Raw genomic sequence first — 144,179 nt, 5'->3', positions numbered from 1 at the left:
GCTGTAAATGGTAATGTGTTCTCAGTCAACTTACCTGGTAAATAAAATTAATTAATAAATTACTTCAATGAGTTACGATTTCTCCTAGAGTAATCTTTTGATATTCCCTGTCCTGCTTTCCTGCTTCGAGCCATACCCCAATGTCAATGTCAGCCTAAAATATTGATATGGCTTCAATCCCCAGAAGCAGAAGAAGAGGACGAGTAGAAGGAGTAAAAGAGGGGGGAGACAACTAATGTAATAATTTTCTGTTCTCACTCATCCCCTGGCTTGAACCAACTGCAGGAAAGAACACACAAACACACACACACACACACTCTGTTGGAGGTTAAAACAAAGTGGTGGAGCCCAAATGTGAGATTAGAGTGATGGAAGAGAATGGCACTGAGTTGAGAGAGCTATGGGGAGGAGAGATGAGAATGCTATCTCATGGAATAAATGATAGCCACTGCCAAAGGAGAGAAGAAAGTAGCAAAGGTAGCCATAACCAAAGAGGTAGAGAAGACCAAAAAGAGAAAAGTGGAACATTAGAAAAGAGGCAGGTTAGAAAATGTTTCAAACATGGGCCAGAATATCTTCTTTAAGTATAATTACTTACTCACCATTATATCAAGTTAGATTTTACACCTTCCACTTTCTACACCTGCAGTTGATTCAACTACCAAATCGTACCATTATTTTAGCCTTGGGGTCAATTTTATCTAGGGAAGTTGAGTTCAACAGAATACATTTCACTTTTGAGGCTGGTGCGTTCTGTTCAAATAAGCATTTTATACACAGACGGACACAAATAATAAATTCCACTGAATTCTTATTTGAAAAAGATTTTCCTGCCAGAATTTGTGCTGCTCATAATGAGTGATATGTTTTCCATCAGGAGGTGGTGCCACAGCTCTGGGATATTCTAATGAGTAGCAGCATGATAGCTAGCTAGCTGAGCCCATGTCCACACTTGCTAGTGGCGACAGCTATTTTACAGACATGGCAGATGCGAGGGGCAAATGACAAGACTCAGCAGCAGCTACTCCTTAATCTAAGCCAAAGAAACAGAGAACTTTGGAGAGAGGTGAAAAGGGAAAGCGATAGGGTCTGGGCCAAGATGAGAGTAAACTTCAGTTTTGCGTTACAGGCTACATAGTCAGGCTCCTGGATCTCCTCTTCAATGAGGTCACCCTTGGTCCAGCGTCGTATGTGGGGAAGGTGTGCGAGCTGTCTATCCCAGGACCCCTGTCTGCCTAGTATGAGAGACCTGACCAGGAGATGGCAATAGCTGGATTTGTCTCATTTAACCTCTGTAACCTCTGTTAACCTCTCTGGGCCAGTGGGACGCTTGCCACCTACTCAACAGCCAGTGTAATCCCGTGGCGCGATATTCAAATACCTTAGAAATGCTATTACTTCAATTTCTCAAACATATGACTATTTTACACCATTTTAAAGACAAGACTCTCGTTAATCTAACCACACTGTCCGATTTCAAAAAGGCTTTACAACGAAAGCAAAACATTAGATTATGTCAGCAGAGTACCCAGCCAGAAATAATCAGACACCCATTTTTCAAGCTAGCATATAATGTCACATAAACCCAAACCACAGCTAAATGCAGCACCTGTTTTCGCTTTGTCATTATGGGGTAATGTATGTAGATTGATGAGGAACACTTTTTATTTAAGCAATTTTAGAATAAGGCTGTAATTTAACAAAATGTGGAGAAAGGGAAGGGTTCTGAATACTTTCTGAGTGCACTGTACATAGAAAAACTTGAATATACAGTGGCAAGAAAAAGTATGTGAACCCTTTGGCATTATCTGGATTTCTGCATAAATTGGTCATAACATTTAATCAACAGAAACACAGTCTGCTTAAACTAATAACACTCAAATTATTGTATTTTTCTTGTCTATATTGAATACATAATTTAAACATTCACAGTGTAGGTTGGAAAAGGTTTGTGAACCCCTAGGCTAATGACTTATCCAAAAGCTAATTGGAGTCAGGAGTCAGCTAACCTGGAGTACATTTATTGAGACAAGATTGGAGAAGTTGGTTAGAGCTGCCCTGCCCTATAAAAAAAACTCACAAAATTTGAGTTTGCTATTCACAAGAAGCATTGCCTGAACAAAAGAGATCTCAGAAGACCCAAGATTAAGAATTGTTGACTTGCATAAAGCTGGAAAGGGTTACAAAAGTATCTCTAAAAGACTTGATGTTCATCAGTCCATGGTAAGACAATTTGTCTATAAATGGAGAAAGTTCAGCACTTTTGCTACTCTCCCTAGGATTGGCCATCCTGCAAAGATAACTGCTAGAGCACAGCGTAGAAGGCTCAATGAGGTTAATAAGAATCCTAGAGTGTCAGCTAAAGACTTAAAGAAATCTCTGGAACATGCAAGCATCTCTGTTGACGACTCTACGATACGTAAAACACTAAACAAGAATGGTGTTCATTGGAGGACACCACGGAAGAAGCCACTGCTTTCCAAAAAAAACATTGCTGGAAGTCTGAAGTTCTCAAAAGAGCATCTGGATGTTCCACAGCGCTACTGGCAAAATATTCTGTGAACAGATTAAACCAAAGTTGGGTTGTTTGGAAGGAACACAAAACACTATGTGTGGAGAAAAAAATGCACAGCACACCAACATCAAAACCTCATCCCAACTGTAAAGAATGGTGGAGGGAGTATCATGGTTTGGGACTGCTTTGCTGCTTTGCTGCCTCATCAACAGAAAAATGCATTCCCAAGTTTATCAATACATTTGCAGGAGAATGTAAGGCTAACTATCTGCCAATTGAACCTCAACAGAAGTCGGGGGATGCAACAGGACAACGGCCAAAAACAGAAGTAAATCAACAACAGAATAGCTTCAACAGAAGAAAATATGTCTTCTGGAGTGGCTCAGTCCTGACCTCTACCCGATTGAGATGCTGTGGCATGACCTCAAAAGAGCGGTTCACACCAGACATTCCAAGAATATTGCTGATCTGAAACAGTTTTGTAAAGAGGAATGGTTCAAAATTCTTCCTGACCGTTGTGCAGGTCTGATCCGCAACTACAGAAAACTTTGGTTGAGGTTATTGCTGTCAAAGGAGGGTCAACCTGTTTTTATATCCAAGGGTTCACATACTTTTTCCACCCTGCACTGTGAATGATTATACGGTGTGTTCAATAAAGACATGAAAACTTATTTTTTGTGTTATTAGTTTAAGCACACTGTTTGTCTATTGTTGTGACTTTGATGAAGATTAGATCAAATTTTATGATCAATTTATGCAGAAATCCAGGTAATTCCAAAAGGTTCACATACTTTTTCTTGCCACTGTACAAGTGTTCTCCAAGGCTTCAGTGCAAAGAGACTTATTTGCCATATCATTTGCCACTTCTAATGCCTGATATAGAGGAGATAAGGAAACATAAAAATAATATTATATCTTCAGGAGTGATAAGTATAATTTTTGTCTTAATCTGTTGTCTAGTACTATCCTTTTGCTAGCTAGGGTCATCTACAGTGCCTTCCAAAAGTATTCATCCCTCTTGTCGTTCTTCCTATTTTGTTGCATTACAACCTGTAATTTACATTTATTTTTATTTGGATTTCATGAAAATAACTTGTTTCTAAAACCCCTGGAAAACTGGCGCATGCATATGTATTCACCCCCTTTGCTATGAAGCCCCTAAATAAGATCTGGTGCAACCAATTACCTTCAGAAGTCACATAATTTGTTAGATTGCACACAGGTGGACTTTATTTAAGTGTCACATGATCTGCCACATGCTGCCTTTCTTCCCAGTAGCCTATTTGGTGTGTGAACTGCTGACTGCTCATAACTTCCAGAGGATTGTTGACACATCAACCAGGATTAAGGGGTAAGGCAATTTGTGACTGTTGTTGTTTTCATAATCAGTGGCTGTATTGGAGCGGGAGTGGATTCTCCTCTCCTAGGCAATCAGCAATTAATACCGGGAGGTGTGCTCTTCACCTCTGCTAGGCAATTAGCAATTAATGATAGTACTTCAGTCTCTTCTGTTTTCTCAGCGGCAGTCACAAAACTAAGACTGTCACGAAACAAAGGTGGTTTTCCTGAGCTATATTTGAGGAAGGCTCCAAACCACTCTCTCACTTGAATAGTTTACCTAGTTATTTTCTGATAATCTCATTTTACTCTTGCAGCTTTGGCAACTATGTGTGTTTTCTATATATTTTTCACTCCACTCCACTCCCTCTAGGCTTTACAGACACTCCCAACCCCTTGGTTGCAACCCTTCAAATTTAGTGTACGCTACGCGCACAACCCATTTGGAACTGCCGATCTGTGGTCAAGAACATGGAGTTCATCTCAGCCTACACTGCCCTTCAGTCCCTTGACTTTTTGGCCCTGACAGAGACATGAATCACCCCAGAGAACACTGCTACACTCCAGCTGCTCTCTCTTCAGCTATGTTTTTTCTCTTATAGTCTGAGACCAAAACTTACAGAGGACCTATCATCCTTTCACTTCCTCCTGTCTACCTTCCCTTCCGGTGTATCTGCTGCTAAAGCCACTTTATAACCCTAGGAAGCTATTTCCCATCTTCTCCTCCCTCCTATATCCTCCACCTCCTCCCTCTGTGGACGACTCGCACTGGCTGCATCCCCTCTGACTTAAAAATTACCGGAGTTGCTCTCCTTGTCTGCTAAATGACCAAAAAAATATATAATTATGACCGTCTGCCTTTTTATCCAGGGAGATCTAGAAAAAAAAAAACCACCAACATGGTAAACATGACAGAAGTGACATGTTGGCTCGGTAGTAAGTCACATTTAGTGAAGCATTGAGGGAATGCAGGAAGTCACTTGAGGTAGTGTTAGTGGCCACGATGAACTGTCAGTCTTGTATGCCTCAAGGGTAATAAACTCCATAATGTATAATCATATTCTTAGATCCTAATATCCTGGTGGAGGGATTTTCAAGGATGGGACGGACCACAATAGAGGTAGAAATGTATTATATGGGGATCTATCATTAGAAACCCACAATCATGAATAATGAATGTATTACACTCTGGGAGAAAGAATGTATTATTCGACAGGCTTTATCTCCAGTATAATCTCATATTTCAAGGATTATGCAATCAAATGCACCAAATTGAAGCTTGGACTGACCACACATAATGATAATCTAAATATAATTGTATCTTCATCTTTATTGCCTGACATTTACAGTAGAGCCCATTGTATGAGACCCACTTGTATTTCCTGTCCAGCCATTTCTGAATTGATTAAATTCTCTCTCACACTCTCATTAACTCACAGCAGCTCTTAACTGATGGTATTGAATGCTTCATATTTTTGAAGAGTTGAATTGTCAGAAATACTGCATTTGCACAGTTGCAGCTTCCTCATTTTTGCACTGACAAAACACAGAGGAAAAGAGATGATACTTAATCTTATCATCAGTTCAGAATAGTTGGGCATGAGGGACAAGGTGTTATTTTGTAAATCAAAATAATCAGCTGCTTATCTTAGTTTTCCCCTACTTAAATATGGCCTCCAATTAGAAGCAACGAAGAACAGCTGCTTCCAATTGAAGGCCAAACCAAACCTGAACATAGAAATAGACAACATGGACCATTACCAAAAAACCCAAGACACATAAATCAAACACACCCCTGCCACGTCCTGACCATACTATAATAACAAAATGACCCCTTACTGGTCAGGACGTGATAGTACCAGACCCCGAATGCACCTTAACCTCTACGGGCTAGGGGCAGCATTGAGAATTTTGGAAAAAATATGTGCCCATTTTTAACTGCCTCCTACACCAACTCAGAAGCTAGAATATGCATATTATTGTTCAGGTTTGGATAGAAAACACCCTAAAGTTTCTAAAACTGTTTGACTGGTGTCTGTGAGTATAACATAACTCCTATGGCAGGCAAAAACCTGAGAAGGTTTCATGCAGGAAGTACCCTGTCTGACAAGGTGTTGTTGTTCTTGCTTCTGTTTATTGAAGAGTCAGGATCTTAGCTGTAACGTGACAATTCCTAGGGCTCCAATAGGCTCTCAGAACCCGGGAAAAACCTGAACGATGACGAGGCAGCCTCAGGCTGAAACACATTATCTCCTTTTCCAAGTGTCGCATCAGAGGACCATTGAATTAGGCGCGTGCGGGATTCGCCCCCGTGGAGTATTTTCATTCGGCTGTTTAGCTAATTGCAGATTCCCGGTCGGAATATTATCGCTTTTCTACGAGATAAATTGCATAAAAATTGATTTTAAACAGCGGTTGACATGCTTCGAAGTATGGTAATGGAATATTTAGAATTTTTTTGTCACATTCTGCGCCATGCGCACGACCGTGATTTAGCATTCTGATAGTGTCTGGAACGCACGAACAAAACGCCGCTGTTTGGATATAACGATGGATTATTTGGGACCAAACCTACATTTGTTATTGAAGTAGAAGTCCTGGGAGTGCATTCTGACAAAGAACAGGAAAGGTAAGACCATTTTTCTTATAGGAAATATGATTTTGGTGAAGGCTAAACTGGTTGGGTGTCTAAATAGCTAGCCCGTGATGGCTGGGCTATGTACTTAGAATATTGCAAAATGTGCTTCATCCGAAAAGCTATTTTAAAATCGGACACATCGAGTACATAGAGGAGTAATGTATCTATAATTCTTAAAATAATTGTTATGCTTTTTGTGAATTCTATGGTCAAATGTATTTCTTAGTCAGGTTGGCTCAGTCACAACTGGCTGTGATTGGTTGCAAATTCAGTTAAATCCACCAGAAAAGACAAAACAAATAATACAACAAAAAGTATTATTTTCATTATTATGTATCACATCCGACCGTGATTGGGAGTCCCATAGGGCGGCACACAATTGGCCCAGCGTTTCTCTCCCTCTAAAAACAGAAATAAATGTTTTGGCTTTTACAAATATTATTTTGGCCTTTATTCAGATTACAATCGCTCAATTACTATTATTTTTTTTAAATGAAATAACCTCCAAAATATTGTTATAATCAAGTTGATGGCAGAGTCATATAGCCCGGCACCTACATAAAGCTGAGTGACTCACCCATTCATGGCTAAAAAATAAATAAGTTCCAACCATTCTTTATGATAGTCTTTAATCAATAAATGTTTTGGTTATCCTGACCTGGATACCACGTATAGTATTATAATAGCCCATTATAGGCTATTAGCCGGACAACATACCCAATATACCTTTACCAACAATACAATCTGTCCTGTGATTAATAACATGTCCACTACAATCCAGTTTAAATCATTTATGGGGCGTGTAATATATGTTTTACCATATCCAAGGCCTGCTTTGATTTCATCCATATTTCCTGTGTCGGACATACCATAGAAATACCATTAAACATGAGGAAATTAATGCCAGATATGCAATCCAACCACTTTTTTCTGGTTCTGCTTTTAGAGTAGACCTCCACATTAAAAAGAGGGTTCACAAGTCATTGCTATGGTAATGCAATGCAGTGGCTGGAGGCAAAGAGCCAACAATTGATTCGCAAATTGACATGCTGTCACCATGATTGGCCCCTTTTCTATTGAGATAAACAAATGTGGGCTCTAAAAAGTGGTGAAATCCATTAAACATTTTTACACTTACGAAGTTAAGTTGTAACATGTTTATTCTGGAGGAGTTTATTTGAGAGAAATGTTCCATGGTATATTTACCCAGGATGCTGCAACTGTATTAGAAATGACCCTGAAAATAGGATTTTTTATTTTATTCCAGCGACTTATTGTGAATACATGTTCGGGCATACACTGCTAATGCAGTAAAGTTTTTTAAAAAACACACAAAAAAACATTATAGCTGTTAAATTATTAACATTTTGAATATCTTAGTGTCAATGGAAAATATTTTATTTCTCCAGCTTGTCTCAAGTGCCAAATTGATTGATTGCTACGGTGAGATAGCTGAAACAGATCTGTATAATAGTGCCCGCAGGTAACTGTGGGAGAGACTCGGGCACAGGTGGCTGGTGGCACCAACATTTGGGAGGATGGGCTCATAGTAATGGCTGGAACGGATAAATGTAATAGTATCAAATGCATCAAACACATGGTTTCCATGTTGTTGATACCATTCCATTTACTCCATTGCAGACATTATTATGAGCTGTCCTCCCCTCAGCTGCCTCCTGTGGACTCAGGATACTTAAATTTGAGAAATAAGAATATTGACAGTCAGGTTTTCAGAAAGCAAGTGTGATAACCAACTATCCATGTCAATTTCCTCTGCATAGTATAAAAATAGTTAAAGTCCACTGAAGTGTCATTTTTAATGCTAACACTGGTCATACCCAATTTCTGCAGAGTGGTTGCCATTGTCTCACATCTGCACTGGTCTGTCTAATAACTCGTAAACACTCATGGGATAGCTAAAAAGAAGGCTACAATACGCTGCCCTAAAATTTGAAAATGTTACCAAGGTGACATCATCCACTTTCAACACCCCCTTTCATCCTCAAGAGTCCGAGTTAATCTTACCAAAAACGATAAAACTGTAGTTAATATATTTTTTTTTTCGTGAGTAAGTATTCACTACTTAATTCTACATCTAGCTAAGGTGTGTTGGGGTGGTAAAATCAGTATTTATGAAATTCAAAAGTGCACTAAAATGTGTATTAGCTCTCTGTGTCTGCTTGCAGGCTGAACCAGTCTTAAATCAATCCATATGGAAACACATTTCAGGGATGCTAACAATCCCAGTTTACACACTCAGTGCTGAATACTCCCTCTAGCTATCTAGTGTTGTGACGTTCTAGCCAATGCACAAATTCGTTTTTATGACATCTGTTCTGCTGACTACTGCAGGCAAGTTCTTCAGCACAGCTGACTGGTCTCTGTGAAGTTATCGCGTTGGCCAAATGTTTCAAAGAAGCAAGGCACAGTGCAAGCTGTCAGTCAGATACATGCTGATTTCTGAGAACAGTCCCATAAATTTAGAGCCGTACAACTTTATCAACAAGATGGCAAACTACCTACCATTTGGCCATTCAAACAAGCTTGCACTAGGCTGCTAACTGGAGCAGGTTTGTTAAGCTGATCCAACTTGGTTGCTTTAGTAGCCAGTGCTTCATAGCTATGTGGAGTGATTTTCAGAATTAGGAACTAGTGTTACACATCCTACAAGACAGATCGATTGAGAGTCGAGTGTTGCGTAGGAGTGACACCATCTGACGTAAGACAATGAATTGTTTTCATCATTCTAGAACATTGTAGAGAGTCGTGTCCATATTCTTTATTCAGCTGGCTGCAATATTAAATCCAAAACGAGGCTGGGTTGGGAAATCCAGGACCACTAAACCAGAAGTGTCATTTGTCACGATAGCAGCTATGGCAGCAGTATGGACAACGAACCTCAAACTCATTCCCAATCACATCAGCTTTCGTGGAGAAGTGGGCAGATGAGGTCTGTAAGGTGCCAATAGCTGTCCTGCTTAAGGGCTACAACAACTGGATAGAAGGGTATTCATGACATCGAAGGTAAGATGATGTGGCTTTCTATTTTTTCACTAATGTCACAGTAAACTAACATTAGCTAAGTTAGCTTGTTAGCTAGCTAGCATTGACCGGGCACTTAACTTTAAATAGCTGATTAAAAGCTTGCTTTTAATGTCTTTTTAAATGTTTTATTTTCAGCTGCATTGACTAATGTATATGCTTCTATAAAAAGCTTTCACCACATTGTTTGCAAACTTGTTTTGAAGTAAGAGCAGTGTCACTACATTATGAACCGTCACAGCTTAACGTTAGTTAGTATCTACCTACATTGCTTTGCACTGGATTGTTGTGTTTTGTTTTGTATTTTGTCAACTACCTGGCTGAGTGCTAACATTAGATCCTTTCATCTACAGTCTAGAGTAGTGAGACAGGCAGTAAAGTCAGGGCCAGGTCATTTTGCTCAATGCGAAAAAAATTGACACCTTACTTGATTCAGGTAGATGGTTAGGTTAGTGGTTAAGTTCAGCCTGCTGAGATCACAAAGCAGTGCATTTACGTCAGCTTGCTAAACGTTCTTGTTAGCGTTCATATTACCAGTTCATGGCTTGAGCGGAGGGAGCTGGTCAGAGAATGGTCAATGATGGTGATGGAGTCTGATCTTGTAGAGGGCAATATAGACACTGGACATCTGCTCTTCCACTCTGTGAAGCACTCACTTGGGTAGTGCCTCAGCAGCTCTGGGTGCCAGAAAGCTCACCACACAAAGTTCAGATTAGTATCCAGTCGTCCTCTCTACGAGCCTTCTGCCTTAGCACTGCATTTGTTCATCTCCCATTCTTCTCACGCTTCAATCGACTTATTACATGATGTTCTCAAAAGATCTGGAACTGGCAGCCAGTTCAAATAAAACAATGTAACTGTGTCCAGAGGCATTTTTCCAACAAAAAAAAATTGCCAGACTCACACCTATTCCTGCTCCCCCTCTCCAGTGCTCAACATCGCCGGTCTACTAACCACCAGTCTGGCACCATGATTATGCGCACCTGCTCCCTATCATTACACACACCTGGACTTCATCATCATCACCTTGATTACTTTCCTTTTATTTAGACCTCAGTAGTCTAAGTCTTCAGGCAATATTGGTTTTGTCTCACTAAGTTCAGTTTTGTTTTACCTGCCTTTGTATTATGTGTTTATCTGCCTTTTATTATTACTGTGTTATTACTGTTATGATTATTATGCACCTGCTTCCTGACTCCCAGCTTATACGTTACAGAATAATGCCTCACAAATTATGGAAGCAGCAGAAGAGAAAGACATCTCCCAGATGGTCGGTGAACAGGGATACCTACTCTTCCACACCACGATCAGCTGGCGCAACTGGGTGCAGCTATGGATGAGGTCCTCCGGATCCTCCACCACCTAAACGCCTTCTGAGAGGTTTCACCTCCAACTAGCAGAGGGCCTCCTACACCGAGTTGTCTCAGTGAGCCAGCCCATCAGTCTGCCCAGGGAGGCGATGACTGACTGTCCCTCCTGGACAAGTATAACAGGACTCCATCCAAATGCCATTGGTTCTTAGTCCAGTGCTCCCTCTATTCCACCCATCAGACGGGAGCCCCCACCACTGAGAGGTTTAAGGTTACCACGGTCATTTCCCTGCTGCCCGGGCAGTCCTTGAAGTGGGCTACAGTCTTCTGGGGGAGAGCAGAGGAAGAGCTAGGTTCCTACGAGAGGATCATGGCTCTGTTCAGGGCAGTCTTTGACCATCCACCGGAGGGTAGAGAGGGAGGTGAGCAACTATTCCAACTATGGTAGGGTGCCCACACCACTGCTGAGTATGCCCTTACCTTGTGGACTGTGGCAGCCTCCAGCAGATGGAATGAACCGGCGCTCTGCACCCTATTCGATAGAGGACTATGCGAGGAGGTCCAGACGGAGTTGGCATGCCGGGACGACAACCTTTCCTTGGACACGCTCATCGCGAGCAGCACCTTTCTCTCTCCTCGCCCTCCTCCTTTGGCCGTCTTGAGGCAGAGCCTGAATCCATGGAGGCAGGGACAACCCACCACTCCGCGGCAGAGTGGCGTCAACATCCAATGGGGCAGAGGGGTGGCCTATTCCATCATCATCGTTTTCCTCCAAATCCTTCCTGGTTGCCATTTCACTGGCTGACTGTCCCTCGGGTGTTGTTTCTACAGCTCTAGTGGACAGGTGCCGCAGGGAATTTCATCGACCAGGCCCTCGCCTCCTCCCTGAACATCACCTTGTACCCACTCTTCTCTCCTTTCCTGGTCCAAGCCCTGGATAATCGACCATTGGGATCCGGCACAATAACGAACATCACACCTCACTCACCCTCACTGTGGCACCCATGCACCAAGAAAGCCTTTCCTTTCTCATCATTACTGCACCCACATATAAAGTAATTCCGGCCTCCCGTGGCTCCAACATCATAACCCCACCATCTCCTGGTCGAGGATGAAAATCACCGCCTGGACAGGATGCCGGAAGACCTTTCCATTAACCTGTGGTTCCACGTCGGTTGAGAGTACTGTAGTCACTCTCCAGCCCAAAATTCCATCCTCACGTATCGTTGGCCCTGTGTTTTGGGAAGTAGACGTGGACATTCGCCAGGCTCTGGAGAGGGAACCCGCTCCTGCTACCTGCCCTCCAGAACGCATCTACCAGTGGTGTAAAGTAAATAACCTCTTACATCTAGATGTTCCGCTAGCGGAACACCTGCTCCAATATCCAATGATAGGCGTGGCGCGAATTACAAATTCCTCAAAAATACAAAAACTTCAATTTTTCAAACATATGACTATTTTACAGCATTTTAAAGACAAGACTCTCCTTTATCTAACCACACTGTCCGATTTCAAAAACGCTTTACAGCGAAAGCAAAACATTAGATTATGTCAGCAGAGTACCCAGCCAGAAATAATCAGACACCCATTTTTCAAGCTAGCATATGTCACAAAAAACAAAACCACAGCTAAATGCAGCACTAACCTTTGATGATCTTCATCAGATGACAATGTAAAAAGCTGGTTTTTGATATAAATATAAACTTGATTGAACAAAACATGCATGTATTGTATAACATAATGTCCTAGGATTGTCATCTGATGAAGATCATCAAAGGTTAGTGCTGCATTTAGCTGTGGTTTGGGTTTATGTGACATTATATGCTAGCTTGAAAATGGGTGTCTGATTATTTCTGGCTGGGTACTCTGCTGACATAATCTAATGTTTTGCTTTCGTTGTAAAGCCTTTTTGAAATCGGACAGTGTGGTTAGATTAACGAGAGTCTTGTCTTTAAAATGGTGTAAAATAGTCATATGTTTGAGAAATTGAAGTAATAGCATTTCTAAGGTATTTGAATATCGCGCCACGGGATTACACTGGCTGTTGAGTAGGTGGGAAGCAAGCGTCCCACTGGCCCAGAGAGGTTAAGTATATTTTAGCAATTCATATTTTTTGATACTTACGTAGATTTAAAATCAAATACTTTTAGACTTAGTAGTATTTTACTGGGTGACTGTCACTTTTACTTGAGTCATGTTTTATGAAGGTATCTTTAATTTTACTCAAGTATGACAATTGGGTACGTTTTCCACCACTGGCATCTACGTCCCCACAGTCCTCATCGGCTGTTGACCTGGGCACACACATCCCTCGCCGCTGTACACCCAGGTATCACCCGCACCATTCTATCCATCTCCACTAAGTACCGGTAGCCCACCTTTGCGCAGGATGTCGCCCGCTATGTCAATTCCTGCTCTGTATGTGCCCAAACCGGCAGGCTCCAGCAGGGAGACTCCTTCCCCTTCTTGTGCCTCAGTGGCCTTGGTCCCATCTGTCTGTTACTGATCTCCCTCCGTCTGATGGTTTCACCACTATTATGGTTGTTGTGGACAGATTCTCTAAATCCTGCCGTTTTATCCCTCTCTCTTGGCTCCGTACCACTCTCCAGGTCGCTGAGGCACTGTTCCAGCAGTTATTCCGACCCTTTGGCCTCCCGGAGGACATTGTCACCAACCGTGGCCCCCAATTCACGTCATGGGTATCAAGAGCCTTCATGGAAAGCTGTGGGCCACGGCCGGCCTCACATCCGAGTACCGGCCTCAGTCCAACGGGAAGGTGGAGAGGACCAACTAGCAGCTGGGAGGTTCATTAGGAGTCACTGCCCAGACCGTCAGGGGGAGTGGGCCCGGTTCCTTCCCTGGGCGGAGTACGCCCAGAACTCACTACTTCCCTCATCCACCAGGCTGACTCCATTCCAGTGTGTCCAAAGATATCTGCCGGACCTGGCCCCATGGACGCCAAGCCAGACCGAAGCCCCTACAGTGCACATGTGGTTCCAGCGCGCAGAGGAAATTGCTCACATGAGGCTGCTGCGCACCGTCCGCCACCAGAAGCATCCCGGTGGTCCCGGTGGTCGACATCCTGGACCTCAACATCGTCTGGGATTTCCATCTCCGCCGTTTGGACCGGCCCGCTCTTCACCCTCAGGGCCGTATTCCTGTCCGACGTCATCCTGCGGCTAGAGCCGTGCTTCAGGGGTAATGTCACGCCTACTCCCGCCCCCCTCTCAGGTGCTCGACATTGCCAGTCTACTATTACTACGCGCACCTGCTCCATATCGTTGCTTTAACCTCATTATCACCTTGATTACCGTCCCCTTATTTAACCCTCAGTTGCCTCAGTCATCAGGCAGTGTTGGTTTTGTCTCATTCAGTACAGTTTCTCCTGTTTTGTTTATCTGCCTTATGAAATTCACCTTCTGCACCTGCCTATATGTTACAGCCAGCTAGCCAAGCCAAAAAGAGTTGACCTGTCAGTCGATCTGCAAATCTGTGGCTCAAAAGCACCAGATATAAGCAATAAAAAACGACAATTGTTATAAAAAATAAATTGTTGGATCAACCAAACACAATAAAAAAAAATGCTTTAAAATAACTAAATATAAACACATTTACCAGAGCTCTGTCTATTCTGCTACCAGAACGCCATGGCAACCATCAAATCTAATTTGTAATCACGTCCAGGGCTCACAACTAACTTTTGTCCCAAAGTGCAATTTCAATTGTCCCAAACTGAACTTTATTATTATTATATCAAATTATTATTATTATATCAAAACTGTTCTAATGTTTTTATATGGCAACATGGGTCTAGGTCATCTGCAGGGCTTTTAAAGTAATTGGTGTATTTCTGAGACAGATTCGGACAGTCAATATTACATTCATGTAATTTGTTAAGAAAAGGCTTTTTCTATCTTAATGAAAATAGACAAACATCCATTACATTACTAATAATATTAACAATGTTATTATGAGCTGGTTACTGAATAAACTTCAGTTAGAGACATTACATTTCAACTGTCCCATTCAACAACATAACACAACAAAACACAATTAAAAACGTGTGTGTGTGTTTCTCTGCTTTACCCTCCCTCTTCAGTCACTGAAGAATGGGTGCCTTGATCTTTTTGAGCGCCACCACTTCCTAATGGCTGGGGCGTAAAATATACTTTTTGGTACACAAGCCAAAATAAAAGAAATCACAAATATTACACCACAATATCACATATGAAACAAAAATGTTCACCTGCACATTTAAGTGCGGGAGGTTACCATGGTAATGTGACTGGAGTCATGTTTATGCTCATGTGATTGAGAGTCTGTCTAGTATCTGTGTTGCTTCTCCTCCCAGGCAGTTGAAACTAAAACATTGAAAAACAACCTAGCTTGTGAACAAAACAATGTAAATAACCAAGGAACACGAGGACAAAGTGTCACTTCAGTAAACATCTGTTTAAGTAAATTAAACACACTTTTATGCCTGTGTGCAGCACTTTTAAAAATGTATGTCACTCAGCTCTTCAAGTTCACAGCACCCGTCCAGGCAGTGTTGCAGCACCAGTGTCACGACTCCTACCGTAGGTAGCTCCCCCTCCTGTTCAGGTGGCGCTCGGCGGTCGTCATCGCCGGCCTACTAGCTGCCACTGATTCCCTTTTCCCCCTTTTCGTTTATTGTGTGCACCTGTTTTTGGTTTGGGCTGATTAGTTGGGCTATTTTAGCCAGGTGGCCCGCCTGCTCTGTGTGCGGGATTATTTGTTTGCTGTATTGCTTGTGTATGCACGCTCATTTGTATTTTGAGGTGCGAGTGCGTATGTTGCGCCGACCTGTTTTGTCCCATGTGTTTGGGCACTTTGTTTTTTTGTGTGCGCTCTAGTTCGCTGTTGGGGCGGCTTGTGTTTTGCCGTTGTGTTGAATAAATAACACTACCCTGCATTCTCTGCCTCCTGCTCCTGACTATGCACCCACTACACCCTAGCGTTACAACCAGGCTGAAATACTTTTCTCATTTTACAGTGTGCATTCGGTTCAGGGCAGGTAGATACAACCATATTCTCTTGAATGCCATAGTAGTAAGTCATAGCCTACAGACAATGCAAATGCCACAGTACAGTGCTTTGCAAAAGTATTCATCCCCCTTGGTGTTTTCCTATTTTGTTATATTACAATATGTAATTTAAGTGGATTTTATGTAATGGACATACACAAAATAGTCCAAATTGGTGAAGTGCAATGAAAGAAATAACAGTGGTGCATGCATATGTATTCATCCCCTTTGCTATGAAGCCCCTAAATAAGATCTGGTACAACCAATTACCTTCAGAAGTCACATAGTTACATTTTAGTCATTTAGCAGACACTCTTATCCAGAACAACTTACAGTAGTGAATACATACATTTCATTTCATGCATTTTTTATTTGTACTGGCCACCCATGGGAATCAAACCCACAACCCTGGCATTGCACACACCATGCTCTACCACCTGAGCCACAGGGAATACTGTTAAATAAATAATAATTAGTTAAATAAAGTCCACCTGTGTGCAATCTAAGTGTCACATGTTCTCAGTATACAGTTGAAGTCAGAAGATTAAATACACTTAGGCTGGAGTCTTTAAAACTCGTTTTTCAACCACTCCACAAGTTTCTTCATAACAAACTATAGCTTTGGCAAGTCGGTAAGGACATCTACTTTGTGCATGACACAATAATTAATCCAACAATTGTTTACAGACATATTATTTCACTTAAAATTCACTGTATCACAATTCCAGTGGGTCAGAAGTTTACATACACTAAGTTGACTGTGCCTCTAAACAGTTTGTAAAATTCCAGAAAATGATGTCATGGCTTTATAAGCTTCTGATAGGCTAATTGACATCATTTGAGTCAATTGAAGGTGTACCTGTGGATGTATTTCAAGGCCTACCTTCAAACTCAGTGCCTCTTTGCTTGACATCATGGGAAAATCAAACGAAATCATCTAATACCTCAGAAGAAAATTGTAGACCTCCACAAGTCTGGTTCATTCTTGGGTGCAATTTCCAAATGCCTGAAGGTACCATGTTCATCTGTAAAAACAATAGTACGTAAGTATAAACACCATGTGACCACGCAGCTGTCAAAACGCTCAGGAAGTAGATGAATTCTGTCTCCTAGAGATGAACGTACTTTGGTGCGAAAAGTGCAAATCAATCCCATAAAAACAGCAAAGGACCTTGTGAAGATGCTGGAGGAACAGGTACAAAAGTATCTATATCCACAGTAAAACAAGTCCTATATCCACATAACCTGAAAGGCCGCTCAGCAAGTAAGAAGCCACTGCTCCAAAACCGCAATAAAAAAGCCAGACTCCAATTTGCAATTGCACATGGGGAAAAAGATCACACTTTTTGGAGAAATGTCCTCTGGTCTGATGAAACAAAAATAGAACTGTTTGGCCATAACGACCATCGTTATGTTTGGAGGAAAAAGGGTGAGGCTTGCAAGCCAAAGAACACCATCCCAACCATGAAGCATGGGGGTAGCAGCATCATGTTGTGGGGGTGCTTTGCTGCAGGAGGGACTGGTGCACTTCACAAAATAGATTGCATCATGAGGCAGGAAAATTATGTGGATATATTAAAGCAACATCTCAAGACATCAGTCAGGAAGTTAAAGCTTGGTCGCAAATGGGTCTTCCAAATGGACAATGACCCCAAGCATACTTCCAAAGTTGTGGCAAAATGGCTTAAGGACAACAAAGTCAAGGTATTGGAGTGGCCATCACAAAGCCCTGACCTCGATTGTATAGAAAATTTGTGCGCAGAATTGAAAAAGCATGTGCGAGCAAGGAGGCCTACAAACCTGACTCAGTTACTCCAGCTCTGTCAAGAGGAATGGGACAAAATTCACCCATCTTATTGTGGGAAGCTTGTGGAAGGCTACCCAGAACATTTGACCCAAGTTAAACAATTTAAAGGCAGTGCTACCAAATACTAACTGAGCGTAAGTAAACTTCTGACCCACTGGGAATGTGATGAAAGAAATAAACGCTGAAATAAATAATTCTCTCTCCTATTATTCTGACACTTCATATTCTTAAAATAAAGTGGTGATCCTAACTGACCTAAGACAGGGCATTTTTACTAGGATTAAATGTCAGGAATTGTGAAAAACTGTGTTTAAATGTATATGTAAACTTCCGACTTCAACTATATATACACCTGTTCTGAAAGGCCCCAGAGTCTGCAACATCACTAAGCAAGGGGCACCATGAAGACCAAGGAGCTCTCCAAACATTTCAGAGACATAGTTGTGGATAAGTACAGATCAGGATTGGGTTATAAAAAAATATCAGAAACTTTGAACATCCCACAGAACACCATTATATCCATTATTAAAAAATGGAAAGAATAATGGCACCACAACAATCCTACCAAGAGAGGGCCGGCCACCAAAACCCTCAGACCAGGCAACAAAGAGACCAAAGATAACCCTGAAGGAGCTGCAAAGCTCCACAGCGGAGACTGGAGTATCTGTCCATAGGACCACTTTAAGCTGTACACTCTACAGAGCTGAGCTTTATGGAAGATTAGCCAGAAAAAAGTTATTGCTTTAAGAAAAAATAAGCAAACACATTTGGTGTTCGCCAAAAGGCATGTGGGAGACTCCCTAAAATTTGAAAGAAGGTACTCCTGTCAGATGAGACAAAAATGTAGCTTTTTGGCCATCAAGGAAAAAGCTATGTCTGGCGCAAACCCAACACCTTTCATTACCCCGAGAACACCATCCCCACATAATGGTGTCAGCATCATGCTTTGGGGATTTCTTTATCAGCAGGGACTGGGAATCTAGTCAGAATTGAAGGAATGATGGATGGCACTAAATACAGGGAAATTCTTTAGGGAAACCTGTTTCAGTCTTTGAGATTTGAGACTGGGACGGAGGTTCACCTTCCAGCAGGACAATGATCCTAAGCATACTGCTAAAGCAACACTTGAGATTTTTAAGGGGAAACTTTTAAATGTCTTGGAATGGCCTAGTTAAATCCCAGACCTCAATCCAATTGAGAATCTGTGGTATGACTTAAAGATTGCTGTACATCAGCAGAAGAATGGGCAAAAATCAGTGGCTAGATGTGACAAGCTTATAGAGACTTGCACCTGTAATTGCTGCTAAAGTTGGCTCTACAGTGGCTTGCGAAAGTTTTCACCCCCTTGGCATTTTTCCTATTTTGTATGGCTTAAAATAGGTTTTTTGAAGGTTTGTATCATTTGATTTAAACAAAATGCCTACATCTTTGAAGATGCAAAATATTTTTTATTATGAAACAAACAAGACAAAACAGAAAACTTGAGCGTACATAACTATTCACCCCCCCAAAGTCAATACTTTGTGGAGACACCTTTTGCAGCAATTACAGCTACATGTCTCTTGGTGTATGTCTCTGAAGCTTGGCACATCTAGCCACTGGGATTAATTTTCCTGTTGCACAAAGCTTGCTTTTGATAGAATAGACAGCTTTTGCTACAGGCATTCATTCACTGAGACGAACACAGATAGCAGATAAGACAAAACAACACATTCAGCCATGTTACTTGAAGTGAAATGCCAGACCTCTCTCTTTTTTTTGGAAATCCCAAAACCTTAAGGTAGAAAATTTGCTTGTTCCTGGTCTCACCTAACCCAAACAATGCAGCACTCGACCCTTTCTAAGAAATTGTGTTGATATTCGTACTAAAACTGACTTTAGTTCTAACACTGACTTTAGTGCAGTTGCTTCCTCAAGAGTGCTGCACTACAACTTCTTGACGATACTCATTACAATCAAAACAAAAGCACCCGCACTACACAACAGGAAATGGTCAGGGGGCAAGATTCAACAGTTCTAGAATGTTCTCCAATTAATTTTGTCATTGCTCTCAGTTCTGGAAACTTGGCAGGGCGCCACACTGCCATACCAGTCCGACAAGCTTCAATGATCACTAAAACAAAAATAAGTTGAGATGATGATCTTTTGTGTTCAACATCAAATGCTCCTGAAGTAGTTGTAAAAGTTATCCTCAAATTGTGATTTTAACAAAACATGATAACAGGAAGCATGGGTTTTATTTTCTGCTATGCCAGGGATAATGGAGTAGTAGAATTTGCGGGTTCCCCAAATGGTAGTTAGATTAACTAGCTTAGCTTGAAAACGGGCAGAGAAAGGAATCAATGTTAGTCCCAAGTTGAATGCTAACCACAGTCCCAATAGATTTAACTATCTTGGAAGTGCTCGTAACATGCTTACCAATGGAAGATGCATCTACTGGACCCCTGGGCAAATATTTCCATATGGCACAAATACTGTACAATGGCCGTTCTCTCTTGTGATAGTCTATGTTAATTAAAAACATAAATTAGAAGCACAATCACAGGCCAAACACAAGTGTGAAATAATTTAATCAGTGTAATGAAGCATTTAAATTGCAGCCAATTAACCAATTAAGGTGACAGTTATACAAGAATTCTCTGATTACATGTCCAATCAAAGGTCACGTGTTCCCATGTCTCTCTGAAATAGAAGCTAAAAAACTGGGGTCATTTAATTAAACATGTTTATGGGCATAATTACTATTACACTATTCATTCTCTAAATATACGGTGGCTTCAATGGTTTGTTTGATGACACAGAACAGAGACAATATGGACAAAGGATTTGGTTATTCACAAAAATATAATACATTTCACAACATAAATGTTGTAACCATTGGCTATTTTTGGATACTGTTGGGTCAATGCGTTGCACCCGAATAAACACGTAGTCTAATAAATACTCGAATAAATACTACATTTTGAAATGCATCTTTTGATGAATGGTTGGGACTTCATCGAGTTAATAAGAAATGACTTACCCGAGTCAAAACCTGTCATCCTCACTCAACTCATCTCTTAGTCTCTTTCACTCATCTCTACCCTCTGGTGAGTAGCACCTCAGAGCTATGGTTTTGGCAAAGATGAACGACTCATTAAAGTTCAACCTGGGCCTCCAGGGAAATTAACAGAGGGAAAGTCCAAAGCGGTTTAACCCTAATCCAATCTACCCAGAGATGAGTAATGCAATCGGTAGTGCTTTATGAGTAATAAAGTGGGAAATATTTAACCTGCTTAGAGACTTTAAGGGAGAATAATGGAACATTTCGAAAATGTGTCTATGTTCCTAAACCACTCTGACTCGTTGGACTGTCTGTCAAAGTGCGCAGCTCTCTCACGAAAACCGAGGGAGAGCTAGAGCGTGAGCTACATCACAGTGTGAGTTACATATACAGTCCCCAACTCACTGCAGCATGAGATATACAGTAACTAAATTCAGAAGGTCAGATCGATTGTGAGATATGGCATATACATTTTATGTGATACATTTAGGTGGCGGGTTCCCAATTTGACCTTTCCTGAGATCTCTGCCAAGCAGGGAGGAAACAGCAGCCAGCTCATACAACAACAATACACTGGCAGCTTTCAAAATAGCCTATATCAGACTTTAGCATGTCACCCAAAACAAAACGCCTTTTACTATCTTGTCAGAAGCATCATCAGACCTCGGTAGTAGCCTATTTCATTTCTCTCTTTCAATTCTCTGGAAACCAAGCAGAAACTGCTGTGCTCTAAAGAAGGCATCGTAGACACACAAATACATTAGAAGATAATTGTTGCATTGATCAGAAACACTGTGAACAAAATCATCACCTAAATGATGTCACCTCTGTGCAAAGGGTTCTACATGGAACCCAAAAGAGTTCTAACTGGAACCAAAATGTGTTCTTGAAAGGGTTCTATTGGGACAGCTGAAGAACCCTTTTAGGTTCTAGATAACACATTTTCTAAGAGTGCAGGGGCGGACTGGGACAAGAATTCGGCCCGTGCATTTTATCCACTCCATCCCACATCCCTCTGTGATCCGCCCTGACCCTACACACCCTATTTAGACACAGGCAGTAGTGCTGACACATAACATTGGCAGTACAGTACAGCGTTTCACAACAATTTATGTACCATTGACTGGCGAGACATGGTACTCCTCCTTTTAACCAGCTCATATTTTAAACAAATACAGTATTTAAAAACACCACTTGAGATAGAAGTGACCACGATCACTGAGCCTCTGCTCTATCCATGTTGTCTAGCTGTCTCACCATATTCTGTGCTGTCAATTTGTGCTTCTTGTTCTCTAGCCAATCCACCCCTGCATTTTTAAGGGCAATTGTTTGGCAAAGATATTAATCCGAATCGACATTAGCTTTTTGCCTTTTGTTATTGCATACATTTATGCAATGATCGGATTTACAACAGTGGATCATAATAGAGAGAGTGGAAAAGCCCTAAACAACCTCTTGAGGCTATGTGGGACGTTAGCGTGCCCCCCGTGGCGCACCCTATCAACAGCAGGTGCATTTCAAGAGCGGCAAATTTGAAACCAAATAAATGTACAAATTCAAATTTCTCAAACATACAACTAACTTACAGCCTTTGAAAGATAAACATCTTCTTAATCTAACCACGTTTACCGATTTCAAAAAGGTTTTACGGGGAAAGCATAAAGTTAGGTTATGTTAGGAGAGTACATTGACAATAGCGGTGTGCAATGCATTGTCGATTCAAAGACAGGCGTCACCAAAACCATACAATCAGCTAAAATTATGCACTAACCTTTTACAATCTCCATCAGATGACACTCCTAGGACATTATGTTAGACAATGCATGCATTTTTAGTTCTATCAAGTTCATATTTATATCTAAAAACAGTGTTTTACTATGGCGTTGATGTTCAGGAAATCGTTTCCCTCCAATACCGGCAGTCAAGTCATGACAACTAAATAATTAATTAATATTAGAAAACATTGCTAAAATATTATATTGTCATTCAAAGAATTATAGATTTACATCTCTTGAACGCAATGGACTTGTCAGATTTAAAATTAACCTTACTGGGAAATCACACTTTGCAATAATCTGAGCACTGCGCCAGAAAAAGACGCATTGCGATACAGACTAACCGCCATGTTGGAGGAATCGAAAATCGAAAATACTATATAAATAATCCATTACCTTTGATTCTCTTCATCAGATGTCACTTCCAAAGAGTCCCAGGTCCATAACGAATGTAGTTTTGTTCAAAAAAGCTCATCATTTATGTCCAAAAACCTCCGTGTTGTAGCGCATGATCTAAGCCAGCCGGACTTCACTTCACTTCAAGAACGGAAAAAATATATTTCCGTTCGTTCAAACATGTCAAACGTTGTATCGCATAAATCATTAGGGCCTTTTTTAACCAGAACATGAATAAAATTCAAGGCGGACCATTGGGTTTTCTTTTAAAACGTTTCGGAATGAGAGTACCCACCATCAAATCGCGCGCCAGGGGTCTAATGGACCATCACGTTCCATGGCTCTTATTCGGTCAGATCTCACTGTAGAACACTCAAAACACTTTGTAAAGGCTGGGGACATCTTGTGGAAGCAATAGGAAGTGCCAGAATATTCCTCACCCCCTTTGTTTTTCAATGGCATAGGCTCAAAGTCAATTCAACACATCAGGTATCCACTTCCTGTCAGAATCTGTCTCAGGGTTTTGCCTGCCAAATGAGTTCTGTTATACTCACAGACACCATTCAAACAGTTTTTGAAACTTTAGGGTGTTTTCTATCCATATATAATAAGTATATGCATATTGTAGTTACTGGGTAGGTGTAGGAGGCAGTTAAAAATGGGCACATATTTTTTCAAAAAATTCTCAATACTGCCCCCTAGCCCCAACAGGTTTTAATTAACAAAGCCAGTAAACATTCTGTAGCTTTGAATCTAGTTGAAAACCAGCACAGCTGCAAGACCATGACACTCCTATTAGCATTTTCATTACGTAAAATATAGATGCATTTTGCATTCAATTCCATACTGCCTTTGTCACGACTTCCGCCGAAGTCGGCTCCTCTCCTTGTTCGGGCGGCGTTCGGCGATCGACGTCACCGGCTTTCTAGCCATCGCTGCTCCATTTTTCATGTTATCATTTGTTTTGTCTTATTCCATACACACCTGGTTTTCATTCCCTAATCGCACTGCATGTATTTAGTCCTCTGTTCCCCTCCATGTCTGTGTGAAATTGTTGTATGTTATGTGGGTATTTACCACGCGCCTGATTTGTTCATGTTCTGTGTTTTGGGCACGTTTATTGTATTCTTTGCTGTCGTTTTGGAATGGAATAAAAGTGCTCCTGTTACTACACGCTACTCTCCTGCACCTGACTTCGCCTCCCTTACACACCCGTAACAGAATTTCACACCACCCATGGAGTCAGCAGGAGCAGGTACCCCGGTTAGAGGAGTCGAGGAGCGTGTCCAGGAACATTCTGCTATTTTACATCATCTTGGGGCCATGATGGATCGCTTTGTCCAGACTATGGACCGCTGGGAGAGACAGGAAGTCTCTCCAGTGCCTCGACCAGCGCAACCGGGGTCACCTCTACCCATCCTGTCCGGAGCCAGACCCAGTGGGATGCGTCTCTCCCTTCCCAGGGAGTATACTGGGATGGCAGCACAGTGCCAGGGATTCCTGTTACAACTGGACCTCTACCTGGCCACTGTGCACCCAGCTCCATCGGGAAGGGAGAGAGTGTCTGCCCTTGTCTCATGCCTTTCGGGGAGAGCTCTGGAGAGGGCAAACGACCACTTCGAGGAGTTCATCGCTTCCGGGCCGTCTTCGACCATCCACCCGAAGGTAGAGCGGCGGGGGAACGGCTCTTCCATTTGAGGCAGGGGGCGAGGAGCGCCCAGGAATTCGCCCTGGAATTCTAGACCTTGGCCGCCGGAACAGGCTGGAACGACAGGGCCCTCATCGACCACTATTGGTGCAGCCTGCGAGGAGACGTCCGACGTGAGCTGGCCTGCAGGGATGCCACCATCTCCTTTGAGCAGCTGGTGGATTTGTCCATCCGGTTGGATAACCTGCTGGTCACCCACGGACGTCCAGAGGGGGCTCTGTCGGTGCCATCTTCCAGCACCCCCGCTCCGGTGCCTGTGGAGTTAGGAGGGGCTGTGCGTAGGGAGGCTGGAGGAGGAGCGGCCCATGGATCAGACTCCCATACTCCCGGCCTCTTGCCTGGTAGCGCCGGTCAGGTGGAAGCTGGACACGGACATTGAGCAGGCGTTGAGTACAGAGCCCGCTCTCCTCCAGTGTCCCGTCGGGCGTATGTACTTTCCGTCTGCTGTCCATGACCAGTTGATCTATTGGGCCCACACGTCACCCTTCTCTGGTCATCCGGGGATCGGTCGGACGGTGTGCTGTCTGACTGGGAAGTACTGGTGGCCCACCTTGGCTAAGGACGTGAGGGTTTATGTTTCCTCCTGTTTAGTCTGTGCCCAGTGTAAGGCTCCGAGACACCTGCCCAGAGGTAAGCTACACCCCTTACTTGTTCCACAACGACCTTGGTCACACCTGTCGGTGGATTTTTTAACCGATCTGCCTCTTTCACAGGGAAACACGATCCTGGTCGTTGTGGATCGTTTCTCTAAGTCCTGTCATCTCCTCCCTCTGCCCAGTCTACCTACGGCCCTACAGACTGCGGAAGCCCTGTTTACTCACGTCTTGCAGCACTACGGGGTGCCTGAGGATATAGTGTCTGATCGGGGTCATCAGTTCACGTCGAGAGTCTGGAAGGCGTTCATGGAATGTCTGGGGGTCTCGATCAGCCTTACCTCGGGTTTTCACCCCGAGAGTAACGGGCAGGTAGATAGAGTCAACTAGGATGTGGGCAGGTTTCTGTGGTCCTATTGCCAGGACCGGCCGGGGGAGTGGGTGGCGTTCGTGCCCTGGGCCGAGATGGCGCAGAACTCGCTTCGCCACTCCTCCACTAACCTCTCCCCCTTTCAGTGCGTATTGGGGTACCAGCCGGTTCTGGAGCCGTGGCATCAGGTTCAGACCAAGGCTCCTGTGGTGGACAACTGGTTCAGGCGCTAGGAGGAGACATGGGAGGCTGCCCATGTTCACCTTCAGCGAGCCGCGCTTTGCCAAAAGACCAGCGCGGACCGTCACCGCAGTGAGACCCCGGTGTTCGCACCGGGGGACCGGGTCTGGCTCTCGACCCAAAACCTGCCCCTCCGCCTGCCCTGCCGGAAGCTGGGTCCGCGGTTTGTGGGGCCATTCAAAGTCCTGAGGAGGGTGATTGAGGTGTGTTACAGATTACAGCTTCCCTCTGATTACCTTATTAACCCCTCGTTCCATGTGTCTCTCCTCAGGCCGGTGGTGGCAGGTCCGCTCCAGGAATCTGAGGTGCGAGAGGTTCCTCCACCCCTTCTGGACATCGAGGGGGCCCCGGTGTACTCCGTTCGTTCCATCCTGGATTCGAGACGTCGGGCAGGGGGCCTTCAGTACCTCGTGGAGTGGGAGGGGTACGGTCCGGAGGAGAGGTGCTGGGTCCCAGTTGCAGATGTATTGGACCCCGATCTGCTGCGGGAGTTTCACCGTCGCCGGCCGGATCGCCATGCGCCTCACCCTCCGGGTCGTCCCCGAGGCCGGTGTCGGCGCGCTGCTGGAGCCGCGCATCAAGGGGAGGGTACTGTCACGACTTCCGCCAAAGTTGGTTCCTCTCCTTGTTCGGGCGGCGTTCGGCGGTCGACGTCACCGGCTTTCTAGCCATCGCCGCTCCATATTTCATATTACCATTTGTTTTGTCTTGTTCCATACACACCTGGTTTTCATTCCCTAATCACACTGCATGTATTTAGTCCTCTGTTCCCCTCCATGTCTTTGTGTGAAAATGCTGTATGTTATGTTGGTATTTACCACGCGCCTGATTTTGTTCATGTTCCGTGTTTTGGGCACGTTTATTGTATTCTGTGCTGTCGTTTTGGAATGGAATAAAAGTGCACCTGTTACTACACACTACTCTCCTGCACCTGACTTTGCCTCACTTACACACCCGTAACAGTCTTCAACATCCTAACAAATGAGGGTGCTCAGAAGTAAACATACCCACACCCTTTTACCTATTTTCCATTGAACCAAAGAACTCCACAATATACAATATCCTCAAAGTGGTCCTTGTTACAGTAATAGCATGGCAGTGAATTCATGTACAGCTGGTTGTATTCACCATGCAAAGTATAGCAACTATGCAATTACAGTGGTTATTGTTAAGGCTCTATGTTTGACATATGCATAATTTCAGCAACAGCAGCAGCAGTTATTCTCAGTGTCCTTTAACGTCAGAAATGTACAGTATATGTATGACTGACACATGCATAGTGAGATAGTCAGGCTTATAGCTCTGTTCAACATCTGTGGTCTTTTTTCCTGTATAGTCAGAAATGTATAGCCTTACTTTAGTAATGAGTTCATGTTGTGAGTTGACACAGGAGTTAATTTATTATTGTCGGACTGGTAATCAAAGGAAATGGTGACCTTTACTTTTTTCCATTCTCTCCCTGTCCCAAGGATTTTGTTATTGACACAGATCACTTAATAACGACTCCATTTTATGTTCAAATAGTTAAAGAATGCATCCACAACGTCATTTTCCAACTAAAGTTTCTAGGGCTTTTCCGTCGGTTCAGTGCTGAGGAATACATTGGCAGCACTTTTACTTGTAATGTGACTGATTTATAATGTTTTACATGGAAAAGAGCAATAAAACTGCCTTTGTTTACATTGTTCTATATCAATTCTAATTACATCGTTCTTTATGATTTCCTAGGGAATTTTTTATTGTGTACACAATTGTGTAACTAACTTGGAATCCCAATGTTTAATTAAAAATGACAGTAATCCAATTATGGCATTGTGTTTACACAAAGGTCAACAATAATTATTAAGGACATGCAAATGAATGCAATAATGCTTAATGCAATCTTTTGCAAGAGTTGGAACACAAGATGTTACATTCAGCACCTAAATCAAGGTAACCTCAGATCAGGAATTCTATGGGCATTCAGGTATTTACAACACCTTTCTACAATTACTTCATTTTCTATTGCGTTTGATCTCCAATGGAGCTGTAGCTACCGAAATGCATGTTCATATGCCTATTTCAGTAATTTGTTTTGAAAAGCTGAGCAGTAATGTGTGAAAGATGCCCTTGATGCCAGGTGATAGTCAGAAACAGGGGAAAACTATTTATTTGTTGATTTATATTGTATTATCCAGTGAAATATACAGTGAGTTTACAAAACATTAAGGACACCTTCCTATTATTTTGCCCTCAGAACAGCCTCAAATCGTCAGGACATGGAATCTACAAGCTGCCGAAAGCATTCAAAGGGGATGCAGGGCCATGTTGACTCCAACGCTTCCCACAGTTGTGTCAAGTTGGCTGGATGTCCTTTGGGTGGTGGACCATTCTTGATACACACGGCAAACTGTTGAGAGTGAAAGACAACAGAAGCGTTGCAGTTCTTGACACTAACTGGTGCGGCTGGCACCTACTACCATACCCCATTCAAAGGCACTTATATCTTTTGTCTTACCCATTCACCCTCTGAATGGCACACATACACAATCCATGTGTCAATTGTCTCAAGTCTTAAAAATCCTTCTTTAAAACTTCTTAGGGCTAGGGGGCAGTATTGAGAATTTTGAAAAAAATATGTGCCTCCTACACCAACTCAGAAGCTAGAATATGCATATTATTGTTCACGTTTGGATAGAAAACACTCTGAATTTTCTAAAACTGTTTGAATGGTGTCTGTAAGTATAACAGAACTCATATGGCAGTAAAAACCCTGAGACAAATTCTGACAGGAAGTGGATACCTGATGTGTTGAATTACCTTTAAGCCTATGCCATTGAAACACACAGGGGCTTATTAATCTTTGAGCACTTCCTATGGCTTCCAATAGATGTCACCAGTCTTTACAAAGTGTTTTGAGTCTTATACTGTGAGATCTGACCGAACTAGAGCCATGGAACGGTGGTGGCCGATTAGACTCTGGCGCGCAAGTTCATGTTGGGTACTCTCGTTCCAATACGTTTTAAAAGAGAATGCATTCGTCCGCCTTGAATATTATTCATGTTCTGGTTAAAAAAGGCACTAATGATTTATGCTATACAACGTTTGACATGTTTGAACGAACGTAAATATTTTTTTCCCCCTCGTTCATGAAGTGAAGTCCGGCGAGCATAGATCATGTGCTAACAACACGGAGCTTTTTGGACATAAATTATGAGCTTTTTCGAACAAAACTACATTCATTATGGACCTGGGATACCTGGAAGTGACATCTGATGAAGAGAATCAAAGGTAATGGATTATTTACATAGTATTTTCGATTTTAGATCTCTCCAACATGGCGGTTAGTCTGTATCGCAAAGCGTATTTTTCTGGGCGCAGTGCTCAGATTATTGCAAAGTGTGATATCCCAGTAAGGTTATTTTTAAATCTGGCAAGCCGGTTGCGTTCAAGAGATGTAAATCTATAATTCTTTGAATGACAATATAATATTTTACCAATGTTTTCGAATAGTAATTATTTAATTTGTTGTGCTCCATCATCTGATGGAGATTGTCAAAGGTTAGTGCATAATTTTAGCTGGTTTTCTGCTTTTGGTGACGCCTGTCTTTGAATTGACAAAACATTACACACAGCTATTGTCAATGTACTCTCCTAACATAATCTAACTTTATGCTTCGCCGTAAAGCCTTTTTGAAATCGGACAATGTGGTTAGATTAAGGAGATGTTTATCTTTCAAAGGGTGTAAGATAGTTGTATGTTTGAGAAATTTGAATTATGACATTTAATTGTTTTCAAATTTGGCGCTCTTGATATTTCACCTGTTGTTGATAGGGTGTACCAGGGGTGGCACGCTTGCGTCCCACATAGCCCCTAGAGGTTAACCTTCTTCCTCGACACTGATTGAAGTGGATTTAACAAGTGACATCAATAAGGGATCATAGCGTTCACCTGGATTCACCTGGTCTGTCTATCTCATGGAAAGAGCAGGTGTACTTAAACTATCTTAAGGCTAGGGGGCAGTATTTTCACATCCGGATGAAAAGCGTGCCCAAAGTAAACTGTCTGTTACTCAGGACCAGAAGCTAGGATATGCATATAATTGGTAGATTTGGATAGTAAACACTCAAAAGTTTCTAAAACTGTTAAAATAATGTCTGTGAGTATAGCAGAACTGATGTGAAGAAGTAGGGCTATTCATTCCATGTGTCACTCTGAAGGTCCTTATTATTTTGGTGCGCGTGTACAGGAACGCGCTTCACGTTGTTTTTATCCGGTATTAGAAACAGTTTATTCCGTCTTAAATTTGATCAATTATTTACATTTTAGGATACCTGAGGTTGGATTAGGAACATTGTTTGAAATGTTTGGAACAAGTTTACAGGTAACATATTAGATACTTTGTAGTCATGTTGGGTGAGTTGGAACAGGTGTATATCTGAATCAAACACGCCAAATAAATGGACATTTTGGGGATATAAAGAAGGAATTTATCAAACAAAACGACTATTTATTATGTCAATGAGACATTTGGGATTACAAAAAGAAGATCTTCAAAGGTAAGGCATTTACTATATGGCTATTTCTGACTTTTGTGTTGCACCTGCCTGGTTGAAAAATTATTTTCATGTGTTTGTATGCGGGGCACTGTCCTCAGATAATCGCATGGTCTGCTTTCGCCATAAAGCCTTTTTGAAATCTGACAAAGCGGCTGGATTAACAAGAAGTTAAGCTTTATTTTGATGTATTACACATATATTTTCGTGAATGTTGAAAATTGATATTGCTGTAGTTTGAATTTGGCGCGCTGCCATTTCACTGGATGTCGTCAAATCGATCCCGCTAAAGAGATTGGCGCGTGAAGGGATCCATAAGAGGTTTTAATGTTTTGTACACAGACTGAGCTGTCTGATGAGGGAAATACAAAGAAAACAGGTTAGTTGAGGGACTACGTTACTTATACAGAAGTTATAAATTCACTGAGCTATTTAAAGTGTGTTGTACTGTAATGGTCCTATGTCACCTTAGTTTTAAATAAATTCATAAAAATTTGAATGGCTTTAATTTGGTGGAAATTACACATCACCTTCAAAGAGCAACCCCAGTGTGAGAAAGTGTGTCTTCAAACTGTAAAAAACAAGCCACAGTTATTATTAACCCAGGTACTCTCAATCCAACATGGAACATATGCATTGTAGATTTAACACAACATGCTAGAGGAGCTCACCATATGTCTCGGCTAACACTTAAACTGATTTATTTTTCCCTCCTTGTGAATATGGACCATCTTAATTATAGCAGAGCACAGGCAAGCGACAAGTCACTGTTACGTAACTGATAATACGGGATCATTTTATAATAATTTTGGGAGGGTACGGTCAGAGCATAATCTATGCCTTTGAAGTCTACTGTTAACCATTTGGGACTGACAGGGCCCATTACCCTCTTTCAATTAATTAACAAAAACTGCAGACACTGCGAGTTAATTCATGTAAGTAGATGCATGTTTTTCATTTTATGGGGGAAGTATTTTAGCCCCTACTCCAGCATTCCATGGAGATTGGCTCATTCAACTTAACCAAAAAGACAGTCAATGATAACAAAGTGTTGGGGAAGAAAGTCAATTTGACACAACTCAACAAAAATTGACTTGCACCCCATTAATTGAATTACCTTGTACCTTTTGTCAACTGCAATGAACTGAGATGTGGGGGTCTCCTCCAGGACTGCAACAAGTATGCATGCATGCAGCAAACAGGTACAGGTGAAATCGAATACATTTAAACTCAGTTTTTCACAATTCCAAACATTTAATCAGAGCAAAAATTCCCTCTTTTAGGTCAAGTAGATTCACCACTTTATTTTAAGAATGTGAAATATCAGAATAATAGTAGAGAGAATGATTTATTTCAGCTTTTATTTCTTTCATCACATTCCCAGTGGGTCAGAAGTTTACATACACTCAGTTAGTATTTGGTAGCATTGCCTTTAAATTGTTTAACTTGGGTCAAATGTTTTGGGTAGCCTTCCACAAGCTTCCCACAATAAGATGGGTGAAATTTGGCACATTCCTCCTGACAGAGCTCGTGTAACTGAATCAGGTTTATAGGATCCTTGATCGCACACACTTTTTCAGTTCTGCCCACAATTTTTCTAAAGGATTAAGGACTTTTTTGTCCTTAAGCCATTTTGCCACAACTTTGGAAGTATGCTTGGGGTCATTGTCCATTTGGAAGACCCATTTGCGACCAAGCTTTAACTTCCTGACTGATGTCTTGAGATGTTGCTTCAATATATCCACATAATTTTCCTGCCTCATGATACAATCTATTTTGTGAAGTGCACCAGTCCCTCCTGCAGCAAAGCACCCCCACAACATGATGCTTCCACCCCTGTGCCTCACGTTTGGAAGGGTGTTCTTCAGCTTGCAAGTCTCCCCCTTGTTCCTCCAAACATAACGATGGTCATTATGGCCAAACAGTTCTATTTTTGTTTCATCAAACCAGATGATATTTCTCCAAAAAGTGTGATCTTTTTCCCCATGTGCAGTTGCAAACCGTAGTCTGGCTTATGGTAACAAATTACCATAAAATGAAATATTATTTGTCAAATGCGCCGGATACGTGAAATGCTTACTTACAAACCCTTAAGCCCTTAACCAACAATGCAGTTCAAGAAATAGAGTTAAGAAAATATTTCCAAAATAAACTAAAGTAAAAAACAAAATGAAAAGGAACACAATAAAAACAAGGTTATTTACAAGGGGTACAGGTTAGTCAAGGTTATTTGTACATGTAGGTAGGGGTAAAGTGACTATGCATAGTTAATAAATGGCGAGTAGCAGCATTGTAAAAACAAAAGGTGGGGGTGTCAATATAAATAGTTTGGGTGGCCAATTGATTAATTGATTCGATTAATGGCCTTCTGATTACTCCGCCTAGTATATAGGTCCTGAATGGCAGGAAGCTTGGCCCCAGTGATGTACTGGGCCATACACACTACCCTCTGTATCGTCTTACGGTCGGATGCCAATCAATTGCCATACCAGGTGGTGATGCAACTGGTCAGGATGCCCCCGATGGTGTAGCTGTATAATTATTTGAGGATCTGGGCACCCATGCCAAATCTTTTCAGTCTCCTGAGGGGGTGTTGTCGTGCCGTCTTCACGGCTGTGTTAGTGTGTTAGGACCATGATAGCTTGTTGGTGATGTAGACACAAACTCTCAACTCGCTCCACTACAGCCCTGTTGATGTGAAAGGGGGTGTGCTCGGCCCTCCTTTTATTGTAGTTCACGATCAGCTCCTTTGTCTTGTTCACGTTGAGGGAGAGGTTGTTGTCCTGGCACACTGCCACACTGCCAGGTCTCTGACCTCCTCTGCTATAGGCTGTCTCATTGTTATCGGTGATCAGGCCTACCACTGTTGTGTTGTCAGCAAACTTAATGATGGTGTTGGAGTCGTGCTTGGCCACTCAGTCGTGGGTGAACAGGGATTACAGGAGGGGACTAAGCACGCACCCCTGAGGGGCCCCTGTGTTGAGGATCAGCGTGACAGATGTGTTGTTGCCTACCCTTACCACCTGGGGGCGGCCCTTCAGGAAGTCCAGGATCCAGTCGCAGAGGGAGGTGTTTAGCCCCAGGGTCCTTAGCTCAGTGATTAGCTTTGTGAGCACTATGGTGTTGAATGCTGAGCTGTAGTCAGTTAACAGAATTCTCACATAGGTGTTACTTTTTTCCAGGTGGGCAAGGACAGTATGGAGTGTGATTGAGATGGAAACAGCTCTGTTGGACATTCCTGCAGTCAGCATGCTAATTGCACGCTCCCTCAAAACTTGAAACATATGTGGCATTGTGTTGTGTGACAAAATTGTACATTTTAGGGTGGCCTTTTATTGACCCCAGCACAAGGTCCACCTGTGTAATGATCATGCTGTTTAATCATCCTCTTGATATGTCACACCTGACAGGGGGATGGATTACCTTGGCAAAGGGGAATGCTCACTAATAGGGATGTAAACAAATTTGTGAACAACATTTGAGAGAAACACGCTTCTTGAGCATATGGAACATTTCTGGGATCTTTCATTTTAACTCATGAAACCAACACTTTACATGTTGCGTTAATATTTATGTTCAGTATAGTAACTTATGGCTTTTGATGACGAAACTGCATTTGCAGAGAAAACGTGAAATGTGTATTTGTAATCATGAAGTATTATGCCAATTATGGCTATGGTGGACCTTGTGTTGACCTACAAAGAGTTTGAGAGAAAATACTCAGAATTTACTACAGGACTTACTCATTATTTTGTTTGGATTTCAATTTCAGGATACTAATTGGATTGTTTAAAGCTGGACAGTTTATTGGAATAATTTTGACCGACTCTTGGACAACAATGGAAGTTTACCTGAAAAATAAGTCTTTATTATAAAAAACATTGCATTTCGGCATATACTGTACCCTTCACAACGTTATTTTGTAAACACACTCCAGAATTATTTGTTCAATGAAATCTGTCACAACTACTCCCGCTCCCCCTCTCCGGCTTTCGACGCCGGCAGGTTACTACTCACTGGTTCTGACTACCATCATTACGCACACCTGGCACCCTCGTTATGTGCACATGCGTCTCATCATGTGACACTGGACTCCATCACTTCACTGATTACCTCCCCTATATCTGTCACTCCCTGAGTTCAATTCCCCAGGCAGTTTTGATTATGTGTTTCATGTCCAGACGCTATTCTTGTTTTGTATCGTTCCATTATTATTAAACTGACCCCCTGCACTTGCTTCTCAACTCCCAGCGTCTTCGTTACAGAATACTGCCTCAACAATTGGAAGCAACAGGGAATCAGGACATTTCCCAGACGGTCGACAAACAGGGATACCTACTTCATCAGCACCATGACCAGCTGACGCAACTAGGACGGCTATGGACGAGGTCCTTCGCGTTCTTCATCGTCTCGAACATATCCGAGAGGTGGTGCCTTCAACTAGTGGAGGATACTCTACAACCATTCATCCCAGCGAGCCAGCACACCAGTCCATTCAACAGTCCGCCCAGGTCTGCTATGCCTGTTTGTCTCTCCCGGACAAATATGATCGAACCCCATCTAAATGTCGTGGCTTCCTCCTCCAGTGCTCCCTCTTTTTTGCGCACCAGATGGGAGCCCCCACCCCCTAGACGTCCAAGGATGTCACGGTTATTTCTCTGCTGACTGGGCGGGCATTGGAGTGGGCTATGCCCATCTGGGAGAGAGGAGGAGCTGCCTTCGTGTGAGGGGCTCATGGCTGATACAGAGTGGTCACTGAGGGAGGGAGAGAAGTGATGAGGGCATTGACAGTTCCAAAGTAGGTTATCCAGACGGATGGCCATCGCGATGAGTGCGTCCAAGGACAGGTTGTCGTCTCGGCATGCCAGTTCCGTCTGGACTTCCTTGCGCAGTCCTCTTCTGAATAGCGTATGGAGCACCGGCTCATTCCATCCGATGGATGCTGCTAATGTCAGGAAGGTGAGCGCATACTCGACAGTGGTCTGATCATCCTGCCGTAGTTGAAATAGGCACTCACCCCCCTCTCTGCCTTCCGGTGGATGATCTAAGATACCTCTGAACAGAGCTCTCAGATACCTCCTGAACTCATGGAGGGTCACATGCCTTCCCGCAGCTGAGCAACGCAGATAGAAACAGCTGGGGCTGTGTCCCTATAGAGGTCAATGGGGCACCAGATTCTGTGTCTGGTACGTCCCAACTCGGGATCCAGGAGAGCCCATGAGAGCAGAGGGACGGTCACATGATCTTACACCTCTTGGGACAGATGTGAGCATCCCATCTTAATTATTTTCTGGCAAAATATTTTTAGTGTCGATCACACTAGCTGGCTGTCCCTCAAGTACTTTTTCTACAGCGCTAGTGGATTCCGGTGCTGCGGGGAACTTTATTGTCAGATCCTTGGCTGCTCTTTGAACATCCCGTCATACCCATTCTCCTCTCAGTTTCCGGTCCAAGCCCTTCATAATTGTCCACTAGGATCCGGAACCATCACACACATCACCACAACACTCATCCTCACCGTGGAGTCCATTCATCAGGAAAACATTCCCTTTTTCATCATTAGTGCACCAGTTTACAAGATCATCCTCAGCCTCCCATGGCTCCAACACCATAACCCCATCAACTCATGATCAAGAATGAGAATCACGGACTGGGCACCCGAATGCCGGAGGACATGCTTTCCCGTACCTTCTCGAGTCGTACCCTATGTGGTCTGGGACGTAGATGTGGACATTCGCCAGGCTCTGGAGAGTTGCGGTGGTTCCTGGTCCCCTGGCTGAGGTTGGACGTTGAGGGAGGTCCCGCCTATGTCGTCAGATCCCTACTGGACTCCCAACATTGTGGAGGAGAGGTACTGGGAGGCTACGGTCCAGAGGAGTGTTGTTGGGTTACGGTGGGGGACATTTTTGATCCCAAATTCATCCGTGAATTCCACCTTAAAAAATTGAAAGAATATGGCGCCACAACAAACCTGCCAAGAGAGGGCCGTCACCAAAACTCACAGACCAGGCAAGGAGGGCCTTAATCAGAGGCAACAAAGAGACCAAAGGAGCTGCAAAGCTCCACAGCGGAGATTGGAGTGTCTGTCCATAGGACCACTTTAAGCCGTACACTCCACAGAGCTGGGCTTTAAGAGTGGCCAGAAAAAAGCCTTTGCTAAAAGAAAAAAATAAGCAAACACGTTTGGTGTTCGCCAAAAGGCATACGGGAGACTCCCCAAACATATGGAAGAAGGTACTCTGGTCAGATGAGGCAAAAATGTACCTTTTTGACCATCAAGAAAAACGCTGTGTCTGGCGCAAACCCAACACCTCTCATCACCCCAAGAACACCCCCGCCCCCCGAAATATAGGAAATATATCTATTCCTAAATATTTTAAATGGGAAACTATTGAGATTCCAAGTAGATGGGGTCCTCTGTCAGGTTCTTGAGAGGGAGTAGGGCAGATTTGGTTAGATTTATTTTATAACTTGAGATGGAGCTGAATTTGTCAATGATCTTCAAAGCATTTGGGAGGGATTGAGTTACATTGTCTAGATAAATTAAGATCTCGTTTGTGTGTAATGAGATTACGTGATCTGTAGAATTGAGACAATTGTGTTTTTTCATCAGAAATGATTGCTTATGCGTACCTTCATATGTGTGTAAAATGTTACTTTTCTCAAATGTGTAATTCATAGATTTATTTTATATGAAAATGTGTTTTTATGCAAAACACTATCCATTGTTCAGCTGTAAAGGAATGTTCTTATCCTGTGTATTTGACTGTGATATGTGGTTGTCTCACCTAGCTAATTTAAGATTAATGCACTCACTGTACTGTAAATTACTCTGGATAGGAGCATCTGCTAAATTACTCAAATGTAATCCAGCAATACTACTTATTTCCCTGAGAGTGAGATGGATATATAGTATTTTGCAAAAAAACTGGATTTGTAATGGATTTTAAACATGTCTGTCATTGAACAACCCCATGACATGATTAGATAGTGAAAAACACAGCGATCTGTTTCAAGCTCATGTATCAACATTTCTGAAAACGGATATACACTGTATAGTGTTTTGGAATGAAACTCTTCATTTATAAAAAGCCAAAATATTTCTACAAAGGCAATTAAATACTTTTGCAGATGCAATCAGTTTAGAGGCTATGTACTGAGATATAATGTACTTGCCATTGCAGATCAAGTCACAGACCACATGTTAACTTTTCAAACTTCTCTATGATTCTAAGTGACAATCTGCAGTCCATTTACTTTTGGTAAATGCTGACAAACACAGGTTGCCCACTTTTCTTGACAACAAGGTATATGCATCAATAGCATGGGTAAAAATAGCCTTGAGCTTTTTACGTACTGTGAAAAAGAAGGTACTACGAGCAAGCTGCCAGGCACATCAATATATATATATTTTTTTTTGGGGGGGGGGGGTGACACGTCCTCTCATCAAAAAGCCATACACGCACAGACACACCATTACAGCATGAATCGGAACTCCAATTTCTCACTTGTTTGTCTTGTTTATTCTGAAGCTGTAACTGAAAACATTTCAAAGAAACATCTCTGGAAAAACATAGAAAATAGTTGCCTTTCAGTTGAGACTCTACATAAACTATATTAGACTACCTTGAGTATTTTAAAAGTTGGTATGTTCAAGTAAACTACAAAATATAACTATTTTCTGCCCAGACCTGATGTCCTTCTTAATGTATAAAGCATGACTAATTCTAAGTGGCAACAACAAGCAAGTTGATGTGGCTCCAATATAAGTCATCAAGCTAAATGTCACAGGGAGACATAACCTTTTAAGAGGGCTAACCTTTGAGGCAAAATGGTAAGATGGGGAGTCATTTAGTAGTGCAGAAGGTAGACTTGGATTTTAATGAGTGTTGATATGTATGATATAAATTGACTGTGGGTTAATGGTTAGAGTATAACCCAGGCGCTCCCCATTATTACACACACACACACACACACACACACACACACACACACACACACACACACACACACACACACACACACACACACACACACACACACACACACAGTCTACCTTGTTCCTTGGTTGATTAAGACGAAAAGACATACACAGGATTACTGGTTACTGGATTTGCGTGTAACTGTTATCTGTTGGGGAGGCACTTGGGTGAGTCCACACCACTCTCAATTCAGATCAGGTGCTGTAGTAGATTTTTTTAAAGGAGTTTGGAAGTATTTGAGAATACAGAAATACTTTCAAGTTCTTAAGAACGGACATTCAATTGGGAGAGTTTGTTCTGAGAAAGGACCATTGAATGATACAATATATACACTAATAAAGATAGAGTACACAGAAATAACAACGAAAAGCAAGTCTGTTTTAAACCAAACATATTTCACACCAAAGTAGACTGAGGTTAATTTAAAGGTGACATTAAAAAAGCACTCTCTCTTTCACACACACCCTCTCTCTCTCACACACACACTTTCACACATATACATGCATTCACCTCGCAGATTTTTTATTTTTTATTGAATTTTCTTGGATCTCAATCCCATTGAGCACGTCTGGGGCCTGTTGGATCGCAGGGTGAAAGCTTGGGCCATTCCCCCCAGAAATGTCCGGGAACTTGCAGGTGCCGTGGTGGAAGAGTGGGGTAACATCTCAAAGCAAGTACTGGCAAATCTGGTGCAGTCCATGAGGAGGAGATGCACTGCAGTTCTTAATGCATCTGGTGGCCACACCAGATAGCGGTAGTTACTTATGATTTTGACCCCCCCCCCCTCCCTTTGTTCAGGGACACATTATTTAATTTATGTTAGTCACATGTCTATGGAACTTGTTCAGTTTATGTCTCAGTTGTTGAATCTTTTTATGTTAAAACAAATATTTACACGTTATTTTTGCTAAAAATAAACGCAGTTGACAGTGAGAGGACGTTTCTTTTTTTGCTGAATTTATATGCACTACCAGTCAAATGTTTTAGAACACCTACTCATTCAATGGTTGTTCTTTATTTTTTACAATTTTTTACATTGTAGAATAATAGTTAAGACATCAAAACTATGAAATAACACATATGGAATCATGTAGTAACCAAATAAAGTGTTAAACAAATCAAAATATATATTTTTTTGAGATTCTTCAAAGTAGCCACTCTTTGCCTTGATGACAGCTGTGTACACTCTTGGCATTCTCTCAACCAGCTTCACCTGGAATGCTTTTCCAGCAGTCTTGAAGGAGTTCCCACAAATGCTGAGCACTTGTTGGCTGCTTTTCCTTCACTTTGCGGTCCGACTCATCCCAAACCATCTCAATTTGGTTGAGGTCGTGGGATTGTGGAGGCCAGGTCATCTGATGCAGCACTTCATTGCTCTCCTTCTTAATAAAATAGCCCTTACACAGCCTGGAGGTGTGTTGGGTCATTGTCCTGTTGAAAAACAAATGATAGTCCCACTAAGCCCAAACCAGATTGGATGGCGTATCAGTGCAGAATGCTGTGGTAGTCATGCTGGTTAAGTGTGCATTGAATTCTAAATAAATCACAGACAGTGTCACCAGGAAGCACCATCACACTTCCTCCTCCATGCTTTTCGGTGGGAAATACACTTGCGGACATCACCCGTTCACCCACACCACGTCTCACAAAGACATGGCGGTTAGAACCAAAAATCTCCAATTTGGACTCTCGACCAAAGGACAAATTTCCACCGGTCTAATGTCCATTGCTCTTGTTTCTTGGCCCAAGCAAGCCTCTTCTTATTGGTGTCCTTTAGTAGTGATTTCTTTGCAGCAATTTGACTGAAGGACTGATTCAGACAGTCTCCTCTGAACAATTGATGTTGAGATGTGTCTGTTACTTGAACTCTGTGAAGCATTTATTTGGGCTGCAATTTCTGAGGCTGGAAACTCTAATTAACTTTTCCTCTGAAGCAAAGGTAACTCTGGGTCTTCCATTCCTGTGGTGGTCCTCAAGAGAGCCAGTTTCATCATAGCGCTTGATGGTTTTGCGACTGCACTTGAAGAAACTTTCAAAGTTCTTGAAATGTTCCGTATTGACTGACCTTCATGTCTTAAAGTAATGATGGACTGTCATTTGTCTTTGCTTATTTGAGCTGTTCTTGCCATTATATGGACTTGGTCTTTTATCAAACAGGGCTATCTTCTGTATTCCCCCTACCTTTTCACAACACTACTGATTGGCTCAAACGCATTAAGAAAGAAAGACATTCCACAAATGAACTTTTAACAAGGCACAACTGTTAATTGAAATGCATTCCAGGTGACTACATCATGAAGCTGCTTGAGAGAATGCCAAGAGAGTGCAAAGCTGTCATCAAGGCAAACATTTTATTTGGTTACTACATGATTCCATATGTGTTATTTCATAGTTTTGATGTCTTTCCTATTATTCTACAATGTAAAAATAAAGAAAAACCCTTGAATGAGTAGGTGTTCTGACCGGTAGTGTATATATTTCCACACTATGAGATTGGAATAATACTGTAAAATTATGTTAATAGACCAATACGAATGAGAGTTCCAAACCTCTCTGGCAATAACAACTCATTATCAGTTTTCCCCTCCCAACTCAAACCAGTCCTAGATAAATTATTTTTTGAAAAATTGCTCTTTGTTATAAAGCTATGCCCCAGATTTGTGATAAAAGTGGAAGTGCTGGGCCATAAAAACACATTTTATGGGTAGGTAATCATTACCATTAATCATACTGACACACTTCTTTTTCCCATTGGCCACAAAGAATAGGTCATGGCTAAAGACTGTACCTCAAACATCGGCCATGAATACAGGTCCCTCCCCACACTCAAGGCTGCTTTAGTTTTGTATCCACAGTAAAGATTTTGTGAAATTACCTGGGAGGCTGTGCAGCTTGTTGAAAATAAAATGGAGAATAATGATATCACCATATTTGAAAGGGATGAAGAAAATCAATTAGATGCTGTCTTTTGAACTACAACAGACAACCCAGGAAATCCCAGACAAATGTTTTATTACCATTAATGAGACAACTCATTCTGACCTCCCAACTCAGACATGCAAAGCGAAATACATTTTGATCTGTCTTCATTCCTTTGGTTGCCCTATCAATTTTGGTGTTCACACAAATGTACCTAATCCCCGGACAGGTTTTTGGGATTGACTCAACGCATGTCAGAGCTGAATATGACAAATTTAGGTCACACAGATTGCTGCTGCTTCTGCTCAGGGACTGACTGGGACCATAAATCGGCCCAGGTATTTCTAACACACTGGCCTTTTTTTTCAACAAAGCTCATCTGGCATTTTCCCAAACTGCCCTATTGCCAGTACATTTTTACTGCTACTACTGCTTGGTGAGCTGTGCTGAGCTGTGCTGGGCTGTGCTCGTTGTTGTGGGTATCAGAATTGTGGTGGCCACTGGCTGCTTTCCTGCCGAGTCTAATTGTTATCAGAGTGATAGCAAGCTGACAAAAGAGAGTGAGATACTGTAAAACTACCACCCAGACATTTGACTAAATTGCTGAATGTTGCAGTATAGGCAATATTGGGCTTGTGGTGTAGTGCTCCCTGTAAGATACTATGTTAGTGATTGATGATGATTTGGACCATGTTACTGGTTATTAGACTTATTAAAATGAGTTTCAAGATTATCAAGTAGGTGTGGTACTTTTAATCCCCATGACATGAAAAACATATGCTTAGTCATGTCTTGTACAGGTCTTATGTCAGTCTCATGATGACAAGTACACTCTGGCCTGCTTCAAGGTGTTTGACAGCAATATAGAATGAATGTGTTTCAAAAATTACATGTGATTTATCTATATCTGTCGTGTACAAAGTGTTACTAAGGCCTCTTGCTGTGATCACGGCTCAGTGTGATTAAGAATACATTAAACACTTCACAGGTCTTCTTGATGTCTAAAACTACCATGTGAAATCAAAATCTTTGAATGCATTTTTCATGAAGATGGAGAAGAAAAGCTTCAAAAGTGATGTCATACCAAGATACAGATGATATCCCCCCACTACCACTCCTCTGTCTCATACAAACACAATCACATTCAGTGAACGTACATGAAATATAATTCAAATATCACATTCTTCTCAGCAATTGTGTGAAATCCAAATGGAAAAGAGCTGAAAATCGTTAATATTATACCTGAGTCACGAGTGTGTTAGAGGCGTTTATAATTTAACCATCACTTCAAAAGATTGATGGAAGTCTGGGGATATTGCTTTTAGTCAGTCATAAATTCCTCCACTGGTAGAAAAACAGCACCACCACAGGATGTTTTTGAAATGACACCCTAAAATACATTTAAAAACCTCCATTAGAGCTCTGCAGCCAGCTTGTGGCAAAATGTGATTTTCACACTCAAAGAGATTGTTCATGCGGAACGTCTCTGAGCTAGAACCTCGCTGTCTCCATGGCGTAACTTGCTATGAAATCTGTATGAGAAACATCTCACTAATGGTCTCCAGTCATGATAAAAATAAATGAGAGAGAGAGCGAGCAAAGAAAGAGGGACAACATGTCACGCAGAGGGTAAAATACTTTAGAAATGAGAGCAATTAGTTATTGGTAATATCGGGACACCATTAGGTTCTATCCTTTGACTGATTGAAAGGAAGAAAGGTGTGTAGGTATGTAGGGGTCCGTGCTTTTGGATTTGCCCCAGTGGGCCTGTTGATCAAGATAAACACACCCCGAGCTTTGAATTCACATCTACGAAGATCAGTACAGACCAAAGCTTGCCAATATATAGCACAAGCATTGTCATTCAACAGAGCACACACATTGAAAATTTATATTTTCCCAATGAGCAGGTGATGTCCTCCACTCAAACATGATAAATGTATGGACAGCTCAAAATGTGATGTATAACACATACTGTAACATTTACAAATGTAAAAAGTATTTTTTTTAAATCCACTGTAATTGTATTGTAGAGCATTCACACAAAGTCTCCTTATTGCCTTTGAATAGCAAGCAGCAGCTGTGTAATCTTACATGCCTGCTGGAGGCATTTTAATCAATAGTTATGATTCATAATGCTGGCTGTACCGTACCAGTGAATCATACAGATGCAAAGGCCTCTCCATAACAACATCATCAGTACAAAATAAATGATCATGGTCATTATGTCAGCAATATTTGACATTGTGTTACTTATGATATTCTAATTACTTTGACTCAACTATTCCAATATGCCAAATATCCATTACACATCTCAGATATAAAGGGACAGAGACATATATTTAGATTTAAACATCCATGTAACTTTTACCTTCTATAGAAATCATTACACCAGTCAGACTATCCTTCTCACTGTGATACTGTCTAGTGTAAAATCTAGACAGTATCACAGTGAGAACATACTCTATTAAATGAAATTGTGTTGACAATGCTGCCTCAGACTTGCTTCAATGTACCCAACACTTCATTGGGTAACTCATCAGGTAGTCACTAACATAATTACAGCTCGGTTTCTCTTCCTCTTCCAGAAAAGAAAATCCCAAAAGTATCTCCTCCCCAGCATATTACAGTGGCTTGCGAAACTATTCACCCCGCCTTGGCATTTTTCCTATTTTGTTGCCTTACAACCTGAAATGAAAATAGATTTTTTTTGGTGGGGTTCTATCATTTGATGTACACAACATGCCTACCACTTTGAAGATGCAAAAGTTTTTTTGTGAAACAAACAAGAAGTATGACAAAAAAACAGAACACTTGAGCATGCATGACTATTCACCCCCCCAAAAGCCAATACTTTGTAGAGCCACCTTTTGCAGCAATTACAGATGGAAGTCTCTTGGGGTATGTCTCTATAAGCTTGGCACATCTAGCCACTGGGATTTTTGTCCATTCTTCAAGGCAAAACTGCTCCAGCTCTTTCAAGTTGGATAGGTTCCGCTGTTGTACAGCAATCTTTAAGTCATACCTCAGATTCTCATTTGGATTGAGGTCTGGGCTTTGACTAGGCCATTCCAAGATATTTAAATGTTTCCCCTTAAACCACTCGAGTGTTGCTTTAGCAGTATGCTTAGGGTCATTGTCCTGCTGGAAGGTGAACCTCCGTCCCAGTCTCAAATCTCTGGAAGAATGAAACAGGTTTCCCTCAAGAATTTCCCTGTATTTAGCACCATCCATCATTCCTTCAATTCTGACCAGTTTAACAGTCCCTGCCGATGGAAAACATCCCCATAGCCTGATGCTGCCACCACCACCATGTTTCACTGTGGGGATGCTGTTCTCGGGGTGATGAGAAGTGTTGGGTTTGCGCCAGACATAGTGTTTTCCTTGATGGTCAAAAAGCTACATTTTTGTCTCATTAGACCAGAGTACCTTCTTCCATATGTTTGGGGCGTCCGCCACATGCCTTTTGGCAAACACCAAACGTGTTTGCTTATTTTATTCTTTCAGTAATGGCTTTTTTGGACACTCCTCTGTAAAGCACAGCTCTGTGGAGTTTACGGCTTAAAGTGGTCCTATGGACAGATACTTCAATCTCCACTGTTGAGCTTTGCAGCTCCTTCAGGGTTATCTTTGGTCTCTTTGTTGCCTCTGATTAATGCCCTCCTTGCCTGGTCTGGGACTTTTGGTGGGCAGCCCTCTCTTGGCAGGTTTGTTGTGGTCTCCACAACTTTGTCCCTGACCTGTTTTGAGAGCTCCTTGGCCTTCATGATGCCACTTGCTTGGTGGTGCCCCTTCCTTAGTGGTGTTGCAGACTCTGGGGCCTTTCAGAACAGGTGTATATATACTGAGATCATGTGACAGATCATGTGACACTTAGATTGCACACAGGTGGACTTTACTTAACAAATTATGTGACTTCTGAAGGTAATTGGTTGCACCAGATCTTATTTAGGGGCTTCATATCAAAGGGGGTGAATACATTAAATTGTTCAAATTCTTTGGAAACATGTTCTTTTTTTCATTTCACTTCACCAATTTGGACAATTTTGTGTTTGTCCATTACATGATATCCAAATAAAAATCAATTTAAATTACAGGTTGTAATGCAACAAAATAGAAAAAAATGCCAAGGGGGGTGAGTACTTTTGCATGGCACTGTAAGTATGTTACCATCCAGAAAACGGTGTTTACAGGGTCACCGACACTCACCACAGTGCCTGAACAATGAAACAGTAAACATTCACTCAATCATTCTCTACATAATCAGTCAGGTATCAGTGTATACACAGTGTTGAGAAATACTATTTGTAGCCAACAATAAAATAATATCTGCTTAATGTCAATTAATTGTCCAACATATATTGGCACAAGCACAGCAAAATACACACTCAAGAACAAACGAAATACATGTTAACAGTATGTGATTTCAGTTCTGCCTATTCACAGTGCTAGGATGTGCAGAGGAGACATGGGCTATTCTCTAACTAGCAGAAGTGCCGCTGTCCAGTTTCTTTTGAGCTTCACCAAGAGACGAGGGAGTGAACACTCATTGTTACTCTAGGTTTGCCTTCTCCTACTGCGAGTAGATGTAGCCTCACAATAGCCAAGGGCAGGGGGGGGTATAACTTTAAAGCAGACCAGGCATAGCAGCACAATATCTAATTTCACACAATGCGTCAGGGTGGGGACCAAGCCCATACAACAACAGTAAAAAAAAATATTCAGAGACCAGAACTTCAGTTATGATTCGCAAATTGCCATCATCTTTTTTCTTCCCCTTTCTTTTTTTTTTCTTTCTCCCATTTCTGAACTGGCTCAGACTCCACATACAAGATCAAACCAGCCAGACTTTGACATGATTCAAACAACAAATGAACATTACATTTCCAACACAATCCAAAGCTCATTGAGGAAAGCAGTCTTTTTTCTCTTACCTGTGTACTTTGAGTGGAGACAGCGGAGCTCCGTCTCAGTGAATGATACCTCAGGTAGTCTGTGATGGAACTGGAGTGTAACCTAATACAACATCAAAAGCAACGGCGGCGTACAACAGCAGCAGCAGTAAGAAGAAGAAGAAGAAGGCAAAGAGGAGAAGAGGAGTAGGAGGAAGGTGCGAACGCTGAATTATGGATGTAGAGAGAGAGGAAATCCTGTGCTGCCCGCCCTCACTCCCCAGATCGCAGGGCGTGAATCAGCACTCGCATGAATCAAACTGCTCAGTCCACTGAAGGGCTCTGGGCTTGGCACTGAGAGACAAGAGGAACGGAGGGAACTCAGCCAGCGGCTGGATGGGGAAGGAGGGAAGGAGGGGGGTTAGGAAGAACAGAGCAGTAGAAAACAAGAAAGGAGCAGTGGAGAGTACACGGACACATTCCTCCTCAGCCAAACACTCATGTCCTCGCATCGCACTGTGCTTGCTGTGTCTCTCTCACTCACTCACTCACTCACTCACTCACTCACTCACTCACTCACTCACTCACTCACTCACTGTACACATTCTCATTTCTCGTCTGTATAATCAATCTAGCCTGACAGCTAATAGTCCTATATTTTAACCAGCCAACAGATAACAAGAATGTGGTGGCCTGTATCCCAGGTTACGCTTCGCTAGTAATTTAAACAATAGGTTTTTACCTGCTGTGTGATTTATAATTTTAGCAAATGAAAAAAAGAAAATCCATAAGAATGATTACTCACTTATATTAATTCTGGGGGCAGAAGTGGCTAAATCAAATTTTGACTGATGTTAAAATGTGTGTTAACAGTTTGTCACAAAAGATTACTCTCATTCCATTATTTACAAACCAGTTATTTTTCTAATGCTCAAATAAAATCCTCTCACAGCAAAATGGTTCCAGTTTTCAGAATAAACAGTGTGTGTGTGTGTATGTGTGGGCAGTAGTTTGTAAACAAAGCCAGAGACAAAACATTACTGAGGCAATATTTCGAATGATTCTCAGCCCCTGACACATTTACTTTTTGTTTTTTTTATTCATGGCATTCAGGTTGAGTGGTGGATGATTGAGCGGCTTGGCCTCTTAAATTTAAGAGGGTGTACCATGTGGTGCCCCATTGAAATCCAATAACTTGGATACCAGCCTTGTGTTATTCATGCTTCATTCCAAGCAAGAGCAGTCGACACAAACTGTTCGCCTCCACAATCCATACCATCTAGCGTGATGCCTCTTCAGGTGTGCATCATTATATTGGCGGCGCTGAGCATTTGTCTCCACCAAAGCCTGCCCTTAGCTTTGTGATTGAGCTAAACACCTGTGTTTTCATCACGTTGCATTTATGCCTTGTTGAACCTATCTATACCTCTCTCTCTTTGCACGTACGTGAAGGCTCCTTCCCTGTCAAGTCAAACTGTCAGGGAATGAGCGAGGCGACGTCAGCAACTCATCTCCCTCAGCCACAGCCCCGCCATATGTCTGTAATCAATCCCCTAGCCGTGTTGCTGATTGGTGCTGCTGTGTCGGGCCTGCCGAAGGTAAGTGATCAGCCCCCTCTTCAGGATATACCAGCCTGCTGTTGATCAATTGGCCCATTAATACTCCTGCAGAATGGATAACAGGCAACACAGAACAGGCAATGGGTAAGTACGGCTGCTACAAACTCCCCTCAAATGGCACCCTATTCCCTTTATAGTGTACTACTTTTGACCAGGTCACATTAGGACTCAAAAGTACTGTACTACATCAGGAATAGGGTTCCATTTTGGATGCAGACGTGTTCTCACTTTACAAGGCCTTGTTGAACAGCCTTGAGGTTTGATTTGGTATGCTTTTACAAAGCTGATATCACCTGTACATACCAACAGAACTAAATTAATCTCAGACAGAGAGAATGTATACACCTGTATGTGAATATTGCATTGTATTTCATTAATCATATACATTTTTGTCAATATGAGGAAAAATACTACCTTCCCAGAATAAATTAGTTTAACCCTCAAACTGACCATAAATCCTTTCAAAATAAGCAAAACAAATGAAATGGGTGGTGGAAATGTAATTGGTTGTCCTAAGCATTAAGGTTAAAGAGTATATGAACATTATTGTTTGCAGATAAAAGTTATATATTCTTTGGTATCTGGAAGTGTGACCTGTCACATTCAATGTAACTCTCTTGTTCTATGACTTGGATTTCTTTGAATTGCGCTAAATTCGATTCAACTTCCTGTCACTCAAACTTAAATTCTAATTCGATATCCTGTGGAGTGTGGCCAATTCAAATTCAATTCACAAATTCTGAATTGAGCACAACTTGTGCGTGTGCATGCTGGTGTCTGTATTGTTTAACATACAGTGCCTTCACGTCAGTATTCATACCCTTTGACTTATTCCACATTTTGTTGTATTACAGCCTGAATTCAAAATAGATTAAATTGATGTTGTTTTCTCACCCATCTACAGACGATACCCCATAATGACAAAGTGGAAACGTGTTTTTAGACATTTTTGCAAATGTATTGAAAATGAAATACAGATATCTAATTTACATAAGTATTCATACCCCTGATTCAATACTTTGTAGAAGCACCTTTAGCAGCTATTACAGCTTTGAGTCGTTTGGTGTAAGTGTCTTAAGAGCTTTCCACACCTGGATTGTGCTACATTTGCACATTATTCCTTTCAAAACTCTTCAAGCTCTATCAAATGGTTTCTTATCATCATGCTATAAAAACTTTTTCAGGTCTTTCCATAGATTTTCAAATACATTTAGGTCAAAACTGTAACTTGTTCAATCAGGAACATTCACTGTCTTCTTGGTAAGCGACTCCGGCCTAGATTTGTCCTGTTTTAGTTTATTGCCCTGCTGAAAGGTGAATTCATCTCCCAGTGTCTGGTGGAAAGCAGACTGAAACAGGTTTTCCTTTAGGATTTTGCCTGTGCTTAGCATCATTCCATTTTTTTTTGTCCTGAAAAAACTCACCAGGCCTTATTAACTATTACAAGCATACCTATAACATGATGCTGCCACCACTATGGTTGAAAATATGGAGAGTGGTACTCAGTAATGTGTTGTATTGGATTTGCCACAAACATAACACTTTGTATTCAGGACAAAAAGTAATTTTTGCAGTATTAATTTAGTGACTTAATGCAAACAGGATGCATGTTCTGGAATATTTGTATTCTGTACTGGCTTCCTTTTTTCACTCTGTCAATTAGGTCAGTATTGTGGAGTAACTACAATGTTGTTGATCCATCCTCAGTCATCTCCTATCACAGCCATTAAACTCTATAACTGTTTTAAAGTCACCATTGGCCTCATGGTGAAATCCCTGAGTGGTTTCCTTTCTCTCCAGCAATTGAGTTAGGAAGTACGCCTGTGTCTTTGTAGATACTTAGTTTATTGATACACCATCCAAAGTGTAATGAATAACTTCACCACGCTCAAAAGGATATTCAATGTCTGTCTTTTATTTTATTTTTACACATTTACTAATAGGTGCCCTTCTTTACGAGGCTTTGGAAAACCGCCCTGGTCTTTGTGGTTGAATCTGTGTTTGAAATGTATTGCTCGACTGAGGGATCTTACAGTTAATTGAACGTGTTGGTACAGAGATAAAGTAGTGCTTCAAAAATCCCGTCACTATTATTGCACATAGAGTGAGGCCTAATCACTATTATTGCACATAGAGTGAGGCCATGCCAATTATTATGTGACTTTTTACTCCTTAACTTATTTGGGCTTGCAATAACAAAGGGGTTGAATAATTATTGACTCAAGACATTTCAACTTTAAATTTAATTAATTTGTAAAAATGTCTAAAAACGTCATTCCACTTTGAAATTATGGGGTAATTGTGTGTGGGCCAGTGACAAAAAAAATCTTGATGTAATTCATTTTAAATTGAGGCTGTAACAAAACAAAATGTGGAAAAAGTCAAAGGGTGTGAATACTTTCTGAAGGCACTGCATGGACTAGCCCTTCAGGATGACATCTGTCCTTGTCTTTTTAGAACAATAGGGACTTCCTCTGACTGGTATAATCTATTTTAATCTCTGACTAAGTTATGGTACTGCAACAACCAACCCTGAAATACTTATCTCTCTCTCTCTGTAAATCAATAATAAAATGACCCCTTTCTCACTGTGCTCTTGTATTGGTTGTAAATTACACACAATCAGTGTACAAATATTCCACTTCTTGTATCTCAATCTTTTTTGTTTGTGACACACTTCAAATTTCACTCTTGCAACATTTTGGGAAAATAATATTTGTTTTAGTAGAGAAAAAAAAACAGATTTCAATAACTTCTTTTAAATGATTGTTATCTCTCTATAAAACGGAATAAATAATCACAGTAAATAATATACAAAAAAATCGGACATATATTGCCTTATATGGTCTTCCATATAGCTGAAAACATGCTGTGGCAGGAGATCTTGCTTGTCACATTCATGCAATTAGTTGCATACCTCTAGAGATTGCTGCCATGAGAACCTGTTCTATAGAAACAATCTCCTTATGCATAACTAACGGTTTAATATAAGGTATGACATGTTGATCTATCAACCGTTTTGACTGTATTTGTCACCACAAATGTGACTTCTATGTTACCACAAAGAAGACTCAACCAACCAATCGCTTTCCCATTGGCAGAAAATGTACTGTCATGATAATCAAAGCAAATTAAATGTTCTACCTGAAGTCTCAATAATTAAACGAAGATGATTATGCTGAGCAATGTGGTACCCTGATCTGTTCACCGGACGTGCTACCTGTCCCAGACCTGCTGTTTTCATCTCTCTAGAGACAGCAGGAGCGGTAGAGATACTCTCAAAGATCGGCTATGAAAAAGCCAACTGACACTTACTCTTGTGTTACTGACTTGTTGCACCCTCGACAACCACTATGATTATTATTATTTGACCATGCTGGTCATTTATGAACATTTGAACATCTTGGCCATGTGCTGTTATAATCTCCACCCGGCACAGCCAGAAGAGGACTGGCCACCCCTCATAGCCTGGTTCCTCTAGGTTTCTTCCTAGGTTTTGGCCTTTCTAGGGAGTTTTTCCTAGCCACCGTGCTTCTACACCTGCATTGCTTGCTGTTTGGGGTTTTAGGCTGAGTTTCTGTACAGCACTTTGAGATATCAGCTGATGTAAGAAGGGCTATATAAATACATTTGATTTGATTTGATATAACGATATGACATGTGCTCTGTGTTTTTGCACTTTTACCTGTGTAAATGATGTCAAGGTCACCAGTGTTCTGTATTGGCTTTAACCCCTGTGCGGCCTCACATCCAGCGAAAAATCCTATCGCCATTAGCATAACAAAACGTTTTATAGATACACCTCTCCTGAATCGAACCACGTTGTCCGATTTCAAAAAGGCTTTACAGCAAAAGCAAAACATTAGATTATGTTAGAGGAGTATATCGTAAAAGTAGCCACATAGCCATTTTCCGACCAACCACATGCATCACAAATAACCAAAAAACAGCTAAATGCAGCACTAATCTTTTACAAACTTCATCAGATGACACACCTATGACATCATGTTACACAATGCATGCATTCTTTTGTTCGATAAAGTTCATATTTATATATAAAAACAGCATTTTACATCGGCACGTAACGTTGACTAACTATTTTCCCTCAAATGCATCCGCTGAAACAGTGCTACAATTTACTAAATTACTAATCGAAAACATTTTTAAAATGTAATATTGTCATTCTAAGATTTATAGATGAATATCTCTTGAAAGCACCTGTAATGCCAGATTTAAAAATAACTTTACTGGGTAATCACACTTTGCGATAAAAGGGGATGCGATACTCAGAACAATAGGCTAGCAATAGCAATAGGCTAGCCATCTTGGAACAATCGCATATCAAATCTAGTCTTGTATACTATTGTCAATAATCCCTTACCTTTGATTATCTTCATCCTTATGCACTTCCAGGAGTCCCAGGTCCACAACAAATGTATTTTCGTTCGAAAAAGTTCATCCTTTATGTTCCATTAGCTTGTTGTTGTTAGCGCGTTCTGAAGGCTGAACCTAAAGTTCCGACGTGCGCCTGGCTACTCTTTCAACAAAATGCTTTTTTTTCTTATTTAGGTTCGTTCAAACATGTCAAACGTTGTATAACATAAATCTGTAGGGCCTTTTTCAACGAGAGCTCCAATAAGATTCGAGGGGGACGATTGCATTGTGTTTCAAAACGTTTCGAAAGGGGAGGGTAACCAGGGGCGCCGGCGTCATAATGGTGATGGCCCTCTCCGTGTGACCACGTTCCACAGCGTGTCATTGTGTCAGTTTTCACAGTAGGAGACTCAAATCACTTTGTAAAGACTGGGGACATCTAGTGGAAGCAATAGGAAGTGCTCAATGAAGAATAGCTCACGGTGTGATTAATAGGCAACGTGATGAAGTTGAGTTCGCAATTCAGAATTCCACTTCCTGTTTCAATCTGTCTCGGGGTTTTGACTGCCATATGAGTTCTGTTATACTCACAGACACCATTCAAACCGTTTTATAAACTTTAGGGTGTTTTCTATCCACAAGTATTAATTATATGCATATCCTAGCTTCTGAGTTTGAGTAGGAGGCCGTTTAAAATGGGCACAATTTTTTTTCAGAAATCGCTGTAGTGCCCCCTATCCTAGGGGAACGCCAAGAGGTTAACCATGTTAGGTCCAACTGGACCGTATTCTTCACGATCAGACAGGATTCTTAAAAGGAAATATATTTGACAAAAACTACAAATAATTGAAAACTATGAGAATACATGGAAACCAGGTATAATCTTTGTAGCAGATTTTGAGAAAGCCTTCAATATAGTATTTCTAGATTTTTTTCAATATAGGACAATATCTCATAAAATGGGTGAAAGTCATGTGGAACAATCCTTTATGTAAAATTATAAATAATGGTTACTTCTCTGAGATTGGAGACAAAATAATAAATGTACGCCAATGGTTTATTGGCGTACAAAAAGGTTGAGTCTTCAAACTTCAAACTTTTTTTATTTATTTAACTAGGCAGGCAAGTGAGTTAATAACAAATTCTTATTTACAATGATGGCCTAGGAACAGTGGGTTAACTGCCTTGTTCAGGGGCAGAACGACAGATTTTTACCTTGGCAGCTCAGGAATTCAATCTAGCAACCTTTCGGTTACTGGCCCAACGCTCTTACCACTAGGCTACCTGCCACCCCAAACCTTGATGGGCCTTATTGAGGACCTGGACAATTTATCTGGATTAAAACCCAACTATGATAAGCATACTATATATAAGCGTACTCTATGTCCTGGGAAATGTTCTTGTTACTTACAACCTCATGCTAATTGCATTAGCGCACATTAGCTCAACTATCCTGTGGGTGGGACACCGATCTGTAAAGATCCTTAACCTGTTATGGCTAGGGGGCAGTATTTTCACGGCCGGATAAAAAACGTACCCGATTTAATCTGATTATTATATGCATTTAATTATTGGCTTTGAATAGAAAACACCCTAAAGTTTCTAAAACTGTTTGAATGGTGTCTGTGAGTATAACAGAACTCATATGGCAGGCAAAAACCTGAGAAGATTCCAAACAGGAAGTACCCTCTCTGACCGTTCCTTGAGCTTCTTGGCTCTGTTTAAAGAAAATTTAGGATCTTTGCTGTAATGTGACACTTCCTACGGCTCCCATAGGCTCTCAGAACCCGGGAAAAAGCTGAATAATGTAATTCCAGCCGCTGGCTGAAAAACTTTAGCGCGTTTGGATGGTGGTTGATCAGAGGGCCATCAGACTGAGGCTTGTGCACGAGGGCATCACATGCTTTTACTTTCTCTCTCTCTGAACGTAAACACGCTTTGCCGGTCGGAATATTATTGCTTTTTTACGAGAAAAATGGCATAAAAATTGATTTTAAACAGCGGTTGACATGCTTCGAAGTACGGTAATGGAATATTTAGAAATGTTTTGTCACGAAACACGTCGGGCGCGTAACCCTTATTTACCCTTTCGGATAGTGTCTTGAACGCACGAACAAAACGCCGCTATTTGGACATAACAATGGATTATTTGGGACCAAACCAACATTTGTTATTGAAGTAGAAGTCCTGGGAGTGCATTCTGACAAAGAACAGCAAAGGTAATAACATTTTTCTTATAGTAAATCTGACTTTGGTGATTGCTAAACTTGGTGTGTGTCTAAATAGCTAGCCGTGATGGCTGGGCTATCTACTGAGAATATTGCAAAATGTGCTTTCACCGAAAAGCTATTTTAAAATCGGACATGGCGAGTGCATAGAGGAGTTCTGTATCTATAATTCTTAAAATAATTGTTTTGTTTTTTGTGAACGTTTATCGTGAGTAATTTAGTAAATTCACCGGAAGTTTGCGGGGGGTATGCTAGTTCTGAACGTCACATGCTAATGTAAAAAGCTGGTTTTTGATATAAATATGAACTTGATTGAACAAAACATGCATGTATTGTATAACATCATGTCCTAGGGGTGTCATCTGATGAAGATCATCAAAGGTTAGTGCTGCATTTAGCTGTGGTTTGGATTTATGTGACATTATATGCTAGCTTGAAAAATGGGTGTCTGATTATTTCTGGCTGGGTACTCTGCTGACAATCTAATGTTTTGCTTTCGTTGTAAAGCCTTTTTGAAATCGGACAGTGTGGTTAGATAAAGGAGAGTCTTGTCTTTAAAATGGTGTAAAATAGTCATATGTTTGAAAAATTGAAGTTTTTCTATTTTTGAGGAATTTGTAATTCGCGCCACGCCCATCATTGGCTATTGAAGCAGGTGTTCCGCTAGCGGAACATCTAGATGTAAGTTTCACGTCCTGACCAGCAGGTGGAGTAGGTGTATAAGTTTTGGTCAGGGCGTGGCAGAAGAAGATGTGTTTTCTATGTTGTGTCTAGGTTGGGTGTTTCTATGTAGAGTTAATTGGGGTGGACTTCCAATTGAAGGCAGCTGTGTGGTGTTGCCTTTGATTGGAAGTCCTGTATTAGTTGGGTGTGTTTGTCTGTGTGTTTGTGGGGAATTGTTTTTGCACTGCGTTTTTGTATATCCTGCAAAACTGTTGCACTGTCATTGTTTATTGTTTTTGTATAGTGTTCACGTTAGCGATTAATTAAATTCAAAGATGAACACGACCTCCGCTGCGTATTGGTCTACTTTTTCTGACGAGGACTTTTCTATTTCTTTGGAAGAGGAAGACAGTTGTGACAGTAAGAGGTTAAGAGGTTTAACTTCTTGGGGCTATGTGGGACGTTAGCGTGCCACCCGTGGCGCACCCTATCAACAGCAGGTGCATTTCAAGAGCGGCAAATTTGAAACCAAATAAATGTCAAAATTCAAATTTCTCAAACATACAACTAACTTACAGCCTTTGAAAGATAAACATCTCCTTAATCTAACCACGTTTTCCGATTTCAAAAAGGTTTTACGGGGAAAGCATAAAGTTAGGTTATGTTAGGAGAGTACATTGACAATAGCTGTGTGTAGTGTATTGTCGATTCAAAGACAGGCGTCACCAAAACCATAAAATCAGCTAAAATTATGCACTAACCTTTTACAATCTCCATCAGATGACACTCCTAGGACATTATGTTAGACAATGCATGCATTTTTAGTTCTATCAAGTTCATATTTATATCTAAAAACAGCGTTTTACTATGGCGTTGATGTTCAGGAAATCGTTTCCCTCCAATACCGGCAGTCAAGTCATGACAACAAAATAATTAATTAATATTAGAAAACATTGGTAAAATATTATATTGTCATTCAAAGAATTATAGATTTACATCTCTTGATTTGCCAGATTTAAAATTAACCTTACTGGGAAATCACACTTTGCAATAATCTGAGCACTGCGCCAGAAAAATACGCATTGCGATACAGACTAACCGCCATGTTGGAGAGATCTAAAATCGAAAATACTATGTAAATAATCCTTTACCTTTGATTCTCTTCATCAGATGTCACTTCCAAAGAATCCCAGGTCCATAACAAATGTAGTTTTGTTCAAAAAAGCTCATCATTTATGTCCAAAAACCTCCGTGTTGTAGCACATGATCTAAGCCAGCCGGACTTCACTTCACATCACGAACGGAAAAAATATATTTACGTTCGTTCAAACATGTCAAACGTTGTATCGCATAAATCATTAGGGCCTTTTTTAACCAGAACATTAATAAAATTCAAGGCGGACCATTGGGTTCTCTTTTAAAACGTTTCGGAATGAGAGTACCCACCATCAACTCGAGCGCCAGGTGTCTAATGGGCCATCGCCGTTCCAAAGCTCTTCTTCAGTCAGATCTCACTGTAGAAGACTCAAAACACTTTGTAAAGGCTGGGGACATCTTGTGGAAGCAATAGGAAGTGCCAAAACATTCCTCACCCCCTTTGTTTTTCAATGGTATAGGCTTAAAGTCAATTCAACACATCAGGTATCCACTTCCTGTCAGAATCTGTCTCAGGGTTTTGCCTGCCAAATGAGTTCTGTTATACTCACAGACACCATTCAAACAGTTTTTGAAACTTTAGGGTGTTTTCTATCCATATATAATAAGTATATGCAAATTGTAGTTACTGGGTAGGATTAGTAACCAGATTAAATCGGGTACATTTTTTTATCCAGCCGTGAAAATACTGCCCCCTATACCCTAACAGGTTAACAGCCCTTTACTCCATAGTTGTTTCCTGGTCGTGTTGTGACAACAATATATTATGTACCATTTGTTCCCTACCAGGCAATGTTCTGAAACATTTAGCTACCTCAAGCTACATAACAAACATTTACAAATCCTATTTAATGAAAGGTAATGTGACTCAAATTTGGTTTACTTTAAGCTAGTTATTACCTTTGCCTGCCACTGAATATTTTGATTCTGTTGTAAATTTTTCCCTCTAATTACTTTCTGTGGAATATACAAAAAACTGGGACACTGTCTGTGTGTGTGTGTGTCTGTCTGTGTGTCTGTGTGTCTGTCTGTCTGTCTGTCTGTCTGTCTGTCTGTCTGTCTGTCTGTCTGTCTGTCTGCGCGTGCGTGCGTGCGTGTCTGTGTGTGTTCTACACACACTCACTCAACCTGACTGAACCCGAGTCGTTTGAGGGAGCCCAACACAAATAAATTAATCCAAGAGCAGTAGTAAAATGGCAGAGTGGAGAACAGACAAGCAGTGTTCCAAATGGCACCCTCATTCATATGAGGTGCACTACATTTGACCAGGGCCCATAGTGATGAATAGTGCCGTTTGGGATGTCGTCCCCGTCTCCCAATCACAATTGATGATTAAGGCCAATCAGTGCCATCTCGGCCTGCATGTCTGCTTTCCCCACTCCAGCATCAGTGACCCATTCCCTCTGTATTAGCCCTGTGCTCATAATACAAAACTGAATCCTTCAACATTTAGCACCATTTTGCACCCATTCTAATTGAGGTTTTAAAAAAGTCTGCTACTTACCTATTGCTCGATCATGTGGAGAGTTCATCATTAGCTAGGTTTCCATTCAATTGGCAACAGATCTTCTATGTGAACATTCTAAAATCCACATAAAAACAATAATATGCACATTTTCCCACCAGATATGTGTTTCCATCAAATTGACATGTTGCAGATAAAAGTAGTGCGTGATACTTAGTGTACATAAAACTATAGTGTGTGGTTAAATTCCCATGTACCGAATAAATATTTTAAGTTAAATGGGTTTCCATTGCATTTTCAACTCTACTGATGGTATTCTCATAAAAAATGTTGTGTTAAATAGCAAGCTTGCAAAGTGATGTGTAAATCCTATTGGAATCCAGCCAGTGTTAGGATATCTAACAGCTGTGTCACGTCGGTTGAAAGGAGAGGTCGGTTGAAAGGAGAGGACCAAGGCGCAGCGTGGTGAGCGTACATATTCTTTTTATTAGAAAAGACGCCGAACAAAACAATAAACACTACCCAACAAACCGTGAAGCTAAAGGCTATGTGCCATAAACAAAGTCAACCTCCCACAACAGAAGGAGGGAAAATGGCTACCTAAATATGGTTCCCAATCAGAGACAACAATAGACAGCTGTCCCTGATTGAGAACCATAGAAAACATAGAAAATAAAGAACATAGAAAAAGGAACATAGAATGCCCACCCTAGTCACACCCTGGCCTACCCAAAATAGAGAATAAAAAACCTCTCTATGGCCAGGGCGTGACAATCTGAATTTTTTATTTACCTGCAACCTGCATTCAGAATGACTGTAATTGTTAGGAATAACCATTTCAGTTATGGCTGTAATAAATCTAACTAACTGATTGGATTAATTTAGAAACATGTATGTTATTTATCTTTGTGTAGCATAAGATTAATCAATCATTGCAAAAACAAAGATATTAAAAATAATCCCCAAAAAATCTACCTGCAGTAAAACAATAACTCTAGTTATTAACACCAACCCTGGGGGTTATTTGACACCACTAAGAGTTAATTTCACTCTTGCAGAGTCAATTTAATTAACTCCTGAATCCATACCAGAAACATTCTACTGAAAAATCAACACTGGCCAATTTGCTGTGTGTGTGTGTTCTGGCATATGTGTGTGCCTGTCAGTGCCTGTGTATGTGTTTGTGTGTGCTGCTCCTGTATATGTCTGAGGCATAAATGTTTTAAATGGAATGAGTTGAAAATGCCTGTTCCTTTTGTATTTTATTATAGATTTTTTTTAATAAATTAAAATGTATTGTTATTATCATTAATATCATTTTTGCCACAGTCGGACAAACAGTTAAGGCCAATGGTTACAGTCAAAATCATTGAAAAGAAATGCTGCTGTAGCAGGTAAGTGCTCTGTCCCTCATGGTAAGAGCACATGGGGGAGATAAGTAGAGGGGAACTGACATGGGCATTACGATACTATCCTCTCTCCCGAGGAATTTACATCTTCTCTTGAGCATGTTGTTTGTGTGGCTGCGGCACGCTCTTACCTGGGAGATTTAGTGAGCGATGTCTAGACCATTAGTCAGCGGACTGCAGGTAAGGCGGGAGACAGGGGGGAGATGGGAATGGGAAGGTGATATCTAGTCAGTTGCAAAACAGAATGATTTTAACCAAAATGTGTCTTCCGCATTTAACCCAACCATTCTGAATTAGAGAGGTGCTGGCGGCTGCCTTAATCGACATCCACATCCTCGGCACGAACAGCAGATTTTTCCACCTTGCTGGTTGAGGCAGGAGGAAAAGGGGGAGGCAAAGGGAGACGGTTGAGGCAAGGGGTAGGCAGAGGAGAGACATGGGGACAGGCGGAAAAAGAGGGATACGAGGGACAGAGGGAGACAGAGGAGGACGGGGGAGACATGGCTCAGTCATGACTGTCCACCTTGTATTGGTATGCATACATACACGCACGCACACACACACACGCACGCACACATGGATGCAAGCAAGTGGGTGCATGCACCACAGACACGTGTTCCCCTGTATATTGCATGCAGTTATTATGGACTACTGTTTAAAGATCAGCCTATCAACCTGCTGTTGGTTGTCTAAATGTGGCCAGATATACCATTGTTATATTCTCTTTCTGCATGTGCCTCTTTGGATGAATAAAGTGAAATATTGTGAGGGATGCTCTATAGTCACTCAGCTTGCCAGTCTTCTAACTAAGTTGTTATTTGCAGATATTTGATAATACTTCATTCGAGAACTGTTTTCTGTGTACAGATGGAGTGAGATGAACCCTCAACCTGCGTGGTACATTATGTACCGTGTGGTGAAAATTCAGAACTGAGAGAGATTTGGTCATTTCTTCAATCATCTTCATTTAATATCGATTAATTATTGCAATAATGAAGCCGCCAATCCAACATTCTTGACTGTCGGGCCGAGTTCTTAAAACCTCTTGCGCATAGCATCCCGTTAGCGGGATCATTTTCCAGCGAAAACTCCTAGCGACATTAGCATAACGAAATTCAATAAAAAAAAAATTCAAATATAGGGCTGTCTCATATCGTTTTATAGATACACCCCTCTTGAATCGACCCTCGTTGTCCGATTTCAAAAAGGTTTTACAGGAAAAGCACAATATTAGATTATGTTAGAGGAGTACTTTGTAAAAATTGCATCATATGAATTTTCCAACCAAGCACATGCATCACATATAACCAAAAAACAGCTAAATGCAGCACTAACCTTTTACAAACTTCATCAGATGACACACCTAGGACATCATGTTACACACAGCATGCAATCTTTTGTTCAATAAAGGTCATATTTCTATATAAAAACAGCATTTTACATCGGCACCTGACGTTGACTAACTATTTTCCCATAAAATGCGTCCCGGGAAACAGTGCTACAATTTTATAAATTACTATTGGAAAACGATTTTTTTTTTTTATATTGTCAATCTAAGATTTATAGATGAATATCTCTTGAAAACACCTGTCATAACAGATTTTAAATTAACTTTACAGGGTAATCACACTTTGAGATCAAATGGGATGCGATACCCCAGAAAATGAGCTAGAAAGCCTAGCTCGGCGCCATCTTTGAACAATTGCAAATCACATCTGATATTGTATAATATCGCCAATAATCCCTCACCTTTAGTTGTCTTCATCAGAAAGCACTTCACGATATCCCAGGTCCATGACAAATGTATTTTCGGTCGAAAAAGTCCATGCTTTATGTTCCATTAGCTTCCTGTTGTTAGCGCGTCCTAAGGCTGTAATCAAATGTTGATCCGTGCGCGGCACCTGGCTAACGCAAAATGACTGTTTGCTATTAGTTAGGTTCGTTCAAACATGTCAAACGTTGTATAAAATAATCGTCAGGGCCTGTTTCAACAAGAGAGCCAATCAGATTTGAGTGGGACGATTTCATTGTGTTTCAAAAGGTTTCCAAAGGTGGGGGCAGACACGGCCGCCGACGTCACAATGCTCATGGCCCTACTACTGTGACCAATTGCCACATCGTCTCTTTCACTGAGTTTCTACCGCAGAACCCTCAAAACACTTTGTAAAGACTGGGGACATCTAGTGGAAGCACTGGAAAGTGCTCAATTATCATTTTTTCACGTTGTGAATTATAGGTAAGGCTGTGAAGTCGAGTCGACAATTCAGATTCCCACTTCCTGGTTCAATCGGTCTCGGGGTTTTGACTGCCATACGAGTTCTGTTATACTCACAGACACCATTCAAACAGTTTTAGAAAATTTAGGGTGTTTTCTATCCATATAAAATAAGTATATGCATGTCCTAGCTTCTGACTTTGATTAGTAGGCCGTTGAAAATGGGAACGATTTTTTTTCAAAATGCGCTGTGGCGCCCCCTATCCCAGGGTATGCGCAAGAGGTTTTAACTTTCAAAGAAATACAGAGTTGTATATATAGTAGACCTAAACATGCTGTCATTGCTGGCTCCACCCTTCCCATGCAGAATAAGGGCCATCACAAGCCACTCTGGGTTCATCTCCTGGTTACAGTGGCTTGAGAAAGTATCACCCCCTTGGCATTTTTCCTATTTTGTTGCATAACAACCTGGAATTAAATTTGATTTTTGGGGGGATGGTATCATTTGATTTGCACAACATGCCTACCACTTTGAAGATACAAAATATGTTTTATTGTGAAATAAACAAGAAATAAGATGGGAAAAAAGAAAACTTGAGCATAACTATTCAACCCCCCACCCTCCCAAAGTCAATACTTTGTAGAGCCACCTCTAGAGCCACCACAGCTGCAAGTTACTTTGGCTATGATTCTATAAGCTTGGCACATCTAGCCACTGGTATTATTGCCCATTCTTCAAGGCAAAACTGCTCCAGCTCCTTCAATGTGGATGGGTTCCGCTGGTGTATAGCAATCTTTAAGTCATACCTCAGATTCTCAACTGGATTGAGGTCTGGGCTTTGACTAGGCCATTCCAATACAATTAAATATTTCCCCTTAAACCACTTGAGTGTTGCTTTAGCAGTATGCTTAGTGTCATTGTCCTGCTGGAAGGTGAACCTCCGTCCCGTTCTCAAATCTCTGGAAGACTGAAACAGGTTTCCCTCAAGAATGTACCTGTATTTAGCGCCATCCATCATTCCTTCAATTCTGACCAGTTTCCCTGTCCCTGCTGATGGAAAACATCCCAACAGCATGATGCTGCCACCACCATGCTTCACTGTGGGGATGCAATTCTCGGGGTGATGAGAGGTGTTGGGTTTGCGCCAGACATAGCGTCTTCCTTGATGGCCAAAAAGCTACATTTTAGTCTCATTAGACCAGAGCACCTTCTTCCTTACGTTTGGGAGTCTCCCATATGCCTTTTGGTGAACACCAGATGTGTTTGCTTATTTTTTTCTTTAACTTCAACAGCCAGTGGAATCTCGTGGCGCGCTATTCAAATACCTTAGAAATGCTATTACTTCAATTTCTCAAACATATGACTATTTTACACCATTTTAAAGACAAGACTCTCGTTAACTTCTTGGGGCTATGTGAGACGTTAGCGTGCTACCCGTGGCGCACCCTATCAACAGCAGGTGCATTTCAAGAGCGACAAATTTGAAACCAAATAAATGTCAAAATTCAAATTTCTCAAACATACAACTAACTTACAGCCATTGAAAGATAAACATCTCCTTAATCTAACCACGTTTTCCGATTTCAAAAAGGTTTTACGGGGAAAGCATAAAGTTAGGTTATGTTAGGAGAGTACATTGACAATAGCTGTGTGTAGTGTATTGTCGATTCAAAGACAGGCGTCACCAAAACCATAAAATCAGCTAAAATTATGCACTAACCTTTTACAATCTCCATCAGATGACACTCCTAGGACATTATGTTAGACAATGCATGCATTTTTAGTTCTATCAAGTTCATATTTATATCTAAAAACAGCGTTTTACTATGGCGTTGATGTTCAGGAAATCGTTTCCCTCCAATACCGGCAGTCAAGTCATGACAACAAAATAATTAATTAATATTAGAAAACATTGGTAAAATATTATATTGTCATTCAAAGAATTATAGATTTACATCTCTTGAACGCAATGGACTTGCCAGATTTAAAATTAACCTTACTGGGAAATCACACTTTGCAATAATCTGAGCACTGCGCCAGAAAAATACGCATTGCGATACAGACTAACCGCCATGTTGGAGAGATCTAAAATCGAAAATACTATGTAAATAATCCAATACCTTTGATTCTCTTCATCAGATGTCACTTCCAAAGAATCCCAGGTCCATAACGAATGTAGTTTTGTTCAAAAAAGCTCATCATTTATGTCCAAAAACCTCCGTGTTGTAGCACATGATCTAAGCCAGCCGGACTTCACTTCACATCACGAACGGAAAAAATATATTTACGTTCGTTCAAACATGTCAAACGTTGTATCGCATAAATCATTAGGGCCTTTTTTAACCAGAACATGAATAAAATTCAAGGCGGACCATTGGGTTCTCTTTTAAAACGTTTCGGAATGAGAGTACCCACCATCAACTCGCACGCCAGGTGTCTAATGGGCCATCGCCGTTCCAAAGCTCTTCTTCAGTCAGATCTCACTGTAGAAGACTCAAAACACTTTGTAAAGGCTGGGGACATCTTGTGGAAGCAATAGGAAGTGCCAAAACATTCCTCACCCCCTTTGTTTTTCAATGGTATAGGCTTAAAGTCAATTCAACACATCAGGTATCCACTTCCTGTCAGAATCTGTCTCAGGGTTTTGCCTGCCAAATGAGTTCTGTTATACTCACAGACACCATTCAAACAGTTTTTGAAACTTTAGGGTGTTTTCTATCCATATATAATAAGTATATGCATATTGTAGTTACTGGGTAGGATTAGTAACCAGATTAAATCGGGTACATTTTTTTATCCAGCCGTGAAAATACTGCCCCCTATACCCTAACAGGTTAATCTAACCACACTGTCCGATTTCAAAAAGGCTTTACAACGAAAGCAAAACATTAGATTATGTCAGCAGAGTACCCAGCCAGAAATAATCAGACACCCATTTTTCAATCTAGCATATAATGTCACAAAAACCAAAACCACAGCTAAATGCAGCACTAACCTTTGATGATCTTCATCAGATGACATTTTGCAATATTCTGAGTAGATACCCCGGCCATCACAGGTTAGCTATTTTGACACCCACCAAGTGTGGTACTCACCAAACTCAGAATTACTAATAGAAAACTTGGATTACCTTTGCTGTTCTTCGTCAGAATGCACTCCCAGGATTTCTACTTCAATAACAAATGTTGGTTTGGTTCCAAATAATCCATAGTTATATCCAAATAGCGGCGTTTTGTTCGTGCGTTCAAGACACTATCCGAAGGGAAAGCAAGGGTGACGCACCCGATGCGTTTCGTGACAAAAAAAATCTAAATATTCCATTACCGTACTCCGAAGCATGTCAAACGCTGTTTAAAATACATTTTTATGCGTTTTTTCTCGTAAAAAAGCGATAATATTCCGACCGGGAAACCCTGTTTTCGTTCAAAGATGAAAAAATAAAAACATGGAGTCTTCTCGTGCACGCGCCCCAGTCTCATTGTTCTCAGATCGACCACTATCCAAATGCGCTACTGTTTTTCAGCCATGGCCTGCAAAGTCATCATTCAACATTCTGGCGCCTTCTGAGAGCCTATGGGAGCGTTAGAAACTGTCACATTACAGCAGAGATTTCTCTACCCTGTTTTGGATAGAGATGATCAAGAAGGCCAAGAAATAGTCATGGAGGGCGCTTCCTGTTTGGAATCTTCTCAGGTTTTGGCCTGCCAAATGAGTTCTGTTATACTCACAGACACCATTCAAACAGTTTTAGAAACTTTGGAGTGTTTTCTATCCAAAGCTAATAATTATATGCATATTCTAGTTTCTGGGCAGGAGTAATAATCAGATTAAATCGGGTACGTTTTTTATCCGCCGTGAAAATACTGCCCCCTATCCATAACAAGTTAACTTAGCTTTCAAAGACTTTAGAAAGACGGGGTAGGATAGATATAGGTCTGTAGCAGTTTGGGTCTAGAATGTCACCCCATTTGAAGAGGGGGATGATCGTGGCAGCTTTCCAATCTTTGGGAATCTCAGACGATACGAAAGAGAGGTTGAACCGGCTAGTAATAGGGGTTGCAACAATTTCGGCAGATAATTTTAGAAAGAGAGGGTCCAGATTGTCTTGCGCAGCTGATTTGTATGGGTCCAGATTTTGCAGCTCTTTCAGAACATCAGCTATCTGGATTTGGGTGAAGGAGAAATGGTTGGGGCATTGGCGGGTTGCTGTGGAGGGTGCCGGGCAGTTGACTGGGGTAGGGGTAGCCAGGTGGAATGCATGGCCAGCCGTAGAGAAATGCTTATTGAAATTCTCAATTATAGTGGATTTATAAGTGGTAACAGTGTTTCCTAGCCTCAGAGCAGTGGGCAGCTGGGAGGAGGTGCTCTTATTGTCCATGGTCTTTACAGTGTCCCTGAACTTTTTTGAGTTAGTACTACAGGATGCAAATTTCTGTTTGAAAAAGCTAGCCTTAGCTTTTCTAACTGCCTGTGTATATTTGTTCCTAACTTCCCTGAAAAGTTGCATATCACGGGGGCTATTCGATGCTAATGCAGAACGCCACAGGATGATTTTGTGCTGGTCAAGAGCAGTTAGGTCTGGAGTGACCCAAGGACTATATCTATTCCTAGTTCAATTTTTTTTGATAATTGATCAAAATAATTGAGTAAAACACTTTCTAGAAATCAAAAGTAATCTGACGATTGATTTAAGCACGCAGCCAGGCTTTTTTTCCTCACAGGAACCAAAGATAACAAGAGAAGACAAGATGCGTTTGGTCTGTTTATAGTATGCATGTTGAAGGGGTGTGTCGTCTACCATCGTTCACGTCTCCCATTCACTTCCTGAAGTTTTCAAAAAATGAGTGAACCCTTACTCACCACATTTTGTTATAGCATCTTTGGTCCGACAGACGATCAGGTGAAACCCAGAATGCATTGTATGTCAACAAACATGGCTCCACACACATAGCTGGAATTAGCTTAGCTCATCAAAATCAGTACAACCTTCAAAAAATTATTTTACACACATACTATGTGCCCATTACAATCTATGCAACAATCGGAATGCATGATTTAACACCGGTAATTGAAAAACGAGAATAAAATAGTAACATATCAATAATAACACACAAAACATTTTCTGATAGTGATTTATTGATACAAATGGCGCGTGCAGGCAGTCAATCATGTAACCTCTCACTCCCACTCTGAGCCATTCAGTGTTGTTGTTTGTGTACGTAGCTAAAGAGCTAAGCTTTAGCATTAGCAATGTCTTTCAAATGGAGACAACTCAGAAATGCGTAAATTCTGGAGATTTAAAATAATTCTGACAATGAGTCTGAAAGTCAGGATTCTGACAGTGACAGAGGACCCCTTGTCTACTGACAAAGTCCCAGTTCCCTTTGAAGATGCTGGTGGTGATGGAGGCAGACCGATAGTGGATGAAGTACAGGAGTTCTGTGGTAGCTGGAATGCTGCCAGCCATTTCACCCCTCCTGGCCCTGCTGTTTGTGTTGATGAGTCCCAGTCTGGAGTGCAACGCCCCTTGCCATTTCCATCTGAGGCAGAGTGCTTCAAGTTGTTTCTGACAGAGGAGCTGGTGGGAGACATAGTAGAGATCAATCGCTATGACTTGGAGCTACAGGAGAAGAGAGAGCCAGGAGTGGGGGGGACAACCACAATTAGTGAAATATTTACCTTCCAGGTGACAGCCCTTCTCATGTGGATAGTAAAGAAGAACTCCCTAAGAGAATACTGGAGCAGAGATCCTATATTTGCAACTCCCTTCTTTTCCACCCTCTTTTCCCAAGACTGCTTTCTAGTTCTGCTGCTATGACTGCATTTCATCAATGACGCTACTGCCATCGTAAATGACCCGTTATACAAAGTAAGAAATGTGACATGACAAACAAGACGTCCATGTCCTCTCCACTGTCATTACATCAACCATGTCGGCCACAGGGAAGGTGGACCACCTGACGGGAGAAAGAAACAAACCAGACTGCATGCTTGACTATAACCTCAAAATGGAGGCAGTGGATAAGGCTGACATGATAAACAGCTTTGTGGAAGGCCCTCAGAAAACGACCAAGTGGTATAAGATATTTTTCAGTTTTTCCAGGGTAGCTTCAAAATACAACATGCCAATACTTCTGATGCAATTAGCATTGTTTTGCAGAGCTAATAGAAGAATGTAACTAGCTACATAAGCACGATTGAAGATAACACCATAAAAGGTTATGACATGAGTAACGTTACCTCGCGTGTCCATGGTTATAAGGAATATACACAAATATATTATGTTCTATACACACAGTGAGCTACAGTAGAAACGGTATAACACGACACACAGAAAGTATTATAACGTAACAAGGCACTTACTTTGATAGAAACGCAGTCTGGATTTGAAGATGGGTGTCTGTTGTGACGCCTCTAGCATTGAGACGCTGTGCCACTTGGGAGTCATAAGGCCAGGGTAGCTTCAAAATACAACACATGCTAATACTTCTCTGACACAATTAGCATTGTTTTCCAGAGCTAATAGAAGAATGTAGCTAGCTACCTAAGCATTGAGTATAACGCCATAAATGTTATGAAATGAGTAACGTTACATCGCGTGTCCGTGGTTATAAGGAATATACACAAAAACATTATGCTACAGTAGAAACGACATGCAGAAACTAAAATAATGTAATAAGGTACTTTGATAGAAACGCACACATTTCCAAAGTTATTATTGGTAACGAAAACAACTTTGATTGCGATGCAGGCAATAGACAGAAAATATGGACACGTGTTTGCAGGACGGCAGATGAGCAAATGTCTGCAGACTTGAACTGCACAATCAATTGAGAAGTGTTTGGGGAATTTTGTCCGGGTCAGAAATGTTTAAAGAAATTCTAAAAAATGACTACTTTTATGTGAATGAATGAGGCGGAACACACCTCAATTCAAACTGTTGTTAGAAAATAATTTAAAATTGAGAAGTTGAAAACAGCCTATAAATAAAAACAGGCTGCGTGCTTTGGTTTGAGGGCAGTGCGGATTAAATGTACTGTTACGTAAGAATCACATTCTGGAATGGAGAGAACGTTGTAACATCACGTGCATAAAAAAACTCACGCTGGGGCGACCGTTAGAGATATTTGGAACTTACTCATGAAAGGGTTAAATAACATGCCATAGAATTCTGCGGCAGCCCGCAAGGTGTGCTGCAGTATGACGCAACTTTTAAAGGAAGAACCACTGTATATACACTGCTCAAAAAAATAAAGGGAACACTAAAATAACACATCCTAGATCTGAATGAATGAAATAATCTTATTAAATACTTTTTTCTTTACATAGTTGAATGTGCTGACAACAAAATCACACAAAAATAATCAATGGAAATCCAATTTATCAACCCATGGAGGTCTGGATTTGGAGTCACACTCAAAATTAAAGTGGAAAACCACACTACAGGCTGATGCAACTTTGATGTAATGTCCTTAAAACAAGTCAAAATGAGGCTCAGTAGTGTATGTGGCCTCCACGTGCCTGTATGACCTCCCTACAATGCCTGGGCATGCTCCTGATGAGGTGGCGGATGGTCTCCTGAGGGATCTCCTCCCAGACCTGAACTAAAGCATCCGCCAAGTCCTGGACAGTCTGTGGTGCAACGTGGCGTTGGTTGATGGAGCGAGACATGATGTCCCAGATGTGCTCAATTGGATTCAGGTCTGGGGAATGGGCGGGCCAGTCCATAGCATCAATGCCTTCCTTTTGCAAGAACTGCTGACACACTCCAGCCACATGAGGTCTAGCATTGTCTTGCATTAGGAGGAACCCAGGGCCAACCGCACCAGCATATGGTCTCACAAGGGGTCTGAGGATCTCATCTTGGTACCTAATGGGAGTCAGGCTACCTCTGGCGAGCACATGGAGGGCTGTGCGGCCCCCCAAAGAAATGCCACCCCACACCATGACTGACCCACCGCCAAACCGGTCATGCTGGAGGATGTTGCAGGCAGCAGAACGTTCTCCACGGCGTCTCCAGACTCTGTCACGTCTGTCACATGTGCTCAGTGTGAACTTGCTTTCATCTGTGAAGAGCACAGGGCGCCAGTGGCGAATTTGCCAATCTTGGTGTTCTCTGGCAAATGCCAAACGTCTTGCACGGTGTTGGGCAGTAAGCACAACCCCCACCTGTGGACGTCGGGCCCTCATACCACCCTCATCGAGTCTGTTTCTGACCGTTTGAGCAGACACATGCACATTTGTGGCCTGCTGGAGGTCATTTGCAGGGCTCTGGCAGTGCACCTCCTGCTCCTCCTTGCACAAAGGCGGGGGAAGCGGCCCTGCTGCTGGGTTGTTGCCCTCCTACGGCCTCCTCCACATCTCCTGATGTACTGGCCTGTCTCCTGGTAGCGCCTCCATGCTCTGGACACTACGCTGACAGACACAGCAAACCTTCTTGCCACAGCTCGCATTGATGTGCCATCCTGGATGAGCTGCACTACCTGAGCAACTTGTGTGGGTTGTAGACTCCGTCTCATGCTACCACTAGAGTGAAAGCACCGCCAGCATTCAAAAGTGACCAAAACATCATCCAGGAAGCATAGGAACTGAGAAGTGGTCTGTGGTTACCACCTGCAGAACCACTCCTTTATTGGGGGTGTCTTGCTAATTGCCTATAATTTCCACCTGTTGTCTATTCCATTTGCACAACAGAATGTGAAATGTATTGTCAATCAGTGTTGCTTCCTAAGTGGACAGTTTGATTTCACAGAAGTGTGATTGACTTGGAGTTACATTGTGTTGTTTAACTTCTTTGGGCTATGTGGGACGTTAGCGTGCCACCTGTGGCGCACCCTATCAACAGCAGGTGCATTTCAAGAGCGGCAAATTTGAAACCAAATAAATGTCAAAATTCAAGTTTTTCAAACATACAACTATCTGGCACCCTTTGAAAGATAAACATCTCCTTAATCTAACCACGTTTTCCGATTTCAAAAAGGTTTTACGGCGAAAGCATAAAGTTAGGTTATGTTAGGAGAGTACATTGACAATAGCTGTGTGTAGTGTATTGTCAATTCAAAGACAGGCGTCACCAAAACCATAAAATCAGCTAAAATTATGCACTAACCTTTTACAATCTCCATCAGATGACACTCCTAGGACATTATGTTAGACAATGCATGCATTTTTAGTTCTATCAAGTTCATATTTCTATCTAAAAACAGTGTTTTACTATGGCGTTGATGTTCAGGAAATTGTTTCCCTCCAATACCGGCAGTCAAGTCATCACAACAAAATAATTAATTAATATTAGAAAACATTGGTAAAATATTATATTGTCATTCAAAGAATTATAGATTTACATCTCTTGAACGCAATGGACTTGCCAGATTTAAAATTAACCTTACTGGGAAATCACACTTTGCAATAATCTGAGCACTGCGCCCAGAAAAATACGCATTGCGATACAGACTAACCGCCATGTTGGAGAGATCTAAAATCGAAAATACTATGTAAATAATCCATTACCTTTGATTCTCTTCATCAGATGTCACTTCCAAAGAATCCCAGGTCCATAACGAATGTAGTTTTGTTCAAAAAAGCTCATCATTTATGTCCCAAAACCTCCGTGTTGTTAGCACATGATCTAAGCCAGCCGGACTTCACTTCACATCACGAACGGAAAAAATATATTTACGTTCGTTCAAACATGTCAAACGTTGTATCGCATAAATCATTAGGGCCTTTTTTAACCAGAACATGAATAAAATTCAAGGCGGACCATTGGGTTCTCTTTTAAAACGTTTCGGAATGAGAGTACCCACCATCAACTCGCGAGCCAGGTGTCTAATGGGCCATCGCCGTTCCAAAGCTCTTCTTCAGTCAGATCTCACTGTAGAAGACTCAAAACACTTTGTAAAGGCTGGTGACATCTTGTGGAAGCAATAGGAAGTGCCAAAATATTCCTCAACCCCTTTTTTTTCAATGGCATAGGCTCAAAGTCAATTCAACACATCAGGTATCCACTTCCTGTCAGAATCTGTCTCAGGGTTTTGCCTGCCAAATGAGTTCTGTTATACTCACAGACATCATTCAAACATTTTTCTAAACTTTAGGGTGTTTTCTATCCATATATAATAAGTATATGCATATTCTAGTTACTGGGTAGGTGTAGGAGGCAGTTAAAAATGGGCACATATTTTTTCAAAAATTCTCAATGCTGCCCCCTAGCCCGTAGAGGTTAAGTGTTCCCTTTATTTTTTTGAGCAGTGTATAACATTCTACTGTTTGCAAGAAGTTTGCAAAATCATTTCATTAAATTTAAAGTCTAAGTTCTGAATCCGGCGTAGTTTTGCTACTCATTTCAAAAACCATGTGACATGGAATAGGTACATTGGAAATCTCTTCCCAAATATATTGCATGTTTATGGCACAGCTGGCACTTTTTTGGTCCTTAATATGAAACTGGTATACTTTTTTATTTATCACAATTTTCTTTAACCAATTTTGGTCTTTAACCTCTTACATCTAGATGTTCCGCTAGCGGAACGTCTGCTCCAATATCCAATGATGGGCGTGGCGCGAAATACAAATTCCTCTAAAAATCGAAAACTTCCATTTTTCAAACATATGACTATTTTACAGCTATTTAAAGACAAGACTCTCGTTAATCTAACCACACTGTCCGATTTCAAAAAGGCTTTACAGCGAAAGCAAAACATTAGATTATGTCAGCAGAGTACCCAGCCAGAAATAATCAGACACCCATTTTTCAAGCTAGCATATAATGTCACAAAAAACAAAACCACAGCTAAATGCAGCACTAACCTTTGATGATCTTCATCAGATGACACACCTAGGACATTATGTTATACAATACATGCATGTCTGTCCAATCAAGTTCATATTTATATCAAAAACCAGCTTTTTACATTAGCATGTGACGTTCAGAACTAGCATACCCCCCGCAAACTTCCGGGGAATTTACTAAATTACTCATGATAAACGTTCACAAAAAGCATAACAATTATTTTAAGAATTATAGATACAGAACTCCTCTATGCACTCGATATGTCCGATTTTAAAATAGCTTTTCGGATGAAGCACATTTTGCAATATTCTAAGTACATAGCCCAGCCATCACGGGCTAGCTATTTAGACACCCACCCAGTTTAGCCTTCACCAAAATCACATTTCCTATAAGAAAAATGGTCTTACCTTTCCTGTTCTTCGTCAGAATGCACTCCCAGGACTTCTACTTCAATAACAAATGTTGGTTTGGTCCCAAATAATCCATCGTTATGTTCCATCAGCGACGTTTTGTTCGTGCGTTCTAGACACTATCCGAATGGTAAATCACGGTCGGTGCGCATGGCGCATAACGTGACAAAAAAATTCTAAATATTCCATTACCATACTTCGAAGCATGTCAACCGCTGTTTAAAATCAATTTTTATGCAATTTATCTCGTAGAAAAGCGATAATATTCCGACCGGGAATCTGCGTGTCTGTAAACAGAGGGAAAAACCGAAAGGCGGGGGCGGGGCAGGTCACGCCTAAGCCTTTGTCCTCTGATAGACTACTTAGCAAAAGCTCTCGTGTGTTTCAGCCAGGGCTTTCAATTACGTCATTCAGGTTTTTCCCGGGCTCTGAGAACCCATTGGAGACGTGGGAAGTGTCACGTAACAGCAGAGATCCCTTGTAATAGATAGAGAGAATCAACAAGGGGAAGAAATGCTCAGACAGGGTACTTCCTGAACAGAATCTTCTCAGGTTTTGGCCTGCCAAATGAGTTCTGTTATACTCACAGACACCATTCAAACAGTTTTAGAAACTTTTGGAGTATTTTCTATCCAAAGCTAATAATTATATGCATATTCTAGTTTCTGGGCAGGACTAATAATCAGATTAACTCGGGTACGTTTTTTATCCAGCCGTGAAAATACTGCCCCCTAGCCATAAGAGGTTAATGCAGGGCCAACAGACAAGTTCCTTACTTTTTCACCATTTCCACTTCCCTCTTCCGTTTTTGGGGTAATGCTGCAATTAGTTTGTTGTAATTTTCGGTAGAGCAGACATTCCCATATATGTTGTTAGTTGTATCAGTGACCTAACTCCAACAGTCCTATTTATGATAACATTTACAAAGATTATACCTTTAAAAAATGTTTATTAAAATAAAATGTTTTTTTTATCAATTGCTATATTTGAGTATAAACACAATATTTGTTGTATTGTCTTTTCTGGTGGATTAAACTGAAATGGCAACCAACTTTCTATGTATTGTTTTAAAAATAGCGATATTTTGGAGATTATTTTATCTTCAAATAATCTAAAGTGAGAGGTTGTAATTTGAATAAATGGAAAAAGGCCATTCTTGAACATGGGGTGAGACATTCTTACTGATCTGCTCGAGAACCATTTCGGATTTAAGTTAAACTTTTGAATGACTGAAGCCTTTAGGGAGAGGTCTAATGCTATAATATTTGATCATTCCTGCCTTCCAAATTCATAGGCCTGTTTAATTTTGTCTTGCTTGCAGTTCCAAATAAAATTGAATATGTTTTGCTCATATAATTTAAAAAACAAGACGCTAGTTGTAGGCAAGGCTAGAAGCAAATAGGTAAACTGGGATATGACTAAAGAGTTAATCAGGGTGACTTTTCCACAATAGACAGGTATTTTCCTTTTCATGGTAGCAAGATCTTATCTATTTTTGCAAACTTTCTATAAAAAGTTCCCACAGCTGACGGTGCATGTCAGAGCAAAAACCAAGCCATGAGGTCGAAGGAATTGTCCTTAGAGCTCTGATACAGGATTGTGTCGAGGCACACTGGAGAAGAGTACCAACAAATTTCTGCAGCATTGAAGGTCCCAAAGAACACAGTGGCCTCCATCATTCTTAAATGAAAGAAGTTTGGAACCGCCAAGACTCTTCCTGGAGCTGGCCGCCCGGCCAAACTGAGCAATCGGGGGAGAAGAGCCTTGGTCAGGGAGGAGACCAAAAACCCAATGGTCACTCTGACAGAGCTCCAGAGTTCCTCAGGCCTCTATGGTAGAGTGACCAGATGGAAGCCACTCCTCAGTAAAAGCCACATGACAGTCCTCTTGGAGTTTGTCAAAATCACCTGAAGGACTCTCAGACCATGAGAAACAAGGTTCTTTGGTCTGATGAAACCAAGATTGAACTCTTTGGCCCAAATGCTAAGCTTCACATCTGGTGGACACCTGGCACCATCCCTACGATGAAGCATGGTGGTGGCAGCATCATTCTGTGGGGATGTTTTTCAGTGGCAGGGACTAGTCAGGATTGAGAAAAAGATACTACTGGGATATTCTTGATGAAAACCTGCCCCAGAGCACTCAGGACCTCAGACTGGGGTGAAGGTTCACCTTCCAACAGGACAACAACCCTAACCACACAGCGAAGGCAATGCAGAAGTGGCTTTGGGACAAGTCTCTAAATGTCCTTGTGTGACCCAGCAAGAACCCGGACTTGAACCAGATTGAACATCTCTGGAGAGACCTCAAAATAGTTGTGCAACAACACTACCCATCCTACCTGGCAGAGCTTGAAAGTATCTGCAGAGAAGAATGGGAAAAACTCCCCAAATACAGGTGTGCCAAGCTTGTAGCGTCATACCCAAGAAGACTTGATGCTGAATACTTATGTAAGTGTGATATGAGTTTTTTTTAATACATTTGCAAACATTTCTAAAAAACAGTTTTTGCTTTGTCATGATGAGGTATTGTGTGTAGATTGATGAGGGTAAAACAACAACTTAATCCATTATAGAATAAGGTTGTAACGTAAAAATAAATTGAAAAATGTCAAGGGGTCTGTATTGGGCGTCGTAAGGAGTGGACCAAAATGCAGCGGGTATATTGATCATCTTCTTTACTTTATTAACGAGAAGACACTTAAACAAAACAAACGACGAAAACAGTCCAGTAAGGCGCACAGACTATACCGGACAGCGCTAGGACAAATGTAGCCTACGTTTTCCGGTTTTGATGATTGTGTTATGTGTAGCTACTTCTGTGAATGTCTTTACATTGCATCCAAAAATAAATTGGTCACATTCTGGACATAACTTTGTATGGCCTGTGTTTATGAAGAAAAAGTGTGGCCAGCTTAAATGCTGATTGTTGCGTCAATCGAAAATGGACGTTCTAAATAACCATTCAGATCAAGCGTTCTAATCACACCGGTTTGATCGTACGCAACAGGGATCACTATAGAATGATCACACCCTTTTGTTGGAATGTGTGAAAAGATTTTAAGGGGTGTTTTCTATTGGGAACTATATGATCAGTAAATATGGTAGGCTGCTAGCGTTGTGATGGCTGCTATAATGTATAAATGAAGCCAGAGTTGACATCTCTGCTAATTTATCCTCTTTCTTGGCATATCCTTTCACCAGTATTGATATCTTCAGGGATTCTTGGGGAGGGTAGGCTATGGCCATCTTTTTTTTAACTCTGATCTGTATAGCCTGTAGGCCTACTTGCTGTTTGCAATGGCATGGTAGGAGAACCCATTGCACGTACTGCTCTTGAAATCTCAGCAACCCAGTTCCCACTTTTAAACTCTAGTGAACATTATCTGATGTCAACACAACTTCCATGTCTGTATGAATCTTTCCTACAGAGATTACTCAAATAGTTGGAAGTTGATAATATTTAAAACACAGATGACTACATTTTCAGTTATTGATTTTGTTAACACTTTATTTGGATAGTCCCAAGTAGAGGGTTTGTAGAAACCCTTATTCTAAACCTAACCCTAACTGTAAGCTCAGAAAGCAGTTGCTTATCAACTGGAACTATCCAAAAAAAAAGTGTGATCTTGATTTCTTCTCTTTTAGTATGTGATTCCTGGTGGTGTAGATTGTTCGAATGATACTCTAAATTCATTGGCACCTACCAAGAAAACATTTAAATGAAACACACACACAAGTTTTCTGAAATCAGATAACTCTACATAACAAAATTTTATGCAATCAAGAGCATATATTTCCTCCTCTTCGCAATCCATGCTGGCAAATTGCCCAATGATTACATTTCGACCTGCGTGAAATAAATTCCAAATGCACAAATTAATAAAAAAGCTTTATGATAAATATAGATTTTCTCTATTCATCCTTTTATTCTTTAGTTCACTGAACTCTAATCAGGCTGCTCTCAGAGGCTGATCATGAAAATTCTTGCGTGTAGGGCTTAAGCAGTCAGCTGTGAAATTGGGTGTCAAAAGTAGTGCACTATAGTGAATAGGGTGCCATTTGGGACACATCCAGTGCCTCGCCCGCTGCAGCATTATACCATCAAAGAAAGGATTCATAGAATTCATGTAACACAATGGGGAGAAGTCCTTCAGGGTTGGGAGAGCTAGGAGGGGAGAGGGGACATTGGTTGAAGAAAATGTATCTCTCTGAATGTGTGACATTTTTACTCTCTCATGATAATCCAGTATGGATTTGTATCTCGTTCAAAGTGCAACGTACTATGGGTTTCCCCCGGAATATAGATCCCTTTGGATCAAATTAAAGAGTCATGTTGGGAATTGCCACCAGTAAGGGCACACAAATGTTGAGAATAAAGTTTTGGCCGAGATCAAGGGGATATAAGGGGTGGCAAAGGGGACACAACACATTGGACAAATTCTACACAAAATTATAGAATAATACATTAGATATAAAGCCTTTCAACACACACTCCAACCACTCTCCCTCTTCTATGCTAATGTAATGAATGCATGAGCATTGGGGCAGGTGCATGTCTGACATCAATATTTGCGCAATTACAATGATAATGTAATATGGTCAATTTAATTAAAAAAAATATTTATTAGACATTTTGCAGGATGAAATCTCTTATTTTCAAGTGGCAAATTGAAAAACAGACAATCAATACTTCGTAACAATAATAATATGACAATTACTGTTTAATAATACTAATAAACATAAATTAACAGCATTAAAATATTTTGTACAACTTCTAATAGATCTACAACTAATAAAAAATATTGCTACAGCTACTAATACTGTCACGCCCTGATCTGTTTCACCTGTTATTGTCCTTGTCTCCACCCCCTCCAGGTGTCACCGATCTTCCCCACTTATCCTCTGGGTATTTATACCTGTGTTTTCTGTCTGTCTGTGCCAGTTTGTCTTCTTTGTCAAGCTTACTAGCGTTTGTCCTGTCAGCTCCTGTCTTTTTCCAGTCTTTTTCTCGTCCTCCTGGTTTTTGACCCTTGCCTGTCCGGACCCTGTACCCGCCAGCCTGACCACACTGCCTATCCCTGAGCCAGTCTGCCGTTCTGTACGTTTGCTCCACCTCTGGATTACTGAAATCGGCCTGCCCTGAGCCTGTCTGCCATCCTGTACCCTTGCTCCTACTCTGGATTATTGACCCCTGCCTGCCTTGAGCTGTTGTTTGCCTGCCCTGTTTGTTACAATACACATTGTTACTTCACACAGTCTGCACTTGGGTCGTACCTTGATACCTGAAAAATACAACTAATAAAACAAAGAACCTAAACTCAGCAAAAAAAGAAACATCCTCTCACTGTCAGCTGCGTTTATTTTCAGCAAATTTAAGACGTGTAAATATTTGTATAAACATAACAAATACAACTAAGACAAACTGAACAAGTTCCACAGACATGTGACTAACAGAAATGGAAAAGTGTGTTCCTGAACAAAAGTAACAGTCACTATCTGGTGTGGCTGCCAGCTGCATTAAGTACTGCAGTGCATCTCTTCCGCGTGGACTGCACCAGATTGTCCAGTTCTTGCTGTGAGATATTACCCCACTCTTCCACCAAGGCACCTGCAAGTTCCCAGATATTTCTGGGGGTAATGGCTCTAGCCCTCACCCTCCGATCCAACAGGTCCCAGATGTGCTCAATGGGATTGAGATCCAGGCTCTTCGCTGGTCATGGCAGAACACTGACATTCCTGTCTTGCAGGAAATCACGGCACAGAACGAGCAGTATGGCTGGTGGCATTTTCATGCTGGAGGGCCATGTCAGGATGAGCCTGCAAGAAGGGTACCACATGAGGGAGGAGGATGTCTTCCCTGTAACGCACAGCGTTGAGATTGCCTGCAATGACAACAAGCTCAGTCCGATGGTGCTGTGACACACCGCCCCAGACCCTCCACCTCCAAATCGATCCCGCTCCAGAATACAGGCCTCGGTGTAAAACTCATTCCTTCGACGATAAATCCGAAACCAACCATCACCCCTGGTGAAAAAAAACTTGACTCGTCAGCGAGAGCACTTTTTGCCAGTCCTGTCTGGTCCAGCGATGGTGGGTTTGTGCCCATAGGCAATGTTGTTGCCGGTGATGTCTGGTGAGGACCTGCCTTACAACAGGCCTAGAAGCCCTCAGACCAGCCTCTCTCAGCCTATTGCGGACAGTTTGAGCACTGATGGAGGGATTGTGCGTTCCTGGTGAAACTCGGGCAGTTGTTGTTGCCATCCTGTACCTGTCCCGCAGGTGTGATGTTCGGATGTACCGATCCTGTGCAGGTGTTGTTACACATGGTCTGCCACTGCGAGGACGGTCAGCTGTCCATCCTGTCTCCCTGTAACGCTGTCTTAGGCGTCTCACAGTACGGACATTACAATTTATTGCCCTGGCCACATCTGCCATCCTCATACCTCCTTGCAGCATGCCTAAGGCACGTTCACGCAGATGAGCAGGGACCCAGGGCATCTTTCTTTTGGTGTTTTTCAGAGTCAATAGAAAGGCCTCTTTAGTGTCCTATGTTTTCATAACTGTGACCTTAATTGCCTACTGTCTGTAAGCTGTTAGTGTCTTAAAGTGACTATGCATATGTGATGAACAGAGAGTAGCAGTAGCGTAAAAAAAGGGGTTGGCGGGTGGTGGGACACAATGCAGATAGCCCGGTTAGCCAATGTGGGGGAGCACTGGTTGGTCGGGCCAATTGAGGTAGTATGTACGTTAAAGTGACTATGCATATATGATAAACAGAGAGAAGCAGCAGCGTAAAAGAGGGGTTGGGTACCGCTTGCCATGCGGTAGTAGAGAGAACAGTCTATGACTTTGGTGGCTGGGGTCTTTGACAAGTTTTGGGCCTTCCTCTGAAACTGCTTGGTGTAGAGGTCCTGGATGGCAGGCAGCTTTGTCCCAGTGATGTACTGGGCCGTACGCTCTACCCTCTGAAGTGCCTCATGGTTGGAGGCCGAGCAATTCCCGTACCAGGCAGTGATCCAACGTTCAGGATTCTCTCGATGTTGCAGCTGTAGAACCTTTTGAGGATCTCAGGACCCATGCCAAATCTTTTTAGTTTCCTGAGGGGAAATAGGTTAGTTTGTGGTGATGTGGATGCCAAGGAACTTGAAGCTCTCAACCTGCTCCACTACAGCCCCGTCGATGAGAATGGGGCCGAGCTCGATCCTCCTTTTCAAGTACTCCACAATCACCTCCTTTGTCTTAATCATGTTGAGGGAGAGGTTGTTGTCCTTGCACCACATGGTCAGGTCTCTGACCTCCTCCCTATAGGCTGTCTCATCGTTGTCAGTGATCAGGGCTATCACTGTTGTGTCATCAGCAAACGTAATGATGGTTTTGGAGTCGTGCCTGGCTGTTCAGTCATGAGTGAACAGGGAGTACAGGAGCGGGCTGAGCATGCACCCCTGTGTTGAGGATCAGCGTGGCGGATGTGTTGTTACCTACCCTTACCACCTGGGGGCTGCCCGTCAGGAAGACCAGGAACCAGTTAATCTCTATTGCACTACACACTGCCCTTTCGTACCTGGACAAGAAGAAACACCGATGTGAGAATGCTATTCATTGACTACAGCTCAGCGTTCAACACCATAGTACCCTCAAAGCTCATCACTAAGCTAAGGAACCTGGGACGAAACACCTCCCTCTGCAACTGGATTCTGGACTTCCTGACGGGCCGCCTCCAGGTGGTGAGGGTAGGTAGCAACACATCTGCCACGCTGATTCTCAACACTGGAGCTCCCCAAGGGTGCGTGCTCAGTCCCCTTCCTGTACTCCCTGTTTACCCACGACTGCATGGCCAGGCACGACTCCAACACCATCATTAAGTTTGCAGACGACACAACAGTGATCACTGACAACGACGAGACAGCCTATAGGGAGGAGGTCAGTGACCTGGCCGGGTGGTGCCAGAATAGCAACCTATCCCTCAACGTAACCAAGACTAAGGAGATGATTGTGGACTACAGGAAAAGGAGCACCGAGCACGCCCCCATCTTCATCAACGGGTCTGTAGTGGAGCAGGTTGAGAGCTTCATGTTCCTTGGTGTCCACATCAACAACAAACTAGAATGGTCCAAACACACCAAGACAGTCGTGTAGAGGGCACGACAAAGCCTATTCCCCCTCAGGAGACTGAAAAGATTTTGCATGGGTCCTCAAATGTTCAAAATGTTTTACAGCTTCACCATCTAGAGCATCCTGACGGGTTGCATCACTGCCTGCTATGCCAACTGCTCGGCCTCCAACCTCAAGGGACTACAGAGGGTAGTGCGTACGGCCCAGTACATCACCGGGGCCAAGCTTCCTGCCATCCAGGACCTCTATAGCAGGTGGTGTCAGAGGAAGGCCCTAAAAATTGTCAAAGACTCCAGCCACCAATGTCATAGACTGTTCTCTCTGCTACCGCACGGCAAGAGGTACCAGAATGCAAAAATAGGTCCAAGAGGCTCCTAAATAGCTTCTACCCCAAGCCGTAAGACTCTTGAACAGCTAATCAAATGGTTAGCCAGACTTTAATAACTCTACTTACATGTACATATTACCTCGACACCGGTGCCCACGCACATTGACATTGACTCTCCTGACGAACAGTTATTGTGCTGATGTTGCTTCCAGAGGCAGTTTGGAACACGGTAGTGAGTGTTGCAACCGAGGACAGACAATTTTTACACGCTACGTGCTTCAGCACTCGGCAGTCCCGTTCTCTGAACATGTGTGGCCTAAAACTTTGCGGTGAGACGTTTCCATTTCACAATAACATCACTTACAGTTGACCGAGCACTAGCAGGACAGACATTTTACACTGAGTCACTGAGCTCTTCAGTAAATCCAATATACTGCCAATGTTTGTCTATGGAGATTGTATGGCTGTGTGCTTGATTCTATAGACCTGTCAGCAAGGGTTGTGCCTTAAATAGCCGAATCCACTAATTTGAAGGGATGTCAAAATACTTTTATATACAGTGTATATAAATTCAATTTAATTGCCTAGTACAAAAAACAAAACTTTTAAAATGTCAAGTCAAAAGGCTATTGCACAGAAATACGTGGACAGTCAGGTGCATTGCAAATTCCGAACCAATGGACCACAACATAATAAACTAAAGCACTGATAATTTGGAACAAGATCAGAATTACTGCTAAGGCTTAATTAAATAGGTAGCCTAGCCTACAAAACTAAAACAATCTGTTCAAATCAAAATCCTGATTAACATGACATTAATCCAGTGAAAAAACAGAAATCAACTTAAAACATAACAAAATTTTAAAAATTCAAAGATGTAGCCTACGGTTTAATACTCGTGATAATTTTAAGGAGAACAAAAATGACAGCCTACATTTGAACACCACCTCAGAAGCTTCAGTCATCTTCCCAATTAAGTAGCCTAGTTTTGTTGTTGGCTACTTGAAGAGAGCTAGGGCCTTTCACTCGCAGCCTAACTCTTCCAATGAATTGTGGAAAAATGTGCATCGAATTCTACTAGATGAAGTGACGAAATTAGTAGAAAATCCTGGCATTTAAATCATACTCGATGTTCAAAATGTCGCATACTGTTAAACATTTTATTGTCGCATACTGAGACTGCATCATGCGTGATTGGATTGTTTCCCTCTATTTATTGATTTCGGTAGCCATCCCCATATCTAATTGATCAGTTGTTGTCAAAGCAGAAATTAGTATGACATCCGGGCATTTAAAGTACTGTATACTCAATTTTTTAAATGTTGACTACTCAAATGGGCTACAATTTAGCACGTAAGTATGGGTATATGGACACTGTCAGTTATTTAGGTCATGGGCCATAACTGCATAACGTCACTCAAAATGCAGTAACAGCATGTCATTCCATTCATTACAGTTGAGAGATGTCAGTGGTGGTTGGAACAGATTTCCACATTTTCTTTATAACAGATATGGTGCCTTTACTGTCATTTAACACTTTTAAATATGATTTTATCGTCTGCATTTGGTGTTTTAACCTACATAAAATAACAAATACACTGACTGTACCAAACATTAGGAACATCTTCCTAATGTTGAGTTGCACCCCCTTTTGCCCTCAGAACCGCCTTAATTTGCCAGGGCATGGACTACAATGCTTCCCACAGTTGTGTCAAGTAGGCTGGATGTCTTTGGGTGGTGGACCATTCTTGATGCACACGGGAAACTGTTGAGAGTTAAAAACCCGGCTGCTTTGCAATTCTTGACACACTCAAAACTCTGCTCCTGGCACCATCTACCATACCTCATTCAAAGGCACTTAAAGATGCACTATGCAGAAATCACTCTACTATTTCCTGGTTGCTAAAATTTGATTAGTTCGCCTAATTTCAGTTCATGTGACATAAAGAATATGATGTCAGATCAGTTGTCATCTGAGACATTATTACTGATGATAGGATGACATAAACTGTATCTTGGAAAGTCTACACATCCTAGGTATCAGATTCACATGTTGTGCAATTTAAATGTTTAAATATTAAACTATTTGTGAAAAGATTAAATGTAATTTTAGCTCCTAAATGACAGAATTGTTTTCATAAGTGAACTATGTTCACTCAGTGGCCCCGCCCAAGTGAACAGACATTGGTTGTGAACTATGAAACATGCCCTTCTCTCCACCACTACAAAAGCCCATTGACAAAAGTCAACCTTGTGTTCCCGATGATGTGAGGACTGCTGTCCATACGTTTAAAAGGGCTAACATCAACTACAGAACTAAGCCAACCTCAGCGTGAGGTCTGGTTGCGAATGGTTAAACAACTACAACCTAACGAAATTAACATTGTGTTCCCAGTGATACTGTTTACGATAGTATAGCTTCATAAGGTCCGATAGAGCCCCAATCCTTTTGTTCCTCAGTCTTCCCGTGTTTTCATTCAAACCCAACCCCTTTTCTTTGTGTAACCAGCCGTCATATTGGTTCTGTCCGCTAGGGACTTTTTCTTGTATGACATAATTAGTAATCAATGTACATGTCACGACTTCCGCCGAAGTCGGCTCCTCTCCTTGTTCGGGCGGCGTTCAGTGGTCGACGTCACCTTCTTTCTAGCCATCACCGCTCCATTTTTTCATTTATCCATTTGTTTTGTCTTGTTCCCTGCACACCTGGTTTTCATTCCCCAATCACACTGCATGTATTTATTCCTCTGTTCCCCCTCATGCCTTTGTGTGAAATTGTTTTGTGTTGTGTGAGTTTTGACGCGCCAGACTGGTGTTCATATATTCCGTGTTTTGTCACGAGGTATGTTTATTTCTTTGAACATAACTATTGTGACTGTTTGGGTGTTTGCACTTTTGCCAATTGGCTGGAGGTTTTGACGCAGTGGTGTCCGTCTGTTGGTTTCTCCTGCCTAAATAAAGTGTGCGCCTGTTCACAACTCTCTGCTCTCCTGCACCTGACTCCGCTACCAGTACGCACACCATTGACAGTATGTGTCCCGTCCTGACCATAGAGAGTCCTTATTTTCTATGGTGGAGTAGGTCAGGGCGTGACTGGGGGTTAGTCTAGTTTATATTTTCTATGTGGGGTTCTAGTTTATTATTATCTATGTTGGTGATTTGTATGATTCCCAATTAGAGGCAGCTGGGAATCGTTGTCTCTAATTGGGGATCATATTTAGGTAGCATTTTTCCGACCTGTGTTTATGGCATATTGTTTTGAGTTAGTGCACTTAGCACCTCTTTAGTCATTGTTCGTTGTTTCTTTATTTGTTTTGTTCTAAGTTTTCACTTTAAACCTGTTGGGGATAGGGGGCAGTATTTGCACGCCCGGATAAAAAACATACCCGATTTAATCTGGTTACTACTCCTGCCCAGTAACTAGAATGTGCATATAATTAGTAGATGTGGATAGAAAACACTCTAAAGTTTCTAAAACTGTTTGAATGGTGTCTGTGAGTATAACAGAACTCATATGGCAGTCAAAACCCTGAGACAAATCCTAACAGGAAGTGGAAATCTGATGTGTGGAATCACTTCAAGCCTTTGCCATTGAAACACACAGGGACTTATTAATCATTTAGCACTTCCTAAGGCTTCCACTAGATGTCAACAGTCTTTACAAAGTGGTTCTATGGTAGAAACTGACCCAAAGAGAGGCTTGGGAAGTTGGTCACAGGGGGAGGGCCATAACTACTATGACGCGAACGCCCATGGGAACCCTTTTGTTCCGAAACGTTTAGTAAGACAATGCAATCGTCCGCCTTGAATATTATTGAAGCTCTGGTTGAAAAAGGCCCTAAATATTTATGTTATACAACGTTTGACATGTTTGAACGAACGTAAATATATATTTTTTGCACATTCGTGACGACAAGTCCCACGCGCTTCAGTACATTATGAGTAGCCTTCGGAACGCGCTAACAAGAAGGAACTATTGGGACATAAATTATTAACTTTTTCAAACAAAACTACATTTGTTGTGGACCTGGGATTCCTGGAAGTGCCTTCTGATGAAGACAATCAAAGGTAAGTGTAACGCCCTGGCCATAGAGAGGGGTTTTTGTTCTTTAATTTGGTTAGGCCAGGGTGTTACATTGGGTGGGCATTCTATGTGCATTTTTCTATGTTGGTTTGTTTCATTGATTTTGGTCGTGTGGCTTCCAATCAGGCACAGCTGTAGAGTGTTGTTGCTGATTGGGAGTCACACATAAGTGCCTGTTTTTCCGTTGAGGTTTTGTGGGTAATTGTTTCTGTTAGTGTTTTGCACCTGACAGGACAGTTTGGCTGTCGGTTTTCTTATTTTTGTATAGTGTTCTTTCGTCTATTAAATATTCAATGATGAACACTAACTCCGCTGCACCTTGGTCTACTCTTTCTCACGACAGCCGTTACAGAATTACCCACCAAAAACGGACCAAGCAGCGGAGGAAGGAGCAGCACAAGGAGGACTATAGGAAGCAGCGCGCTCGGGAGGTCATGGCATCCTGGTCGCTGGAGGTGTTGGAGTCCAGGATTGACTGGACATGGGATAAATTATTTGACCACTGCAACAACCTGCCGAGGGAGAGCGACGGACACGGGAGGCAGCCCCAATTTTTTGGGGGGGGGCACATGGGGAGATTGGCGGAGTCAGGTGGTAGACCTGAGCCAACTCCCCGTGCTTACCGGAAGCAGCATGGTACTGGTAAGGCACCGTGTTATGCTGTGGAGCGCACGGTGTCCTCAGTACGCCTTCTAAGCCCGGTGCGCTACATACCAGCCCCCCGCAAGTGCCATGCGAGTGCAGGCATCGAGCCAGGGCGGATGGTGCCAGCTCAGCGCGTCTGGTCTCCAGTGAGTCTTTTCGGTCCAGGTTATCCTGCGCCGGCGCTGCGCACTGTGTTTCCAGAGCGCTGGGAGGGCCCAGTTCGCCCAATGCCTGCGCTCCACCCGTGCCGGGCCAAAGTGGGCATTCAGCCTGGAGTATGAGTAAAGAGCTTCAAGTCTAGAACTCCAGTGCTCTCCCACAGCCCGGTTTATCCTGTGCCTCCTCCTCGGACAGGCCTCCGGTGGATCTCTCCAGCCTGGTCCGTCCTGTGCCACCTCCCAGGACTAGGCCTCCAGTGGGTCTCCCCATCCTGGTCCGTCCTGTGCCGCCTCCCAGGACTAGGCCTCCAGTGGGTCCCGCCAGTCCGGAGCCGCCAGAGCCGCCCGCCAGTCCGGAGCCGCCAGAGCCGCCCGCCAGTCCGCCCGCCAGAGCCGCCCGCCAGTCCGCCAAAGCCGCCCGCCAGTCCGGAGCCGCCAGAGCCGCCCGCCATTCAGGAGCCGCCCGCCTGTCCGGAGCCGCCAGAGCCGCCCGCCTGTCCGGAGCCGCCAGAGACGCCCGCCTGTCCGGAGCCGCCAGAGCCGCCCGCCTGTCCGGAGCAGTCAGAGCCGCCCGCCAGCCTGGTGAGTCCTGTGCCTGCGCCTAGGGCCAGGCCTCTTACATGTCTCCTCAGCCTGGTGAATCCTGGGTCAGTGCCGCCAGAGCCGCCAGAGACGCCCACCAGCCGGGCGCAGCCAGGGACGTCTGCCAGCCGGGCGCAACCAGGGTCGCCCGCCAGCCGGGCGCAACCATCGCCGCCCGCCCGCCAGCCGGGCACAGTCATCGCCGCCCGCCAGCCGGGTGCAGCCATCACCGCACACCAGCCGGGCGCAGCCATCACCACCCGCCAGCCGGGCGCAACCAGGGTCGCCCACCAGCCGGGCGCAACCAGGGTCGCCCACTAGCCGGGCGCAACCATCACCGCCCGCCAGCCAGGCGCAACCAGGGTCGCCCGCCAGCCGGGCGTAGCCATCGCCGCCCGCCAGCCGGGTGCAGTCAGGGTCGCCCACCAGACCTTCGGCGCGGCCAGGTGCGCCACCTAAGAGGGCGACGCCGAGGGTGGAACAGAGGCCACGTCCCGCACCTGAGCCGCCGCCGTAAGAAGGCCCACCCTTCAGAGTCAGGTTTTGCGGTCGGAGTCCGCACCTTGGGGGGGGGGTGATGTAACGCCCTGGCCCTAGAGAGGGGTTTTTGTTCTTTATTTTGGTTAGGCCAGGGTGTTACATTGGGTGGGCGTTCTATGTGCATTTTTCTATGTTGGTTTGTTTAATTGATTTTGGCCGTGTGGCTTCCAATCAGGCACAGCTGTAGAGTGTTGTTGCTGATTGGGAGTCACACATAAGTGCCTGTTTTTCCGTTGGGGTTTTGTGGGTAATTGTTTCTGTTAGTGTTTTGCACCTGACAGGACTGTTTGGCTGTCGGTTTTCTTATTTTTGTATATGTTCTTTCGTCTATTAACTCTTGACGGGCTTGTCCCGTATGCGGGACGGACATCCAGCGAAAAAATCCTATCGCCATTAGCATAACGAAATTTAATATATATATTTTTTTAAATATAGGACTATGTTATATCGTTTTATAGATACACCTCTCCTGAATCGAACCACGTTGTCCGATTTCAAAAAGGCTTTACAGCAAAAGCAAAACATTAGATTATGTTAGAGGAGTATATCGTAAAAGTAGCCACATAGCCATTTTCCGACCAACCACATGCATCACAAATAACCAAAAAACTGCTAAATGCAGCACTAAGCTTTGACAATCTTCATCAGATGACACACCTAGGACATCATGTTACACAATACATGCATTCTTTTGTTCGATAAAGTTCATATTTATATATAAAAACAGCATTTTACATCGGGCGTGACATTGACTAACTATTTTCCCTCAAATGCCTCCGGTGAAACAGCGCTACAATTTACTAAATTACTATTCGAAAACATTTTCAAAATGTAATATTGTCATTCTAAGATTTATAGATGAATATCTCTTGAAAGCACCTGTAATGCCAGATTTAAAAATAACTTTACTGGGTAATCACACTTTGCGATAAAAGGGGATGCAATACTCAGAAAAATAGGCTAGCAATACAGGTCAGCGCCATCTTGGAACAATCGCATATCAAATCTAATCTTGTATACTATTGTCAATAATCCCTTACCTTTGATCATCTTCATCAGAAAGCACTTCTAGGAATCCCAGGTCCACAACAAATTTATTTTCGTTCGAAAAAATGTATCCTTTATATTCCAATAGCTTGTTCTTGTTAGCGCGTTCAGAAGGCTGCACCAAAACTTCCGTCGTCCGCAGAGCTACTCTTTAAAAAAAAAAAAAAAAAATTATTTAGGTTCGTTCAAACATGTCAAACGTTGTATAACATAAATCTTTAGGGCCTTTTTCAACCAGAGCTCCAATAAGATTCAAGGGGGAAGATTGCATTGTCTTTCAAAACGTTTCGAAAGGGGAGGGTAGCCAGGGGCGCCGGCGTCATAATGGTGATGGCCCGCTCCGTGTGACCACGTTCCACAGCGTCAGCAGTCTGGTGCAACCAGTGCCAGCTCCATGCACCAGGCCTCCAGTGCGCCTTCACAGTCCAGAACTTCCGGCGATGGTTCCCAGTCCAGAGCTTCCGGCGACGGTTCCCAGTCCAGAGCTTCCGGCATCCAGTACAGAGCTTCCGGCGACAGTTTCCAGTCCAGAGCTTCAGGCAACATTTCACAGTCCGGAACGTCCAACGACGGCCCACGGTCCGGAACCTCCAACGACGGCCCACGGTCCGGAACCTCCAGAGACGGCCCACGGTCCGGAACCTCCAGAGACGGCCCACGGTCCGGAACCTCCAAAGACGGCCCACGGTCCGGAACCTACAGAGACGGCCCACGGTCCGGAACCTCCAAAGACGGCCCACGGTCCGGAACCTACAGAGACGGCCCACGGTCCGGAACCTCCAGCGACGGCCTGCAGCCCAGAGCCTCCAGCGGCGGCCTGCAGCCCAGAGCCTCCAGCGGCGGCCTGCAGCCCAGAGCCTCCAGCGGCGGTCTGCAGTACAGAGCCTCCGGCGATGATCCGCGGTCCGGTTCCTCCTCTGACGATCCACGGTCCAGTGGTACAAAAGCAGATGGATCAGCAGGCGGAGCGAAGGCTACGCCCCGAACCGGAGCCGCCACCATGGGTAGATGCCCACCCGGATCCTCCCCTAAAGGTTCAGGTTTGCAGACGGGAGTCCGCAACTTTGGGGGGGGGGGTGTCACGCCCTGACCATAGAGAGCCCTTTTATTTCTCTATTTTGTTTAGGTCAGGGTGTGATTTGGGTGGGCATTCTAGATTTTGTAGTTCTATGTTCCATTTTATGTTTTCTATTTCTTTGTTGTTTGCCGAGTATGGTTCCTAATCAGAGGCAGCTGTCTATCATTGTCTCTGATTGGGAATCATATTTAGGCAGCCCTTTTTCCCACTTTAGGTTGTGGGATCTTGTTTTTGTACAGCTCAGTTTAGCCTATAGAACTTGACGTTCGTTTTCTGTTGTTTCTTGTTTTGATTTAGTGTTCTGAGTTAAAATAAATTCATCATGAGCACTCATCACGCTGCATCTTGGTCTCCTCTTTACGACGATCGTCACAGGGGATGAATACTTTTTCAAGGCATTGTACATACTGTATTTTCCTCAATTACCTCGTACCCCTGCACATCGACTCAGTACTGGTACCCCGTGTATATAGCCAAATTTCGCTATGGTTTTAGTCATCAATCTAATTGGTGGGCAATATTTTAGTGTTCCCCCCTAGAAAGCTATGACCTTTGTCTTTCACTTGGAACTGTTTATTTATGTTTCAGAAGAGCAAAAAAACTTTCAACCCATATGATATAGTACACAATAAAACATATACAAATGATGGTATAATAAAAAAATACTAAAAATTATCAATGAATAAGCCTTTGCATACTTTATAACATGTCCATATATAGTTATAATCTGTTTTTGGAACATCTACCCAAAATATTTCTGTAATGAATACTCAGGCAGAAAAAGGTGTAGATGCACGCGCTGAGTGTGGCAGGTGTTCATTTCACCTTTGCAGAAGGTAGGAATTGTGATCACAGGCAGGCAATGGTCATACACAGGTAGGCAAACAGGCAGGTGAAACAAAACTAGGACTGAAGGCTATAACTGGTTCTCACAAACGAGCTAGCAAAAGACTTAGCAGAGTCAAAACGAACAATACCTCACTAATGCACAAATAGAATGAACTGAACTAAATAAGGAGCTGATGAGATCAGGTGAGTAACTAACACAGGTGAAATCAGTGAACAAAAATAAAATCAATGAACGAAAATGAAAGACAGGGCTACTTTCAAGAACACAAAGAAACAGGGCTACGTTCAATATCACAACGAAACAGAACACAAGGTTGACTAAGAAAATAAATACAGAACCTTACAGTACCCCCCCACCAAAGGAGGCTCCTGACGACCCAACAGCGAGGGTGGAGCAGGTGGGCAGGGGAGCAGAAGCGGCCGCCTACCTCGGGGTCGAGGTCCGGCAGGCTGGTTCGACAAGGTTCTGGACTGACCCGACGTTCTGCGTCGAGGCTGATGTTCGGGGGTCGACCCTGACGTTTTGGTTGGGGACCCAGGACCGGTCTTCAGGCCCATAACCTTCCCAGTCCACTAGATAGTGGATCCGACCTCACGTTTGGAATCAAAATGGCCTGAATGGTGTAGGCAGGTTCACCTCTGACGTCCAACGGTGGGGGCGCACTGTGGGTTGAGACTGGAGGATGAAGAGGACTGTCGTTGACCGGTTTTAACTTCTTAGTGATCCCTTCGGGCGTCAATCCCGTTAACGGGATTGATTTGACAACACCCAGTGAAATAGCATCGCTCTTAATTCAAAAACAGAAATACTCATAATAATAATTCATAAATCATACAAGTGTTATACACCTGTTTAAAGATGAACTTCTTGTTAATAACCTCTTACATCTAGATGTTCCGCTAGCGGAACACCTGCGCCAATATCCAATGATGGGCGTGGCGCGAAATACAAACTCCTCTAAAATCCGAAAACTTCCATTTTTCAAACATATGACTATTTTACAGCATTTTAAAGACAAGACTCTCGTTAATCTAACCACACTGTCCGATTTCAAAAAGGCTTTACAGCGAAAGCAAAACATTAGATTATGTCAGCAGAGTACCCAGCCAGAAATAATCAGACACCCATTTTTCAAGCTAGCATATAATGTCACAAAAAACAAAACCACAGCTAAATGCAGCACTAACCTTTGATGATCTTCATCAGATGACAACCCTAGGACATTATGTTATACAATGCATGCATGTTTTGTTCAATCAAGTTCATATTTATATCAAAAACCAGCTTTTTTACATTAGCATGTGACGTTCAGAACTAGCATACACCCCGCAAACATCCGGTGAATTTACTAAATTACTCACGATAAACGTTCACAAAAAGCATAACAAATATTTTAAGAATTATAGATACAGAACTCCTCTATGCACTCAATATGTCCGATTTTAAAATAGCTTTTCGGTGAAAGCACATTTTGCAATATTCTCAGTAGATAGCCCAGCCATCACGGCTAGCCATTTAGACACCGACCAAGTTTAGCCCTGACCAAACTCCGATTTACTATTAGAAAAGTTTGATTACCTTTGGTGTTCTTCGTCAGAATGCACTCCCAGGACTGCTACTTCAATAACAAATGTTGGTTTGGTTCAAAATACTCCATTGTTATATCCAAATAGCGGCGTTTTGTTCGTGCGTTCAAGACACTATCCGAAGTGTAAATAAGGGTCACGAGCATGGCGCATTTCGTGACAAAAAAATTCAAAATATTCCATTACCGTACTTCGAAGCATGTCAACCGCTGTTTAAAATCAATTTTTATGCCACTTTTCTCGTAAAAAAGCGATAATATTCCGACCGGCAAAGCGTGTATACGTACAAAGAGAGAGAAAATAAAAGCATGCTATCCCCTCGTGCACGAGCCTGAGTCTCATAGTACTGTTACTGGCCACTATCCAAACGCGCTAATGTTTTTCAGCCAGAGCCTGCAAAGCCACGATTCAGCTTTTTGCCGCCTTCTGAGATCCCATGGGAGCCGTAGGAAGTGTCACGTAACAGCAGAGATCCTCTGTAATGGATAGAGATAATCAAGAAGGGCAAGAAATGGTCAGACAGGGTACTTCCTGTACAGAATCTTCTCATGTTTTGGCCTGCCAAATGAGTTCTGTTATACTCAGACACCATTCAAACAGTTTTAGAAACTTTGGAATGTTTTCTATCCAAAGCTAATAATTATATGCATATTCTAGTTTCTGGGCAGGAGAAATAATCAGATTAAATCAGGTACGTTTTTTATCTGGCCGTGAAAATACTGCCCCCTAGCCATAACAGGTTAATCCAGCCACAGTGTCAGATTTCAAAAAGGCTTTACGGCGAAAGCAAACCATGCTATTATCTGAGGACAGCACCCCATGAAACATACACATGAAAATCATAATTCAACCTACCAGGCATAACACAAAAGTCAGAAATAAAATATAATTCATGCCTTACCTTTGAAGATCTTCTTCTGGTGGCACTCCAATATGTCCATTAACCTCTATGGGACCGGCGGGACGAATTCGTCCCACCTACGTAACAGCTAGTGTCATCCTAAAACGTTTGAAATGCTATTACTTCAATTTCTCAAACATATGACTATTTTACACCATTTTAAAGACAAGACTCTCGTTAATCTAACCACACTGTCCGATTTCAAAAAGGCTTTACAATGAAAGCAAAACATTAGATTATGTCAGCAGAGTACCTAGCCAGAAATAATCAGACACCCATTTTTCAAGCTAGCATATAATGTCACATAAACCCAAACGACAGCTAAATGCAGCACTAACCTTTGATGATCTTCATCAGATGACACTTCTAGGACATTATGTTATACAATACATGCATGTTTTGTTCAATCAAGTTCATATTTATATCAAAAAACAGCTTTTTACATTAGCATGTGACGTTCAGAACTAGCATACCCACCGCAAACTTCCGGTGAATTCAACTAAATTACTCACGATAAACGTTCACAAAAAACATAACAATTATTTTAAGAATTATAGATACAGAACTCCTTTATGCAATCGCTGTGTCCGATTTTAAAATAGCTTTTCGGCAAAAGCACATTTTGCAATATTCTGAGTAGATAGCCCAGCCATCACGGGCTAGCTAATTTGACACCCACCAAGTTTGGCCTTCACCAAACTCCGATTTACTATTAGAAAAATTTGATTACCTTTGCTGTTCTTCGTCAGAATGCACTCCCAGGACTTCTACTTCAATAACAAATGTTGGTTTGGTTCAAAATAATCCATAGTTATGTTCAAATATCCTCTGTTTTGTTCGTGAATTCAAGACACTATCCGAAGGGTGACGAAGGGTGACGCGCCCGACGCGTTTCGTGACAAAGAATTTCTAAATATTCCATTACCGTACTTCGAAGCATGTCAACCGCTGTTTAAAATCAATTTTTATGCGATTTTTCTCGTAAAAAAGCGATAATATTCCGACCGGGAAACCCTGTTTACGTTCAAAGACGAAAAAATTAAAACATGGTGTTGCCTCGTGCATGCGCCTCAGTCTCATTGTTCTCTGATCGACCATTATCCAAATGCGCTACTGTTTTTCAGCCAGGGCCTGCAAAGACATCATTCAGCGTTTTGCTGCCTTCTGAGAGCCTATGGGAGCCGTAGGAAGTGTCACGTTACAGCAGAGATCCTCAGTTTTCAATAAAGAGAGTGTAGAAGCCCAAGAAATGGTCAGAGAGGGCACTTCCTGTAAGGAATATTCTCAGGTTTTTGCCTGCCATATGACTTCTGTTATACTCACAGACACCATTCAAACAGTTTTAGAAACTTTAGGGTGTTTCTATCCAAAGCCCCTGTGTTGAGGATCAGTGAAGTGGAGGTGTTGTTTCCTACCTTCACCACCTAGGGGCGGCCCAACAGGTAGTCCAGGACCCAGTTGCACAGGGCGGGGTTCAGACCCAGGGCCCTGAGCTTAATGATGAGCTTGGAGCGTACTATAGCGTTGAATGCTGAGCAATAGTCAATGAACAGCATTCTTACATAGGTATTCATCTTGTCTAGATGGGATAGGGCAGTGTGCAGTGCGATGGCAATGGCATCGTCTGTGGTTCTATTGGGGCGGTAAGCAAATTGAAGTGGGTGTAGGGGGTCAGGTAAGGTAAGGTAGAAGTGATATGATCTTTAACTAGCCTCTCAAAGCATTTCATGATGAAAGAATAGAGTGCTACAGGACAATAGTAATTTAGTACAGTTACCTTTGCTTTCTAGGTTACAGGAACAATGGTGGTCATCTTGAAGAAAGTGGGGACAGCAGACTGGGATAGGGAGAGATTGAATGTGTCCGTAAACACTCCAGCCAGCTGGTCTGCGCATGCTCTGAAGATGCGACTCGGGAGGCCGTATGGGCCGGTAGCCTTGCAAGGGTTAACACGCTTAAATGTTGCACTCACATCGGCCACGGCAAAGGAGGGCCTTGGTAGTTGGCTGCTTCTGTGGCACTGTGTTATCCTCAAAGCGGGTGAAGAAGGAGTGTAGCTAGTCCAGAAGCAAAAAGTCGGTGTCTGCGACTTGGCTGGTTTTCCCGTTGTAGTCCGTGATTGTCTGTAGACCAAAAGTTTGGACACACCTACTCATCAAATCTAATTTTATTTGTCACATACACATGTTTTGCAGATGAAATTGCAGGTGTAGCGAAATGCTTGTGTTTCTAGCCGCAACAGTGCAGTAATAGCTAACAATTCACAACAATAAGTACAATACACACAACCTAAAAGTAAAATAATGGTATTAAGGAATACATACATTTTAGGATGAGCAATGTCAGTGGCATAGACTAAAATATAGTACAATAGAATACAGTATATACATATGAGAAGAGTAAAGCAAAAATATCTAAACATTATTAGTGTTCCATTAGGGTTTTTCTTTATCTACATTGTAGAATAATAGTGAAGACATCAAAACTGTGAAATAACACATGAACCAATTCAAGAAACTAGGCATATGTCGCAAGTCACGACTTCACAGGAGAGTCGGTTGAACGTAAAAAAATATGTTTTTATCAAAATGCGTTTTTGTTTTCTCAAACGTGAACTTTCAAGCGCATTAATATGAAATGTGTATGCCATCTGTAAATATGAATGAAATTGTTAAATTAAGGGCCTAGTTGGTTTAGCCACAGATAAAGGAGCAACCTTCCCACTAGCCGTGATTGGCTGAGATAATGAGTGGGCTGGAAATGTGAGAGATGAGTTTGGATTGGTCTGCCATATAGCACAAGTCTTGTCTATTGGAGCTGGTCAGCATGTCTAGGTAATCGTGTCGAACGTTGCTTTTTTATGTATCGTGTAGTAAAACTGCATAAACCTAATGTCAAGTTAAAGTGTACTGTTAGCTAGCTAACATTAGCTGGCTGGTTCGCTAACTAATGTTATCTGTATGCTCTCCACTTTCTGGAGGACCGAAAGTGATAGCTAAAGAGATGGAGAAAACACCAGTCTGGATTACAACGTCAAACTAAGGGCACCTATGCATGGCATCAGACAGGAGACAGGTCCAACCATGTTTACTGGTAAGAGAGTCTAGCTACAGTTTCAGATATGACAAATTTCACATTTTTGACAGAAAGCGATTTCATTTCAAGTGTACTGTTAGGTAGCTAACGTTAGCTGGCTGGGTCACGAGCTAACGTTATGTGCATGATCTTATTCTTCATATCTCAGACGCATTTGCTTGACTAGTTATAGCCATAGAACCTGGTTGGTTAGCGACCTGCAGATTCATGCAGAGTAGTAACGTCATGAGTTGTGATTATGGTCCATTGTTTAGCTAGCTACAGTGCCTTGCAAAAGTATTCATCCCCAATGGTGTTTGTCCTATTTTGTTGCATTACAACCTGTAATTTAAATTGATTTTTATTTGGATTTCATGTAATGGACATACAGTGGGGAAAAATTCTTTGATCCCCTGCTGATTTTTTACGTTTCCCCACTTACAAAGAAATGGTAAGTCTGTAATTTTAATGGTAGGTTTATTTGAACAGTGAGAGACAGAATAACAACAAAAAAATCCAGAAAAAAGCATGTCAAAAAGTGCCTTCTGATGTGGACCTGGGATTCCTGGCCCAGGTCCACAACAAATGTAGTTTTGTTCAAAAAAGTTAATAATTTATGTCCCAATAGCTCCTTCTTGATAGCGCGTTCTGTAGGCTACTCAAAATGTACCGAAGCGCGCGGGACTTGTCGCCACAAAAGAGCAAAAAATATATATTTACGTTCGTTCAAACATGTCAAACGTTGTATAGCATAAGTCTTTAGGGCCTTTTTCAATCAGAACTTCAATAATATTCAAGGCGGACGATTGCATTGTCTTATAAAACGTTTCGGAAAGAAAGGGTCCCCACATGCATGCGCGTCATAGTAGACATGGCCATCCGCCTGTGACCTAGTTTACAGCCTTCTCGTTTGGTCAGTTTTTACAGGAGAACACTCAAACCACTTTGTAAAGACTGTTGACATCTAGTGGAAGCCTTGGGAAGTGAAAAATGAATCCTAACTCACTGTGTGTTTCAATGGCAAAGGCTTGAAGTGATTCCACACATCAGATTTCCACTTCCTGTTAGGATTTGTCTCAGGGTTTTGACTGCCATATGAGTTCTGTTATACTCACAGACACCATTCAAACAGTTTTAGAAACTTTAGAGTGTTTTCTATCCAAATCTACTAATTATATGCATATTCTCGTTTCTGGGGAAGAGTAGTAAACAGTTTAACCTCTTATGACTAGGGGGCAGTATTTTCACGGCTGGATAAAAAACGTGCCTGCCCAGAAACTAGAATATGCATATAATTATTAGCTTTGGATAGAAAACACTCCAAAGTTTCTAAAACTGTTTGAATGGTGTCTGTGAGTATAACAGAACTCCTATGGCAGGCAAAAACCTGAGAAGGTTCTGTTCAGGAAGTACCCTGTCTGAACATTTCTTGCCCTTGTTGATTCTCTCTATCTATTACAAGGGATCTCTGCTGTTACGTGACACTTCCCACGTCTCCAATGGGCTCTCAGAGCCCGGGAAAAACAGGAATGACGTAATTCAAAGCCCTGGCTGAAACACACGAGAGCAAAAGCTAAGTGCTCTATCAGTGGAGAAATGCTTACGCTCGTGACCTGCCCCGCCCCCGTCTTTCGGTTTTTCCCTCAGTTTACAGACATGCAGATTCCCGGTCGGAATATTATCGCTTTTCTACGAGATAAATTGCATAAAAATTGGTTTTAAACAGCGGTTGACATGCTTCGAAGTACGGTAATGGAATATTTAGAATTTTTTTGTGACGTTCTGCGCCATGCGACAAACCGTGATTTACCATTGGGATAGTGTCTAGAACGCACGAACAAAACGTCGTTGATGGAACATAACGATGGATTATTTGGGACCAAACCAACATTTGTTATTGAAGTAGATGTCCTGGGAGTGCATTCTGACGAAGAACAGGAAAGGTAAGACCATTTTTCTTATAGGAAATGTGATTTTGGTGAAGGCTAAACTGGTTGGGTGTCTAAATAGCTAGCCCTGTGATGCCGGGCTATGTACTTAGAATATTGCAAAATGTGCTTCATCTGAAAAGCTATTTTAAAATCAGACATATCGAGTGCATATTTTCGGACATATTTAAGGCAACAAAATAGGAAAAAATGCCAAGGGGGTGAATACTTTCGCAAGCCACTGTAGCTAGCTACATGTCTTAAAACCTGTTGAGGCCAGGGGGCAGTATTGAGAATTTTGGAAAAAAATATGTGCGCATTTTTAACTGCCTCCTACACCAACTCAGAAGCTAGAATATGCATATTATTGTTTAGGTTTGGATAGAAAACACTCTGAATTTTCTAAAACAGTTTGAATGGTGTCTGTAAGTATAACAAAACTCATATTGCAGGCAAAAACCTGTGAAAAATAGATTAAAAAAATGAGAATTTTGTGACTGTACTATTTAGTGTCATTGTTTTAAAGATACCACAGTGAGAAAGGATTCAGTTCGCAACTCCTACTGCTTCCACTAGATGTCAACGATCTTTAGAAAGTTGTTGGAAGCATCTGTCATGAATACAGACCGAATTAGAAAGCTTACAAGTTGACACGTCATCACTTCATTTTTTGCGCCTGCGCATGAATCTGAGAAGAGTGTCTTTGTCATAATCGTTTATTCTAGACACTTGATAGGTTGTGTGAAAATATTACTGATGTTTACTGATGTTTCACGTTAAAAATGGACCAAAAGATTAATGCTAAACAACGTTTGACATGTTTAAACAAACGTAAATAGATTATTTACTAGGTTTTCTTTAGCTTTTCGGCGTGACTTTACACTGCCCACCTCATTTTGTGGGAGCCTACTGAACGCTAACTATTTGGACATAAATTATGAACTTTGTCAAAAGAAACCACATTTGTTCTGGACCTGGGATCTCTGGCAGCGCCTTCTGATGGAGATAATCAAAGGTAAGGGGATATTTAGAATGTTATTATCGATATTAGATGATGCTAATGCTAACGGTATAGCTTAGCTTAGCTTAGCATATAGCTTATTGTTGTTAGCATAGTACCCAGTTTATGCAAAATGTGATTTCCCAGTAAAGTTATTTTGAGATCTGGCCATTCGGTAGCAATTACGAGATGATAATATATTATTCTTTGAATGACAATATTATAATTTACCAATGTTTTTGAATAGTAATTCCGTGATTTGTAATGCTGGATTCACTGGGAGCATTCGAGCCGAAAAAAATTCTGAATTTCACCGCGACTGTAAATGCTGTTTTTGGATATAAATATGAACTTGATGGAACTACAAATGCATGTATTGTATAACATAATGTCCTATGAGTGTCATCTGATGCAGATTGTCAAAGGTAAGTGCATAATTCTAGCTAGTTTTCTGTCTGTTGATGCCCTTCTTTGAATTGGCTAAACATTACACGCAGCTATTGTCAATGTACTCTCCTCACATAACCTAACTTTATGCATTCTCCGTAATGCCTCTGAAAATCGGACAGCGTGGTTAGATTTAGGAGATATATCTTTCAAATGGAGGAAAATAGTTGATTATTTGATTATTTGAAATGATTACTCTTGCAGTTTTGAATTCCCCGCCATGGTCACATGACAATGAATCCCAATACCGGGATTAGATCCTGCCCCCTGGCCTCAACAGGTTAACCTGTTGGGGATAGGGGGCAGTATTTGCACGGCCGGATAAAAAACGTACCCAATTTAATCTGGTTACTACTCCTGCCCAGTAACTAGAATATGCATATAATTGTTTGATTTGGATAGAAAACACCCTAAAGTTTCTAAAACTGTTTGAATGGTGTCTGTGAGTATAACAGAACTCATTTAGCAGGCCAAAACCTGAGAAGATTCCAAACAGGAAGCGCTCTCTCTGACCATTTCATGGCCTTCTTGATCATCTCTAACCAAAACAGGGGATCTCTGGCATGACGTGACATTTTCTAACGCTCCCATAGGCTCTCAGAAGGCGCCAGAACGATGAATGGTGGCTTTGCAGGCCATGGCTGAAAAACATTAGCGCATTTTGTAAGTGGTCGATCTGAGGACAATGAGACTGGAGGCGCATGCACGAGCCGACACCATGTTTACTTTCTCTCTCTTTGAACGAAAACAACAACTCCCGGTCGGAATATTATCGCTTTTTTACGAGAAAAATAGCATAAAAATTGATTTTAAACAGCGGTTGACATGCTTCGAAGTACGGTAATGGAATATTTTGAATTTTTTTGTCACGAAACACGTCAGGCGCATCACCCTTGTTTACCCTTCGGATAGTGTCTTGAACGCACCAACAAAATGCCGCTATTTGGATATAACTATGGATTATTTTGAACCAAACCAACATTTGTTATTGAAGTAGAAGTCCTGGGAGTGCATTCTGACGAAGAACAGCAAAGGTAATCAAACTTTTCTAATAGTACATCGGAGTTTGGTGAGTACCACACTTGGTGGGTGTCAAAATAGCTAGCCGTGATGGCCGGGCTATCTACTCAGAATATTGCAAAATGTGCTTTCACCGAAAAGCTATTTTAAAATCGGACATAGCGAGTGCATAAAGGAGTTCTGTATCTATAATTCTTAAAATAATTGTTATGTTTTTTGTGAACGTTTATCGTGAGTAATTTAGTAAATTCACCGGAAGTGTTCGGTGGGAATGCTAGTCACATGCTAGTCACATGCTAATGTAAAAAGCTGGTTTTTGATATAAATATGAACTTGATTGAACAAAACATGCATGTATTGTATAACATAATGTCCTAGGATTGTCATCTGATGAAGATCATCAAAGGTTAGTGCTGCATTTAGCTGTGGTTTGGGTTTATGTGACATTATATGCTAGCTTGAAAAATGGGTGTCTGATTATTTCTGGCTGGGTATTCTGCTGACATAATCTAATGTTTTGCTTTCATTGTAAAGCCTTTTTGAAATCGGACAGTGTGGTTAGATTAACGAGAGTCTTGTCTTTAAAATGGTGTAAAATAGTCATATGTTTGAGAAATTGAAGTAATAGCATTTCTAAGGAATTTGAATATCGCGCCACGGGATTACTCTGGCTGTTGAGTAGGTGGGACGCAAGAGTCCCACCTAGCCCATAGAGGTTTTAAGAACAAACAACCAAAGATTTCAAGACAAAAAGTCATGAAAGTATTAGCCTACAAATAAGGAATAACGGCAGGTAAAAATACACTTAATTTAGTCCTTGGCCTATATCCTAATATAACTTTGGTGCAGGTTGACTTGTTCTTCACATTACCGTCTCTAGTAAAAACACACTATATCAAATATAATCAAAGTGTATTTGTCACATGCACAGGATACAGAAGGTGTAAACGGTACAGTGAAATGTTTACTTGCATATTTGCACAGTAGCAATATCAAATATCATGTCTGGATAAATTTATTGTATAAATATTTGATTATTATTAGATTATCCTTACCTAGTGCATAAATTGATGGGTCATGTGAAAGAAATGCTATAACCACCCCCAGCCACATCTAGCTAAGTATTTACAGATGGCATACACGTTTTTTATTAAGGCACATGAAAGTTCACGTTCCAGAATGCATTTCTGCCAAAAAACACATTTAGATTTAAAAAATATATAAAAAGCCTCTCCTGTGAAGTAGTGACGTGCGACATACACCTAGCTTCCTGAAATGAGTCACATTTGTTTTTTTCACCAGAAATTATTGCTTATTGGTACATTCATGTGTGTGTAAAATATTAATGTTCTGCGATTTTTTTTAGTCATACATTTTAGAGGTGTATAAAATGTTTGTGGAATGTTCGTATGCTGTATATTTGACTATGATATGTGGTTGACTCGTCTAGCTATCTTAAGTTGAGTGAACTAACTATCTGGATAAGAGCATCTACTAAATGACTAAAATGTAAAATCGAACGATTTTACATACAGATTCTTAAAACTTTGTTTTTTATATATTGATGTCATAAATATATAATTTGTACAGTTCTTAATATAAATTGTAGTTATTTGTCACATTCGACTGTGTAAAATCTAGCAGTAATAATTTTTTGGAAAGTGAGGCAGATATATAGTGTTTTGCAACAAAACATGATTATTTGTCAATCTGAAATGAAACCACAAGTGATAGATTTAAATGTCTGTTATGGAGAAAAAACACCAATCTCTTTCATAAGTTCTTTAAACAATAAAAGCTCATTTACCAACATGAAAATGGATATTTAACATTTTGGAATGAAACTCTTCATATTGCATATACAGATACTGTATGAAGTAGACATGTTTATTAAATTTTTGCATTTTGCTTGTTTGATGTTTGAGAAGCTTCAATGTTCATGGGGATTGCAAACATTCTACGGAACCTTCTTCTTTGATGTTTAACGACAGTTGGCATCCAATAAATGTTGCATTACCGCCACAAATAACTCCTTTATACTTTGCTTAAAAAATAAAAAGAACAAATACCATAAAATCTAACTCACTAAAAACCCACCACCCTACTCCACTATTTAAATCTATTTAATCCTACCTCAGGCAAACTGTCTGAAAGGATGGGACTCCACCAATTAACACACCCTGCAACTCTTCTGACATCAAGTCTTGGACACCCAATTACATCTCTGCAGCTGCCACCACCACTTCAATTTCTGCAAATTACGTTCCATCCCTGTAGTACAGTTGATAAACATTGCTATAAATGATAAAAATCCAATCTTATTGAAACATATGTCAATTGTGGACTATCCCTCTGTACTGGTACAGCTCTACTACTCACACCACTCCTCTCAGGACCCATCATCCTCTACTTTATTCACTGCCTCAGCATACGACAACTTTTGCACTACTCTTAACCTGGAAACCTGAACCTGCCTCTCTCGCACCGGACATTTCTGATCCCCAGCCCCATGGGCACCCCTACAATTAACACATACTGTACCACTACTTTCCCAAATGCTACACATTCCTTTGTCTCATGCCCTTCTGCACACTTCTCATACCTAGGAACCTCCCTTATACACATTGCTGCCACATCCCCATAAGCTTGACACCTGTAACAACGTAATGTATTCGGCACAAAAGCTTTGTATGTGATAACTTGTATATCCTAACATAACTTTGTTGGTCAAAGACTCAACATCAAAACTCAAAAGGACAGACAACTACTCTTCTGTTTAACCACTCATGTCACCCTGTCTGCGTTGCATCAAACGATGAGCATTACAAACACCGGGAATCTTCCCATGCAGTTGGTCAACTTTCACATTTCCCACTACCTCAGTAATCACTCCTCTCAAGGGCGCCCTTTCCTTGAGAACAAAACAATTCACATCTCTTGTCCCCATTTGTTAAACAAGGAGCTCCTGCTCCCTCTGACCAGCAGAAACACAAACAATTATCAAAAGATCACTTCTGGTTACCTTCACAGATTTCACAGCACCCAACTCTGTTTTCACACACCCTGAAACCACAAATTAATCAGCCAAAAGACAATGGTCCACGTTTTCCAAAAATGTCACTCCAACTGTCACAGGCTCATCTTCATCCTGACCCTTGGTGCAAGCCTCGGGCTCCGAGAACTTCACCAAACCTACAACCTCCGATACTTCGCCCTGGTTCACTTCCATTTCTCCTCCTGTCTTTGGTCCGGCATACAGCTCACTCTGCTTACACTTTCTACCATTCTTCTTTAACAAATCATCTCCTTTTTCCACCATTTTTAACCGACTCAAGATCACCCTCTTCCCCCTCTCTCTTTGACCTCCTCTGCCTCTTTTTCCATCCATTCCTCCTACATATTCCAAGTATACATCTCCTTATGATAATACTGCACTTCTCCTGACATACATCTTGTTTTTGCCCTCTCAAGGTATGCCATTTAACCGGCTGTCACGATCTCCGTACAATCCGCTCGAACCCCTCGGGATGTAGCGCTCCACAGTGAATCCCACTTGTAAAGCAACTGCTTTTTTTGATGTTCTTCTTTGTCAATAGCTACCGAGAAGCTTTTCCATTTCCAACAAGTGTGCTCTTCCAACTAATTCTACAGAACCCCTGAAGGGACATGCAGAAAATACAAAAAAGCAAAAAGTTATTAACCACGTCCCCAGACTATTGCACACAGCGCATTTTGGCAGAAGTCTCTGGGACATAGATTAGCTAGCTAGATAGCTAGTCTAGAGCTACCTTCACAACCAAGAGGACAAAGATGAACAGCCTTAGGTAAATGTCCTTTATGTCTTGGAATTTCACATTTGGAATGTGCATTGAAACAATTATCTAGCTGTATCATTTCTAGCACTGTCAACTAGCTAGCTAGCAAGCTATATGAATGATGGCTAGCTATGGCTAGCGAATGATGGCAAAGTTTTTTCCTACTGAACATTTCCCTACTTTAGCAATATCATCATATTTCCCTTCCACTATAATTTAGACGAGACAGTCGTTAGCCTCTATCTATCACAACTTTTGGGCACTATAATGCACCGCCAGTAGAGGGCGGCTTGAGAACGTTCTTAACAATGTCATGACACTACCCAGTGACGGAGGTGCAACCTATGAATAGCATTTTTTTTTGCATTTGTCTATTTTGCCCAGCCCACAACCTGTGTGTGTGTCTGCCTATCTGTCTAGGAGTCTCAGATGTGGCTGGAGGAGTGGTGGTGGCCACTGGAGGGCACCTTTACTGGATCACATGTAGGAACTCATCGTCATGAAGTTAATCTATAACAGCTGATACAGGTATGCATCCCATATTACGTACTACTACAGTGCTAGCTAGCTAGCTAGTACATGTACATATGGATTCACAGTACTAATTAAGATTGAATTAATGTACAGGGTCCACTTTGACTGAAGAGAACAATCCAGACTAAGAATTTGCAAAAGGTAAGATCATAATGAATACTATTATAGTGGCTTGTGAAAGTTTTCACCCCCTTGGCATTTTTCCTATTTTGTTGCCTTACAACCTGGAATTAACATGGATTTTTCGGGGGTTGTATATTATTTTACTTACACAACATGCCTACCACTTTGAAGATGCAAAATATATATTTTTTTTGTGAAACAAACAATAAATAAGACAAAAAACTGAAATCTTGAACATGCATAACTATTCACCACTTCATAGTCAATACTTTGTAGAGCCACCTTTAGTACCATTTTCAGCTGCAAGTCTCTTGGGGTATGTCCCTAGCTTGGCACATCTAGCCACTGGGATTTTTACCCATTCTTCAAGGCAAAACTGCTCCAGCTCCTTCAAGTTGGATGGGTTCCGCTGGTGTACAGCAATCTTAATTGGATTGAGGTCTGGCTTTGACTAGGCCATTCCAAGACATTTAAATGTTTCCCCTTAAACCATTCGAGTGTTTCTTTAGGGTCGTTGTCCTGAGGGAAGGTGAACCTCCGTCCCAGTCTCAAATCTCTTGGAGACTGAAACAGGTTTCCCTCAAGAATTTCCATGTATTTATCGCTATCCATCATTCCTTCAATTCTGACCAGTTTCCCTGTCCCTGCCGTTGAAAATCATGGGGATGATGTTCTCGGGGTGATGAGAGGTGTTGGGGTTGCGCCAGACATAGTGTTTTCCTTGATGTCCAAAAAGCTACATTTTTGTCTCATCTGACCAGAGTACCTTTTCCCATATGTTTGGGGAGTCTCCCACATGATTTTGGCAAACACCAAATGTGCTTGCTTATTTTTTTCTTTTCTGGCCGCTCTTCCGTAAAGCCCAGCTCTGTGGAGTGTACCGCTTAAAGTGGTCCTATGGACAGATACTCCAATCTCCGCTGTGGAGCTTTGCAGCTCCTTCAGGGTTATCTTTGGGTCTTTGTTGCCTGGTCTGAGAATTTTGGTGGGTGGCCCTCTCTAGGCAGGTTTGTTGTGGTGCCATTTTCTTTCCATTTTTTAATAATGGATTTAATGGTGCTCCGTGGGATGTTCAAAGTTCAGTTTTTTTTTTAACCCAACCTGTCTTTACTTTTCCACAACTGTGTCCCTGACCTGTTTGGTGAGCTCCTTGGTCTTCATGGTGCCCCACACTTGTTGGTGCCGCTTGCATAGTGGTGTTGCAGACTCTGGGGCCTTTCAGAATAGGTGTATATATACTGAGATCATGTGACAGATCATGTGACACTTAGATTGCATACAGGTGGACTTTATTTAACTAATTATGTGACTTTTGAAGATAATTGGTTGCACCAGATCTTATTTAGGGGCTTCATAGCAAAGGGGGTGAATACGTATGCACGCACCACTTTTCCGTTTTTGAAACATGTTCTTTTTTTCATTTTTGGTGGGCGGGGCTTAAAATGCGGGCAGGAATTGAGGGGATTCGATTATCTGGCCTGGGTTACCCCGGTGGGAGGAGTTTGCACTGGGTGAAAAGTGATTGGATTTGTTTTGGAACTGCCTCCCGGGCGTGAGTCAGGTGCCCATTTCAATGCCGGCTCAAAACAAAAGTGACGTAGCCTAGGCTAGATTAAGCACTTGGAATATTACATAGGATTCTGTGTTCTCACATGCAAAAGTGATTGTTTTTGGTAAAAACGCTTTATCTGCCTTCCCAATGAAAATAGTGTGAAATTCTAACACATTTTATGGAAGAGCGATGTTTCTGTTCAATGCACCATGTTGCCTTGTTGATGTAATGGGTTGAAAACAAAGTCACAAAAAAAGACACCCCTTTATTATTATTTCTTTTTAAACCAATTTGTTTATGCATTTGTCTTAATTAATCAAAATTCTATATTCTACATGCCTTCGCGTTAGTAGTCCATCAGGCCAATAGATGGCAATGTTGTACTGAGGTTGTAGGAGAAACAGGAAGTTCTGGCCAAGCACGCTACCATTCTTCAGAATAAAGAAAGGGCCAGAACTTTGCAGATGTAAACTTGTGTCCGTTCTTTTTACTATAACAGGTATGTAACAGAACTCCCAAACTTTCCAATATTGAAAGAATATGTAATAACATGCTATTCAACAACTTTGTGACGGTATTATCACGTTAAGAAAGATTTTGTGTCGAACTGAGTGAGAGAATAACGTGATTTACAATGAGTGAGAGTATATGTTAGCTTGATGTTAGCTGAGGTAAAAACGATTTACAATTCACAGAGACTATGTTTACTGTTGTCTAGGAGATTTTATATAGAATCCATTTGTTAGGGATTTCTGAGTTCGTTTTACATGTTATTGGTTTTGTGTAAAATTGTACCCACGTGCTGGTAAACTGGCCGCGCACACTCAGTCTGAAGCGTGGACTTTCAGTGCAGACAGTGTGGGTGCATGAGAGAGACGATTTTTACGGAGGTGCCAATATCATAAAGCTGAATGTATTGTTGTCAGTTTTCGATATTGGTAGCGTTATATAGAAAAACATTTAGTTATTTTTGTCTTCATATATGTGTTTCTATTGTATGTATGTGAAATACATTTTGGTATTCATGTGAAATCATACAAGGTTATTTGTGGAACAATTTGGAATTCTGCTTTAGGTAAAGTGCATTTATGTTGTGTAATTTAAAGTGTGCACTTGTTTGATGTGAATGTTTTAAAAGTACAAACAAGAAAATAGACAATTGAGCAAGAGAAAAAAACATTGTTCAGAGTAAAAAAAGCGCCAGAACTTTGCAGACGTAAACTTATGTCCGTTCTTCTTGGTATTACAGGCCACCTCAGCTACAGAAATCAAAGTTTATTTGTCACGTGCGCTGAATACAACGGGTGTGGACCTTACAGTGAAATGCTTACTTACATGAACCAACAGTGCAATTTGTAAGTAAAAAATAGGTATTAGGTGAACAATAGATAAAAAAGACAGTGAAAAATAACAGTAGCGAGGCTATATACAGGCACTGGTTAGTCGGGCTAATTGAGGTAGTATGTACATGTAGGTATGGTTGAAGTGACTATGCATATATGATAAACAGAGAGTCAAAGTAGCGTAAAAGAGGGGGTGGCGGGACACAATGCAGATAGTCCGGGTAGCCAATGTGAGGGGGCACCGGTGGGTCGGGCTAATTTTAATTTATTTAACCTTTATTTGACTAGGCAAGTCAGTTAAGAACAAATTCTTATTTACAATGACAGCCTAGGAACAGTGCCTTGTTCGGGGGCAGAACGACAGATTTTTTTCCTTAATTCAGTTAGTATGTAGATGAACGTATAGTAAAAATTGACTATGCATATATGATAAATAGAGAGTAGCAGCATGACCAAGTGGCGCAAATTACTGTTTGATTTGAGAAGAGCGCTCCTCCCTCAAAGCTTTGTCCGTTCAAGTCAAGGGCCATAAACCGGTGCATCACGGTTCACTGAAGTCGTTTTTTTGGGTAGCTGTACATTACTTCACTATTTATATTTTTGACAACTTTTACTCCACTACATTCCCAAATAAAATAATGTACTTTTTCTCCACACATTTTCCCTCACACCCAAAAGTACTTAAAAGTAAAATTTTGAATGCTTATCATGACAAGATAGTCCCTTTGTAATGTCACCATCTCCTTCAAAGAATAACTGTTTCCCAAATCACACCTATAATATCATCTCCTAATATTTATTCCTCTTCTTTTGACCGGGGCACACAGGGAATACTTTTATTTTTTTATTTAACTAGGCAAATTCTTATTTACAATGACGGCCTACCCCAGCCAAACCCTAACCCGGACAACGCTGGGTCAATTGTGTGCCTCCCTATGGGACTCACAATCACGGGCCGGTTGTGATACAGCCTGGAATCGAACCAGGGTCTGTAGTGACACCTCTAGCACTGAGATGCGGTGCCTTAGACCGCTGCACCACTCGGGAGCCCAAAACCTGTGATGCTAACTTGCTTACATGCTATGCTAATGTAAGGCGAGGATAAGCTAGATGAGCCAACCAAACGTCTCTCTTCGATGAGAGCACAAGCCCTTCCCCAGTGTGCCATTTGGGACACAGACGTACATTTCAGTCAGGTGTAGGTGTTAGCTATTTTAAGCCGTTGGTTTACTCAAACAATAATCAACAGGTGTTGAACAGTCTGAGAAATATATTGCTTGCTAGGTCTTGTCTTCACTCCAAATACAACCTGTCTCAATTCTCTCTCTCTCCCTATATATATATCAAACTCTCTCTTTCTACCCCCTCTTCTCTCTCCCTCTATTTCTCTCACTCTCTCTCTCCCTCTCCCCCCATCTCTCCACATTTGCCTTTGAGGAAAAAAGTAAATATAGTTATGTATATAATGTAGCTGCAGGAGATTCATCAACTTGTTGGTGTGTGAGAGCTGGAAGACACTGTGCCATAGGCAGAGGAAACCACTTTATGATATTGTTGTTTGGTTCCAAGACAGTAATAACAAAGGCTGTGTCAGAAATGACACTGCATATTGCCTATAGTTTTGACCAAGGCCCATATGGTGTCCTCATGAATTCACATAGAAGTATCCCACTTCACTGTGGCGGACAATATACGTTAGAGGTATGCCATGCTAATGTAAGGCGAGGATAAGCTAGATGAGCCAGACAAACGTCTCTCTTCGATGAGAGCCCAAGCACTCCTCCAGTGTTTCCCCAGGTCAAGTATGCAGACATTTGCCCATCTCCAGTCAGAACAGAACCTGCCTGAACATTTTCCCCCTGGCACATTTTCCGGCTGGCGTCCTTTGTTGGCGTCCTTTGCCTTTGTTGTTTTCCTTAGTAATAATACGTTTGTACGTGTATTCCTATCAAAGTAAGTGCCTTATTATGTTATCATAATAGTTTCTGTATATCGTGGTATGTTTTTTCTACAGTAGCACACCAAATCTATTCAGTAGCAGTGTGTGTATGTGTGATATCACTGAGAAAGGAAGCCAGGCCAGTAAAAAAGCCAAATTACAAACTATGTTGTGATATTTGCATTGTTTGCTCTTTAATCCATTCGTTCATACGCCACTGTGATATACAACAATGCCGATTATTGGCGGACCGAAAAAGCCGATACGATTAATTGGCCGATTTTTTTCATTTAATTTATTTGTAATAATGACAATTACAACAATACTGAATGAACACTTATTTTAACTTAATATAATACATCAATAAAATCAATTTAGCCTCAAATAAATAATGAAACATGTTCAATTTGGTTTAAATAATGCAAAAACAAAGTGTTGGAGAAGAAAGTAAAAGTGCAATATGTGCCATGTAAGAAAGCTAACGTTTAAGTGCCTTGCTCAGAACATGAGAACATATGAAAGCTGGTGGTTCCTTTTAACATGAGTCTTCAATATTCCCAGGTAAGAAGTTTTAGGTTGTAGTTATTATAGGACTATTTCTCTCTATACGATTTGTATTTCATATACCTTTGACTTTTGGATGTTCTTACAGGCACTTTAGTATTGCCAGTGTAACAGTATAGCTTCCGTCCCTCTCCTCGCTCCTACATGGGCTCGAACCAGGAACACATCGACAACAGCCACGCTCGAAGCAGCGTTACCCATGTAGAGCAAGGGGAACAACTACTCCAAGTCTCAGAACGAGTGACGTTTGAAATGCTATTAGTGCGCACCCACTGACTAGCTAGCCATTTCACATCGGTAACACCAGCCTAATCTTGGGAGTTGACAGGCTTGAAGTCATAAACAGCACAATGCATTGCGAAGAGCTGCTGGCAAAATGCACGAAAGTGCTGTTTGAATGAATGCTTACGAGCCTGCTGGTGCCTACCACCGCTCAGTCAGACTGCTCTATCAAATCATAGAAATAATTATAATAAACACACAGAAATACGAGCCTTAGGTCATTAATATGGTCGAATCCTAAAGTTTTTTTCTTTCAGTGAAATATGGAACCGGTCCGTATTTTATCTAACGAGTTGCATCCCTAAGTCTAAATATTCCTGTTACATTGCACAACCTTCAATGGTATGTCATAATTACGTAAAATTCTGGCAAATTAGTTTGCAACGAGCCAGGCAATGAACGCAAGAGCAGTGACACAATTTCATGTTAGCAGGCAATATTAACTAAATATGCAGGTTTAAAAATATATACTTGTGTATTGATTTTAAAGAAAGGCATTGATGTTTATGGTTAGGTACATTGGTGCAACGACAGTGTTTTTTTTCCGCAAATGCGCTTGTTAAATCATCACCCGTTTGTCAAAGTAGGCTGTGATTCGATGAGAAATTAACAGGCACCGCATCGATTTATATGCAACGCAGGACACGTTCGATAAACTAGTAATATCATAAACCATGTGTAGTTAATCACTGGTTATGTTAAGATTGATAGTTTTTTATAAGATAAGTTTAATGCCAGCTAGCAACTTACCTTGGCTTCTTGCTGCCCTCGCGTAACAGGTAGTCAGCCTGCCATGCAGGCTCCTCGTGGAGTACAATGTAAGGCAGGTGGTTAGAGCGTTGGACGAGTAACCAGAAGGTTGCAAAAACGAATCCCTGAATCCCCACTGAACAAGGCAGTTAACCCCCGTTCCTAGGCCGTCATTGAAAATAAGAATGTGTTCTTAATCTGACTTGCCTCGTTAAATAAAGGTGTAAAAAAAAAAAAAAATCGCAAATCGGTGGCCAAAAATACCGGTTACCGATTGTTATGAACACTTTAAATCGGCCCTAATTAATCGGCCATTCCGATTAATCGGTCGACCACAAACATACGTTTGTTTCATAAAAAAACCGGAGACCAACATCTGTCCTGTGAAGTCCACAAAGAAAATATTGCATGTAACAAACAGTTCTTTGACCTGCAGCATGGTCAAGCAAGTTAATGTTTTTAACAGTTTACTAAACAAATACTGATTTAGAACCACAGTTACCTTAAATCAGCACAAAGGCAACAGGAGCACTGCCTACGCTATTTCAGCACCACTTTAACAAACATTTAAACATCATAAAATCAACAAGGCTATATATCCTTAGTTTAATACACTGAAAAAAACTTCAAGATACCAAAAACAATTTAGTTCAATCCATGTTTCTAAATATCATGTGGCTATTTATGGTACTGATTTCTGTCTGTGTGTGCGTGTGTGCGTGTGTGTGTGCGCAAAACAAAAATGTTGACTCTTTTGTTGTCGTAGGCTACTTAGCAACGTGCCTGCTAGCCTAACTTTCTTGCATGGGCAACAACCAGCTAAGTTAGCTAGTTACACATAGGCTACATATTGAACTTCAATCGTCTCTGGCCAGTGGGACAATATATTATTTTGTATGGTTAGATCTCATAATCATTGGACTGTACAGAGATTTAAGTCAAACCCAAGTCCAAATCCCCATCTCCATTCATGACATAAGAAAGGTCCCATTTATCAACACAAGCAGACCAGAGAATGACATTTACATTTACGTCATTTAGCAGACGCTCTTATCCAGAGCGACTTACAAATTGGTGCATTCACCTATGATATCCAGCGGAACAACCACTTTACAATAGTACATCTATATGTTTTTTTTGGGGGGAGGGGGTTAGAAGGATTACTTAATCCTATCCCAGGTATTCCTTAAAGAGGTGGGGTTTCAGGTGTCTCCGGAAGGTGGTGATTGACTCCGCTGTCCTGGCGTCGTGAGGGAGCTTGTTCCACCATTGGGGTGCCAGAGCAGCGAACAGTTTTGACTGGGCTGAGCGGGAACTGTGTTTCCGCAGAGGTAGGGGGGCCAGCAGGCCAGAAGTGGATGAACGCAGTGCCCTTCTTTGGGTGTAGGGACTGATCAGAGCCTGAAGGTACGAAGGTGCCGTTCCCCTCACAGCTCCGTAGGCAAGCACCATGGTCTTGTAGCAGATGCGAGCTTCAACTGGAAGCCAGTGGAGTGTGCGGAGGAGCGGGGTGACGTGAGAGAACTTGGGAAGGTTGAACACCAGACGGGCTGCGGCGTTCTGGATGAGTTGTAGGGGTTTAATGGCGCAGGCAGGGAGCCCTGCCAACAGCGTGTTGCAGTAATCCAGACGGGAGATGACAAGTGCCTGGATTAGGACCTGCGCCGCTTCCTGTGTGAGGCAGGGTCGTACTCTGCGAATGTTGTAGAGCATGAACCTACAGGATCAGGTCACCGCCTTGATGTTAGCGGAGAACGACAGGGTGTTGTCCAGGGTCATTCCAAGGCTCTTAGCACTCTGGGAGGAGGACACAATGGAGTTGTCAACCGTGATGGCGAGATCATGGAACGGGCAGTCCTTCCCCGGGAGGAAGAGCAGCTCCGTCTTGCCGAGGTTCAGCTTGAGATGGTGATCCGTCATCCTTACTGATATGTCTGCCAGACATGCAGAGATGCGATTTGCCACCTGGTTATCAGAAGGGGGAAAGGAGAAGATTAGTTGTGTGTCGTCTGCGTAGCAATGATAGGAGAGACCATGTGAGGATATGACAGAGCCAAGCGACTTGGTGTATAGCGAGAATAGGAGAGGGTCTAGAATTGAGCCCTCGGGGACACCAGTGGTGAGAGCACGTGGTGCGGAGACGGATTCTCGCCACGCCACCTGGTAGGAGCGACCTGTCAGGTAGGACGCAATCCAAGAGTGAGCCGCGACAAATCTTTCTGACAATGATGGCATTTAGCTTAGGATGTGATTTGATTCGTGTGAAAACAAATCCGAACTTGCCTTTCTCTGCTGCGCCTGGACAACCCACAGTTGAGCTCAGCTCAACACTGATTGGGAGGCCAAATGCTTGCTGGCGTCATTCAATCAAATGCTATGGTGGCAACATGTCATACTCTTTTTTTATTCCAGACAGCATCAGATTCATGTGTTACACATACTGAGATAGAGCGGCGCTGTGTCCCTCACTCTGATTATTTCTACCGTGAAATTCAGCCACATGCAAATAGATGGAAAATTCTGAAAACACAGAGAGACGAAAGAGACATTATTTTATAATTGAAATGTTTTTATAGGTGAAATATTTGGGGAAGCCTGGCTTCCCTTGGCGTCCATGAATACATGCCACCTTATGTATGTATCATACCCGTGCTAGATTACGCAGAAGTAATTTATAGATTGGCAGGTAAAGGTGCTCTCGGGCAGATAGATGTTATTTACCATTCGGCCATCAGATTTGACACCAATGCTCCTCATAGGACAAATCACTCTATACTCCTGTGTAAACTGGCCATCTCTATATACCCACCGCAAGACCCACTGGTTGATGTTTATTTATAAAACCCTCTTAGGCCTCACTCCCCCTATCTGAGATGTCTACTGCAACCCTCATCCTCCACATACAACACCCGTTCTGCCAGTCACAATCTGTTAAATATCCCCAAAGCACACACATCACTTGGTCACACTTCTTTCAGTTCACTGCAGGTAGAGACTGGAATAAGCTGCAAAAAACACTCAAAGTGGACAGTTTGCTCTCCATCTCTACATTCAAAGACTCAATCATGGACACTCTTACTGACACTTGTGGCTGCTTCGCGTGATGTATTGTTGCCTCTACCTTTTTCCTCTTCGCGCTGTTGTCTATGCCTAGTTTGTGCTGCTACCATGTTGTTCTGCTGCCATGTTGTGTTGCTACCATGCTGTGTTGTCATGTTTTGCTGCCATATTGTGTTGTTGTCTTAGGTCTCTTTTTATGTAGTGTTGTGGTGTGTGTGTTTTGTCCTACATTTTTCATTTTTAATTCCCTGTCCCCACAGGGGGCATTTTGCCTCTTGGTAGGCCTTCATTGTAAATAACACTTGTAGTTGCCTAGTTAAATAAAGGTTATATAAATGAAAAAAAAAGTAGGGAGCATAATGTATTCTGTGTGATTCCTTTATAACCGCTGCCACGTAAGGTGCTAATGTCATAAACTTTATGGTCTTGTACTCAATTGTGCCTATGTAGCTAGATACACTATTTTTTTAGCTCTGTAAAACAATGCTAATGGCAGAGAACTATTAGCTTGTGTTGTATCCTTTGAAGCTGCCCTGGCCTTATCATGACTATGGCCTGTATATTATTCTGGCCTGTTTAGAATAGCTCTGCTCTGTCATGTCCTGCTTCTTTTTGGAGCTCTTCGGTTGCTGTTTCTTACTCTATATCAGGGGTTCTTAAACTTTTTCAACATGGGACCCAAATTAGAAATTCTGTGTTTTCCTGGGACCCAAGCTTAGGACAATATGCAAGTATACATAAATAAATATTCAATATAGACAAAAACAAATAATGATATTAAAATTAAATTAAAATAAATATCTATTAATGTTTACTTTCCCCAATTAAAAACAGTCTTACAAATATATCTGTCTAGATTGTAACTGTTTCTGTTAAAATACAATAAATAATTTTCATTCAGAACTGGAATAACTGCCTATTTGGCCCTGTCCGGGGGTATCATCGGATGGGGCCACAGTGTCTTCTGATCCCTCCTGTCTCAGCCTCCAGTATTTATGCTGCAGTAGTTTATGTGTCGGGGGGCTAGGGTCAGTCTGTTACATCTGGAGTATTTCTCTTGTCTTATCCGGTGTCCTGTGTGAATTTATATATGCTCTCTCTAATTCTCTCTCTCTTTCTTTCTTTCTCTCGGAGGACCTGAGCCCTAGGACCATGCCTCAGGACTACCTGGCATGATGACTCCTTGCTGTCCCGAGTCCACCTGGCCATGCTGCTGCTCCAGTTTCAACTGTTCTGCCTGCGGCTATGGAACCCTGACCTGTTCACCGGACGTGCTTGTTGCACCCTCGACAACTACTATGATTATTATTATTTGACTATGCAGGTCATTTATGAACATTTTCACATCTTGACCATGTTCTGTTATAATATCCACCCGGCACAGCCAGAAGAGGACTGGCCACCCCTCATAGCCTGGTTCCTCTCTAGGTTTCTTCCTAGGTTTTTTGCCTTTTCTAGGGAGTATTTCCTAGGGAGTTTTTCCTAGCCACCGTGCTTCTTTCACATGCATTGCTTGCTGTTTGGGGTTTTAGGCTGGGTTTCTGTACAGCACTTTGAGATTTCAGCTGATGTACGAAGGGCTATATAAATAAATTTGATTTTGATTTGAATAAACTGATTGATCACATCAGATGAATAACAGATGAATAACAGAACACACACACACAGGCTTTTTGATAGTGAAACCCTAAGTAACAGTACAGATGAAAAATGATCAGGCCTACTGTACATCTTACTGTAAAAATTAATGTTGAAAGAAAATCTAGGTTGGAACTGTTGCTGTTAAAATTAGATTTTTCAATGCCGATACCAATTATTGAAGGCCCAAAAAAGCCGATACCGATTAATCGGCCAATTTTTTTTATTTATTTGTAATAATGACAATTACAACAATACTGAATGAACACTTATTTTAACTTAATATAATACATCAATAAAATCAATTTAGCCTCAAATAAATAATGAAACATGTTCAATTTGATTTAAATAATGCAAAAACAAAGTGTTGGAGAAGAAAGTAAAAGTGCAATATGTGCCATGTAAAAAAGCTAACGTTTAAGTAACCTTGCTCAGAACATGAGAACATATGAAAGCTGGTGGTTCCTTTTAACATGAGTCTTCAATATTCCCAGGTAAGATGTTGTAGTTATTATAGGAATTATAGGACTATTTCTCTCTATACGATTTGTATTTCATATACCTTTGTCTATTGGATGTTCTTATAGGCACTTTAGTATTGCCAGTGTAACAGTATAGCTTCCGTCCCTGTCCTCGCTCCTACCTGGGCTCGAAGCAGGAACACATCGACAACAGCCACCCTCGAAGCAGCGTTGCCCATGTAGAGGAAGGGAAAAACTACTCCAAGTCTCAGAGCGAGTGACGTTTGAAACGCTATTAACTCGTACCGGGCTAACTAGCTAGCCATTTCACATCGGTTACACCAGCCTAATCTCGGGAGTTGATAGGCTTGAAGTCATAAACAGCGCAATGCATTGCGAAGGGCTGTTTGAATGAATGCTTACGAGCCTGCTGCTGCCTACCATCGCTCAGTCAGACTGCTCTATCAAATCAGAATTAATTATAACATAATAACACGCAGAAACACGAGCCTTAGGTCATTAATATGGTCGAATCCGGAAACTATCATCTCGAAAACAAAACGTTATTCCTGTTACATTGCATAACCTTCAGTGTTATGTCATAATTACGTAAAATTCTGACAAATTACCCAAAGTGTTGCATATACCCTGACTGCGTGCAATGAACGCAAAATTACACAATTTCACCTTGTTAATATTGCCTGCTAACCTGGATTTCATTTAGCTAAATATGCAGGTTTAAAAATATATATTTTTGTGTATTGATTTTAAGGAAGGCATTGATGTTTATGGTTAGGTACAGTCGTGCAACGATTGTGCTTTTTTCACAAATGCGCTTTTGTTAAATCATCCCCATTTGGGGAAGTCAGCTGTCTTTGTTAGGAAGAAATAGTCTTCACAGTTCGCAACGAGCCAGGCGGCCCAAACTGCTGCATATACCCTGACTCTGTTTGCAAGAGAAGTGACACATTTTCCATAGTTAAAAGAAATTCATATTAGCAGGCAATATTAACTAAATATGCAGGTTTAAAAATATATACTTGTGTATTGATTTTAAGAAAGGCATTGATGTTTATGGTTGGAGCAACGTGTACCTAAGCGATTATATGCAACGCAGGACAGGCTAGATAAACTAGTAATACCATCAACCATGTGTAGTTAACTAGTGATTATGATTGATTGATTGTTTTTTATAAGATAAGTTTAATGCTAGCTAGCAACTTACCTTGGCTTCTTACTGCATTCACGTAACCTCGTGGAGTGCAATGTAAAGCAGGTGGTTAGAGCGTTGGACTAGTTAACCGTAAAGTTGCAAGATTGAATCCCTGAGCTGGCAAGGTAAAAATCTGTCATTCTGCCCCTGAACAAGGCAGTTAACCCACCATTCCTAGGCCGTCATTGAAAATGAGAATGTGTTCTTAACTGACTTGCCTAGTTAAATAAAGGTCTAACTTTTTTTTTTTAACGGCCAAATCGGCGTCCAAAAATACCGATTTCCGATTGTTATGAAAACTTGAAATTGGCCCTAATTAATCGGCCATTCCGATTAATCGGTCAACCTCTAGTTAAAATACAATACATATTTTTTTATTCTGAACTGGAATAAACTGATTGATCACACCACACAGATGTAGACTAGAAAACACACGCACACAGTCCTAATGACTGCATGTCTATATTCTGGGCTTCATTTTTGACAGTGCAACACTGAGGTCATGCTCAGCCTTGAAAGTCTTTCAGTACTTGTTTTTTTAAGTATGTCAGAGTTGAGAACCCTGACTCGCATAGGTATGTAGTGCCAAACTGGACCAGAACATCTACTGCTTTCTCAGTCAGGTAGGAGACCGCTTCCTGCTGTAGATGAGCAACCCAGAACTGTGTGAGTGTGTTTTCCTCAAAAAGCAACTTGCTTCAATCAGTTTATTCCAGTTAAGAATACAAATTATTATTGTATTTTAACAGCAACAGTTCCAGCCTAGACTAGTTTTCAACAATCATTTCTACAGTAAGATGTACAGTAGGCCTGAACATTTTCCATCTTCATCTGCACTGTTACTAGGGTTGCACTAGGGTTGCTAGGGTTGTTACTAGGGTTGCACATCAGTAGCTAGCTTGCTTTGGCGAATGTTAGCTATTAGCTGTGTACAAGGGCAGGGGACTGTTTGAAAGATAAACTCACATCTAGTACTATGAGAGTTAGTTAGTACTCCCTTATTTCTGCTTATCATCACCTGTTATGAAAAGACAACAATGCCTTGCTAGCTGACTTACTTTTTCTCTGTCGAAAGCACTGTATCCTGAAGCATTCTGCTATGTTCTGAAAGAACTCCCTGGGTTTGCCATCATGCTGTGGATGTTTGGTCAGAAAGTGTTGTTTTATTAATTTGTTCGTTATGAGAGACTCATTACTAAGCACTTCCCCACACAAAACACATTGTGGGAGCTCCTCATTATAAGTTTGTATGAAAGAGAGAAACTCAACGCTTTATATGCATTTCATGACAATTGAGCTCAGTCAGAACCATTTCATGTCAGTGGTGAGTGATGGCAAGTGGGAATAACAAGTCAGTGGCTTGAACGACAGCGCTGCATCGTGTGTGTCGTGATCTTCAAGAAAACTGCAGAAAAAAAGATCTGGTAAACCGTGAAGCACACGGGCATCTCTCTTTCACACTCGCGCACCTGCCAAACTGAGCAGAGACGGAGCAGAGAGAGCTGCAAAGCAGGCTGTGAAGTAGATGAGCGCAGATGCACTTGGCCAAAACAATTCCAGTAATTAATGAAATAATTATAAATTTACTCTGACACGTCGTGACCCAAACTTTAAGAAAGGCTGCTCTATATCATTCAATCCAGGCTGCATCACATCCGGCCGTGATTGGAAGTCCCATAGAGCGGTGCACAATTGGCCCAGCTTCGTCCGGGTTTGGCCAGTGTAGGCCGTTATTGCAAATAAGAATTTGTTCTAAACTGGCTAGCCTAGTTAAATAAAGGTAAAAATAAATCAAAATAAAACATACACTTCATTGCAAATTATTATTTTAATAACAGTTATGTTACTTCTTGTAATATTGTTTTTTTGCTATATCCTGATATTGGATTCTAATGACAAATAATTCCTCTTTATTCTATATGTTCAGAAATTACACACGCAAACAGTATTGAACAGTATTTGCTAACATCATAACTGCAACTTGAAATCTTTCTTGGCGAAGATTAAGGCCAGCTTTTGTATAGTAGCAACATACGGTTTGAAAGTACACTATTTTACAGATTTACTGGAGAAAAAAACAGCAAGAAACACAAAGGCCTAAATGTAATGGTTGTCTATTTTATTGAAATAGTAGTAGCGATTGAACAACAAAAACAGAAACTAATTTTACTCGAGGACAACCGCAAGAAAAACTGCATTCCCACCCGCCACCCCTAAAAGTAGGTCACCTGTCAAATCATTCATTCAGTAATTGCTGCAGATGTGCTCAATAGTGCTTGAGCGTATGGTCTTCATCTGTTGTTTTCTAGTACTGTCTTTATGCTAGCTAGGGCCATCTACTTTAAGTTCTGCCTGTCTTCCCAGTAGCCTACTTGGTGTGGGGTAGGGCAATTTGTGATTGTTGTTGTTTTCATTATAAGTGTCTGTATTGGAGAGGGAGTGGTTTCCCCTCTCCTAGGCAATTCGCAATTAGTAACCGGAGGTGTGCTTTTCACCTTTGCAAGTAAATTAGCAATTAGTATTAGTACTAAAGTTTCATCCTATTTTCTCAGAGGCGGTGGCCGTGTCAGCAGTGGCCTCCTCGCCGAAACAAAGACGGTTCTGCCGAGTTATTTGAGGAAGGAAAGAGAGGAAGGCTCCACATCACTCTTTCACTTAAGCATCTTACCTGGTTATTTTCAGATCAAATGTTTCTCTTTTGTAGCTTTGGCAACTACAGTATATGTGTGTTTCCTATCCCAGTCCACTCCTCTCTCTGTAGGTTTTACAGACTCTACCCACCCCTGTGCGCACAACCCATGTGTAATTTCTGGTCTCTAGCAGAGTTTGTAACTGCCGATCTGCAGTTATGTTACGTTTGATGTTACCCTTAAAAAGAAGGTAGGGCCGTGAATCAGAAAACCAGTCCTCTGCATAGAGTTGATCAGGCTGTTGATTGTGGCCTGTGGAATGTTGTCCCACTCCTCTAAAATGGCTGTGCAAAGTTAATGGATATTTGCAGGGACTGGAACACGCTGTCGCACACATCGATCCAGTGCATCACAATTATGCACAATGGGCGACATGTCTGGTGAGTATGCAGGCCATGGAAGAACTGGGACATATTCAGCATCTAGTAATTGTGTACAGATCCTTGCAATATGCATTATCATGCTGAAACATGAAGTGATGGCGGCGGATGAGTGACACAACAATGGGCCTCAGGATCTCGTCATGGTATATGTGTGCTTTTAAATTGGCATCAATAAAATGCAATTGTGTTTATTGCCAGTAGTTTGTGCCTGCCCACTCCATAACCCCACCGCCATTATGGGGCAGCAAACTGCTCGCCAACACAACGCCATACACATGGTCTAAGGTTGTGAGGCCAGTTGGATGTACTGCCAAAATCTCTAAAACGTCAGCTGGTATGGCTTATGGTAGAGAAATGAACATTAACTTCTATGGCAACAGCTCTGGTGGACATTGCTGCAGTCAGCATGCCAATAGACCATTTGCACAACGTAGCAATGCCCAATTCCGCTCAACTTCCTACCCGTTACATAGCTTCCTGTCCAGATCGCATCCTGTCAGCCTGATTATAGCCTACTAACCTCGAAGTCGCTCGTTTTATCATTACCTCAGTATATTAATATAATCATATTTCTATAGTGTTTTTTATATCATTCTTGTTAAAAAATGTGTTTATCTGTTCAGTTGGTGATTTATGTGATTCAATTGTATTCTGTGTCTTTTTTGTCTCTTAGCTAGCAAACGTTAGCTACCAGTACCTAGCTAACGTTAATGTTATTAGTTCTTCTAGTGGGCTTTGACATCTGAAGAAGGGAGTAGTACCTTTGCTATTCCAGTGGAATAACTACCATGTCCAAGCAAGAGCAAGTGTTTGGGAAAGAACGGAGAGACCAAGGACTGGATGTGTAGAGGACAACCATGTTGAAGATGGAGAGGATGAAAAGATGGATAGCTACCATGACCACAACTACTGTGCAGTGCCTGGGCCAGCTGCAGTTGACCTGGTTTTGATTGAGAGGGAAGAGATTGAAGACCTACGGAACAAAGTAGAGGAGTTGACTGTGAGACGTTGTTTTGGGCTGCAGGGATTTGTAGGATCAAATGCACAGATCCAGTCCTTCACAAGGTGGGTAAACCTATCCATGCTTAGTATTGTTACATCATAAACTTTAAACTGTTTGCTTTCTGGCACCATTTTCCCTAGCTACCAGCATTTATAGCTTAGATTTATGATACTACTTTCAATGTTAGACTTGTGAGTAAATAACTCCTATCAATGTTTCTTCCCATGTAGATTTGCCTCGTATGACCATCTGATGGCCTTTTGGTCTCTCATCAAACCATCAACTGCAAAAATTGTCCGTGTCACACGAGCAAGGAGAACCAAGCTGAGGAATGAGGAGGTGACACTTCCATATACCTACTCAGTAAGTTCTCCCGTTTCTGATTAACAGTATTGTCTTACCAACATAACTTTTCACTTTTTTTCACTGAACAATTACTACACTAAGAACGGTTTCATAGACATGGGTTAAGCCTAGTCCTAGACTAAGCAATGCCTCTTAATGCAGATCTCCATTGACAGGAACTTCTTAGTCTAAGTCTAGGCTTCATCTCTGACTGTGTAACCGGCACGCTGTGTGTCACAAACAGTTGACTTTTCACCCTACACTCAAACTGTGTTGTTTCTCATTTTTCCTCATGGACCTGTAGCAGCAAGCCCTTATGCTGACCACTCCTGTTACTTTGTCCCTGTTCTAAACTGTTTTGAATAAAAAGAATGAGCAATCATTCCTGGCCAGACAATGTACATCCGTCACTGTTATCTTTGGCAGCTCTTACAAGCACCTTGTGTAAAACAGTGCCATGGTTGGTAAGGGAGGGGGTATTGGCTAATTGCAGCATCTTACTAGTTAGCATGTTAATAACTAGCTAGCTAAGAGACAAAAATAACCAAATTACATAAGTCACTAACTGAATGGATAAACACCATTTTCAACAAGAATGATAAAAAACACAATAGAAATATGACTATATTAATAAACTGAGGTAATGATAAAACGAGCAAATTTGAGGCTAGTATGGCTACAATCAGGCTGACAGGATGCGATCCGAACAGGAAGCTATGTATCGGGTAGGAAGTTAAGCGGAAGTGGGCATTGCTACGTTGTGCAAAAGGTCTATTGCACACTTCCTCAAAACTTGAGACATCTGTGGCATTGTGTTGTGTGACAAAACTGCACCTTTAGAGTGGCCGCTAATTATCCCCAGCACAAGGTGCACCTGTGTAAGGATCATTCTGTTTAAACACTCTAAGGTCAATGTGCAAGCCCGAGGGAAATCTAATAAGCATAATAAAAAAATTCCCATACAAATCTGCCAGTTTAAGCTAAAGATCAGTTTTTTGCATTAGATGCACCTCAATCCACCGCATCCGCCTAGGTCGCACCTCCGCCTCTGCGGTGAAAGGTGACAGAGCTAGAGCGGTGTTTATTCGACCATTGAAACATCCCGAAAATAATTTTTCTAACAAAATAGTCTGTAGCGTCCCAAATATTTGGCCTATAAACTATTATGACCACTCTATGAAATGGGGAGACTCTCGGCTTAGACTTTTAAGAAATAACAAGCTGTCTGACAAGCTAACATTAGCCAGATAGCTATACATTTATCTTGATATACATTTGAAGTCGGAAGTTTAGGTTGGAATCATTAAAACTAGTTTTTCAACCACTCCACAAATGTATTGTTAACAAACTATAGTTTTGGCAAGTAGGTTAGGACATCTACTTTGTGCATGACACAACTCATTTTTCCAACAATTGTTTACAGACGTATTATTTCACTTATAATTCACTGTATCACAATTCCAGTGGGTCAGAAGTTTACATATACTAAGTTGACTGTGCCTTTTAACAGCTTGGAGAATTCCAGATTCCAATGATGTCATGGCTTTAAAAGCTTCTGATAGGCTAATTGACATCATTTGAGTCAATTGGAGGTGTACCTGTAAATGTATTTCAAGGCCTACCTTCAAACTCAGTGCCTCTTTGCTTGACATCATGGGCAAATCAAAAGAAATCAGCCAAGACCTCAGAAAAACAATTGTAGACCTCCACAAGTCTGGTTCATGCTTGAGAGCAATTTCCAAACGCCTGAAGGTACCACGTTCATCTGTACAAACAATAGTATGCAAGTATAAACACCACGGGACCACACAGCTGTCATACTGCTCAGGAAGGAGACGCGTTCTGTCTCCTAGAGATTAACGTACTTCGGTGCGAAAAGTGCAAATCAATCCCAGAACAACAGCAAAGGACCTTGTGAAGATGCTGGAGGAAACAGGTACAAAAGTATCTATATCCACAGTGAAACGAGTCCTACATCGACATAACCTGAAAGGCTGCTCAGCAAGGAAGAAGACACTGCTCCAAAACCGCCATAAAAAAGCCGAGCTAAGGTTTGCAACTGCTCATGGGGACAAAGATCGTACTTTTTGGAGAAATGTCCTCTGGTCTGATGAAACAAAAATAGAACTGTTTGGCCATAATGACCATCATTATCTTTGGAAGAAAAGGGGGATGCTTGCAAGGTGAAGAACACCATCACAACCGTGAAGCACGGTGGTGGCTGCCTCATGTTGTGCGGGTGCTTTGCTGCAGGAGGGACTGGTGCACTTCACAAAATAGATGGCATGATGAGGGAGGAAAAGTATGTGGATATATATATATATATATATATATGCATATGCATATACACTGCTCAAAAAATAAAGGGAACACTAAAATAACGCATCCTAGATCTGAATGAAATAATCTTATGAAATACTTTTTTCTTTACATAGTTGAATGTGCTACCAACAAAATCACACAAAAATAATCAATGGAAATCCAATTTATCAACCCATGGAGGTCTGGATTTGGAGTCACACTCAAAATTAAAGTATAAAACCTCACTACAGGCTGATCCAACTTTGATGTAATGTCCTTAAAACAAGTCAAAATGAGGCTCAGTAGTGTGTGTGGCCTCCACGTGCCTGTATGACCTCCCTACAACGCCTGGGCATGCTCTTGATGAGGTGGCGGATGGTCTCGTGAGGGATCTCCTCCCAGACCTGGACTAAAGCATCCGCCAACTCCTGGATAGTCTGTGGTGCAACGTGGCGTTGGTGGATGGAGCGAGACATGATGTCCCAGATGTGCTCAATTGGATTCAGGTCTGGGGAACGGGCAGGCCAGTCCATAGCATCAATGCCTTCCTCTTGCAGGAACTGCTGACACACTCCAGCCACATGAGGTATAGCATTGTCTTGCATTAGGAGGAACCCAGGGCCAACCGCACCAGCATATGGTCTCACAAGGGGTCTGAGGATCTCACCTCGGTACCTAATGGCAGTAAGGCTACCTCTGTCGAGCACATGGAGGGCTGTGCGGCCCCCCAAAGAAATGCCACCACACACCATGACTGACCCACCGCCAAACCGGTCATGCTGGAGGATTTTGCAGGCAGCAGAACGTTCTCCACGGCGTCTCCAGACTCTGTCACGTCTGTCACATGTGCTCAGTGTGAACCTGCTTTCATCTGTGAAGAGCACAGGGCGCCAGTGGCGAATTTGCCAATCTTGGTGTTCTCTGGCAAATGCCAAACGTCCTGCACGGTGTTGGGCTGTAAGCACAACCCCCACCTGTGGACGTCGGGCCCTCATACCACCCTCATGGAGTCTGTTTCTGACTGTTTGAGCAGACACATGCACATTTGTGGCCTGCTGGAGGTCATTTTGCAGGGCTCTGGCAGTGCTCCTCCTGCTCCTCCTTGCACAATGGCGGAGGTAGCGGTCCTGCCGCTGGGTTGTTGCCCTCCTACGGCCTTCTCCACGTCTCCTGATGTACTGGCCTGTCTTCTGGTAGCGCCTCCATGCTCTGGACACTACGCTGACAGATACAGCAAACCTTCTTGCCACAGCTCTCATTGATGTGCCATCCTGGATGAGCTGTACTACCTGAGCCACTTGTGTGGGTTGTAGACTCATGCTACCACTAGAGTGAAAGCACCGCCAGCATTCAAAAGTGACCAAAACATCAGCCAGGAAGCATAGGAACTGAGAAGTGGTCTGTGGTCACCACCTGCAGAACCACTCCTTTATTGGGGGTGTCATGCTAATTGCCTATAATTTCCACCTGTTGTCTATTCCATTTGCACGACAGCATGTGAAATTTATTGTCAATCAGTTTTGCTTCCTAAGTGGACAGTTTGATTTCACAGAAGTGTGATTGACTTGGAGTTACATTGTGTTGTTTAAGTGTTCCCTTTTATTTTTTGAGCAGTGTATAACAATATTTTGGATGTTATTTCATAAAAATGAAAAAAATTGAAGTGCGTGATTGTAATCTGAATAAAGGCCAAACTAATATTTGTAAATGCCAAAACATTTATTTCTGTTTTTAGAGGGAGAGAAACCCTGGGCCAATTTTGTGCCGCCCTATGGGACTCCCAATCACGGTCGGATGTGATAAATAATACTAATACTTAACTTAGAACCTAAATTCTACCACAACCTTCCATCTAGGCAAGTCTACTGTCCAGCTACCTGCTAGAACGTCGGGAACGTTTCCCTAGTCAGCACCATTATTACTGCAATGACCCTTAAAGTGTTGCTCTGTGCTACCCAGTGTGGCAGTCCACCCTCCTCCCTTCCCCATGGGCTAGGTCTGTCTTCTGTGCACAGCTCTGCGGCCAATCCCGTGCCCTCTACCCTCGTGCCTTGAACCTTTTACGCTTTCAGTGGATACAGCTGGAGAACTGCAAGGCAATCCCGTTGTGCACCACTCTGGAGCCATGACCAATATATTGTCTTGCTATATAATTCTAAATTAATAATAATTGCTTTGTTTAAAAAATAGCAATATTTTGGAGATGATTTCGTTTTCAAATAATGTAAAATTAGCGAGAAACATTGTTGAACATGGGGTGAGACATTGTTACGAATTTGTAAATGAAGCCAGTTTATTTAGAAACCAAGAACCTACAGTCATATCATGGGTCTCCCAGTCAAGGCTGGCACGGGTATTGAACCAGCATCGGTATCAATACAGCTTGCTGTTAAATGGAGCGACACAGGGGAAGTACCCAAGAGAAGACTCAGATGAGGAAACAGGGATGAATGAACCAAAATATTTATTGTTACACAGGGAGATATGGAGTGCAGATCCGGGGAAGCTCGGATGAGTTGCAGAAAAAACTGATGTGGAGACAGGTTGGAGTTAGGTTGGAGTTAGCTGAGTAGAACAGCGTAAACAGGTCCTGAGGGGAATCCAAGGTAGTGGTGGTGAGTAAAATCCAGAGCAAGGTAGTTGGGTGGTGAGATGTGAGACAGGAGCCAGAGACAAAGCGGTAACTGCAATGAGAGGATAAATGTGTCAGGCAGGGAAACAGGCACAGCAGAGTAACAGGATATTGAAAAATCATAAATGGTTAGAATCATGAATTTACTAAGCAGAGATTACGATCTGGCAGAGTGGAAGTAGCAGGACTGAGTATTTGTAGAGGTCTTGATGGAACGAGTTGCAGCTGGTAGGGAACTGCTCTGACTCCAGCATACCTGTCTCCAACCACACAATCACACAGAGAGGGAGAGAAAGAACAGGGGGAGTAACTGCAGGTCAAGAAGACACCGGATGAACACCAGAGGGCGTAGCAGGAGCAGATGTGACACTTGCACTGCTATGCAGTGTCTTAGACCATTGTGCCACTCAGGTGCTGTACAACCTGTTAGGGTATAGGGGGCAGTATTTTCACGGCTGGATAAAAAAATGTACCCGATTTAATCTGGTTACTAATCCTACCCAGTAACTACAATATGCATATACTTATTATATATGGATAGAAAACACCCTAAAGTTTCAAAAACTGTTTGAATGGTGTCTGTGAGTATAACAGAACTCATTTGGCAGGCAAAACCCTGAGACAGATTCTGACAGGAAGTGGATACCTGATGTGTTGAATTGACTTTAAGCCTATACCATTGAAAAACAAAGGGAAGGAGGAATGTTTTGGCACTTCCTATTGCTTCCACAAGATGTCCCCAGCCTTTACAAAGTGTTTTGAGTCTTCTACAGTGAGATCTGACTGAAGAAGAGCGTTGGAACGGCGATGGCCCATTAGACACCTGGCGCGCGATTTGATGGTGGGTACTCTCATTCCGAAACGTTTTAAAAGAGAACCCAATGGTCCGCCTTGAATTTTATTTATGTTCTGGTTAAAAAAGGCCCTAATGATTTATGCGATACAACGTTTGACATGTTTGAACGAACGAAAATATATTTTTTCCGTTCTTGAAGTGAAGTGAAGTCCGGCTGGCTTAGATCATGTGCTACAACACGGAGGTTTTTGGACATAAATGATGAGCTTTTTTGAACAAAACTACATTCGTTATGGACCTGGGATTCTTTGGAAGTGACATCTGATGAAGAGAATCAAAGGTAATGGATTATTTACATAGTATTTTCGATTTTAGATCTCTCCAACATGGCGGTTAGTCTGTATCGCAATGCGTATTTTTCTGGCGCAGTGCTCAGATTATTGCAAAGTGTGATTTCCCAGTAAGGCTATTTTTAAATCTGGCAAGCCGGTTGCGTTCAAGAGATGTAAATCTATAATTCTTTGAATGACAATATAATATTTTACCAATGTTTTCTAATATTAATTAATTATTTTGTTGTCATGACTTGACTGCCGGTAGTAAAACGCTGTTTTTAGATATAAATATGAACTTGATAGAACTAAAAATGAATGCATTGTCTAACATAATGTCCTAGGAGTGTCATCTGATGGAGATTGTAAAAGGTTAGTGCATAATTTTAGCTGATTTTATGGTTTTGGTGACGCCTGTCTTTGAATCGACAATACACTACACACAGCTATTGTCAATGTACTCTCCTAACATAACCTAACTTTATGCTTTCCCCGTAAAACCTTTTTGAAATCGGTAAACGTGGTTAGATTAAGAAGATGTTTATCTTTTAAAGGCTGTAAGTTAGTTGTATGTTTGAGAAATTTGAATTTTGACATTTATTTGGTTTCAAATTTGCCGCTCTTGAAATGCACCTGCTGTTGATAGGGTGCGCCACGGGTGGCACGCTAACGTCCCACATAGCCCCAAGAAGTTAAAGTGACATTGGTACAGTGAGGGAAAAAAGTATTTGATCCACTGCTGATTTTGTACGTTTGCCCACTGACAAAGAAATGATCAGTCTATAATTTGAATGGTAGGTTTATTTGAACAGTGAGAGACAGAATAACAATAAAAATATCCAGAAAAACGCATGTCAAAAATGTTATAAATTGATTTGCATTTTAAATGAGGGAAATAAGTATTTGGCTGCCAGGTGTCTTTTATACAGGTAACGAGCTGAGATTAGGAGCACACTCTTAAAGGGAGTGCTCCTAATCTCAGCTTGTTACCTGTATAAAAGACATCTGTCCACAGAAGCAATATATCAGATTCCAAACTCTCCACCATGGCCAAGACCAAAGAGCTCTCCAAGGATGTCAGAGACAAGATTGTAGACCTACACAAGGCAGGAATGGGTTACAAGACCATCGCCAAGCAGCTTGGTGAGAAGGTGACAACAGTTGGTGCTATTATTCATAAATGGGAGAAACACAAAAGAACTGTCAATCTCCCTCGGCCTGGGGCTCCATGCAAGATCTCACCTCGTGGAGTTGCAATGATCATGAGAACGGTGAGGAATCAGCCCAGAACTACACGGGAGGATCTTGTCAATGATCTCAAGGCAGCTGGGACCATAGTCACCAAGAAAACAATTGGTAACACACTACGCCGTGAAGGACTGAAATCCTGCAGCGCCCGCAAGGTCCCCCTGCTCAAGAAAGCACATATACATGCCCGTCTGAAGTTTGCCAATGAACATCTGAATGATTCAGAGGACAACTGGGTGAAAGTGTTGTGGTCAGATGAGACCAAAATGGAGCTCTTTGGCATCAACTCAACTCGCTGTGTTTGGAGGAGGAGGAATGCTGCCTATGACCCCAAGAACGCCATGCCCACCGTGAAACATGGAGGTGGAAACATTATGCTTTGGGGGTGTTTTTCTGCTAAGGGGACAGGACAACTTCACCGCATCAAAGGGACGATGGACGGGGCCATGTACCGTCAAATCTTGGGTGAGAACCTCCTTCCCTCAGCCAGGGCATTGAAAATGGGTCGTGGATGGGTATTCCAGCATGACAATGATCCAAAACACACGGCCAAGGCAACAAAGGAGTGGCTCAAGAAGAGGTACATTAAGGTCTTGGAGTGGCCTAGCCAGTCTCCAGACCTTAATCCCATAGAAAATCTGTGGAGGGAGCTGAAGGTTCGAGTTAACAAACGTCAGCCTCGAAACCTTAATGACTTGGAGAAGATCTGCAAAGAGGAGTGGGACAAATCCCTCCTGAGATGTGTGCAAACCTGGTGGCCAACTACAAGAAACGTCTGACCTCTGTGATTGCCAACAAGGGTTTTGCCACCAAGTACTAAGTCATGTTTTGCAGAGGGGTCAAATACTAATTTCCCTCATTAAAATGCAAATCAATTTATAACTTTTTTGACATGCGTTTTTCTGGATTTTTTTGTTGTTATTCTGTCTCTCACTGTTCAAATAAACCTACCATTAAAATTATAGACTGATTATTTCTTTGTCAGCAGGCAAACGTACAAAATCAGCAGGGGATCAAATACTTTTTTCCCTCACTGTATACCGGTTGAGGCTAGAAACACAGCTCACGTGTGGGATCGTTCAGCAGACGCTTCAGATGAATGCAAGCCTACACCTGACCATGTGAAATTAACTCATCACAGTGAAAACACTGGTCCCACAGAGAACAAGGCCTTTCTTCCATACACTCTTAGAAAAAAAGATGCTATCTAGAACCTTAAAAGGTTCTACTGCAGTCCCCATAGGATAACCCTTTGAAGAACTAATTTTGTTTGCAGGTGGAACCCTTTCTACAAATGGTTCTACATGTAACCCAAAAGGGTTCTACGTGGAACCAAAAAAGGCTCTTCTATGGGGACAGACGAAGAACATTTTTGGGACACTTTTTTCTAAGTGTAGAAAAGCAGTACCTACAGCCCCCGTGGGCTGTTATTGAGCTAGCTAACCGTTCGTGCAGACAAACCATCGTAACCTTATTGGGATGCCCTATATTGAAGTTCAGCTTCCTGCGATTAGAGGAAGTTACTTAATTAGGGTGTCAATTGGGCAGATTCGAAGGGTAAAAAAAGTTTAAATGTCCCAAATGACTGGGGAACCTTCATGACCCGGCACATGAAATTTGAAGTCAATAATTTTTGATCTCCATTGGACACAATGGTCTTGGATTACTAGAGGGGCTCTGTCTGTCTGTCTGTGAGTCTAAGTGTCTGTCTGAGTCTTTAACCAATTTACCCATCACAGCATTATCACCAATTTGTTTTCCTTGAATGCATTGTAGCGATTTATGCGTCAAATCTATTGACGCATATCTTTTTGAATTGGATGCAATGCACTAACTTCTATGCCTCAACATCCAGTCTGTGGAGGTGGGAGAGAGAGAGAAGGGGGAGATTGTGGGAGTGGAGAGAGGGGGTATGGGTGAAGGAGGGAGGGAGGGGGAGAGACAGGAGATAGGGAAAGAGAAAAATAATGAATAGAAGAGAGGGAGGGAGACAGGAGGGATAGAGAGGGGGAGAGGTGGTAAGGGGTAAACTAATCCTTCTAACCCCCCCCCCCCAAAAAAAAAAGATATAGATGTAATGTGGTTGTTCCACTGGATATCATAAGGTGAATGCACCAATTTGTATGTCGCGCTGGATAAGAGCGTCTGCTAAATGACGTAAATGTAAAGAAAGGGGAGAGAGAGAAGAGAAGGGGGATAAAGAAGGCGTGGATTCAAAGAGGGAAAGAAAAGGAGGGATTGAGAGATGGAGAGAGATGGAGAGGGGATTAGAGAGAGAAGGCGGGAGAAAGAGATAGAAGAGAGGAAGGGAGAGCGTGGGGAGAGGGTGGATGGGGTGAAAGAAGGGGAGAGAAAGAGAAGGAAAAAGAGGCGGTGAGAGACAGAGGGAGGGAAAGAGGGAGAGAGGGAGAGAAGAGAGGATTAGAGAATAGAGAGAAAGAGGAGGGCGGAGGGGTGAAAGAAGGGGGAGAGAGAAGGGAAGAAGGGGGATAAAGGAGGTAGAGAGAGGGAGACAAAGAGAGGGAGGGGGAGATAAGAGGGAGAGTGGTGGATTAGAGAAGAGAGAGAGAAAACCGACAGACATGAATGCAATTGATTTATGTGTCAACTACTTGAAGCATATCTTTGATTCAATCTCATTGAATGCAATGTATTCACTTAGATGGCATTTCCTTGATGACAATCTCTAGGCATCAATAATGTTACACTAATCTTCCCTCCATTGAATACAATGTATTTACTAAGACATCATGTCTCTAATGCCAATCTCTAGGCATCAATATGTTGACATTAATCTTCCCTATATTGAATGCAATGCATTTATACTGAACAAGAATATAAACACAACATGTAAAGGTCACATGTTTATTGAGTTGAAATTAAAGATCACACAAATGTTCTATATGCACAAAAACCTTATTTCTCTCAAATGTTGTGCACACATTTGTTTACATCCCTGTTATTGAGCATGTCTAAATTACCGAGATAATCCATCTGCCTGTCAGGTGTGCCTTTCAAGAAGCTGATTAACCCATCAGAGTCTAAACTCAGTCTAAGCCATCGGAGGGGGGGGGGGGGGGGGGGTCTACTAAACTATATGGAATTGATTTAAGGTCATATCAAGGGTCATTTAGCTATTTGATTTTGAATGTCCCTTGAAGTACAAAATATATATACATAAATTATTTAATTAAAAAATATTTTTATCTTACTACTATTAGCACATACAAATGCATTAAATAACAGATTCACTACATGGAACAACAGATCGTCCCCCAAAAATATATAAAATGATTTGTTCTGAAATGTCTCTCCTATATCTGAGCGATATAGGAAAGACCAGGAAACATTATTATTTTGGTATTTATTAACCGCATATTTTTGACAATTAACTGCCTCCATATAGACTTCCATAAATGTTTTCAACTGGTACCGGGGGACCTTCAGAAGAGTCTACAGTTGATGTAAAGTTGAAGTCAGAAGTGTACATACACCTTAGCCAAATACATTTAAACTCAGTTTTTCACAATTCCTGACATTTATTCCTCGTAGAAAGTCCCTGTCTTAGGTCAGTTAGGATCACCACTTTATTTTAAGAATGTGAAATGTCAGAATGATAGTAGAGAGAATGATTCATTTCAGCTTTTAGTTATTTCATCACATTCCCAGTGAATCAGAAGTTTACATACACTCAATTAGTATTTGGTAGCATTGCCTTTAAATTGTTTAAATTGGGTCAAACATTTTGGGTAACCTTCCACAAGCTTCCCACAATAAATTGGGTGAATTTTGGCCCATTCCTCCTGACAGAGCTGGTGTAACTGAGTCAGGTTTGTAGGCTTCCTTGCTTGCACAGGCTTTTTCAGTTCTGCCCACACATTTTCAAAAGGATTGAGGTCAGGGCTTTGTGATGGCCACACCAATACCTTGACATTGTTTTTCTGAAGCCATTTTGCCACAACATTGGAAGCATGCTTGGGGTTATTGTCCATTTGGAAGACCCATTTGCGACCAAGCTTTAACTTCCTGACTGATGTCTTGAGATGTTGCTGATGTCTTCAGATGTTGCTTCAATATATATATATATATATATATATATATATATATATATATATATATATATATATATATATATATACACTGCTCAAAAAAATAAAGGGAACACTTAAACAACACAATGTAACTCCAAGTCAATCACACTTCTGTGAAATCAAACTGTCCACTTATGAAGCAACACTGATTGACAATACATTTCACATGCTGTTGTCCAAATGGAACAGACAACAGGTGGAAATTATAGGCAATTAGCAAGACACCCCCAATAAAGGAGTGGTTCTGCAGGTGGTGACTACAGACCACTTCTCAGTTCCTATGCTTCCTGGCTGATGTTTTGGTCACTTTTGAATGCTGGCGGTGCTTTCACTCTAGTGGTAGCATGAGACGGAGTCTACAACCCACCCTCAGGTAGTGCAGCTCATCCAGGATGGCACATCAATGCGACCTGTGGCAAGAAGGTTTCATGTGTCTGTCAGCGTAGTGTCCAGAGCATGAAGGCGCTACCAGGAGACAGGCCAGTACATCAGGAGACGTTGAGGAGGCCGTAGGAGGGCAACAACCCAGCAGCAGGACCGCTACCTCTGCCTTTGTGCAAGGAGGAGCAGGAGGAGCACTGCCAGAACCCTGCAAAATGACCTCCAGCAGGCCACAAATGTGCATGTGTCTGCTCAAACGGTCAGAAACAGACTCCATGAGGGTGGTATGAGGGCCTGACGTCCACAGGTGGGGGTTGTGCTTACAGCCCAACACCGTGCAGGACGTTTGGCATTTGCCAGAGAACACCAAGATTGGCAAATTTGCCACTGGTGCCCTGTGCTCTTCACAGATGAAAGCAGGTTCACACTGAGCACATGTGACAGAGTCTGGAGACGCCGTGGAGAACGTTCTGCTGCCTGCAACATCCTCCAGCATGACCGGTTTGACGGTGGGTCAGTCATGGTGTGTGGTGTCATTTCTTTGGGGGGCCGCACAGCCCTCCATGTGCTCGCCAGAGGTAGCCAGACTGCCATTTGGTACCGAGATGAGATCCTCAGACCCCTTGTGAGACCATATGCTGGTGCGGTTGCCCTGGGTTCCTCCTAATGCAAGACAATGCTATACCTCATGTGGCTGGAGTGTGTCAGCAGTTCCTGCAAGAGGAAGGCATTGATGCTATGGATTGGCCCGCCCGTTCCCCAGACCTGAATCCAATTGAGCACATCTGGGACATCATGTCTCGCTCCATCCACCAACGCCACGTTGCACCACAGACTGTCCAGGAGTTGGCGGATGCTTTAGTCCAGGTCTGGGAGGAGATCCCTCAGGAGACCATCTGCCACCTCATCAGGAGCATGCCCAGGCATTGTAGGGAGGTCATACAGGCACGTGGAGGCCACACACACTATTGAGCCTCATTTTGACTTGTTTTAAGGACATTACATCAAAGTTGGATCAACCTGTAGTGTGGTTTTCCACTTTAATTTTGAGTGTGACTCCAAATCCAGACCTCCATGGGTTGATAAATTGGATTTCCATTGATTATTTTTGTGTGATTTTGTTGTAAGCACATTCAGCTATGTAAAGAAAAAAGTATTTAATAAGATTATTTCATTCATTCAGATCTAGGATGTGTTATTTTAGTGTTCCCTTTATTTTTTTGAGCAGTGTATATTATCAAGTTGATGGCACAGTCACATATCCCGGTACGTACATAAACCTGAGTGACTCACTCATTCATGGCTTTGAATAAAAATAAATAAGTACCAACATTCTTTCTGATGGTCTTTAATAAATAAATGTCTTGCTTATCATGACCTGGACACCATGTACAATATAGCCTATTGTGGGCTATTAGCAGGACAATATACCTTCACCAACACCTCTCTGTATTTTGATACTTTGTGGATGGGGTCTCCTGAGTGGCGCAGTGCAAATTGCATTGCTACAGATGCAGGTTTGATACCCGTGCAGGGAGACCATGAGGCGCTGTGGTGGCTAATTTCTGCATTACCAAATGAGGAGAGTTACAAACTTCACACACCAGTCAGAGTTATACTTAAACTACATCTTTAACCTGTCTGGGAACCTAGTCAACAGCCAGTGGAATCGCGTCGCGCGAAATACAAATACCTCATAAATGCTATAACTTCAATTTCTCAAACATATGACTATTTTACACCATTTTATAGATACACCTCTCTGGAATCGAACCACGTTGTCTGGTTTCAAAAAGGCTTTACAGCAAAAGCAAAACATTAGATTATGTTAGGAGAGTACCCAGCCAAAAATAATCACACTGCCATTTTCAAAGCAACTTTACTTGGAAAATCACACTTTGCAATAAACGAGGTGCTATGCTCAGAAAAATAGGCTAGGCGATACAGGTTAGCGCCATCTTGGAACCATCTAAAATCAAATATACTATTGTAAATATTCCCTTACCTTCTGATTGTCTTCATCAGAAGGCACTTCCAGGAATCCCAGGTCCACAACAAATGTAGTTTTGTTCCAAAAAGTTAATAATTTATGTCCCAATAGCTCCTTCTTGTTAGCGCGTTCCGAAGGCTACTCATAATGTACGAGGCGCGCGGGACTTGTCATCACGAATGTGCAAAAAATATATATTTACCTTCGTTCAAACATGTCAAACGTTGTATAACATAAATCTTTAGGGCCTTTTTCAATCAGAGCTTCAATAATATTCAAGGCGGACGAATGCATTGTCTTACTAAACGTTTCGGAACAAAAGGGTACCCACGGGCGCCCGCGTCATAGTAGTAATGGCCCTCCCCCAATGGCCAAATTTCCAGGCCTCTCATTCGGTCAGTTTCTACCGGAGAAGACGAAAAACCACTTTGTAAAGACTGTTGACATCTAGTGGAAGCCTTAGGAAGTGCTAAATGAATCCTAACTCACGGTGTGTTTCATAGGCAAAGTGTTGAAGGTGATTCCACAAATCAGATTTCCACTTACTGCATGGAATCTTCTCAGGTTTTGGCCTGCCATATGAGTTCTGTTATACTCACAGACACCATTCAAACAGTTTTAGAAACTTTAGTGTTTTCTATCCAAATCTACTAATTCTATGCATATTGTAGTTACTGGGCAGGAGTAGTAACCAGATTAACCTCTCTGGGCTAGGTGGGACGATTTCGTCCCACTTGGCTAACATCCGGTGAAAATGCATAGCTTCAAAATAATAAATACACTATCGTTATATTAAACATTTATGTAAATACATGTAGGTTACAGTTTTTAAAAGCTTAACATCTTGTTAATCCGGCCAGTGTGTCAGATATCAAAAATGTTTTGCGGCGAAAGCATACATTATAATAATCTGAGGACAGCTCCCGCAAACTCAAGCATTCCTGGCATTTTCCAACCAAGCATTAGCGTCACTAAAGTCAGAAATAGCAATAAAATAATAAATTACCTTTGAAGATCTTCCTCTGGTGGCAATGCCAAGTGTCCTAACTACTTAGTGAATGTCCATTATGTTTGATAAAATCCATTTTTATAGCCTAACACGAAACATTTGTAAACCGCTTGCGTCGTGATTTCCGTCTCCTTCAACTTTGGACGTGACATTCGTGGTAATTACACTCACAAACCAAATGTGTATCTAGTCAAGGTCGGCTTCATTGCAATCCTCTGATTGTTAGTGACACATCTACCCTGATGTCTTTTTTCCTGGGACCTATTGACCGAAAGAAACCGATTTGAAGACAGCGATCAATGACCTCTTTACGCACCAATGGTAGGACCGGTCTATCGTTGATTGACTGTATTTTGGCCCAATGACCACTGATCATCTTGAAATCTAGCTTGGAAGATAGCCAATGAGCTAAGGTAAATGACGATGTGTAATGGTTATACGTTTGAAGACCGGCCTTTGTAGTAAACTCTGGCGTAAAAGAGGTTCGCTCGCCATTGCAAATCCTACTTGACGGAGCCACGTGTACTCCGAGCACGAGCTTACCAACTGGCAAATGTCTTCACTGACATTTTCAACCTGAGTATGTAATACCAACATGTTTCAAGCAGACCACCATAGTCCCTGTGCCCAAGAATACTAAGGTAACCTGCCGAAATGACTACCGACCCGTAGCACTCACATCTGTAGCCATGAAGTGCATATCGCCCCAACAGATCCACAGATGATGCAATCTCTATTTACTCCACACTGCCCTTTCCCACCTGAACAAAAGGAACACCTATGTGAGAAATCTATTCATTGACTACAGCTCAGCGTTCAACACCATAGTCCCCTCAAAGCTCTTCACTAAGCTAAGGACCCTGGGACTAAACAACTCCTTCTGCAACTGGATCCTGGATGTCCTGACGGGCCACACCCAGATGCTAACGGTAGGTAACAACACATCCGCCACACTGATCCTCAACACAGGGGCCCCTCAGGGGTGCATGCTCAGGCCCCGCCTGTACTCCCTGTTCACTCATGACTGCATGGGCAGGCATGACTCCAACACCATCAATAAGTTTGCCGATGACACAACAGTGGTAGGCCTGATCACCGACAACGATGAAACAGCCTATAGGGAGAAGGTCAAAGACTTGGCCGTGTGATGCCAGGACAATAACCTCTCCCTCAACGTGATCAAGACAAAGGAGATGATTGTAGACTACAGGAAAAGGAGGACTGAGCATGCCCCATTCTCATCGATGGGGCTGTAGTGGAGCAGGTTGAGAGCTTCAAGCCTAAGTACATTTGTACTGCCTGTTTACTGTACAAAAGTTGAGGGCTAAGCCACATATCATTCTCAGGCTAGATATTTTTCTTAATGTAATCTCTGTGCATGTGCACATGTATGCATGTTCAACTAGCCTACCCTAATGTTGATGTTATCCTGGCACAGTTTCACTGTAGTTCAAACTGTAGAATATAGTTGTATTTATTAAATGTTTTGTCTTACACAAAATACTGAGTCATGTGGTGCCTGGTCTTCTTCCTGGAGTGTGTTGCCTGCGTGTGTCATTGGAGCAGAACTGTGTCTGGTGGACAGTATCCCCGTCTAGATGGATTGGACATGATGATGGATTTTAAGCAGTAAATAAATTAAAACTTCTTCGGTATCGGTGTCCCTTCCATGGGATGGTTGAGCTAACGTAGGCTAATGCGATTAGCATGAAGTTGTAAGTCACAAGAACATTTCCCAGGACATAGACATATCTGATATTGGCAGAAAGCTTAAATTCTTGTTAATCTAACTGCATTGTTCAATTTACAGTAGCTATTACAGTGAAAGAATACCATGCTATTGTTTGAGGAGAGTGCACAATTTTGAACATGAAAAGTTATTAATAAACAAATTAGGCACACATTTGGGCAGTCTGAATACAACATTTTGAACATAAATGCAATGGTTCATTGGATCAGTCTAACACTTTGCACATACACTGATGCCATCTAGTGGCCAAAATCAACATTTCACCTGGGCTGAAATAATACATTGTGGTCTTTCGCTTGCATTTCAAAGATGATGGTACAAAAAAATATAAATACAAAAGAACGGTTGTTTTTTTCCTTTGTATTATCTTTTACCAGATCTATTGTGTTATATTCTACTACATTCCTTTCATATTTCCATAAACTTCAAAGTGTTTCCTTTCAAATGGTACCAATATACCCAGTCACTACAAATATACAGGCGTCCTTCCTAACTCAGTTGTGGGAAAGGAAGGAAACCACTCAGGGATTTTACCATAAGGCCAATGGTGACTTTAAAACAATTACAGAGTTTAATAGCTGTGATAGGAGATAACTGAGGATGGATCAACAACATTGAACTTATTCCACAACACTAACCTAAATTACAAAGTGAAAAGTAGGCATTTACAGAATAAAAATGTTCCTAAACATGTCTACTGTTTGCAATAAGGCACTCAAGTAAAACTGAAAAATATGTGGCAAAGGAATGTATACAAATTGTTATGTTTGGGGTAAATCCAACACAACACATCACTGAGTACCAGGCTGCTCAGTATGGGTAGGTAATCCTTTCAAAACACAGATTTTAAAAAAAAAATAGCTCTTCACTTTTTGGAACACCGAGTTTTGAAAACAGTGGAATGCCCTGTGGAAGCAGAGTATGATAGATAAGGTGATGGAGAAAATTCAGGCGTTTGATTGCAAATGTGGAAGGAGTTGAAAGAGGACACAGAAGGCTGTTGTATAAAACACCTGTCTCCAGATTACATCTTCAAACTAAGGGCAACCATGGCATCCGTGACAGAGAGGGACAAGCGTTCATCCATACATGTAAGAGAGTCTAGCTGGCTACATTTTTATGTTTCTAATTTTGTCAGAAAGTCTTTTTCATTTTAAGTTAAAGTGTACTGTTAGTTAGCTAGCTAATGTTAGCTGGCTGGCTCGCTAGCTAACGTTGCATGTATTATCTGTGTAGTAATATTATTCATATCTCAGAGCCATTTGCATTTCTAGTCATAGTCTAATGTTAGCTAGCTAGCTAACATTGAAGCTAGTTGGTGTTAGCTTCCTGTAGATTCTTGCACTGTTGGAATGTTATGAGTTGGGATTATGGTTCATTGTTAAGCTAGCTATCTACATGTCTAAACAAAATAGTCCACGATGCAAGTATCCATTTCACTGTACAATTTAGACCTTCTGTATGCTGTGCATGTGACTAATCAACTTTGATTTTATTTGATATAAAGTGTGTTACCAGAAAAAGTAATGTGAAGAACAACATGACCTGCACCAAAGTCAAATTAGGATATAGCGTTATGCCAACAAGAGAGTGTCCAAGATCAAAATTCTCTGGTAGAATACCCTGCTTTTATTTTGACACACTCACAACTGTAAGCTATTTTTTGTAATTAGCTCACCATTAACTTGTAAATAATTATCTTGATGCAAGTTTTTTTTCCTTTAATAATGAATGACAACTGTATACAGACATGTCGATAGACATAGTATAAAAAAGCCTTTAGTCTTGAAATCTTTGGTTGTTTAGTACATGACCGTACTCACTTTCTAGCACATGGCCTCACGTGAATCCTTAAAGAGATGGGTGGAGTTAAGACTTAAGAGGGGGTGAACAATGCTGAATGAGTGTGGACAAAGAAGAGTTCTCCAGTAGGTGTACCAAAATATTAAAGGGCAATTTCTCAAAAGTGGGGTTTGAAGTTTATCAACTTTCGAAGCAGAATTTCTTTCCCATTGTTCCTCAAATCTAGTGTGTGACATACAATTTCCTAGCTCTGAGTATTCAGACCCCTTCACTTTTTCCACAATTCATTACATTACAGCCTTATTCTAAAATGGATTTAACCATTTGTTCCTCATCAATCTACACACAATACCCCACTTTTATACAACAGGTTTGGGGCGGCAGGTAGCCTAGAGGTTAGAGCGTTGGGCCAATAACCAAAAGGTTGCTAGATCAAATCCCCGAGCTGACAAGGTCAAAATGTATTGTTCTGCCCCTGAACAAGGCAGTTAACCCGCTATTCCTAGGCCGTCATTGTAAATAAGAGTTTGTTCTTAACACTCCTGCTGTGTTCCGTTCTGGACTGATTTATATGTTCTCCCTGAAAAATGTAGTTCATTTAATCTGATTGTCATAAGGTTTCAGGATTTTCTCCACACAGGGCATCTGAACACACAAAATACATGTTGATGATTTTCATTACATTTTGGGAGTTTTATTTAACTTTTGTACACCTGTGGTGTTCCAGGTCAAAAATGAACGGTCATTAGAAATGAAAGGGTGAGACTACAATTAGCCAACAAAATTGAGTTCAGGCACATGCCCATTCATCTGATGGACACACTTCCTCTCCCAGACACCCACATGCATGTGTGTTTGAGTGCACACGCACACACACACCTCACTCCCCTTCTTGGCTTCCATGGAAACCCCCACGGGAACCTTTCCCCCACGGGAACCACACCTTTTGGCATTCTCACAAACAATCGCAACATTGTTTCAGTAATATATCAAATTTTTCTAACAGCGCTGGTATATCAAGATTTTTTGAGCCCTTGCTCACAATTCATTCTGTGGCAGCACAATGACTAAACGATATACTGCATGTGAGGCTCCTGATCATATCTTTGATCATGACACTGGTGAGGAGGAGAGAGTCCTTGTTAACCTTGACACGAAGTATGTGATAAATTGCACAATATGTTTCGTCTGAGTATTTGTTATAGTCAAAATAATCCACACATTCTTTTCTTACTCAAAAACTAGTTGTATGATGTCACGGTTGTCGTCTGGAATGGAGGACCAAAACGCAGCAGGAATGTGAATGCTCATCTTGTAGTTTATTTTAACTCAAAACGAACACCAAAAGAACAGCCAATCAACAAAACAGTCTTGTCATGTATAGACACACAAAACAAGAGACAATCTCCCACAACACTAAACCAAACAATTACCCATATATAGGACTCTCAATCAGAGGCAACGAGAAAGCACCTGCCTCCAATTGAGAGTCCAACCCCCATCAACCTAAACATAGACATACAACAAACCAGAAAGAACATAACCCAAAAACCCGGAAATAATAAATCAAACGCCCTACTAAATAAACCACCACCCCGAACCACATAAAACAAATACCCTCTGCCACGTCCTGACCAAACAACAATAACAAATAACCCTTATACTGGTCAGGACGTGACATATGAGCTCAGGTCAATGAGGCTTATCGGCTATAAATAGCAAATAGAAGTGCAAAACTTATCATGTTCACAAGAACTTAAGTTGATAAAAAGATCTAACACAACATTAGGTGGTATGTATTATTATGGATTTATAATCAGCTATAATGGGGTGGTCATTTTGGACTGGGAACACAGAATTAATTAAAATGAAATTAACACAACAGGAGGGTTACCTGGCTTGCCTAGTTAAATAAAGTTTAAATAAAAAATAAAATAAAAGCAAAAATAGGTTTTTAAAAATGTTAGCACATTTATTGAAAATAAAAAACATAAGTATTCAGACTATTTACTCAGTACCTTGTTGAAGCAAGTTTGGCAGCGATTACAGCCTTGAGTTTCTTGAGAATGACGCTACCAGCACGGCACACCTTTATTTGTCTCTGCAGATCCATTCAATCTCTGTCCAGTTCGATGGGGAGCGTCGTTGCAAAGCCATTTTCAGGTCTCTCCAGAGATGTTCAATCAGGTTCAAATCCGGGCTCTGGCTGGGCAACTCAAGGACATTCAGAGACTTGTCCCGAAGCCACTCCTGCATTGTCATAGGCTATGTGCTAAGGGTCGCTGTTCTGTTGGAAGGTGAACCTTCGCCCCAGTCTGAGGTCCTGAGCGCTCTGGAATAGGTTTTCATCAAGGATCTCTCTGTACTTTACTCTGTTCATCTTTACCTCGATCCTGACTAGTCTCCAGTCCCTGCTGCTGGAAAACATCCTCACAGCATGATGTTGCCACCACCATGCTTCACCGTAGGGATGTTCAGAGGTTTCCTCCATACGTGACGCTTGGCATTCAGGCAAAGAGTTCAATCTTGGTTTCATCAGACCAGAGAATCTTGTTTCTCATGGTCTCAGAGTCCTTTAGGTGCCCTTTGGCAAACTCCAAGCGGGCTGTCATGTGCCTTTTACTGAGGAGTAGCTTCCGTCTGGCCACTATAACATAAAGGCCTGATTGGTGGAGTGTTGCAGAGATGGTTGTCCTTCTGGAAGGTTATTCCATCTCCACAGAGGAACTCTGGAGCTTTGTCAGTGTGACCATTGGGTACATGGTCACCTCCCTGACCAAGGCCCTTGTCCCCCGATTGCTCAGTTTAGCCAGGTGGCCAGCTCTTGGAAGAGTATTGGTGGTTCCAAACTTCTTGCATTTAAGAATGATGGAGGCCACTGTGTTCTTGGGGACCTTCAATGCTGCAGAATTGTTTTGGTACCCTTCCCCAGATCTGTGCCTTGACACAATCCTGTCTCGGAGCTCTACGGTCAATTCCTTCAACCTCATGGCTTGGTTTTTGCTCTGACATGCACTGTCAACTGTTGGATCTTAAATAGTCAGGTGTGTGTGTGCCTTTCCACATCATGTCCAATCAATTGAATTTGTGCCAATATATATCCTCCAAACACCGGTTTCAAGGGCATTATCACTTTTATATAACGGGTTAGCAACATATTCAAATAATGATTGACACATTTTCATTAATGTTATTTTGATGAACTTATTAATACTATTTCATCCATCCACAAGATATAGTCCAGACACAATTCAAGGGTTGCCACCCAAGCCAGCTGGTCATTTGTTCTATTGGAATCAGTTTCAGAGACATGAATGCTGAAGAATCTAGGATTGATTAGCAGCTACGCTGGACTCCAAGCTGGTTTGAACTGACATAACAATCCCGCTCTCAGTTTGGCATGGAGTATCTAGAACAGAGAATTCACAGTGAGCAACAATGTGTATGTCGGCTTAATTAACCTCTCTAGGGTATGTGGGACGAAATCGTCCCACCTACTCAACAGCCAGTGGAGTCCTGTGGCGCGATATTCAAATACCTTAGAAATGCTATTACTTCAATTTCTCAAACATATGACTATTTTACACCATTTTAAAGACAAGACTCTCGTTAATCTAACCACACTGTCCGATTTCAAAAAGGCTTTACAATGAAAACAAAACATTAGATTATGTCAGCAGAGTACCCAGCCAGAAATAATCAGACACCCATTTTTCAAGATGACATATAATGTCACAAAAACCAAAACCACAGCTAAATGCAGCACTAACCTTTGATGATCTTCATCAGATGACACTCCTAGGACATTATGTTATACAATACATGCATGTTTTGTTCAATCAAGTTCATATTTATATCAAAAACCAGCTTTTTACATTAGCATGTGACGTTCAGAACTAGCAAACCCAGCGCAAACTTCCGGTGAATTTACTAAATTACTCACGATAAACGTTCACAAAAAACATAACAATTATTTTAAGAATTATAGATACAGAACTCCTTTATGCAATCGCGGTGTCCGATTTTAAAATAGCTTTTCGGCAAAAGCACATTTTGCAATATTCTGAGTAGATAGCCCGGCCATCATGGCTAGCTATTTTGACACCCACCAAGTTTGGTACTCACCAAACTCAGATTTACTATAAGAAAAATTGGATTACCTTTGCTGTTCTTCGTCAGAATGCACTCCCAGGACTTCTACTTCAATAACAAATGTTGGTTTGGTTCCAAATAATCCATACTTATATCCAAATAGTGGCGTTTTGTTGTGCGTTCAAGACACTATCCG

The sequence above is a fragment of the Salmo trutta genome, chromosome 6 (genome assembly GCF_901001165.1).
Source record: "Salmo trutta chromosome 6, fSalTru1.1, whole genome shotgun sequence".
Classification (NCBI taxonomy): Eukaryota; Metazoa; Chordata; class Actinopteri; order Salmoniformes; family Salmonidae; genus Salmo; species Salmo trutta.
Note: the sequence above shows the minus strand (reverse complement) of the source record.